The sequence below is a fragment of the Diabrotica virgifera genome, chromosome 2, assembly GCF_917563875.1.
Source record: "Diabrotica virgifera virgifera chromosome 2, PGI_DIABVI_V3a".
NCBI lineage: Eukaryota > Metazoa > Arthropoda > Insecta > Coleoptera > Chrysomelidae > Diabrotica > Diabrotica virgifera.
The window spans coordinates 186,582,437-186,726,615 of NC_065444.1; the positions used below are offsets into that span (position 1 = coordinate 186,582,437).

A 144,179-nucleotide genomic window follows, 5' to 3' on the forward strand; every position below is an offset into this window, starting at 1 on the left:
TCGACTGTTACCCAAAAAATTCGTGTTCTACGGGTCAAAATACATAAAAAAACTTGTGTAAGTCCATCTGAATTAAGGAGGCCGTTGTACCCCCACTGGCGACAGAACTAATTAGAAAAGCTGGTATTTTACACGAATTTTTAAAAATGTAGTTCAATTGGTGACTAGTCGTGGTAAGTGAAGGGGGAGCTGGGAGCCGACAAATGCACGAGTTCAAAAACTAAAAAAGGCAACTTAAAACTACGATCACTTTCTATATCTCGGGATCTACTGAATATATTTTGATCGTTCTTTTTTTAATTTGTACATAATTTTTCAGTACATTATAAATCTGCAATTTGTCTAGACATTTATTAATTACCTACTAAAGAGTCCAATTTGTTTAAACAATTTTTGAAAAAAGAAATTTTTCCCAAAAATCCATGATTTTAATTATACTATCGTTAATAATCATAGAAAACGTTAAGGTAAACTTAAATAAATAAATTATCTTCAATGAATAATTATCTAATAAAAATCATTTATTTATTAAAGTGTACTAACTTTTTCTATGGTCATTAATGATACTATGATAAAAAAAATAGATTTTTGTAAAAAAAAATATGTTTTCAAGAATTGTTTAAACAAATTAGACTGTTTATTAATTAATAAATTTATAAACAAATTGCATATTTGTAATGTACGTAGAAATTACATACAAATACATACAGAAAATTATATTCGTTTGAAATTGCTTTTTCGGCATTTTAACACGGTGGATTTGTAGGTTCCCCCTAGTAATCGTGTGAACTACATTTTTTAAAAATCGTAGAGGGTGCTGTGTATTAATGAGATTCCTTAATTATTATAAACAAATTAGCTGTAAATTAAAAAAAAACATATGGCTAACTTTGTCTAAAATGAACCCAGGATAAATTTTTTTATTTGAAAATTCGTGTTAAAATACTATCTTTTCGAATAGGTACCTATATAAAAATATTGCTTTTACGGACAACATTTTTAAAGTTATTCTAAATGTTGAATAAACTACAAAATTTCAAAAATTTGGCATTAGGATTTTTGACTACATCTATTACCTAATTATTTTTTTTTATCTTTTTTTAATACATTCTAATACTATCACTCTTCTATTTTCATTAGTCATACTCAGAATTTCCCTACCTTCATTATTTTCTGTCTTATCTTATTGCAAAATAAAGGTCTCTGGGATAAACAAATAGAATAACTCTTATGCCTGGTTGCATCAACAGATCTTAAGCTCCAGCTTAGCTAAGCTCTACTTATAGATAGGGCCTCCTTGAGTATCACTTACGTTGCACCATAATTTTAGATTCTTACCTTACTATTAATTATATCTATTATTATATTATGGTATTCTTATTTTAATATATTATAATGATATTATATTAATTCTTATGATATTCTCGACTTAAGCTTAAGATCTGTTGGTGCAACCGGGTATAAATCTAATTAATCGATCGGTCTCAAATTTTGAAGGTTTGTTAAGTACGCCAATACCATTGATTAATAACTACCTAGCCAATACCCAACTTTGGGTGAAACACTAAAGTTCTAAGTTAGTTTTAGTAAAAGTTATTAACAAATAACGATTTTTACTTATTTTGCAGTTTGCAAAGCAACAAATTAACTTTTTAACTTTCAAAACTCTCGATTTTTGTAATTTTATGTCAACTATTTAGCTTTTGAATGGGGTGCAAGAAATCGAAAAAATCGCGGTTTTTGCACTAAATTGTTAATAATTAAAAAACGGACGCGAACTCTAGGCAGGAAACAGGTAGGTTTTCTTCCTATAGGTCTACAATAACTAAAAAAGTAGTCAGCTACCTGCATCCTTGAGTGTCACGAGAAAATCCTTATTACTCTGGACTAAATCCCAATGATAAACTTTTCATACGGGAACGGCCTCGCCACTTAAACTAAGTTCAGATCGTCCTCGAGTAAAGCTATTTATTTCGTAGTTATGAAAACAAACAGTACCGACCAGAGAGAGTCACTTAAGAAAAGCTACAAGCTTGTGGCAAATAGGTACTCCGCAAGTAAAGTATTATCTACAAGCTTTATAGTTATAAAAACCAACTAATTAATGGCTATTGCTAACAAATTATACAAACCTAAACGCTTGATACACAAACCTAGAAAATTTTATAGGTGAAAAAAGATACAGGTATCTGATCATTTTAAGTCACTGAAATCGATTAATTTCTTTTGTAAATGATGCGACCAAGTACGCCTGCGTAGAGCAGAAAATAATAGATAAACAAGCTTGCAGAATGGAGCCCAAGAGGAACAAGAAGAAGAGGACATATAATCGGGATTCAACTGTACATGAATATATCTAGGAATATTATATTAAATTTTAAGACCTTCGGGTGTTATTTTATAATTAGTGTATAAATGGTTTGAATTTGACACTAATGTGAAATAATTGTAGGATATCATGTTTTTTTTGTTGTTTTTTCATTTTAGGGGAGTGTATATAGATTTTCACTTCGGAAAAAATCAAACAAAATAAAACTTTTTGTAATTTCATTAAAAAATGTTTAATAAACAACATATCAAAAAGTTCTACTCGAGAAGTGGGTGCTTCCTTTTTTAATAAACAAATGAACTGCGAAATTAGATGTTTTTTTAATAAATCCAAAAATATAAATTTTAGAAAAAAATTCACTTAACCATTAAAAAACTCAGAAAATTTTACAAACAAAAATATATAAAGATTTTTCTCAAATTAAAACTGTAACTTCTATAATTTTTTATTTATAACGCTAAAGTCACCCTTCTCACAAACATTGGCGCACTGTAAACTAGCGTATGGCAAAGTGCACAGTTGAGTTATTTTAATTTAATTATTTAACTGATCGATCAAATAAAATTATAGAAATTGGACATAAAAGAAGAATAATTAAGCTATCTTATGGTTATAATAAAAAGAAATAAAATGTATGGGCATAAGCACGGTGTGGGCTGAAAGTGAGACTTACATGAATTTTGTTTAAAAATGATTTAAAAATGTGTAACTAATATAATTTTTCGTATAAAACTCTCAATTTTGCACAACTTACCTTCAAACATCTAACTAAACGATATTTCATTAAAAAAAATCTCAAAAATTTAATTCAAATGGTACGACGTCTCAAAAAATGAAATTTTTGAAAATTTCATAGTTTTACAGAATTAATACCATAAAATACCATTAAATTTCATAGTTTTACAGAATTAATACCACTTTAAGACGGTATTACTCAAGTTTAAACAGGTCTATCACAGTTTTATAGGTGTTTTTTAAAGCTTAGGATATAGTCTTTAAAATGCACCAAATTATTTTACTTTAGAAATGAAATACACTATTTCTTTTTGAGAAAATTAAGAAAGATAACAAAAATACAAAAACCGAAAATTACCAGCCAAAAAAAATGTTTATACAAAGTGATCAAAACTTTTTTCTGTAAAACTTACCTAAAATACATTTAATAATAAGCTTCAACAATAATAAATGTTCAATAAAAAAATTTTTTTGTAGCTCTTATACAGTATGTATGCGTAACTTGGAACCTATTGATAACTTTTTTTTTATCAGTCTTACGAAAAAAGGATATTACATACTTATAAAATACTCTGCATCATATATAATCTAAGATTCAACCACGAAATATAAAATTTTATACGTGGTAAGTCAAAAAATATGAATTTCACTCAAGAGTAAAGTACCTTTATAATTCACAATATCAAAAATTATTAAAAAAGTTGTTTGGAATTAAAAAATATGTTTCAGTGTTCAATTATATCCTTCTAATAAAAATATTGTGAATAATAAAGGCACTTAACTCTTAAGAAAAATTCATCTTTTTTACATACCTCGTATAAAACTGAAAAAATTTGATATCGAAGGTTGTATCTTAGATTTTAGACCAGGTAGAGCATTTTATGAAGAATAACTTTTTTTCGTAAAATTGATAATAAAATAGTTACAATAATTGTAATAAAATGATGATGGGTATTCGTAATTTGAGAAAAAATTAAAAATTTTTTTCGATTAGAATTATGTAATTATATAGAATATATATTAGAATTATATATATTATATTATAATTCTGGAATATAAAGGTACTTTACTCTTTAAAGAAATTCATATTTTTGACATAACTGGTATAAAATTGATAAAATTTAATATCTGATGAAGTTTTAGATTTTTGACTATCCAGAGTATTGTATGAAGAATAACTGTTTTCCGTAAAATTGCTAATAAAAAAGTTTCCATGTGGTTCCTAGCTAGGCAAACATGTTGTATAAGAATTTTCAAATTGTAATGCCATATTTGGATTCAGCATAACCAAAAACAAAATAGAAACATATTTGATCAAAGTAAAATGATGAATTCAACGATATTTTTAAAATTATTAAATTTATACAAAACAATTGTTATTGTTTAAACAATTAATAAACAATTAGCGGCCAAATCTGCGAGTAGAACTTTTTACTTGAACATGTATACCTATAAACTTACAAAAAAAGTTTTAGAAAAATATAAGCTTGTTTGAATTTTTCCGAAACAATGCATGTTTTCGTTCTAATTGCACTCCCCTATTTATTTTTGCACACGAGACTGGCGATGTTATTAGGTATTTAATATCACAGCATACATAATTTTCCCATCCATTTGCACCTTATATTATATTTTATTTTTATTTGGATAAAGAAGTTAATTAAATACTCTATGAAAAATAGCAAAAACTTCTGACAAATAACAAAAAACAACTGTCGTGAGTGCAGACGTGTTGGATTTTTTCTAACATCGATGGCGACTTAAAAGAAATTAATAAAACAAAGGTCTTTATTAGTTTAATCTGTTTGGTAGACAAATATAATATTCTATGTGTGTCAACATACAACAATATCATTAAGCAGATTTTTTTGGTTTCTTATGTTTTCTTATTGAAGCAGTCGTAGAAGCAGTAGTAGAAGGATTTAACAACCAAATACTATAATTCAGTAGAGTAGCAACACCTTGCCATAAACAATAAGGTATCATGAGGTATCCAGCAATCGGATAATTCCATAGAAAAGGAAAGCTGATCCTATGGCTGTTACATCGACTAACAAGATGTCATAGAACGCCTAAAAATAAAAATTAAATTTTGCTATTTCTACTGGTTTAAAAATTAGTTATTAAAAAACCAAGCTAATCATCATCATGAATTAGCCAATAGTGGCAGCCGATATGTGAAACAATTGTACATTTAATGATAGAAGTATATAATTTGGACCACATGTACTACACATATAAAGATTCAAATTTAGATACGAGGCCATCTCAGATTTTACCTTCCACAAACATGGCGGGCGTTCAAAGTGGCGGCTATACATATATGTGACTAATAGCACGATAACTTTTGAACGAAAAGTCCGATTTAAACCAAATTTGGTATATAGGTTATTTTTTTATGTATAAGATCAATGTCTTGAACCGGAAGAATCGGTTTACCAAAAGTTGTGTTTTTCCTGGTTTTTATATAAAAATTTTTTTTTTCAATTCTTTCACCCTGTATATATTAATTCTTCAAAAAGTTACTACCGTCATTGAAAAGAGCGTAAAAATATTTTGTAGGAAATATTTTAAACCTTTTAGTAATGATAAATGTATAACCTATCTTCACATGTACCTATACTTCGTCTAATTTATTTACCGTTGCACGTCATCCGCGTCATAGCCTGTGACATCACATAATACCAACACGAAATATTTAGGCGGTAGGTGTGTTCTTTCTTAGAATCAGTTTGCGTAGTACACTGTAATTACAGCCACTAGATATATTTTATTATATACGCGTTGAAATAATATTTGAAGATTTCTATTAATGTTAACCTAAAGAAATACTTTAATTTGTATAAATGGATTATAAGGCGTTTTTATGAAGCACATTTGCTCGGAACACACTGTAACTGTAATCGAATGAAGGTGACGTTTTAGAATAAATTGGTAACATTTATTTGACAGTTGCGGTGATGACACTTCATATTTGTTTATATTCTTTACTATAAGTATTTGTTTTATTATATTTACTGTTTTTATTATTTACTTTAACGTAAGATTATAATTTAATTCTTGTTCTCCATTTCTAAAGTTTTTATTTATCTACATTGAATATTATTTGTTTTGTTGTATAATCCACGTTTACAATAATTATGTGATCTATTGGTTTTAAAATGGATTCAGGATTTTTTTATACTTTGGCGACTATGGCAACAAATCCATTCTTGGCGAATGGATTTAGTGTCCGCAGTCATATAAACCCAAATAAACAAACAACTATGGCAACTTAGAACTCTGGCGTAGATATTGACGTGCAACGGTAAGTAAATTAGACGGACTGTATGTGCGAGTATATTACAAGAATTATTGTGCATTTAATGGTAGAAGCATATAATTAGGACCACATATACTACACATATAGAGATTCGAATTTAGATATAAGGCCATCTCAGATTTTGCCCTTTACAAAAATGGCGGGCATTCAAAATGGCGACTATATATATGTAACTAATAGCACGATAACTGTTGAACGAAAAGTCTGATTTCAGCCACATTTGGCATCGAGGTTCTTTTTTTGATGAGTAATATAGAGGTTTTGAACCGGAAGAATAGGCTTACCAGAAGTTGTGTTTTTACTGTTTTTTATTTATGTAAAAATATGTTGTTTTTGTTTCAATTCTTTCACCCGGTATATATTAATTTTTCAAAAAATAATATCGCCATTGAAAAGAGAGTAAAAATATTTTTAAGGAAATATTTGAACTTTTTAGTTATGTTAATTACCATTTAATAAATGCATAACGTATCTTCACATGTACCTATGTGCAGCAGATTCATTTGAATGCCCGCCATTTTTGTAAAAGACAAAATCTGAGATGGCCTGTATGTGTAGTTTGTGTTGTCCAAATTATATGCTTGTACCAATAAATGCACAATAATTCTTAAATTATTTTTGCACGAATCTGCCGCACATAGGTTCATAGGTACATGTGAAGATACGTTATGCATTTATTAATTGGTAATTAACATAACTAAAGAGTTTAAAATATTTCCTAAAAACTATGTTTACACTCTTTTCAACGCCGGTATTACCTTTTTGAAAAATTAATATATACAAGGTGAAAAAATTAATAAATAAACAACATATTTTTACATAAAAAATCAGGAAAAACACAACTTCTGGTAAACCGATTCTTCCGGTTCAAGACCTTGATCTTTTACGTCAAAAAAGGAATCTTTATACCAAATTTGGTTGAAATCGGCCTTTTCGTTCAAAAGTTATCGTGCTATTATTCACATATGTATAGTCGCCATTTTGAACGCCCCCCATTTTTGTAAAAGGCAAAATCTGAGGTAGCCTCATATCTAAATTTGAACCTTTGTATGTGTAGCATATGTGGTCCAAATTATATGCTTTTACGATTAAACGCACAATAATTATTATAATATTTGCACGAATCTGTCGCACATAGCTACATGTGAAGATAAGTTATGCATTTATTAAATGGTAATTAACATAACTAAAAACTTCAAAATATTTATAGTCTGGGCTGATTATCGGAGAATAGGCCATTTTTGGGAAAAGTTATTTACCAGCAATTTTATTGCTGGAATCGAATTATAAGATCCTATATATTAATAAAATAGGTATGCAAAGTCCTCAGATAGTGTGCTACTTTTTTTATAAACAAAATGGCGCACGAAAATCGTGTTCTTTTCAATTATTGCTCTATAACTCCGAAGATTTTAACTTTACAACAAAAACACCCAAATAAAAATTCACCGTGATTAAATTCTGCATAGAGACGGGTTTTTTTCGATCTGCTTCGACGAAAATTTTCCTCGGAAAATGCGGGTTTTCCCAACAAAATCTTTAATTTTCAAATAAAGTTTTAGATAATTAATTATCTACCAATAATTAAATAATTTGGTGACTTAAAAGCCTTTTTGGTTTAGATTATAGTTCCAGAAGCTGATGAAAATTAAACGAATATTTTAGCAACAATTCAATTGTAAATTAATAATTTACGGTCGCAATAATAACCAAAATAATTATGATACACTGATCAAGCTTTAAAATCTTATAAAGATGAGATGCCTATTTAATATTTTGTCGACAAAATATGAATTTTTTATTTTTTTGCATAATCTTTAAATGTTTAAAAAATAGTTATAAAAAAATTAACGTTTCTCAGAAAGTTTTTATTATATTATAATTTAAAAAAAATAGCTAAAATGGGCATTTTAAATATCTTTAAAATGAATGCTTTAAAACTTTTTTGCAACCATTTGTAAAAAAGTTATGAAACAGCAAAATAATCATACGATTACTACTGTCTTTATACTTTTTTTTAATTCTTTCAAAGCGTAGAAGTGAGTTTAAAGTACAAGCTAATTATTTACAAAAAATTATCGATTTGATCAATGTATCATGATTATTTTGTTTTTTACTGCGATCGTAATTTGTTAATTAACAATTGAATTGTTGCTAAAATATTCGTTTAATTTTCACCGGCTTCTGGAATTACAATCTATACCAAGAAAGCTTTGATGTCACTAAGTTATTTAATTATTGATTAATAATTACTTACCTAAAACTTTATTTGAAAAGTAGAGTTTTTGTTAGGAAAACCCGAATTTTCCGAGGAAAATTTTCGTCGGAGCAAATCGTGAAAAACATATTTCTATGCAGAATTTAATTGCGATGAATTTTTATGAAGCTGTTTTGGTTGTAAAGTTAAAATCTTCGGAGTTATAGAGCAATAATTGAAAAAAATACGATTTTTCGGCGCCATTTTGTTTATAAAAAAAGTAGCACACTATCTGCGGACTTTGCATACCTATATTATTAATATATAGGATCTTATAATTCGATTCCAGCAATAAAATTGCTGGTAAATAACTTTTCCATGAATTTTGCTAATTAGCCCAGAGTATTATCAAAAAATATTTTTACGCTCTTTTCAATGGCGGTATTAACTTTTTGAACGACTAATATATACAGGGTGAAAGAATTGAAAAAAAAAACAACATATTTTTACATACAAAATCATGAAAAATACACCTTCTGGTAAACCGATTCTTCCGGTTTAAGAGCTCAATCTTATAAACCAAAAATAGAACCCATATACCAAATTTGGTTGAAGTTGTACTTTTAGTTCAAAAGTTATCGTGCTTTTAGTCACATATGTATCGTCGCCATTTTGAATGCCCGCCATTTTTGTAAAAGGTAAAATCTGAGATGGCCTCGTATCTAATTTTGAACCTTTATATGTGTAGTATGTGTGGTCCAAATTATATGCTTCTATCATTAAATGCACAATTCTTATAATATTTGCACGAATCTGCCGCACTACAATATTTGTCCACTGCTTGACGTCGGCCCCCCTTAAAAATTTTCACATATCTCTGTCTTGAGCTTCTAGTTGGTGGTCGTCTTCTGCTTCGATATGCCTGTAGTGTTGATTGTCATTCCAGAATCTCTCTGGTCCATCTACCATCAGTCAATCTGGCAACATGTCCAGTTCAAACCCATTTATCCACGGCTATTCTTTCAACGGCTGCGTAGACTCTCTTTACGATTCCAGTAAAGACAGGTCTGCTTCAGGAATGCGCCCCTGCCCTTGCGTACGCGAGCTCGGCTTTTTCTCCTAATCCTCTTCCGGGAGAGAAGCGGATCCTAGTCCCTATATCCTACCCACCAACCCAAACCTACCCAAATCCTTCCCTCCTCAACCTGCACTGGACCAGCGTGAGAAGATAACGGTCCAAACCTTCAAGTCAATGGATACCACAAGAAAGAAAAAGCCCCCAGTCCCCAGCACTTCCCAAAGTCTTGATCAAGGCAGCGATCAAACAGCAGACGGAAGAGGGGGTGCCAAGAATCCCTGGGCAGGACCCGGCTATCACAAGATGACAATTTGGCTATTTTCTTACAATATTCGAACATTGACGGACGACAATAGATTCCTAGAAGTAGAAAATAAACTAAAGGATTATAAATCTCTTTGAAGATGTTATCTTAAATCAAAATTCAAATATGTTAATAATAGGGGATTTTAACTTGCCAAGTTTTGAAAATAATAATTACGACTGTGATAAAAACAATCTTTTGCATCAGTTTCTGAATATGGGCAACTTGCAGCAATGTAATGGAGTATATAATCATATGAATAGATTGTTGGATCTCATATTGTCAAACCTTACAGTATCAGATGTTATTAGGTCAGATAGTCCACTGATTGCTGAAGACAAATATCATCCTGCTCTTACTTTCACTATCATTATAGATAAATCAGAGTCTGAAAAGCATTGTATGAAAAACTATAAATATGATTACTCAAAAGGTGATTTTTTGATGTTATATAAGCTACTTGAGCAATGCGATTGGTCTGACCTACTGACATGTGATGATGTGGACAGGTCTTTGGGTCTTTTCTATGCAAAGATGTATGATTTTATGGATGTATCAGTACCAAAATTTGAGGTTAAAATGAATAAATCAGTGGCAAAATTCCCGTCTTGGTTCTCCATTGATCTGGTTAAAAATATTAGGTTAAAAAATCGTCTGCATTGTTTAATTAAAAAAGGTAAGGCAAATGCAGAAGAGTTGAATATGTATTTAACACTCAGAAAAAATATAAAATTTCAAACAAAAAATGATTACAAATTATATAAACAAAATATAGAAAAGAACCTAACAAATGATCCCAGTAGTTTTTGGGGATTTTTAAAAGGAAAAGCAGGTCTTAGTGGGGTACCAATGAAGATGGTATTTGGCACCGAGAGCTACGAGGGTTCTCAGAATATAGCTAACGCTTTTGCACAGTTTTTTCAGTCTGTATATGCAGAAACTGATGACACTGATTAGTTCAAATAAAGAAAACTGGGGGCTTTTTAAGTTTCCTAGAGTTGTAGATTCTGATATATTAAATAGTATTAAAAAATTAAAACCAAAAAAGTCCACAGGACCTGATGAGATACCGTCTTATATTAAGGTTGTGCTGAGTTTATAATTAAGCCTTTAGTTTTTATATTTAATTTAGCAATTGAACAAAATCGATTTCCTAGCTATTTAAAAAATGCTGTGATCTCTCCTGTACATAAAAATGGTAAAAAATGTGACATATGTAATTATAGACCAATTAGTATCTTGAATGGAGTCGCTAAAATTTTTGAAAATATTTTATATTTAAATATATATAATTTTGTAAAAGAATCAATAACAATTTCACAACATGGTTTTCTCCCAGATAAATCTACAGTTACTAATCTTTGCCTATTTTCAGAACATGCGTGTAATGCAATAGTCAATAAAAAACAGCTAGATGTCATATATACAGACTGCGCAAAAGCTTTTGATCGGGTGGACCATGGCATACTCTTAAATAAGTTGGTTGAATATGGTTTCTCTGAGAATGCATATAACTTTATGAAATCTTACCTGTTTCACAGATCACAGATAGTAAAGGTGGGAGAAACATTTTCAGGTCAGTTTAATGCCATGCCAGGTGTCCCACAGGGCAGTAATTTAGGCCCTTTACTATTCCTACTTTTTATCAACGATTTGCCAGCATCAGTAACTGTTTCAACCAGCCTACTGTATGCTGATGACTTTAAACTTTTTAGAACAATCTCATGTAAGGAAGACTGTCATATGTTACAGTCTGATCTAAGTCATGTGGCTGGTTGGTTTAGAATTAATAAGATGTCACTTAATATTAGCAAATGTTCAGTTGTCACATTTACTCGTAAATTAAATTTCATCATTGAAGATTATCATATAGATGGTGTAGTTATAGACAGGAAAAATGAATTTAGGGATCTGGGGGTCAATTTTGAGTCAAACATGAGCTTTCATAAACATCTTTATAGTATTGTAAATAAGGCATATAAAATATTAGGTTTTATTATACGTAATTCTAGGGACTTTGATATTGACACAATTATAAGGCTCTGCAATGCCATTGTAAGACCAAATCTAGAATATGCGTCAGTCATATCGTTCCCAACAACAGCTTTTAAAACGGATTTAATTGAAAAGGTTCAAAAGCGTTTTTTAAGATATCTTTATTTCAGAAAATATAGAGTGTACCCTTATATGATCTCATATTATTCAATGCTAAGGTATTTCAAAGTCGAAAGACTCTCTGCTAGAAGGGATCGGCAGTCTGTGATGTTCATATATAATATTGTAAATAATTTTAAGTATAAAAGCTGTGGAATGGTGAATTTTGTACATTTTAAGATACCAAAGATTAGGCTGAGAATTATAAATAAGAAACCTTTTTTTGTATGGAACAGTTTATCTCCTATCAATAATATGCTCAGAGTTTGTAATGAATTTTTAGACCAGCATCCAGAACTGGATTTTTTCGATGCAAGTTGTAAAGATATTCAGAAACTTCTGGTGGGCTGGGATAATTTTCAGATGCAATTAGAAGTTATATAACATATAGATCTATATCATACATGTATATATATATATATATATATATATATATATATATATATATATATATATATATATATATATATATGTATTTTCTTTTGTTATTGTTAGTCTGTTGTTTTGTTTGTTAGTTTTTAAGCTGCCATCACCTGTGATTACATTGTAACATTTTTTTTGTTTATTACTGGTGTTTGTGATGTGTACCAATAAATAAATAAATAAATAAAATGGGATATCCTGGGTATATGCGAAACCAGAAGAAAAAGTGATGAATATGTAATACTAAAAAATGCCACACATTCTATGCATAAAGGTGGCGAATACACTGGAGTGGGATTCTTGGTAAAACAAAGCCTCACACAGTTTATCGAAGAATTCAAGCCTATATCAGACAGAGTAGCATATCTTATCATCAGAATTAATAAAAGAACCACTCTGAAAGTGATCCAAGTATACGCCCCAACCAAAAGCCACGATGAAGAAGAAGTAGAAATATTTTATGATGAAATAAGAACAGCTATAGAAACAAACTTAGACCTTGGACCTTGAATGCTGCATCAATGAAAAAACTAGAATCATTCGAGCTGTGGGTGTACAGAAGAATTCTAAAAATATCGTGGACAGAACACGTTACAAACAAAGAGATTCTGAGAAAGATGAATAAAAAAATGGAAATCCTAAATACCATCAAAACAAGAAAAGGGAGACGCAGAATATCGTGGCTGCGCAACCTGAGAGAGTGGTACGGATGTACATCAAATGAACTTTTTAGAGCAGCCGTATCTAAAATACGAATAGCTATGATGATTGCCGACCTCCGCCGCGGAGATGGAACTTAAAGAAGAAGAAGATAGAAACAAATAAAGCAAACTACGAAATACTATTAGGAGATTTTAATGCTAAATTGGGCAAAAAATAAGAAGATTATGAACATTTAATTGGCAATTATGGCTACGGGAAAAGAAACAATAGAGGAGAAATGCTTCTCAATTTCATGAATGAACATAACATGTACTCAATGAACTCCTTTTTCAATAAAAAACCAAGCAGAAAACGGACATGGATGAGCCCCGATAAAAGGACAAAGAATGTAATAGATTATATTTTAACGGAAAATAGAAACCTAGTAAAAGACGTATCTGTATTAAATCAGTTTGACCTAGGAAGCGACCATAGACTAATAAGAACAAAACTAGTAATAAACAAAAAACTAAAAAGAAAAAGAATACATGAAAAAAGATACAAATGGACATCTGAAGAAATAAAAAATAGTGAATTTAATAAAAAGATAATGCATGAAATCAAGTTAACATGCAGCAGATAAACTCCAATGATATTGATAATTTGAATAACCTGATAACCGAAACAGTGAACAAAAGCATTCTGCAACTGAAAAAACCAAAAACAATACACAATGAATTAGACAAAGAAATATTACAACAAATAGAAAAAAGGAAGATCTTAAATAAATCTAACAAAAAGGGAACCGCAGAATATAGAGAACTTAATAGGCAGATTAGAAAAGGAATCAGAAAACAAAAAAGAAAAGAAGAAGAAAAATTAATAACAACAACTATTGAAAAAAATAAGAGTATGAAATGACTCAGACCGACACTAGGACGACGTCAGATAATATCATTAATGGGAAAAGACGAAAATGAAATCACAACTAGAGAAAACATACTGAAACGAATAGAAGAATTTTACACGGAACTCTACAGAACACGTCAACAAGACGATGAAATGAGACCAGCACGGAAATTAATAAAAAATGTTGGATCGAAAATAATGCCAAAAGTAACAATTTCAGATGTAACTACAGCATTGGGAAACATGAAGAGAAATAAGCTGCAGGAGAAGATAGGATTACAACAGATATGATATTAGAATGAGGTAAGGAACTCATTGCAATTGTAACTAAGATTATAGACAGTTGTTTACACCAGGGCAAAGTCCCTAAGAGCTGGAACAACTCTAAAGTAATCTTATTACACAAGAAAGGTGATAATCGAAAGTTGGAAAACTACAGGCCCATCAGTTTATTGTCACACCTATTTAAAATACTCACCAAAGTCATAACTACCCGACTAACAAGAAAATTAGATGAATACCAACCATATGAACAGGCAGGATTTAGAAAAGGCTATTCAACTTCCGATCACCTCTTAACCACAAAAATATTAATAGAAAAATGTAACGAATACAAGTTTCCAGTTTTTATAGCATTTGTAGACTACAAAAAAGCTTTCGACACTATAGAACACACGGCCGTAATAAACGCAATGTAAAATTTTAGAATAGACAGCAGATATATTAACTTAATAAAAGAAACTATGAACCAAGCTACAGCTACATACTACCTAAATGAAAATGAATACACAAACCCTGTACCACTAAACAGGGGAGTCAAACAGGGAGACACTCTATCACCCAAACTGTTCACCTCAGTTTTGGAGGACGTTTTTCAAACTCTAAATTGGAAATATAAGGGAATAAACATCAATGGCCGCTACCTCAGTAATCTACGATTTGCGGATGACATAATCCTGAGAGCTACTGACCTACAAGAACTGCAAACCATGCTTTCAGAACTACACACAGAATCTTCTAAAATAGGACTGAAAATGAATTTAAACAAAACAAAAGTCATGCCCTCCGAAGAAACGATGACAATAATAAACAACAAAGTTATAGAAAAAGTTGAAGAATATATATACTTAGGACAAAAAATAATACTAAATAGGGAAATTCAAACGGAAGAAATAAAAAGAAGAAGAAAGTTAGCATGGGCAGCATTCGGCAAACTGAACTATATACTCAGAAATCAGAAAATTCAACTACATCTTAGATCTAAAGTTTTTGATGCATGCATTATTCCGATATTAACGTATGGGGCACAAACATGGACAATCACAAAAAATAATATGAACATAGTCAGAGTCACTCAACACGCGATGGAAAGAGTAATGCTTGGCATATCACTTAAGGACAGGAAAACAAACACATGGATAAGACAGAAAACCAAACTCACCGATGTGGTACAAAAATCACTAAAATTACGAACACAAAAGACCCAGAGGCAGACCTCATATGAGATGGACAGATGATCTGAAACGAACTGCCGGGAAAAATTGGCTACAAGTAGCGTACAACAAAAAAACAATGTAAAGGAAGACTTGAAGAGGCTTATGTTCAGATGTGGACGTTAATGGCTAGCCGAAGAAGAAGAAAAAGAAGATTCTTTCAACTGAATCCGTGACTCCTGTTTTTCTTCTTATTTCTACGTTTGGTACTTTATCTCTGATGGTAATACCAAACATTGATCTTTTCATAGCGTGTTGTGTAACTCTTATTTTTCGGCTATCTGCTTAACAACACAAATCTTCTTCTTAAAGTGCCCAATTTGTTCGGGACGTCGAGCACCAACAAGGCAATGCGAGCTTTATTTACTGCGCTGCAAAATAGCTCGGTTGATGGTTGCACTTTCGCACGTTTGTAAGCCAGTCAATTCTTCTAAGATCTTTCTTCTTTCCCCAAAGTTTAACCTGGAGTAACCCATATTTTTCTTCGTTTCGCAGAACATGAGCAAGATAATGCAGTTTTCGACATTTTACTATCATCATCAGATCAGATGGACAATTCATTCTTCTAAGTACCTACTTCTTCGTTGGAAACTTTTCGGTCTTAAATGAAATTTTGATAATTCATTAGTTATATTCTTTTCTCACTGGTTTCCAAAATAGTCCTTTCCTCGACTCTGTTTAATAGGACAGTATAAATATAACATAGGCATCTTTTGAGTTGTCAACTTTCGGATATCTTTCAGATCTTTGATACTTAGTAAATTTTTCATTTTCAAAAATACGGCTATTCTTCAAATTTAGCATTTTATTTACCTACCGAGAGTGATACCATTCTTTATTCTTGTACAGCCCAGATATATGTGAACTTTGATACTCTTAACCTGATTATTTGTCCATAGTATCATGCGTTGGTTTTTCGAATTACTTATAACCAAATATTTAGTCTTTTTAATGTTCAATTTCACTCCGTGTATAAAAAATCGGCAAAGCTTTACCTTCGATCGCCGATAGAGAAACACCAAATTTAAGATGAAACTCTATTTCTCTAACTACACTTTAACACTCTTAAAATTGTACTGATTGACAGAGCCTTACTGCGCGACTGGTTTGACTTAAACTGATAATCATTGATGATGCTACATGTTGACTGTATGAGGTGACTCGAGTGAATGTATTTGAAGCCACATCTGGACTAGTTGACTTGACTCGAAGGAATGATTCTAAATGTATGCTCTCTCTTGGTGTCAATATGAATTGGGTCATAGCCCACGCTACTAACTAAGAAAGGATTTTATTTAGTCAGCAAAATTAGTGTGCCCTAGCCAAACATATTGTTTACAATTTGTAATAATTAAACTAAATTAGCAGCTCGCACATGTAATTATACAATAACAAATTTCGTTAGTGTGATATGCGGGGTGATAAAAAGATTGTTTAATATCGAATATAAAAATTGAATGTTTGAGATTAAACACCGTGTCTTCAATTCAATAATTTTTGAACACACACTTGAAATATGTAGCTTTATTCTCCTTATCCATATATGATCGACTTTCTAAAAGAAAGTTTTAAATTAGCGTCAAAGATTACGATGACGAGGCTATACAGCAGAGAAAACGTTGACCATGTGATACAAAATAAGAACAGATGGTACCTATAGGGAAATTAAGAGAGAAATTTCAATTGAAAATGAGCAAATTGGATCAGAGTAAGTACAAGGCGGTTTACATTGGGAATCTTTCGCTACTGGAAGGATCGATTACGATCTCCTCAGATAGATAGAAACACATATAGAGAAGAGAATGCCTCTTTCGAGGAAATATTGAGGGACGATTTCGAAATCAACTGATGAGGAACTCCGGGAGATCATTGATGGAGTGTGAGCAAAGATGGAGCTTTTTGAGATCGAGAAGTACGTTTCCAAAATTAGACGTTTCCAGAGGAAAGAAGTTCTCAGAGTTTGTAGTGGCTACCGTACTGTATCAGAGAATGTAGTAGACGTGCTTGCTGTGGTGTACCGAATGGCCAAGAAAAAAATCACGAATAACTGAAGAGAGTATGGAGGAATAGAAATTGAGATTGGAGAAGAGGCAGAAATCTGACTGGACTATAGGAACATACCCTTTGTGCGAGTGCTGAATAAGAGAAAAACGTGATGAGAGGATAAGTGAGAAGATCATAGTGGATGTACTGGTATAAGTGATGCGCCTTAGTGAAAAATATGAGAATCATGTGAACGGTATGATTATTACTGTGATAAAAGAGAAAAAGAAATCGGCGAAAGAGCGGAAGAATGCAGCTTAAATTTTGTAGTTTTAGAGTAGAGTAGAGTAGAGTAGATGTGATGGATAGCGGACGAGAGAGTAAAGAGAACATAGTGAAGTAATACAACATGTTTTTTATCATGTTAAAGAGTGAACAATTTTAGTTGGTAAAAACTCTCTTTCTCCGTCCGTCCAAAAAAAAAAAACAAAACCCAAAGGAACATAAAGAAAACTTTTTTATAAGTACTATTGCCCTGAAAATTTGAATATACTTTTTTAATATTTTGAACTTATATTCAAAGGAAAATACTTTTGCCTACCAGTTTTATATCCTTTTTTCCGAAAAAAATTGGAGTCCACAGCCAATTAGCTATAATATTTATACCATATACAGATAAAGAAATTGCTGTAACACCTAAAAATAAAAAAAAAAACAGATAAGAAATAATAAAGCCGCCACCGATTTATTATTTTTTGCAAAATGTCATTTATTCAAAGAAAATTGTCTTATGGTAAGGGAGCTCAAGTGGGGATTTTGCGCGTTACTCGAGCGCGTCAGATAATCACATGGGGAGAAACCTTGTACCTTGTGAATGTACCACTGCCATATATGGACTCTTAATACAGGGGCGTGCGCTGGGGACAGTCCAAAAAATATCCTTAGAAAAACTGGAAAACGTCAGATTAAGACAAGGTAAGTTATGACTGGTTGCACCAACAAATATTAAGCTACAGCTTAGCCCAGCTCAGCTTATAGATAGGGCCGCTTTAAGTCTCACCTACGTTGCACCATAATTTTCGATTATCATCTAGGCAATCCATTGTAGAAAGCTAAAAATTGATCTAAGACTCAATGTCAAGTACATAAAGAACAGTGTATATTTTAAAAATCTCATGATTTAGGCGGGTCGTAAGGAAGTGGGCTAGTCGCAAAATTTCGCAAAAAAGCGAATATTTCGCGAAATGAATATCAGATCGAAAAACTGAACAATACGTGTTCAATATTTTTCAAAAAATTATCGAATGACACCAAACACAACTTTAAGTTACTTTAAAACCTTAAATATGAGTCCCCAGTTTTTATTGTAGATCTGGATTTCTTACATAAAAATAAGTAATTTTTATTCGATAAATTTTTTCGATTTATGGATAGATGGCGTTATAATAAAAAGAAAACGATTTTTTGGAAATGGAACATCCCCACTTAAATGGAAAACTTAACTTTTTTGGTTTTAGGACCTAATCGTCAGAACCCAATAGATCCCCATGACGCTTTAGTAACTGCAAAAGCATAGAAGGCTTCCCTATAGACGGAGAGCTAGAGCCGAAAAATCATCGTCATAAGTAATATGGAGTTTTTCCTGTGAAATGTGTTCATTGTATATTGACAATTATGACCCCTTTCAGGCTGATACCTCAGTGGATACAGGAAGTAGCACTAAGGGATGAAAGGGGAAAGTTAGTGCAGTCATTAAAGGTTTTCACCTCCTATTTTGTTAAACCTCCATCGATTTGCAAGAATATTGGTGACTAGTTAGAGTTAGAGCATACCTCAAGAAATAAAACTGATTTGGTGCCAACTTGCACGTTTACCCTGGTGGTGAATACCACCCCTTCCCGCGGGTGAAAACAATTTTTTTAAAAATAACTCCACAAATCGATAGAGGGACAAATTTTAAGTAAAATTTGTTATATCATGTTATTAAAATAAATCAATACTTTTTGAGTTATTAGAGATCAAAGATTTGTCTATTTAAGAGCATATGCGTGAAGTTACGGATGACAAAAAGAACATATTAATTAATTGTATGTTAGTAAAATATTATTTTTATATTATTTCGATATTTAATTGAATTTTTTCTATCAATATAAACTGAATATGTCCAGAACCTGGGAGTGTCCAATAATGGGTACATTTGACATATTCGAATATACTTTTGCTAAATTTATAATATCGAAATAATATAAAAATAAATATTTTAGTAACCTACAATTAATTAATATGTTCGTTTTATCATTCGTAACTTCACGCATGTGCTCTTAAACAGACAAATCTTTGATCTATAATAACTCAAAAAGTATTGATTTATTTTAATAACATCATATAACAAATTTTACTTATAAGTTGTCTCTCTATCGATTTGTGGGGTTATTTTTAATAGAATAGTTTTCAACCCCGAGAAGGGGTGGTATCCACCCCCAGGGTAAAAGTGCAAGTTGGCACCAAATCATTTTTATTTTTTGGGGTTTGCTCTAACTAGTCGCCAATTTTCATGCAAGTCGATGGAGGTTTAACAAATTAGGAGGAGAAAACCTTTAAACACTACACTAACTTTCCCCTTTCATCCCTTATTGCTATTTCCTGTATCCACTGAGGTGTCAGCCTGATAGGGTCATAATTATCAATATACAGGGTGAGTCATGAGGAACTGTACATACTGCTACCTCGCATAGAGGCCCCTATGGGGAATAACAAATGACCATTAAAAAGTGTCTGCTCCCATTGTTTAATAATTAATATACAGGGCGAGTTTCGCATTTTGAGAGAAATTTTTATTCGTCATAATTTTTGAACGGTCAGATCGATGTGTCTCTTATTTTGGTCAATCGTTACACTATTGTCACCTAATCAACTGATTTATTCAAACTAGAAAAAAATCAGGTCCGGCTTTAAAAAAATTAGTTCGTTTGGGTCTTAGAAAAAATTTCACCCTGTATAAGCTTTTTGAAAACTCTAATATGAACTTTACAAATAAGACAAATAGGCAATTAAAAAAACATATTTATTTTTTTCCGCACACGATTGCTTAATTTTTTATAAAAAAATCAAATTTGATTATGAATTAAAAGTTTGGTAAAGTGAACCATAGATTTAACAAAATTAACTTTTATTACCAAAATTAATTTTTTTTGAACAAATATTTAATTTATGTTACCACCAATTAACTGATTTATTCAAACAAGAAAAAAATCAGGTCCGGATTTAAAAAATAAGTTCGTTTTGGTCTTAGAAAAAATTTCACCCTGTATACGCTTTTTGAAAACTCTAATATGATTTTTACAAATTAGACAAATAGGCAATTAAAATGGCATATTTATTTTTTTCCCCGCACGATTACTTAATTTTTTATAAAAAAAAATCAAATTTGACTATGAATAACTAAAAGTTTGGTAAAGTGAACCATAGATTAAAAAAAAATAAAATAACTTGTATTACAAAAATGAATTTTTTTTTAACAAATATTTAATTTATGTTATCACCCAATCAACTGATTTATTCAAACTAGAAAAAAATCAGGCCCGGATTTAAAAAATTAGTTTGTTTGGGTCTTAGAAAAAATTTCACCTTGTATACGTTTTTTGAAAACTCTAATATGAATTTACAAATAAGACAAATAGGCAATTAAAATGGCATATTTATTTTTTCCCCACACGATTACTTATTTTTTTATTAAAAAATCAAATTTGACTATGCATAAAAAGTTTGGCAAAGTTTTTGCATAGATTTAAAAAAATTAACTTTTTTTACAAAAATTAATTTACAAAAACAACGTTTTTGTTGAAATTTAAAGTTTTACCATTTTTTTTTTCTATAACACGTCTATATCTAAAACTTCCCATAACACTTCTTTTGGACTCTATAGTTTAACATAGACGTGATCAAATTGATAAATTTTAAATTTTTCCACCTAATTTTTGCGATTTACAAGTTTGCTACTTTTACAAGAAGAAGACTGAAAGTCTACAACAATTTTCATAGTCTTCACAATGGTAAGAGGTATGTGCTGTAAAATTTTCAGAAAAAAAATATTAAAATGGAACAGAGTTGTAGCGAGTTAAACCGTGAGTTCATTTTTTTTTTCATTTTTAGGTTAAAATTCCGATTTTGACAAATTTGATTTTTTAATAAAAAATTAAATTATCGTGTGAGGAGAAAAATAAATATGCCATTTTAATTGCCTATTTGTCTTATTTGTAAAATTCATATTAGAGTTTTCAAAAAGCGTATACAGGGTGAAATTTTTTCTAAGACCAAAACGAACTAATTTTTTAAATCCGGCCCTGATTTTTCTCTAGTTTGAATAAATCAGTTGATTGGATGGTAACATAAATTACTTATTTGTGCAAAAAAAATTAATTTTTGTAATAAAAGTTATTTTTTTTAATCTATGGTTCACTTTACGAAACTTTTAATTCATAGTGAAATTTGATATTTTTATAAAAAATTAAGTATTCGTGTGCGGAAAAAAATTAATATGCCATTTTAATTGCCTATTTGTCTAATTTGAAAAATTCATATTAGAGTTTTCAAAAAGCGTATACAGGGTGAAATTTTTTCTAAGACCCAAACGAACTAATTTTTTTAAAGCCGGACCTGATTTTTTTCTAGTTTGAATAAATTAGTTGATTAGGTGGTAATAGTGTAACGATTGGCCAAAATAAGAGACACATCGATCTGACCGTTCAAAAATTATGACGAATACAAATTTCTGTCAAAATGCGAAACTCGCCCTGTATATTATTAAACAATGGGAGCAGACACTTTTGAATGGTCATTTGTTATTCCCCATAGGAGCCTCTATACGAGGTAGGAGTATGTACAGTTCCTCATGACTCACCCTGTATAATAAACACATTTCACATGCCAAACTCCATATTACTTATAACGATGATTTTTCGGCTCTAGCTCTTAGACTACTAGGTACTAGACCAGAGCATCTAACACTAAAAACACCCGAATAAATAGATTTTTAAATACAGCACCTAGAGACTTGCACTTTTTTGCATTATGTTCAGGATAACGTCAGGAAAAAAGTCTACTGTTCAAAAATGGGTGTAAATGCATAATTGCACTGTAAAGTGCATAAAATGCATCCAAAATTGCATAAATATAAAAATAAAGTCAAAATCAGTATACTAAGGAAAAAAATTTATTATTTGGGGGTTTTTGGTGTCACTGAATACGATTACGCCATCAGAACTGACCCCCCGGATCACTTGGTGCTCAAGGTCACGGCAAGAGACGTCACCTTCTGAAGTTTCGATGGTTTTCGGCATTAAATCGATGCAAACGGATTACTCACGGGTTTTAGGGGTCGCCAAATACGAATATGCCATCAGAATTGACCTCCGGAGTACCTGGTGCGCATGGTCGCTACTAAGGCACGTCATCTTTTAGAGTTTCGAGGGATTTCAGCACTAAATTGATGCAACTGGACTATTCGGGGGGTTTTTGAGGTGATTAAACACGAATGTGCCATCAGAACACAGCTATGGATCACCTGGTGCCCAAGGTCACTACAAGGGACGTCATCTTCTGGAGTTTCGAGGACTATCGGTATCAAATTGATGCAAACAGATTACTTAAGGGTTTTTGAGGTCGCTAAACACGAATATGCCATCAGAATTGGCCTCCGGGGTACCTGGTGCCCACGGTCGCAACTACGGCACGTCATCTTCTGGGGTTTCGAGGGTTTTCGGCATTTGATTGATGCAAATGGATTACTTACGGGTTTTGGGGTCGGTAAACACGAATATGCCATCAGAATTGACCTCCAGAGTACCTGGTTCTCAGGGTCGCTACAAAGGCACGTCATCGTCTGTAGTTTCGAGGGATTTCGGTACTAAATTGATGTAACTGGACTACTCGGGGGGTTATTGAGGTGGTGAGGTGGTTAAACACGAAAATGCCATCAGGACAGACCTTAGGATCACCTGGTGCCCAAGGCCACTGTAAGGGACGTCATCTTCTGGAGTTTCGAGGGCTTTCGGTATCAAATTGATGCAAACGGATTACTTACGGGTTTTTGAGGGGACTAAACACGAATATGCCATCAAAACCGACTCTCTGTGCACCTGGAGCCCAAGGTCACAGCAAGGGGCGTCCTCTTCTGGAGTTTGAGAGATTTTATAAATTGATAAAAATGGATTACTCGGTTGTTTTTTAAGTCGTTAAACACGAATATGCCATCAGAACAGACCACCGGATCCCCTGGTGCCCAAGGTCACTGCAAGGGACGTCATCTTCTGGAGTTTCGAGGGCTTTCGATATTAAATTGACGCAAACGGATTACTTGTGGGTTTTTGGGGTCACTAATCACGAATATGTCATCAGAATTTAATTCTGGAGCACCTGTTGCCCAGGATCACTACTAAGCCACGTCATCTGGAGTTTCGAGGGTTTTCGGCATAAAATGGATGCAAATGGATTACTCGGGGGATTTTGAGGTCGCCAAACACGAATATGCCATTAGAACAGACCCACGAAGCACCTGATGACCATGGTCACTGCAAGGGACGTCATCTTCTAGAGTTTCTAGGGTTTTCGGCATAAACTTGATGCAAATGGATTACTGGAGGGTTTTTGGAATGGAGGAACGCGAATACGCCATCAGATCTGACCCACGGAGTACCTGGTGTCTAAGGCAGCTCATATTCTGGAGTTTCGGGGGTTTCGGCATTAAATTGATGCAAACGGAGTACTTATGTGTTTTTGGGGTTGTTGAAAACGAATGCACCATCAGAAAAGACACCAGAGCACCTGTCACCTAGGGCAGGTCATCTTCTGCAGTTTCGAGAGTTTTCGGTACTAAGTTGATGCAAACGGGTTACTAGCGGGTTCTTGGGATTGCTAAACACAAATACGTCATCAGAAGAGACACTGGAGTATCTAAGATTAAAACGGAGTACCTAAGCCTAAGACACGTTATCATCTGAATTTTCGAGAGTTTTCGATACTAAATTGATGAAAACAAATTGCTCATAGGTTTTTGGGTTTGATGAACACGAATATGAAATCAGAACCGACCCCATGCGTTCCTAGTGGCCAGAGTGGCTGCTATGCACGTCATGTTTTAGAATCCATAAGGAAAAATTTCCTGTAACTGGCTGTATACCATTAATTACAAAAATTGAAGAAAATCTTCTGTGTAAAAGGTATATTAAATATATTAAATATATTAATAATAATATAACAATAAAATTGAATCACTTTCATAATTTAGAATGAATGGTTGTTTACCTTCATTTTTAGTATAAAAAAGGAACTAGTTGTCTACATTTTTTATTTAAATCCATCTTTATAGACACAGTGTGATCCAAATAGCCCAGGATATGGCGGTAAAAATAGTAAAAACTGAGATTTTTTTTATATTATGTATGGATATGCATAAGAATTTATGAGTGAGCTCAATATACCCTTTACTTCAAAATCTACAATATGCTAATAGGTGCCAATTATTTCACACCATACTCCGGTTTAAATATTTTAATATTTGCACCATCTTCTCGTTTCGTTTTGATCCAAATCAGTCTTCTTGCAGAGCCTCTTTGAAAAGGAATAGATTCCGAAACAGCAGTATCAGAGGATGGGAAGAGATTCGAATTGAATCAAAATGAAACGATTATTTTCATTATTTTTTAGGCTGGAAACTACCCCTTATTGTCCAAATTTATATAAGCTAAAAGTAAAGCTTTTAACAGATACGAATAACGCTAAAATATGTCAGATAAAAATTGTTTGATTTGATATTACAATACAATATAATTAATATTATTGAAACGTAATTAATTTTGCATTGTAAGTTTTCAACCCTTAGTTTTAATATTGCAAACCTTAGAGAATAATCTCCATATTTCATGGATGTGCATAAATTTGCATGAAGATGGATAGTTAAGATCAATTTACCCTGTATTTAAATATTTACCCTGTACCACTAGATTCATATTATTTTATAGGGGAGAAAATTACCCGTTTTGTCAAAAAAATCTAAAACTGAACCTTAAATCTTACAGCATGTCTTATGATACATTCATTTTCTGAAATATCATTTGTGATTTTATAATATAATTTATCAATCCTTAGTTTCAGTTTCGTTTTGCAGATGACATAATCCTTACAACTGATGTTAGACGCTATCTGCTGGAAAATAGGCCTGAAAATGAACTTTACTAAAACTAAATTTATGACAAATCTGATTCCTAGCGGACAGCTGAATATACACGAACAAGAAGTAGAACAAGTGGAAAATTACATTTACTTAGGTCATGAAATTGGCAGAGATAACCAAACGTGCGAAACACTGGCGGCTCGTCAGAGGAGGCAAGGGAGGCTCAGCCTCCCCATAAATTTTTTACACACTCTACACTGTTTTGTTTATCATGAATCGCGAAAACAACAAGTACAACTCTCACTATTATACAACGTGTAAATTCCATATTATCACTAATTATCCATACGTACGGAGCATTAGCATTAGAACGCTGATCGCGTCTCAGTTTTATTACATATTATTGTAGGCAGGACCCTGGGTTATCCCGAGATGCATGAACAGAGCACGGAGCCGAGAAGCCCAACAGTCTCCCTTGCTAATGCTCCGTGCAGCGCAGCAGGCGTTTAAGGAGACCCGGTCTCCTAACAGTGGCATCTACGGTGCCATCACACGCTGCCCGGAGATATACCAAGGGAGGCAGAATAGCTTATCTGCTCCGTTGCGTGGTTGCGTGCGTCTCGGGACAACGAATTTTAGGGTCCTGACTAAAAATAATGAAAAATCTAAAAGTGCGAATTTTGTTATGAAATTTGGTATGTGGGGTTATAATAATATTTGGAACAACTTGCTCAAATAACTTTTTCCGATATCTCTAACTCAAAGCAACATATCGGTAATTTATGGTGTTTTTGAATTCACAGTAGGCCGCGTTTAGAATTAAAAAAATTCAGTTGAGTATCTTAAAAAATTTGAAGCTTCATTATGTATGGACTGCAAAACTTCAAATCTGTATTTATTTTGATATGCGAGGTATCTATTTAGGTACAAATAGATGGAATTGTTAACAAATAAACGACACAAACTTTGGTATTAAACTTTTACAATTAGACTAACTATTTTTAAAATGATATGATATCATGAAATTATGAATTAGGATTATATTATGAAATGTAAATAAAAAATGGTGAAGAAATGGGGCCTTAAATTACATTTTTTGGCGCATTTTTTTGCTAGTGCAAATTTGTCTAGATATTTTACAGTTAGGTATAGCCTCCCCTATTGTAAAAATCACGAGCCGCCACTGGTGCGAAATAAAAAGAAGATTAACTCTTGCTTGGATAGCCTACGGAGCGCTGAGAGACATATTTAGAAGTTCACCGATCAGTTTAAAAAGACGAGTGTTTGATCAATCTGCGCTACTGTTAATGATTAATGACATATGGAGCAGAGATACTGACTCTAATCAAGGCAACAGCGTCGAAAATGAGGGTTGTTCAAAGGCGTATTAGCCCAGTCGGGATAACATTTGACCTTGCATTAGGAGCTGCCCCAAATTTTATTTTTCTAATCTTTAGGGGGGGTCAATGATAGTATAAATTTAAAATCTCGACTGAATTTGACCGTTGCATTAGCCGCCATCTTGCTATTAAACGAGAACCGTTTTTGCTCAATATCTCCGCCATTTTCAACTTTTCGACAAAAAATATACAAACTGAAATTTGTAAAATATGAAAAAGTGTAAGGACTGAAATTGTTGCAATTACGATTTACTACAATTTTTCGAGATAACCAGTGGCGGGTCTAGGAGGGGGGGGAATGGTAAAATTCCCCCCAACGGGGTACAAAATTAAAAAAAAATTGTTGAAATATTAAAATATGTTACCTGACATGAAACTTAATTATCGCCAGACAAATTCAACCAATAAAACCCCCTAGGTAATAAAATTAAGTAAACTTAATGCATATAAGTTATTATTTATGTCTTTTATGTACTTAGTTTGGTTGGTGTTTCATTGGAAGTTTCAAAAATTGTATAAAATATAATTCTCTTTATTTTTGTTTATGTACAATTATGTCGTAAAGTTAATAATAAATGAGACAATTCAATAATTATGCTTCCCCTCCGCTTCCACTACTTTCCTCCTTAACTCGGAGAATATTGATCGCATAAAAAAATGTGGAAATTAAATTGTAGGAAATTGCGTTTCCAACAATTTTAGTTCCTACCGTTTTTGTCGAAAAGTTGAAAATGGCGGAGATATTAAGAGGATCGGTACGTTTTTTCGGCTGCAATGCTATTCAAATGAGGATTCATTTTTTTCGAATCCTGAGAAAACTATAAGTATTTTTAAAAAATTTAAACGCAGAATGAAAGATTACGTTATTAGCGAGGGCCGAAAGTCCCTGAGAACTTCTATATTGTTTATTTTAATAAGTTACAGGGGTGAAAAACTAAGAGAAAATTTAGTGATATTTTTAATTTCAAATATCTCATTCAAAATAAACTTTCTATTTATTCTAAGGGACTTTCGGCCTTTAGTCTTTCATTCTGCGTATATATTTTTCAAAAATATTTATTGGTTTTTTCAGGATTCGAAAAATATGAACACAATGTCCGTGGTAATATTTTCCAAATCTATCTTTGTCATACAACGCACTTAGTCGAATCGAATATTGTCAGTCAGATACTGACAATCAGTGACAATTTTAAATAATTATTTGACATGAATCGGGAATATTTTTAGTTGTTGATTAAATAATATTGATATATAGTGCATTTGATAAATAATTGATTTAAGAGATGAACTTTATAAAAAGTTATTTATTGTGTATTATTTATGGAAGATAGAAGCAGAGAATACATTAAGATATATTCTGTGATCGAAGTATTTTGTTTTTAAAGATGTTCAAAATTGTAAGCGTTCCATAGTAACAATATATTATTAAAAAATCACTTTAACACTTTTGCTCTTTTCTCGATTGAGTATTAGTTTTTGTTGTAGGTACATATTATTACAATCACTGAATACATAGCTAGTGAAAAAATTATTACATTTATTAACTGAATTAATAATTTGCAATTATACAAAAAATAACAGTTATCCAAGAACATTCAAAAGCCATCTCTTTAAGCTAGTTATGACATTGTCAAGTAGAATGAAATTCTAGTAATATGTACATATCCATACCAGTGTGAATTTTACTACACGTAATTTGCCATGTAAAGACAGAAAAGGTAGGGATAGCCGTAAAATATTTGCGAATTATGTACCCATAGCCTTAAGGTGATACAGTAGCGATCAACAGGTAGCAAAAACGCGTTCCAAGATTGCAGCTGTAATTTTGAATATTTTTTCGAGATATTTGGCACACGTATTCGTAATATAATAAAGAATGGCGGTACAGAGCCCAATTTGAAAAATATATTAATATGTGGAAATTACTCTGTAAACTAGATGAACTAGAGTCCGCATATCAGTCGTGCCCAAAAATGATATAAAAATAATCTATGGAGACCTAAACGCCAAAGTTGGAAGAGAACAGCAATTCCAGCCCACAATAGGTAGGCACAGTCTCCATGAGCAATCAAATGACAATGGCAATAGGTTAATAAACCTAGCAAGATCACTTAACATGGTGATTGCTAGCACATATTTCGCTCGCAAAGATATACACAAGGGTACCTGGAAGTCCCCAGATGGACTGACAGTAAATATGATAGATCATGTTATTGTAGACTCGAGACACCAATCGAATATAATAAACGTCCGCACCAGAAGAGGGGCAAATGCGGATTCTGATCACTACCTGGTCGAAAGTAGAGTAAGGGCTAGGATTTCAAACATCAAAAAGGAAAGAGGCTCTAAACATGAACGATACAAGGTAGAAGGACTCAAAGAAACAAACAAAAATAAAGAGTATAAAGAAAAGATAAGCATCAATCTAGAAAACAGACCAAAACATGAAAACCCAAATAAGGAGTGGGAAGAGTGCAGAGAAATCATAAAAGAGACAGCTAAAAAAGTATTAGGCATAGAAGGTAAAGAAAGAAGAACAAGAACGAATGACTGGTTTGACGAAGAATGTCAGATTATAACAGACAGAAAAAACAGAGCATATTTACTGATGCAACAGGGGCACAGAACCCGACAAGCAGAGGAAGAATATAAACAACTACGCAAAGAAGAAAAGAAAACTCACCGAAGAAAAAAGAGAGAATATATGAACAAAGAACTTCAAGAACTGCAAGAACTAAGTAGATCGACAGAGACAAGAAAATTTTTTTAGAAACTGAACAAAAGCAGAAAAGACTTCAAACCGAGAACGATGATGTGTAGAGATAAGGAAGGTAATATATTAACAGAACAGCAAGAGATACTAAGAAGATGGACAGAACATTTTACGGAAAAGCTTGAAGGAGATGGAAGTAAGACGGACCCTGATATACCATTAGACCAAGCAGACAACAGAAAAAAGAGTCCACCAACAATAGCCGAGGTTAGAACAGCAGTAGATAAATTAAAGAACAATAAATCACCGGGATCGGATCAAGTAGCATCGGAATTACTGAAGGAAGGAGGATACGCACTACACAAAACAATACATGAATTGATAACAAAGATATGGTCAAATAAACAACTACCAGCGGAGTGGAATAGTGGTATTATTGTACCATTACATAAAAAAGGGAATCAGTTAGAATGTGGAAACTACCGTGGAATCACGCTGCTGAATGCAGCATACAAAATAATGTCCAACGTCATTTATGAAAGACTTAGACCACACGCTGGAAAAATAGTTGGCGGGTACCAAAGTGGCTTCTGTAGACAGAAGTCAACAATAGACCAGATATTTGTTCTGCGACAGATCCTCGAAAAAACAAGTGAACATAACATCGACACACATCATCTCTTCATAGACTTCGAAAGCGCATATGACAATATAAACCGAGAATTCTTAATAAAAGCAATGAAAGAATTTAATATACCAACACAACTAATAGAACTGATAAAAGAATCTCTAAAAGTAGAAAGTAAAATCCGGATACAAAACGAATTAACGGAAACAATAGATGTGAAAACGGGACTACGCCAGGGAGACGCTCTATCATGCATCTTGTTCAACATCGTACTCGAGAAAATAATGAGGGACACAACAGTCAATACACGAGGAACAATAATTAATAAAAGCGTGCAAATACTAGTATTTGCAGATGATGTTGACATAATCGCAAGATCAAGAAGAGAAATGATAGAGGCATTCAATCAAATAGAACGAGCTGCACAAAATAGTGGCCTTAAAATCAACCAGAACAAAACAAAATATATGCAGGTAAGTAAAAACACAGAAATAAGGCAGCCACAAAATATAACAATAGGAGAATACAACATTGAGGGGGTAAAAAACTTTACATAGTTGGGATCCCTAGTCACATCTGATAATAACGTAGCAGAGGAAGTGAAGAGGTGAATATTTATTGCCAATAAAAGTTACCATGGCTTAATTCGGCAACTAAGATCAGACAACGTCGCAAGGAAAACAAAATGCCAAATATACAAAACCTTAATAAGACCGGTACTCACATACGGCTCAGAAACCTGGACACTCACTAAAAGAGAGGAAATATTGCTAGCCACCTTTGAAAGAAAAATCTTGCGACACATATATAAGGGCACAAAAGAAAATGGAATTTGGCGAAGAAGGTACAACTTTGAACTATACGAAATATACCAGGATCCGGATATCATAACATTCATTAAAATAGGACGGCTGCGTTGGTTGGGACATGTAGAAAGAATGGAAGAAGGCGAAATACCAAACAAAATATTCAAACAGATGCCAGTAGGAAAAAGAACAAGAGGAAGACCGAAGCTGAGATATTTAGAACACATAGAAAATTATATAAAAACTTTAAAAATAAAAAACTGGAGAAAAAAAGCACGAAACAGATCAGAGTGGGGAAGAATCCTGGAACAGGCCAAGACCCAGAAGACAGCCAATGATGGTGATGATGATGATGAACATGACCACATTAAGTCGATGTTAAAAGATTTAAATTATTAAGGGGATATACAATATATACTCAAAGAACACACGTGGCATTATAGTAAGAGCTGAAGACCAACTGTTGGCGGGTAAACATTTTTTCAATAAAATATTATACCACCATATGTACATTTGAAGTTTGTTAGTTCATTGTAACTTTAAATAATAATATTTAGGGGAGTGAAATTAGAACGAAAACATGCATTGTTTCGGAAAAATTCAAACAAGCTTATATTTTTCTAAAACTTTATTTGTTAGTTTATATATATGTTAAAGTAAAAAGTTTTACTCACAGATTTGGCTGCTAATTGTTTATTATGTAATTGTTTAAACAATAACAATTGATTTGTATAAATAATTTTAAAAATATCATTAAATTCATCATTTTACTTGATCAAATATATTTCTATTTTGTTTTTGATTATGCTGAATCCGAATATGGCATTGCAATTTGAAAATGCTTATACAGAAGCTCTTATACAGTGTGTCTGCGTAGCTAGGAACGACATGGAAAACTTTTTTTATTATAAATTTTACGAAAAAAAGTTAGGTATTCTTAATAAAATGCTCTGGATAGTCAAAAATCTGGATAGCCAAAAATCAGGTATCAAATTTTATCAATTTTATACGAGTTATGTCAAAAATATGAATTTCGTTAAAGAGTATGTAAAGTAGGTACCTTTATATCCCAGAATATCAAAAAATGCTATTATGAAAAGTTGTTTGAAATTAGAAATTATGTCTAAATATACAATTACATCATTCTAATCGAAAAAAAAATTTCAATTTTTTCTCAAATTACGCATAGTCATCATCATTTTATTACAATTATGATAACTATTTTATTATCACTTTTACGAAAAAAGTTATTCTTCATAAAATGCTCTCCCTAATATAAAATCTAAGATACAACCATCAAATATCAAACTTTTTTAATTTTATACGGGGTACGTAAAAAATATGAATTTTTCTTAAGAGTTAAGTGCCTTTATTATTCACAATATTTTAATTACAAGGATGTAATTAAACACTAAAACAAATTTTTTAATTCCAAACAACTTTTCTTAATAACAATTTTCGATATTGTGAAATGTAAAGGTACTTTACTCTTGAGTGGAATTCATATTTTTTGACATACCTCGTATACCATTAACTAAATTTGATATTTGATGATTGCATCTTAGATTATATACGATGCAGAGTATTTTATAAAGAATAACTTTTTTTCGTAAAACTGATAATAAAAAGTTATCAATAGGTTCCAAGTGACGTATACATACTGTATTAGAGCTAAAAAAATTTTTTTTGCAGAACATTTATTATTGTTAAAGCTTATTAAAGGAATTTTAGGTAAGTTTTACAGAAAAAAGTTTTGATCACTTTGTATAAACATTTTTTTAGCTGGTAATTTTCGGTTTTTGTATTACATTTTTGTTATCTTTCTTAATTTTCTTAAAAAGAAATAGTATATTTCATTTCTAAAGTAAAATAATTTAGTGCATTTTAAAAACTGCATCCTAAGATTTAAAAAAGCACTTATAAAACTGTAATACATCTGTTAAAACTTCAGTAATACCGTCTTAAAGTGGTGGTAATTCTAAAAAACTACGAAGATTTCAAAAATTACATTTTTTGAGACGTCATATCATTTGAATTAAATTTTTGAGACTTTTTTTGAATAAAACATCATTTAGAAAGATGGTTGAAAGGTAAGTTGTGCAAAATTGAGAGTTTTATAAGAAAAATTGTATTAGTTACACATTTTTAAATCATTTGTAAACAAAATTCATGTAAGGCTCACTTTCCGCCCACACCGTACTATGCCCATAAATATTATTTCTTTCTATTATAATCATAAGATAGCTTAATTATTCTTTTTTCATGTTCAACTTGTAAAATTTCATTTGATCCATTAGTTAAAGAATTACATTAAAATAACTCAACCGTGCACTTCGCCGTACGTTAGTTTACAGTGCGCCAATGTTTGTGAGAAGAGAAGGGTGACTTTAGCGTTATAAATAAAAAATTATAGAAGATACAGATTTAATTTTAGAAAATTCTTTATATAAGGTTTTTTTTGTATAATTTTCTGAATTTTTCAATGGTCAAGTCAGTTTTTTCCTAAAATTTATATTTTCAGAGTTATTTAAAAAACATCTAATTTCGTAGTTCATTTGTTTAATAAAAAATGAAGCACCCACTTCTCGAGTAGAACTTTTTGATATGTTGTTTATTAAACATTTATTAATTCTAGTTCCTAGTTTCCTAGTTTCTAGTTCCTAGTTCTATCTTGTTTGGTTTTTTCCGAAGTGAAAATCTATATGCACACCCTAATTGTTTATTTATTATTTTATCGGGATTATTGACATATTAAATTATAATGTATTGTTAATTGCGAATTTCCTTATTAGTTTGTAGATAAATATTTTATCTATAATGAAATGGAAATGTTGATAAGCGTTTTATATAGGAAATACAGGAAATATAGCTCCGGAACTCATCAAATATGGACCTAAAGTTTTAATTAAGCGGCTAAGACAACTTTTCCAGCAATGCTTGAATAACCATGAAATACCTAAAGAATGGAAAGAGTCACATCTGAGCACTATCCACAAAAAGGGAGATAAATCAAAACCTGAAAACTATAGAGGAATTGCAGTCACTACTAGTATCAGCAGAATATATGGAAAACTTATTAAAAATCGAATAGAAGAAGAATACCAAAATATGGAAGCCGAAGAACAGGCTGGTTTTCGCGCAGGTCGATCTACAATAGATCATGTTTTCTCCATTACTCAGATAATTGAAAAGAAAGTTGCTCGTGGCCAAGAAGTCCATCTGATGTTTGTAGACCTTAGAAAAGCGTATGATAGTGTCCCGCTGGTTAAATTATGGGAGGCACTGGAGAAAACAAATGTAAATATAGAATTGGTTGAAGCCGTAAAAACGTTGTACTACCAACAAACAACAAGAATTAAAACGGGAAATCTCATAACACCTGGATTCACAGTAACTAAAGGACTAAGGCAAGGATGGTGTATCTCACCAACCCTATTCAAAATATACCTCGAAGCAGCACTCAACAAATGGAAGAAAAAATTTACGAATATGGGCATACCACTAACGGACTCAACTTTGTACACGCTGTGCTTTGCGGATGACCAGGTGATCATCGCACAGGACTCTGAAGATCTTAGTTACAAGATGCGAAAACTATTAGAAGAGTTTACAGAGTGGGGCCTAGAAGTGAATATGGAAAAAACTGAATACATGAGTATCGGAGGAGACCAACATAGCCTCCGGGTAGAGGAAAATCAAGAAATAAAATTATGTGAAGACTACAAATACCTGGGAGTAAAGATCACTCAAGACGGAAAATTAGATGCAGCTATTAAGGAACGAAATATACAGGGGAGGAAAGGCATATCCTTACTAAACAACGTACTGTGGGATAAAAATATTTTTAAGGAGAATAAAAAAAGAATATATAACACTATAATAAAAAGCATCACAACATATGGATGCGAAGTTTGGCCCCTAAAATACAGAACAGAGAAAATGCTTAGAGCAACAGAAATGGACTTCTTTCGCCGTTCAGCGGGAATATCTAGATGCGACAGAATAACAAACGAGAGAGTCCGAGAAATCATGGGGGTTACACATACTATTGTTGACGACATCAGGACGAAACAACTCAGCTGGTACGGACACCTAAGGAGAATGCCGGAGAATAGAACACCAAGACAAATCCTCGAATGGCAACCAAGAGGAAGGCGCAGACCAGGAAGACCTAGAAGAAGTTGGAGAGAAGGAGTTGATAGAGAAATCAGGGACAGAGAACTCGAGGACGATCTATGGAATGACAGAACGAGATGGAGATTGGAAATCGGAAGACGTCGAAGAACGTTGTAAACCGATATTATATACATATGATAAGCGTTTTATAATCGAGATAGATATTACTGACAATATTGAATATTGTCAGTAACAGCTGTTGATTGTAAAAATGGTAGCCATTTTTGAAAAAGCACATTAAATGTGATATTTTATACATTGAAGAGTTTTTACCCTGACCAGTGGTTAGATCCCTGGGTTAATTTTAAATAGTAGAATGTGTTTGTTCGAAGTTTTCTCTTCATTTGAGGTATTTACAACTATAAGACGATAGCTCTGATGATGGCATTAAAAATGCTGAAAGTACTTAGCTGATTTTAATAAATTTATTTACACACTATCAGTCTTTGAAAACATACACCAGTTCCCGTTTTGATTTATTTACAAAAAGGCAGGATGGTTTTATAGTTATTTCGTATACAGGGCGGGGCATTAGTGTGACAAAGTCCAATTACTCGTTTGTCGTAAGAGATACGAAAAAAAAGTTATTTAGGTAAAACGTGGGGCAAAAACAGTATAATAATTTTAAAATATTTTCTAATATACAGGGCTACCCGTATTGATAGGGTGACACAAACTTATGTTTATTTTTAATGCAACACTCTGAATATAATTTTAAGATTCCTAAAATGATTTTAAGACAATTTAACACAATTCACTTAATCCAAAAATGTTTCCTAAGGGAGCTAAAGCTGTTTGAAGATGGCGCCTTGTAATAAGATTTTTTTATATCTCCAGAACGCTTCCATTTCGATAGACAACAACTGGTCCGCCTTTTTATCTTCCAGAGATAAATCGATTCCATCAATTGCGAATCTCTAGTACCGGTCATAGGAGTCCGTTTTGGGTAGGACAACGGTTATTTTATCGTATAACTTTTTCGTCTTTAACTTTTAAGCATTTTTGACAATATATTTTTAAATTGTGAAGTATTCTACTAAAAGTTTTTTACACAGTTTTCTAGAAAAATCAATTTTAATCAATTTTTTAAAATTTGAAAAACAAATAAAAAAAAACGGTGTATTTACCGACTTAAAGAAAGAGTAAATTTTAGTACTAGAATACCTCATAATTTAATACTTACTCTACTGTCTAAGTTGTGAGATTTCGTCGATCTACCTAAGATGGACGCCTATGACCGATACTAGAAATTCACAATTGATAAAATCGATTCATCTCTGGAAGAGAAATAAACTTATCAGGTTTCGTTTTTCTAAAAATTTTTTTTTCAAATTCAAAAACCGAAAAAATTTTTAAATCGTTTTTTCTAGAACACGGCGTATCCTACCGACTTAAAACAAGACAACCTTTTAGTACAAGAATACCCTATAGTTTAATAATCCAGTGTCAAAAATGCTTAAAAGTTAAACACAGAAAAGTTATGCGATATAATATCCGTTTCCCTACCCTAAACGGACGCCTATGACCGGTACTAAAAATTGACAATTGATGGAATCGATTTATCTCTGGAAGATAAATAGGTGTACCAGTTTTATGTTTTATTTTATAGTTTATATTAAATAAATCTTTGTCGCTATGGGTTGTTTTAATGCTCAGAAATAACCGGATCACCTTCTACTAACCCATAATAAATCCCTGAGATGAGATAAAGAGAGATTAACTGAATTTTGTATTTTATATTATAATACTCATAATTTAATAGATAAAATAGTTTTCACTTTATTTATTCAGTATCATTTCTCGATCTTTATTTGGCTGTAACAAACTGGCGCTTTCTTTTCTTGTGGAAGAAAAACAACGTGGTAGAAGTTGGTCTATGGGATTTTTGAGTATTTTAACACTCTGAATTTCAATTTTTTCTTTTCTCTATTAAAAATACAATAGTAACTAATAACTTTTACAATAGTTACCTAACTTATTACAGCATACGAATCCAATATATACAATCTGATTTACAATATTTACTTTCCTTTTGTTTTTAAAAATTTTTTTTTAGAACTGACCAGTACATACAGTATGCAAATGAAAGAAATAAATAAATTATTTCGTAAACCGGCGACTTTAAGAAAAAATCCCGAAACAGGTCGATTTTTATTTTTAAATTGTGATATTTTGACATATAGTGACGTCATACTAGTGACGTTATCCATCTGGGCATGATGACGTAATCGATGATTTTTTTAAATAAGAATAGGGGTCATGTGCTAGCCCATTTGAAAGGTTATTTAATTCTCTGTTCAGTAATATCAATATTTACATAATTATTTATACAGGGTGTCCAAAAAATATTTTAAATTAAATTATTTGACAAAAAAAAGAAGAATGTATGTAATTTATTTAATTCATAATATATTATAGTGCTGTTACCAATTAGAAAAAAAAATACTTATATCACAAATAAACATTGCTTTTCGCTTAAATTAAGAGGATGGGTACGTATTTTCGGCTGCAATGCTATTCAAATGGGGATTCATTTTTTTCGAATCCTGAGAAAACTAATAAGTATTTTTGAAAAATTTAAACGCAGAATGAAAGGATTACGTTATTAGCGAGGGCCAAAAGTCCCTGAGGATTTCTATAATGTTTATTTTAATAAGTTACAGGGGTGAAAAACTAAGAGAAAATTTAGTGTGATTTTTAATTTCAAATATCTCATTCAAAATAAACTTTTTATTTATTCTAAGGGACTTTCGGCCCTCGGCAATAATTTAGTCTTTCATTCTTCGTTTAAATTTTTCAAAAATATTTATTGTTTTTTTCAGGATTCGAAAAAAATGAACACAATGTCCGTGGTAATATTTTCGAAATCTATCTTTGTCTTACAACGCACTCAGTCGAATATAATGTCAGTGAGACAGTGACAATTTTAAATATTTGACATGGCATCGGGAATATTTTGAGTTATTGATTAAATAATATTAATATATAGTGTATTTGATAAATAATTGATTTAAGACGTGAACTTAATAAAAAGTTATTATTAGTGTGTTATTTGTGGAAGATCTAAGCAGAGAATATATCGGAATAATAAATTCTGTGACCCAAATCCAAGTATTTTGTTGTTAAAGATGTTCAAAATTGTAGGTGTTCCATAGTAACAATATAAGTATTATTAAAAAATCACTTTAACGCTTTTCCTCTTCTTTTCTCTATTGAGTATTAGTTTTTTTGTACATATAAATTATTACAATCACTGAATACATAGTTAGTGAAAAAATGATCACATTTATTAACTGAATTAAGAATTTGCAATTATACAAATATAACAGTTATCCAAGAACATTCAAAAGCCATCTATTTAAGTTAACGATGCCATTTTCAAGTAGAATGACATTCTAGTAATGTTTATATATCCATACCAGTGTGAATTTTACCACACGTAATTTGCCGTGTAAAGACAGAAAAAGTAGGGATAGCCGTAAAATATTTGCGAATTATGTACCGATAGCCTTAAATGTTCAAACTTGCAAGAGGTAGGTGGCTGGCGGGAGCTGTCTTGAACATTGAATTTAATCGTAAAGAAATGTTTATTTGTGAAATAAACATTTTTTTCTGTTTTAGGCAACAGTAAAATGAATTTTAAATTAAATAAATTACATACATTCTTCTTTTTTTGTAAAATGATATAATTAAAAAAAATTGACACGCTGTACAAATAATTATATAAATGTTTATATTACTGAATAGAGAATTGAATGACCTTTCAAATGAGTTAGCATACAACACCTATTCACATTAAAAAAATCATAGTTTAAAACATAATTTAAAAATAAAAAATCGACCTGGTTCGAGATTTTTCTTTAAAGTCGTAGGTTTACGAAATAACGAATTTATTCCTTTCATTTGCACCATACTGTATATTTTTTGTTTTGATATAGATTCCATACAAATATTTTTCCTTTATATCATGCTAGTTATAAAAATATTTACTTAATTACATTGTAATAACAGTGTTGGTTACTGATAACATTTGTTTATTTGTACATATTAACTTTACCATTCCAAATTATCAGACATTGCTAGGTCACTTTAATTTTTTGTCCTCAGGAAACATTGTGTAATTTTTGTTTTGTAATATTTTTTTCTATTTCTTAAGTGGAATAGGGTTCTTTCATTCCTTAAGAGGAATAGGTTATTTCTTTTGTGAAATAATTTGTATATATTTTTTTTTTGTTTTGACTTGGGTAGGTTAGTTTATAGATAGGTACTTAGTATTTCAGAAGGTTCTGATACTAAGATTCACAATTAGTTCTGTTGGAACAGCTAATTGTTAGGTTAGTTTTGCACTAAGGTACATTACTATCTTATAAGTTTAAGTGGTATAACTTAGTGGGTGCTTATACTTGTCTTTGGGATTTTAACGTAGGTTAGAGACGGTATAAGCTCAAGTTTTTTCTAGTTTTAGGTTTTTTGCTTAAGGTTGTCTAGTTTTGTTTTAGTAGTTTAGTGACCTTAGTTTTTTTTTTCTTTGGAAAGAAGAGGTCGGGTTGCACTTCTGCAAAAGTTTAGTTAAAGTTAATATTTCAAAATGGAACCAAACCGTCTTATCAACGAAGAGTTGACATACGAGTTACGGATTAGAGGGTTATCGACCGGTGGAAGGCTAGAAGAGAAAAGACCACGATTAAAAAGAGCACTTATTGCTGAAAGAAGAGGTGAAGCTCCACCACCTACTGGTATGATCAATGAAGATTCAACAAGTGAATTGTGCATTTATAGAGCGGAGCTACATGGAATTTCAGTTGATCTTCAGCAATTTAATTTTCAAAATCGTCAAATTGAATTTGACAGGATCTACTCTCGACTCTTACATACCAACGGTAGACTTTCTCGAATCCAATGCAGCACTGAACTCGACAAGCACATGCAGGAAGAACTGAAGATGAAAGGTAGTGTTAGATTAGTTGGAGAACCTAATCTTAATTTTGAAGGCTTGGAATTGGGAACTAGTGAAGTACAATCATCCAGTTCCCAACAACAGACTGCTGATTCATTGTTTGAGATTCCAGCTTCAAACCAAATTGAAAGTAGAGATGTCCTCTAACCTCGACGAGTCATTATTCCAACACCACAGTCAATCATATCTTATGACTTGGTAGATGTTAGTTCTGGACCAACATTTGACACTCTATCGCGAAAAATTAGTGCTGAATTGGATATGATAACCTGTGATGATCCCCAGTCAGTTCATATTATTCCTCCACCCGATGTACCAGTGCACAGCATTATTCCATCTACTTGCTGTGACAGATCACGGGAAAATTTTGAAGAGTCACCTATTCATCTTAGGGACACTAATCGTTTTGTGGGCGAACAACCTGTTTTAAAGAGTACTCAACTACGTGAGCGTGGAGAAACGACCACTAGAGAGTATGCACGACTCGAGGAAGCCACTTCTAACTTAAGAATTAGTATGGATAGACTTCAGCAAATCTTAGCGGATGGTATGTCCGAATCTCGAGAAAGGTTTCCTAGGGATCGTATGGTTAACTCCACAGAAGATGTTTATCAACCTTGGACAGATATAGGACAGAGTAATGTTGATTCTCGTACCTATGGGCTATCTGACTATTCTGAAGACAGAGCTGCTGATGTTCATCACACGTGGTAGTCGCGTTCATTTTTCTGACTCAGATATGGCAGGTACTAACTCTACTAGAGTACCAGGTACTCAGTCAAGTTCTTTTTTAGATTTTGATGATCGATTGAATGGGAATCAGTTTTCTTCAATGCGCGATGACTCTACTATGTCAGGTAATCTACAAGGAACACAAACTTTATCTACCAACAATACTAATTTACAAACAAATTTGGGTATTCTTACATCAAAGTCTTCATCAAATAATTTTCATGGAACTCACTCATATCAGCCTCACTTAAATAATTTTCATCAACCTTTACCATCAAACACAACTTCATTTAAAAATATGCCAACTTTATTAGCCAGCAACAATAATTCAGGTACACAATCTTTTACTCCAAATGTTGGTAACTACACTCAAGTACCACCATTAGCTTCATTTAAACTTCCTTCTGGGATCCTTCCTTCAAATTATATTGCTGTTCCTTACATTATTCCTCAAAGTAGGTCAAGTTGTTGTTCTCGTGGTAACGGTATTGATGTTAGTAGATGGAATGTTAAGTATTCTGGAGAAGGTAGTGTAGAAGATTTCCTTGAGAGGGTAGAAAAGTTGCGTATTGCTAGGGGTGTTTCTAAAAAACAACTGTTTAGTGCTCTCCCGGATTTGGTGACAAATGATGCTCCTTGTTTCTTTAGAACACAACAGTTTGCAGATTGGGATGCTTTTGCTAATCAACTTCGACTCATGTACCAGAGATCGGACGATGATCGTTGGGAGGAGATTAGGCATAGAACGCAAGGTAGTGAAGAGAAAGTTTTAAGTTTTATTCTGGCTATAGAAAGCATGCTTAGAAAATTAACAAGTCTTCCTTCTAAGAAACTCGCCTTGCGATCATACGTCGTAATCTTACATCTTGCGATACAGCAGATTAAGAGTATCGAAGATTTACTTACGTTAAGTAAACAAGTCGAAGACACTAAAGTTAGATTAAAAAGGTTTGCTCCTCCTCCTACAAAATGTAAGTAGGTATCTTGTGGATCCCGATTTAGCTTATCACAAACCGAACAGAACTACTATCGCCTCTGTTCAAGAATCATCAAGTGTTCCTGATTGGTCTAATATTGCAGTTGCTGCTGTTCAACCAGGTTCTTCTGGAAGTTACTCCGTTGTTTGTTGGAACTGTCGAGAGACTGGTCATAGATCCCGGAAATGCTCGAAGCCTAGGCGTCGATTTTGTTTTAAGTGTGGAAGAGACAATGTACTTTAGGCGCAATGTGGCTGTTCAAAAAACTTAAGCACGGTGGGGAGATCGGCCAGTCATCCTTTCCTTTGAATAGCTTAATGGCCACCATTGATCCAGCTCAGCATGCCGTGTTGAATTTCATCATATCTCACGCAAAAGGTGACGAGCGACCGTATTTGAATGTTGCTATTTATGGTAAGTCTATTCTTGGTCTTTTAGATAGTGGTTCCTCTAAAACTATTCTTGGTTCCACCGGGTGGAATATGTTAACAGATTTTTGCTATTTGAATACGGAAACTCAAACCAATTGTGTTGTAGCGAATGGATACAATTGTCGATGTTTAGGATCTGTTGTTTTACCGTTTTGTGTTCAAGATAAGGTGGTAGTCTTGAAGGTGTTAGTTATGCCAGATTTCCCTCACTCTCATCTTAGGTAATGATTTTTGGACGCGAATGGAAATAATTCCAGATCTTCGAGAAAATGAATGGTCTTTTCGTTCTAAAGATGTCAATGACATCCAGATAGCTTCTATTAAATCCAGGGACATGTTGAGTGAAGACAATCAACATCATCTGAACTCACTTCTAGACAAATGCTTTTCTAAAATGAGTTCTGGACTTGGTTGTACCGACTTAGTGGAATTGGTCATTAAAACTGAATCGACTCCAGTTAAACAACGATACTACCCATTATCTCCTGCGCTTAAAAGGCAAGTAAATCAAGAGCTTGACGAGATGATTCAGAATGACGTTGTTGAACCTTCTAATTTTCCTTGGTCGTCGCCAATAGTCATGGTGAAAAAGAAGTCAGGGCAATGGAGATTGTGTGTAGATTATCGTGTTCTCAATAAGATTACTGTATCTGATGCCTATCCAATTCCATTTGTCAGCGCAACTTTGGACAGGCTTCGTAATTCAAAATACATCAGCACGTTAGACATCAAATCCGCATATTGGCAGATTCCGGTTTCCAAGGAATCGAGACCCCTTACAGCTTTCACTGTACCGAATAGGGGTTTGTTTCAGTTTAAACGTATGCCGTTTGGTTTAAGGAATGCTCCAGATGTTTGGCAAAGGTTTATTGATAACGTTATTGGAATTGACTTAGAGCCTTACGTCTTCCAATATCTAGATGACGTGATTGTTATCAGCCCGGATTTTTCCAAATACTTAGAGATTCTGAAAGAAGTTCTCACCAGAATCACTAACGCTGGACTTACCCTGAATCGGGAAAAGTGTATATTCTGTAAGCCGGAGCTCCGATATCTTGGTTACATCGTTAATTCGTCAGGTTTGCTAATTGATTTCAACTCCAAAAACCGTTTCAGATATTAGACGTTTGATAGGTATGGCAAGCTGGTATCGTCGTTTTCTTCCAGATTTTTCTTTACATGTTGCTCCACTTACAGCTCTAACTCGTAAGAATACAAGGTTTGTTTGGGATGAAGATTACGAGAAGGCTTTCCAGTCTGTTAAAGAAAATCTTGTTAAGGCACCGATTCTTTCCTGTCCAGATTTTAATTGTCCTTTTGTGGTTCAGTGTGATGCTTCAGATTTTGGTTTAGGTGTTGTACTCAGTCAGGTACAAAACGGTGAGAAAAAGGTTATCTGTTACCTCAGCAGATCACTGACTAAGCAGGAGAGACGTTATTCTGTGACGGAAAAGGAAACGTTGGCCGTATTGTTTGGAATCGAGAAGTAACGTCCGTACCTTGAAGGTACTAAATTTACTGTCATCACGGATCACTGCAGTCTAAAATGGCTGAATAGTATTAACGACCCTGTTGGTAGAATTGCGCGCTGGGCGGTGAGACTTCAACAGTACGATTTTGACGTCGTTCACCGAAAAGGTAAAGAACATGTCGTTCCAGACGCTCTATCTTGTTCCGTTCCCATTATAGATTCTGAAGATGCTTCTGTGGCAAGTAACAGTAATTCCTCTGGTGAAAATAATCGGTGGTACGATTCTATGTTAAATATAGAGTTCAAGAACATCCTTCTAAGTTCCCTGATTGGCTGATCGAAAACAATATTTTATATAGGTAAGAGAAGTAAACATCCTTTTCAAGATCTGCTCGATCCACAGAATGTTTGGTTAATAGTGGTACCTAAACGTAAACGTGCTAAAATTATCCGTGAAAATCACGATCCACCCACTTGTGGACATCAAGATATTTTTAAAACAACCGCTCGTATATCTCAGTACTATTATTGGCCAAACATGAAGTGTGATGTTGCTAGATACATTTCCAAATGTCAGACTTGTTTAATGGCAAAGCCAGATAATAAGTCTCCTGTTGGTAATATGCTTAGCATGACTCCAGTTGCTAAGAGGCCGTGGAAGATTATTAGTTGTGATTTGGTAGGTCCATTACCCAGATCAACTAATTGTTATACTTTTATCTTGTCCGTTGTAGATGTCTTCAGCAAATTTGTTTTGTTCTTTCCTTTGAGGAATGCAAAAACTCACACCATTTTAAAATGGTTAGAGGATCATGTAATTCTCATAGATTATGGTGCTCCGAATATCATTATTGCTGACAATGGTCACTTTAAGAGTAAGGAATTTAGAGCTTTGACTAGTGAGTATAAAATTAAACACAGGTATATTGCATATTATCATCCTCAATGCAATTCTGTCGAGAGAACACATCGTAATCTCAAGACCATGTTAATAAGCTATATTTCGGAACTTCATACTGGTGGGATCAAGTTCTTGGTAAGATATCGTACGCCGCTAGGTCTGCTGTTCATGAATCTCATGGACATACCCCAAATTTTGTTATGTTTGGTAGAGAAATACCTGCTTTCGATAAAGCATCCGATAAACATTTTGAAGATAGGGTTCAACCACCTCTTGATGCTATGACAAAGAGTGAAGTGATGCAGAGAGTTTTTGCTGATGTACGTGTGCGTTTAAGTAAGGCATATGAGAAATCCAAAGATTCGTACAACCTTCGTAGACGACCGGATAGGTATATGGTAGGCCAAAAGGTCTGGCGAAAGACTTATGTGATATCTGACGCAGCTAAAAAGTTTACTGCGAAATTCGCGAAAAGATATGTTGTCCGTTTACCATGGGTAAATTCGTATCCCCGTGGACGTACGAATTAATTGATGCTTTAGGTCGTAACGTTGGCGTATGGCATACTAAAGACATTAAGTTACATCCACCTGATGACTCTGAATAATTGCTATTTTGGATTCTTCTCATCGACAACACTTGTCGGTTCATGGATATGAGTTAAAAGCTTTTTTTTGGTTGGCAGCTCTTTGGATTTATGATCTACCTGTCAGAGACTGCTACATCGGTTTAGAGGCGGGCACCTATTTTGAAACTCTGAACTAAGCTTCCTTCTGTCACTAAGTTTACAGTAGTTTCTCAGGCATTACATCATGCTAAACGAATTGTTTCCTGGAAATTTACATTTTCGTTGAATGTTGAATGTGAAACCATTTCGTTAATTCAACGATTCACTCTTTGTCTAGTCATTTTTCTTAGTTGAAATTGTCGTATTTGGTTGTGCACAGTTGACTTTCGTCTGTGGCATGTTGTTGGGTTGGTTGATGTTATGGATTTGGAGATTTTTAGGCTGATTTGAGAGCTCCTGCACGAGACCTCCAGGCAGCGGTGGCCTGAGGTGCAACTTGAGCTTCCTGATTTTATTTACTATTCATTCTTCGAATCAGTGTACCAATTCAGTCTGGGGGTTTCCATTGTCATTTCTTCAGTTGCTTGATGAATGACCACACTTGGGTGTCTTGCTTCTATGTCCTGGGGGAGATTTGTTTGTTATAGTTTTTTATTTTTTTTATTAAGGCCCTTCACTTAGTAGGTGTTCAGCGGTTACACAATCACATCCTTTCTTTTGGGAAAGTTGAGGCTTGTGGTTGGGGGCTTGGTATTGGGGGGTCAGGGCTAGCCCGATGGGTAGCTACGGCGAGCCCATCATATATGGAGGTTCTGCCTACTGGTATCAAGTCGAGCCCTCTGCAGGTGTGATGGTGTTTGATGTTGGACAGTACTGAGTAGAAGTTCAACCTGTCATAAGTTGTAGTTTTTAATTGATGTATGGATAATGGTGAAGCCATACGTCTTTTACTTTGGGATCACATTTTGGTTGTGTATTACTCGCGTTGTGTGTGTGTTCACCCATACACATAACAAAATGATAATTCCCAATTTTATGTAGGTAGGTTAGGGTAATTTTATATATGGATACTGGTGAAGCCGTATGTTCCTCAAGTTGTATTAATTTGATTGCGTATAACCATATTGTGAGTGTTCACCTATATACGTCTGAACAAAATGATGTTCTCAACTTTCTTTCAAGTGTTTTTTTTTTAGGTGGGGTGGTGTTGTTACGGTTTTTTTTAAACCTTCACAATTCATTTATATATGTTAAACTGAAAGATATTTAAATACATTAAAACCCCCTGGTTACGCCTATGGTAGGTCCTTTGAAATTGTTGGTTTATTCGCAAAATGGGTCTGTTGAGTTGTTTTAGGAATGTCTGAGAACATAGAAATGTGATCGCTCTTTTTCTGACTCAGACTTTGTATGGGTTCTTGTCACGTAACTGAATCAACCATGGTGTACTTCGATGTTCGTTTGGAAATAGAATGACATTGAGGTAAGACGGATGATATCCGGTCTGTTCATTTAGTTTTTGTCTTGACCACAGTGCTCGGATTGCAAAATTAAGTTGTGTTTGGCTGATCCAGATTCATCCGCCATAAAATAGGTTGGTTTTACGAAAAACCATCGTCTAAGACGGATTTAAACCTATAAATTATGTGTGCGGATGAATAATTTCGGTTTAGTTACTGTGACATAACCCCAACTTAAGACACGTGAGTATCTTAAAAGATTATACTACAATCAATAGTTTTGGTCGTTGTGGTACGCCTGGACTAATGCCCTGTGTCTTTCCTAGGCTGTTTTTCATCACTCGATGCTAAGGGAAGGTCCTGGTAACAACCCCTATCTGTTGTCCACATAACACCTCAGGTAAATATCTTTAGAGCTATGATTAGGCTTATAGCCTCTCGTATTTCTACTGTCTCACATTGTCCCTACTGACAGTTTTGTTTTCTACCCTTGGTAGGCCAACTTCTTAAGGACTCAGCTAGTGGCCCCTAGCAACCAGCACCTAGTAATCACCTACTAACACCTTAACTAGTAACCAGAGTCACCACAACTGGAACACCCACCACGAGACCGTAAGCAATAACAGAAATAAGTCGGTACCAATAGCAACATAACCTTTATTTTTATATATACCTACCGTATCTATATATCCATATACAGTGCTAGTCAAAAGTCCTTACCCCCCTTTTATCTTTTGAACGGTTATACCTATAATAGTGAAATTTGGAGGGAGGAAATAAACAGACGTAAGCTTCTTAACTAGTGATTACAGGTGACGTAACAGTGACAGATGACGTTAAAGAGCCACTGTGACCGATAATTTTAAATGGGACCTTATAGCAAGTGATACCTCGTTTGAAAGGTATTTAAAATACCTATTCAGGCATGCTAATTTTTTTGGTTTAAACTGATTTTGATTTTGGTGAATAAATTAAATAAATATAATATTGTAGTTTCGCATTTAATTAATAAAACCTCAAAGGTCCGCCTATGGTTTTTTTGTCAAAAAAGTAGACGTTTTTCAATTCTCCACTTGTTTTTACGTCAACGTCAACCTTTTTGACAAGTTATCATAGGCGGAATTGTGAATATTTATTAAGTGCGAAAGTACAATTTTATATTTATATCATTTATTCATCAAAAATTAGTTTCTTCTTCTTGTAGTTCCTTCTCCTATCGGATGTTGGCTATCATCACAGCTATCCGTACCTTATTGGCGGCTGCTCTGAAAAGATCTACTGAGCTACAACTATACCACTCTCTTAAGTTTCTCAGCCAGGAAATTCTTATTCTACCTACAGATCTTTTACCCTTTATTTTACCTTGCATTATGAGCCTTAATATCTCATATTTCGCACCTCTGGTAATGTGGCCTAAATATTCTAGCTTTCTTGTTTTGATGTTCTTTATCACCTCGCAATCCTTTTGTAGCCTTCTTAACACTTCTGCATTTGTAACTCGTTGGATCCATGGTATTTTCAAAATCCTTCTATAGCACCACATCTCAAAGGCTTCCAACTTCTTTATATTTTCTACTTTTAGTGTCAGCTTTCCACTCCATACAACAAAGTCGAGAACACGTAGCATCTTAAGGCTCTTATCCTCAGCTCCAGAGGAAGGTCTCGATTAACAAACATCTTTTTCATTTTTATAAATGCTTGCCTTGCAATTTCAATGCGTGTCCTGATTTCTCTACCCTGGTCATTGTTTTCATTTACCCAGGTTCCCAGATATTTGTAGTTATTCACTCTTTCTACTTGCTTTCCCTCGATATCCAACCTTCCTACAAAATTAGTTTAAACTCACACAAAATTAGTATGACTAAATAGGTATTTTCAATACCTTTCAAACGAGGTATCACTTGCCATCAGGTCCCATTTAAAATAGACATCCTAAGTCTTGACGTCACAAAATTGGGAGGAGCTTATATTTGGCTCCAAACAATTTTGTTTATAATGTTAAACACTCATAAGGAATTTTTAATTTATTGTTTACGTGGTTTGTGTGACAAAATAAGACTTTTCATTTAGGTATTTAGTTAAAGAAACGTACCAATTAAGAGATTTTTATTCGTTTTTGCCCAGGTGAGTTAATTTAATGAAATGATTAGTACGTACACAGTTTTGAGGTTATGTTTATTTTCAATCACTAAGGAATAAAAACCACCTGAGCAAAAACGAATAAAATCTCTTAATTAACACGTTTCTTTAACGAAATACCTAAATGAAGTCTTATTTTGCCACACAAAGCACATAAATGAAAATTCCTTATGACCATTTAACGTTACAAACAAAATTGTTTGGAGCCAATATAAGCTCCTCCCAATTTTATGACGTCAGACTTAGGCTGTCCATTATCTGTCACAGTGGCGCTGTAAAGTCATCTGTCACTATTACGTCACCTGTCATGACTAGTTAAGAAGCTTACATCCGTTTATTTCCTCCCCCCAAATTTCACTATTATAGGTATAACCGTTCAAAAGATAAGATTGGGGGGTACGGACTTTTGACTAGCACTCTATAGTACCATATTTACCATATTTATATCCTATAGTGTGTCTCTACCTAACATGTTTGTCCAGATCTAAGTCCTTTCTCTACCCTCAATGTACACCTGGATATAGCTATAAAACAGTAATTACAGGGTATATATTTATTGTACGTAGTTAATTTCACAGGTAGACTTACAGAAGTAGGTATTTGACACTCCATCCATGGTATAAATTATTCACGTTATATTTGGTAATAGTAATATTAATATATAGTATCTATGGTTACGGTATAGGTATATCTGATTCTTGCTGAACGTAAGTACTTTTGACTCTCAGGGTGTACTTTATTGATCAATTATAGTCGAATATATTTACAATCTCTATATTTCTAGGTATTAGGGTGTATAAATGTGATAAGTTAGGGTATGTTTAAGTCATAACATATTTTATATTTAACCGTTCAATAGTCATTACATTGTTCTTATACTTTTGATACAATTCCCCATTGTATGTTTTATTTTATAGTTTATATTAAATAAATCTTTGTAGCTATGTGTTAATTTAATGCTCAAAAATATCCGGATCACCTTCTACTAACCCGTAATAAATCCCTGAGATGGGATAAAGAGAGATTAACTGAATTTTGTATTTTTATATTATAATATACACTCATGATTTAATAGATAAAATAGTTTTCACTTTATTTATTCAAGATCATTTCTCTATCTTTATTTTGCTTTAACATGACGTGCCCCCAGGCTTTAGCTAGTATTTGTTTCACGTTGAACAGCTGGTCAATGGTAGACCGTCCTGGTATTCTAATATGATTTGTTCTGAAAAGTGGCTTAATCTTCGGTTTATGATCCACGTAAACACCTCATAGCTCACACAGAGTAAGGATATGCCTCTATAATTTTTGTAGCTGACATAATATGGCAAAATATATTGGAGGGGCATGCGCAAATAAGGCAAGTACCTAGGTACTGCGCAAAAGAAGCAGAAATTAAATCAAACTTATAACGGGCTTGTTTGCTGGATATTGGTCAGTCAAGGGACAGATGTCATGTTTAAAAGTAGAAGAAGCTACAATCTAGTGAGCAGTGAGCATAAAGTTCAAATGTTAGGTGCTATATTTAAATGTTATCTCATACAAAAAATAAATAAAAATACAAAAATAACTTTCGCAACCCAGTAACTATTTGAACATAAAATAAATTATGAGAAGATCCTTAAAACATTTAAGATCGGTACCGAATTACCTAACATACCGGTAATTTTATTTGCTAAATATTCTGAACAATGCAATATTGTACATACCATTCAATCCATTTCCACTTTCGTAAACCAAATATGATGCATATCCCATCAAGCAATATAAAGATGTCCAGACTGGAGCGAAGGCCCATTTAGGTGGCCTAAGATTCGGTTTCTTTAAGGTGTCATACCATGACTTCATATTATTTTTTACAATAAATGAACCAGCTATTCCCCCAATATTGGGCAAAATTGTGAACATTAAGAGAGCTAAAATTTGCGCCATGGCTTGTTCATAAAAGTTGATAATATGGGTCGTTACTAAGCAAAATTTTAAATAACTATAAATTTATTTTAAAAGGAAACTTATCTCTAGGATCACCGATATCGGAATTTATGATAGTGCTTTTTTAGATTTAATGCAAAGGAGTGTACTTATTGATAAGATATATCTAGGATTATCAGCTTACATACAGTCGGAAAAATGAAAGAATACCCATGAACGAACATATAAAACACGCTGTATTTTTCTGTCACCGTGTCACAAAGAAAATTGTCCAGTGCAAGTACATGTAACAATAATTATTACATGTACTTGCAATGGCCAATTTTTTGTGTGACACGGTGACAGGAAAATACAGCGTGTTTTATATGTTCGTTCATGGGTATTCTTTCATTTTTCCTACTATTTCATCCTTGATAGGTACTAGGAGCCTTTTTTTTATTTAAATGCAAATGACCTTTTTGGGGTATAATTTTCTTCGTCACAAAGTCACAACGGATTTGCTGGAAAATTTGGATTTAGGTTCCCCTTATCCTCTACTTGAATTTGAACTTGAGCTCAGGGTTGCTTTTACTTGGGGAGTGAAAGCCACTCCCTCTCGGGGGTGAAAAAACATGTTTCGGGCTTACATAAGTCCGGAAATGGATAAACTGACTAATTCTAAGCCACTTTTTTTCTATAGAGTTTTTTCGCTAAGTCGATACTTTTCGAGTTATTTGCGAGTAAAAGATATTCATTTTTCACCGAAAAACTACCTACGTTTTCAGACGGTTTTTCCCAAATAACTCAAAAAGTAATAGCCCGGGAGGTAGTGTCAAATTTAACCGGAGCATTTTAGCATGGCCCTTTTCTTTTTATTTAGTTAGGTGTTCCAAAGCTTATTAATAAATGATGTGTCAGCTGGCCCAAAACCGGGGATTTTAGGCAACAAAATGTGAAACTTGATGGAAATACGCTACAACTTATATGTCAAATATTTATATCCCTGACTTACGTGTATATAATAGCCAAGAATGCCTACTAGCTTTCACCCAGACGGACTCGGGTTCAAATCCTGGCCCTGAAAATCTTTTTTGTTTTTAAAATTGACATTTTGATTTGAAAAATAATTATTTTTTGATAATACCACGTTTTTATTATTTATACGACACAATATAAAAAACTCTGTATGTCTTTTATAGAATCGTAAACTATGCATTTGATCATATTATGATATCATAATATTATGATTGACCTCCTTAATAAACAAAGTTGTTGTACATAATCCCCTAAAGCTTCCTTAGTTAGTACGACCAATCTAAGTGAAAAAGGGGGTCCCCCCCGACGTTCTTTTTTTATTTTTTTGGACCCAAATTTTTCACTTTTTTGTGACCAACCCCTTATTCATCTAAATATTTCCTTGTTCTCTATAATATATAAAAATTAATGTTTGTCTGTATGCCCCTTATCGAATCGTAAACTATGCATTTGATCATAATTATGATGACCTCAAGCAAAGTTGTTGTACATGAAATCGGGAAGGTTTTGAGTTAACACGACCAATGTAAGTAATCATTATTTACGCAGACACCACAAAAACAATATTGTTTATTAGAAAAAAGTATAGGCAATATTTTTAAGTATTTTTTGGCTTTCTGGTAATTTTTAGGTATTTAACTTTTAAACATTATTCTTTAGTTCTAAGGCGGTACGAAGTTTGCCGGGTCAGTTAGTTAAAAATAAAAAAATATTCTTGAACTATGTAGTTTGGCAAAGACTAAAAAGTATAAATCATTAATTTATGAATTTTAGATTGTAAGAAAAAAGCGTCAGCTGAATAATATATGATCAAATGCAAAGTTTCCGATTCTATAAAAGACATACAGACTTTTTTATATTGTGTCCTATAAATAATAAAAACGTGCTATTATCAAAAAAATATTTATTTTTCAAATCAAAATGTCAATTTTAAACACAAAAAAGATTTTCGGGGCCTGGATTTGAACCGGAGTCGTCTGGGTGAAAGCCGGTAGCTAGGTATTCTTGGCTATTATACACGTAAGTCACGGAGATAAATATTTGACATATAAGTTGTAGCGTTTTTCCACCAAGTTTCACATTTTACCTTTTCTTGCCTAAAATCCTCGATTTTGGGCCAGCTGACATATCATTTGTTAATATGCTTTGGAACACCAAACTAAATAAAAAGAAAACAGCCATGCTAAAATGCTCCGGATGCTAAAATGGCATTTTTACGTTGTTTTATATGCCATTAGAGTGAAAACTTACGTCTTTTGCTAGCAGTTGCGGCTAGGGCATCTATGCCATTTCGTTCGTTGCAATCCATGACTCCACGCCGGTGTTCGTTTTGGTCGGATCAGAGAGAGCAGAATATGTGCCTCCTGATGAGAGACTAATAAGTTTCGTAATCGGTAGAGGTGCTTGCTGCACTCTCTGATTAGACTAGAATATGATGCGGCTGTATTTTCGTTCTGCAACGAAATTGAAAATGGTTATTCATTTTTGATTTACATGTTTACTCTGATTGGAGTACGAAGGGAACCAATCTCGTTGGAACTTTACCGCGCTGAGCAGATGGGACGTGAATTATAAATTGTAAAATTCCCTCATCTTCCTTAGTCTCAGCGTCCGTATCATAGGCGTAACCAGGGGGTGGTTTTGGGGGTTATAACCCCCCTTTGGATGTACTTTGAGCTCTATACGCTCAACACCATTATTCCATACCCCCCAGAGACCTTCAAGTAGATGTAACCCCCCCTCGTTAGGATCATCCTGGTTACACCTCTGGTCCGTATATCTTGCAAATTGTAGAAGCCTCGGAGGTGTAACCAGAGAAGGTTCCCATTGTTTTCAGTCTGGTGGGATGTAGAGAAACATTACGTTGTTTTATATGCCATTAGAGTGAAACTTAGTCTAACGGTATTATTTTTTAAATTAGCTCAATAAAGACAAACATTTTCTACACTAAGTGAGATCAATCTATTGGGTTTTGTATTTTTTAATGCCTGGACGAAATTTATAAATAATTTCAAAATTTCACCTTGTATTATTCATAATGGACCCCAAACAATACACTTTTTTGAGATGAGATTGTGAAGTAGCTTCTAGGAACATAAAAATATACAGGGTGATTCATTAGGTTTGTTCGTAGTACGATTCAAACGATCAGCAACCGTTGCCAACCATCAGACGCATGCGCAGTTAACAGTTAGAGTTCGTAGACTAAGAACGCGCTTGCGTCTGACGGTTGGCAACGGTTGCTGATCGTTCTACGAACAAACCTATTAAAACTAGAGATCATGGACTACGCTGTACTTGTGTGAATCACCCTGTATATTTAAATTTATGTTTGTAAAGCGCCAATTTGAATTTAAAAGTTGAGGTGTCCCAGTATATTTTATAATTTTCTAAAGTAAGGACATAAACAATTTTAATCCATAAGTGGTTTCCATACTTAATTATTTCAAAATTTCACCCTGTATTCAAGCTGCTTTTTAAGTCTAAAGTGGGTGATCGACGTGCGAGCCACAATATCGCGGTTTTAAGAACGACGGTTTTACTCGCGGCTCGTTGGTGCTGATCGACTAGCGAGCAAGCACCTGCTTTGCTCGCTAGTCGATCAGCACAGTCGTGTCAGCCGTCCACAGCCAACATGTCGTAAACTTGTTACTTTCTTTTCTGTAGAAAGCTCGCAATGATTGAATTTTTTTCTTGACATCGCACAGTGGTCCAAAATCCCGAAAAGCTGGCCAAAAGTCAAAAAAAAATTCAACGTTTCGAGAATATTATTATATTTTCTAAAAGAGAATTAAATTCTCTATTCAGTGTTGGCAACCCTAGAGTTATATCTCGTATATCTGAATTTCCAGTTCAGTTCAAAGTTGACCTTCTTACGGAACAGAAGCGCAGTTAAGAATGATGAATATTTTATACGCACAGTCTTGTGCGTGTATCTCGAAAACGAAGTGCGCAAATTCAATTCTGCAAAATTGAGGATATTCGTGGAGCCATCTTTAATAAAAGCCGATAATATCAAAATATTTGTATATGTGTTATATTTAGTATATTTTAAGTTGAAATTAAGTAATAAAAGAGTATATATTTTGAAAAATTTAAATTTTCAGATTGACAAATAGTTATATATTCCATCGAATTCCAAGATGTGACTACAATCATCTTTTAGCTTATATTTCTCTCTTTAAGATTCAAAAAAAATTAGCTGCCACTATCTGCCCCTTTGGTTTTGCGAGAATTTTTTGTACAAGCGCTCTGCGCTATGAGTTTCAATATGAATCGTTAACAACGCAGAATAAACAGATCATTCCGCAGTATTCAGGTAGTTGTTATGACTGTAGATCTTTAGTTATTTCAGTATCATAGGGTAAAATCAGAGATAAAAGGGTCAGGTACAGTATTGTTGAAGAATAAAATGAAAATTAGTTTTGACTTTCATATGATTAATAATCGAATTTAACGTTGGAATAAAAAAATCCGCCATTGCATCCGCCATTTTGTTTTTTGAAATTTCGATTTCGGATTCGTAATCAGCAACCTCAAAAACCCTCGGATATCAAATTTCGACGGTATTACATATATTTAAAATACATAAACCCGCCATATTACATCCGCCATTTTGTTTTTTGCAATTTAGACTTCATATTCGTAATTAGCGACCTCAAAAACCCCCGGATGCCTAATTTCATGCAAATCAAAAAAAGCTTTCACATTTTGGCCATCTTTTCGGATTTTTGGACCACTGTGCATCGGCTCAAGTTGAGTCGGGTTCATGTTTTTTACGATATTTAAGGCCATCGGTACATAATTCGCAAATATTTTACGGGTATCTCTACTTTTTCTGTCTTTACACGGCAAATTACGTGTAGTAAAATTCACACTGGTATGGATATGTAAACATTACTAGAATGTCATTCTACTTGAAAATGTCATCATTAATTTAAAGAGATGGCTTTTGAATGTTCTTGGATAACTGTTATTTTTATAATTGAAAATTATTAATTCAGTTAATAAATGTGATAATTATTTCACTAACTATGTATTCAGTGATTATAGTAATTTACATGTACAACAAAAATTAATACTAAATCGAGAAAAGAGGAAAAGTGTTATAAGTGATTTTTTAATAATATGTTGTTACTATGGAACGCTTACAATTTTGAACATCCTTAACAACAAAATACTTGGATCACAGAATATATTATCCTGATGTATTGTCTGCTTGGATCTTCCACAAATAATACACAATAAATAACTTTTTATTAAGTTCATGTCAAATCAATTATTTATCAAATACACTATATATCAATATTATTTAATCAACAACTCAAACTATTCCCGATGCCATGTCAAATATTTAAAATTGTCACTGATTGTCACTGTCTGACTGACAGTATGCTGACAATATTCTATTCGACTGAGTGCGTTGTATGACAAAGATAGAATTTGGAAATATTACCACGGACATTGTGTTAATTTTTTTCGAATCTTGAAAAAACCAATAAATATTTTTGAAAAATTTAAACGCAGATTGAAAGAATATATTATTACCGAGGGCCGAAAGTCCCTTAGAATAAATCAAAAGTTTATTTTGAACTAGATATTTTAAATTAAATATCACACTAAATTTTCTCTTAGTTTTTCACCCCTGTAACTTATTAAAATAAACATTATAGAAGTTCTCAGGGACTTTCGGCCCTCGCCAATAACGTAATCTTTCATTCTGCGTTTAAATTTTTCAAAAATACTTATTAGTTTTCTCAGGATTCGAAGAAAATGAATCCCCATTTGAATAGCATTGCAGCCGAAAATACGTACCCATCCTCTTAAGAGTTTAACATATGCGGTAACTTACCGCATGGTAAGTCGAATTGCTTTGTTTTTGTACATACATGTGCTTCTGTACTCTGGCGATGTACAATTCCATAAACAAGAACAGTCTCGTAAGCAATATATAAATTCTAATAAAAAGTTGTGGCTGAGAGTTCGCATATCCATGATTAAAACTGGTCTTTTCACTTCAACGGTCGCCGAAAACTGCCGGCTTGGCTCGCCAGCCGTGATACACGCGCAGAAACAAATTGACGAGCCGCGAGCCAGGCTTGTCGGTAAATAAAACCGCGGTATTGCAATGATACACTGGCGAGCTTTACCGAGGAGCCACAAAACCGCGGTTTTACTTGCCTGTCGATCAGGGCCTTAAGCCAAAAATAAAAAAGCTGCTTTTAAAAATATAGGTATAGGGTGTTCCATTAAAACTAAAGTTTATGGACTTTGCTAGACTTGAATGAGTCACCCTGTATATTTATGTTTAAAAAGTGCACATTTTTATTTAAAAATGGACGGGTCTCAGTGTTTTTTTATAATTTTTTAAGACAAAGACAAATAATTTTATTCCATAAGTGCCTTCCACACTGTAGGTATATGAAACCAGGTGCTCCGTTTCTCGGTGTTGGGGGGGGGGGGGGGCAAAATGAGCTTTTTTCTGCCGGTGCTATACAAAATACTAATTTAAAAGAAGAAACCTAAGGACCCCTATGCTTCTTTTGCAGGCGGGCGCCTTATACCCTAGCGCCGGTACTGTATACAGTGTCTGCGTAACTTGGAACCATATGGGAAACTTTTTTATTATGAATTTTACGAAAAAAAAGTTATTCTTTATAAAGTGTTCTGCATGGTCTAAAACCTAAGATTCAATCATCAGATATCAAATTTCATCAACAGTATACGAGGTATGTCAAAAAATATGAATTTCGCTCAAGAGGAAATTAGCTTTAAATTTCACAATATGGAAAATTGTTATTAAGAAAAGTTGTTTGAAATTAAAAATTATGTTATAATATGCAATTACATTCTTCTAATTGAAAAAAAAATTGAATTTTTTTTTCAAATTACGGATACCCAACATAATTTTTATTACGATAACTCCGTTATTATTAATTTTACGAAAAAAGTTATTCTTTATAAAAAGGTCTGCATAGTCTAACAACTAAGGTGCAATTATAAGATATCATCAAATTTTATTAATTTTTATACGAGGTATGTAAAAAATATAATTTCGCTCAAGAGTAAAGAACCTTTACTTCTCAATTAGAAGAATGAAATTGCATATTGAAACATACAGTAGAACGTCAATAATCCGGATTAATTGGGACCGGACCCCATCCGGATTATCAAATAATCCGGATTATCGAAATTACCTAAAAAAAAGGCCAGTATGCACATTAAAGTACAACAAACGTTTTAAAATTTTATGTTTTCTCTTGTACAGTAAAGTGTCTAGAGGTGAAATTAATCAAAACATTTTTTTATGTTTAAACACTGTATTGTAATTAATTTATAATAGCAGCATGTTTACAGTAAAAACATCAAACACTATTTGTGCTTTTAAAAAAATGTGTAAAATATTTTTGAACTGCGGTAGAGGTTCGTTTTTAGCAGATAAGTTCTTAATTTATTTTAAAAGAATTAGATATTTTTGCTAGATACAAATCCGGATTATTGACGGTCCGGATTTTTGACGTCCGGATTATCGACGTTCCACTGTAGTTTTAAATTACGAACAACTTCTTATAATAAACAATTTCCAATATTGTGAAAAATAAAGATACTTTACTCATGAGCGAAATTCATATTTTTTTAAATACCTCGTATAAAAATAATTAAAATTTGATATCTGATGATTGAATCTTAGGTTTTAGACCATGAAGAGCACTTTATGGAGAATAACGTTTTTTCGTAAAATTAATAATAAAAAAGTTTCCCATATGGTATGGTTCCAAGTTACGCAGACACACTATATATGAATGAGTTAGATAAAATTAAATTATTAGAAGCGTTTCTGTCTTGCCAGGTAACAAAACAAAATTATTCGTTTAATTTATATTTTATAAACAAACATATTTTGAACTGAAATTGGTAATTCCCCGTAAAGATAACAAATAATACTAAAATTCCACAAAAACAAAGTTTCAGAACACTTGGTTTTAAATCGCTATCTGGAATATTTTCCTAGGTATTGAATAATAGTAGATGAGACAAAATAAAGCCTTGGCGCACCCCTCTTGTTCTTTGCATTTCTTAAGTTGATAATGAGTTTTTAATACGTAGTGGCTTTGTCAACTGACCCCAAGATAAATTTTAAACAATCTGGAGATTATTTGTATTAATTTTTTCTGAGTGATGTCCATCATTTCTGCCGATTTATGCTATCAAAACATTTTAGTCCCTTTAGTCTGTTTCTCAAAAGTCCCTATCTCGTTCTCCATCTGGGATAAAATTGAGTAGAAAAAATAAAATGCGTTGACAAATGTTAAATGTTTAATAAAATTTATATAGCAAATAAAAAACCATAAAATTTGAACTAGTAATAACATTATCAAAATAAGTCTTTTTGTGCAATTGAACACTGTAGATGTGACAAATGATACATAGTATTCGATTGAAGTTAAATAAATTTTCATTAAATACAGGTACTATCCAACAGTATTTGTAATGTATAGACGTGTATACATATAAAACTTAAAATTTTGTATGTATTTCGGGGTTATAGTTGCATCTTTCGACTGTCAATAAATTCATTTCTCCACCAAATAACGTAAAAGACGTATTAAAGTATAGTTTCAGAATTGTAGTCAGTACGTTCTCAGAAATGACAGCGACATTTTCCAATGGAAGAACAACTAAAGGTTTGTTCCAACTCCATACAAAACCATTTTTGAACGGTTACGAGTATGCGCAGTAACGATAAATGTGTTACTACGCATAATTATTCGTTATTGCGCATGCGCATAACGATTCAAGAACGGTTTTGTATCGAGTTGGAACAAACCTTAAATATTAACTACTTTCGGTCGGGCGCAATAAAATCTGAACACGTTCGGGCGCATTTCATCTATGAGATTAAAAATAAATTTCTGCCTAAACTTAAAAACAAAAATTAACAAACTCTACTATTCAATTAAAAATGGTTATTTTTTATTTTCAGCTAACATTTTTAAACAATCACATAAATAATTAACAAAAAAACAAGTTATTTAATCATCAAAGAAAAACGCCACCCGTAGGCACACCAAATATCTAAGTATTTCGCCGCCGCATACGAAAAGTATAACTCCGAAAAATGCCGGTAAGAGTAGAACTTTCAATGAACGCGCCGCGAAAAATATTATTTTCGATTATATGATTGTGAAAATTATAATCCCTAATAAAGTGCTAGCGAAAAAAATTATTTTTTGAGGAGTATCAGCAAAAAACATCATTTTTGTTTTTGGGTCCACGAAAATTATAATTACTAAAAAGTTCTCAGAAATAATTGTTTCGTCGGTAGAAACAGAAAGGGAAATAATTGTTTTCGTCGGCATCTATTATGAACTACATCGTTTCGTTATAAATATCTTGGGAGTTATAATCTTCGCGGACACGCATATAAAAAAGAATTGTATCGCCAACACTTATCAAAGAGTTATTATTTTCACTGGAAATGTATTAGGAATCACATTAATCATAGGTACCAGCGATTTAATCTCACAGATTTGATGCGCCCGACCGAAGGTTAACAAAAATCAGTGCAGTGGACATGCAATTATTTTATTCCTATTGGGACCGTGCAAGTTCGGAAGAGCGACACCTGGTTTCATAGCTCAGCAACATTTGTAGCACTTTTAATTACATTGGCCAGTTATGTTATTCCTGGTTGCTGGATAATTATCAAGGCCATAGCCCACAAAAAAGAATAAAAAGAAAAAGTAAGATTGAGGTTATGTTATTAAAAAGTAAACATAGAATGTGTATGTAGTAAATAAAATTAATTATTAAAATGCAATACTACAAGTACAATACAATCAACTAAATTTTCTTAATAATTGCATATCACATTGCTATTGATTATGTTCAAAATAAGAGAGCTAAAAGGAACTACAACGTTAACGGGATTTTATTGTCTCATATGGTCAATGGACCTCTAAATTTGAAAAAATCGCGGAGTGCTACCATTTAAATGGGTGCGTTTTTGAGAAAGAAGTGAATTAGTCCCTAGACACAGGTTGAATTAGGGTGAGTTCTATGCACTTTTGGTACAAACACGTCTACAGGAAAATTGTTCCAGGTTAAATTTACTATCTAAATAATACATTTTAAAGTCAAATTTTTTTTTTTACAAAAATATATTTAAAAGAAAAGCAAGAAAAAATCCCGAAAGAAAGAAATTTTGTTTTTTTGCCCCATAACTTTTGTCCACAGGGATATAGGTATAGGCATTGCTTCAGCGAAAAAAACTTCCATTCTTTCTCTTTAAAATGAAGTTTGTTAAAAGTCTCCAGGATTTACAGTTTCTGAAATATGATTTTTCAAAGTTCGCCACTCACAGCATTTTTGGGCCATTTTCCACATTATTTCGCAAACATTGTTCTGTAACTTTTTTCTACGCATTTCTAGGTATGTATATGCAATTGTACATTTAGTAGAAAGAGAAGCCAATTATTTTTAAAATGATCTATTGTATAAGACTATACGGCTCTTTTTAAGCAAGTTATGCTTTTTCAAGGTTTTATACTTTTAATGATTTTTGATATTTTTAATGATTATTTTTTAAATTTCTCATTATGCCTTTTTTCTTGTATATTTAGGTATATACATTGTGGAATAAAAAAGATAATTTTCTCTACTTTAAAAAGGAGTATTGCAAAAAATATACAAGAGTATCCGTAATTTGAGAAAAATTATATATTCTTTTAATTTATTTTTTTCAATTAGAAGAATATAATTGCATAATATAACATAATTTTTAATAACAAATATCTTTTCTTAATAACACTTTTCGATATTGTGAAATATAAAGGTACTTTACTCTTCAGCTAAATTCATATTTTTTAACAGACCTCGTACACTATTGATAAAATTTTATATCTGATGATTGCATCTTACATTTTAGACTATGCAGAGCATTTTATAAAGAATAATTTTTTTCATAAAGGTAATAATAAAAGTTTTCCATATGGAACTTAGTGGGACCTATTGCATGTGAATATTATGTCACATTTTGAAAAAGCATATCTTGTTTAAAAATAGTTCTAGAATTTTTTACGATACACCATTTTAAGTAAAGAAAATAAGCTTTCCTTATTATTAGACAATGTATATACCTAAAGATACAATAAAAAAAGTTATGAGAAATTTAAAAATAATTATATACATATCAAAAATCACTAAAAGTATAAAATTTGAACAACCATATCTTGCTTAACAATAATTATACAGCCTTCCACAATCGACCATTTTAAAGGTAATTGACCTTTCTTCCCATTAAATGTAACATTGCATATACCTAAAGCTGTGTAGAAAAAAGTTACAGAACAATGTTTGAGAAGTAACAAAAAAAAAATGGGCCAAAATCGCTGTGAGTGGCGAAATTTGAAACATCATATTATGGAAACTATAAATCATAGAGATTACTACTAAAGTCATTTTAAAGAGGAAAGATGGAAGTTTTTTGTTCTGTGAAGCAATGCCTATACCTGTATCCCCCTAGAAAAAAGTTATAGGGCTAAAAACAAAATTGCTATCTTTCGTGTTTTGTTCTTGCTTTTCTTTTGAATATATTTTTGTAAAGAAAAAATATTTTTGACTTAAAAATATGACATTTCGATAGTAAATTTAACCTGGAACAATCTTTCTGTAGACGTGTTTGCACCAAAAGTGCATAGAACTCACCCTAATTCGCCCTGTGCCTAGGGACTAATGCACCCCTTTCTCAAAAACGCACCCCTTTAAATGGTTAACGTTGTAGTTCCTTTCTAAAATACATAATCAATAGCCTATAAATATTGTGGAGGAACATATAATTTTTAAAATTTTCTTCAATGATAGTAGGTATGAAATATACGTAAATTTGACAATTAATTTATGAAATATGCTAAGAAAGTTGCAAGATTTCTCCGCTACTTGCGCACGATCGTTTCTCGTATCCCCTTTAAGTACTTGCACACAGCGAATATCGAAACGGTTGACAATAATTATAGTTTGGGAATATAATTGGCCAGAGCAGTCGCAATAAATATCGTTGTTCAATTTGGTTGCCTTTTCGACTTCTAAAAAATGACATGAATTACTAATGAAGCAAATTGCATGTGTAGGAATGTATGGTTGTACGGTCAATTCGTTATTATCATCAACGTAGATACTAGTGATTTCCATAGTTATTCATCATCCCACGAGTATTATTTAAGCAATAATGATTATTTTGTCGTCCTGAAGACGTCAAACCACTTTATCAAGATTGTTTTCATTTGATTATTAACTTTTAACTAAAAGAATGATCGGTACGCTATTGAATATTAATTGAGAGATATCATTAAGTCGTTTTTATCTGACTATTTAAAATACAGATTATTAAAAAAAATAACAATCTGGCAAGAATATCATCACGGTAAACCATACAAATTTCTGACAATTTAGTACCTACAATTTTGAAACTACATATACTATACGTTCGTAACTATATAACAGGAATATATTTTAACACCGCTTTTCCTAAATTTGTATACAGAAAAATCTATAAATTTCCCAAAATGATTACCATACTCTAAAAATTGTATTTCAAGAAAAACTTTATCAAAACCTTTTTATAGAAATAAATAACATTAAAGAAAGCGAATAATCAGCAATAAAAAAACCAAAGGTATAGCCAGTATTATTAGTAGACATATTTCCTATATTTGATAGATATTTAAAAAATCATGAACAATCTATGACTGCCTGAATAAACTTCTTACACATAACTGCCAATCTTTTTGAAAACGGTAATTTTGTTTTGTGTATAAACATAAAAACTAACAATTAAGCAATTTACTTAAAACATAAACAAAAAACCTTGTCAGTTCTCGACATATTGCTATAAAAAGCGCATTAGGGGGGGAGGGCATGGTTTGAAATTTTCGATTTTCTTTATTATTGTAAATATAAGTGCATAACTACAAGAATATTCTCTGAAAATTTCAGATTGCTCGGAGTAAAATTACCAGAGATACAGCATGTTGAATATCCGTACCTTCGACTCGCTTTGCCGCGGTTTTGCGCCAGCACGCTTGAGTGTAGCGAGAAACGTTCAACAACTGTTCCCCTTCTCTTTTGTAGATTACTTCGCGATTCAAAAAACATATTCCGGTGCGCGTCACTTTACTATTTGACAGACAAAAAGAAATTGAAAATAAAAGTTGTCAAAACTTTAAACGAGTTTTTCTCAAAACTTCACTTTCAAAGGTGGTGGACATTGTAACTCACAAACTACAGTCAAACAACCACAATCAATGTGGCGACAGACCGATCCGGATATGAAAAAATCCGGATATCAAAACCACTACTTCTTTTACAGTCTCTGAAACGTTTTCTCCTTCATACATTCCAGTAATCAACGCCGTCAATAACTTTCGTCGATAGACACGTTTTATAGATTCTATTAATACATTATTTCGCCATCTTTTAGTTCTTCTTTTAGTGCGTTGTCCAACAGCAGGACTGCTTTTCTCGGTAGATTTCGGTAGATCCGGACGGTGCAGAACCGTCCGGATATGGCAGGTTGTACTGTACTCTTCCGATCCACCTGAAATTTTGCAAATATTTTCTTTGGACATTTCGTGAGGTAACGCTGTCGAGCATATTTGGTTTTATGCCAATTTTTTGTTTAACAATAATAAATATGTTGATTTTCACCCTTTTGTTACAAATAATTTTGCTTTTTTGACTTCCGAGTAATACCAAAAACTCAAAAATCGTCAAAAATAAAAAAACTTAAAAGCGTTACTTACCTCAAGAAACTCATAAACTAATAAAATCTTTTTGAATTTTTTATTTCACATGATCCTGTGACGAGTTGTGATGTCCACCGAAAAATCCAATTTTTTAGGTGTCTGTAAAAATTTGCCACCGTTGGCTTATTTTTCAGTATTTTTCCTTGACATTTTTTTTAATTGTACTTAATATGATTATTTAATTTAAAAATAAAATAGTTGTACCATAGTTTAAAAAAAATCACAAAACTGTGCTTGAAATGTTGATTTCAAACCATACCTCCCCTTAAACATGCATCATTGTACTACTGTCATTTATTCTTTATTGTTCTTTAGCTTCGGCTTTAGCTTCAGTTATAGCTGGAGTGGTTTTGTTGTCTCTCCAAATGCAGTAGTTTAGCGCTGTGGCCAAACCTAACCAGATGCAATATGGTACGATAAGGTAGCCAGCTGTAGGGTTGATCTTGTGGAAAAGGTATACCATACCCAAGGCAGTGCCGTTTATTAGCTGAATCTCAATAAGAGCCTAAAAATAATAAATGTGTACATATTATAAACTACATTATAGTAACATACAGAGCGTTTACTTTGTAATTAGATATACAACATTGAAGGAAACGCTAAAATCGGCAACATCCACTACAGTATCGATGTTTAATCGTCCATCGGCAGGTTAAAACAAATAATTTAAGTTCGAAAATTACTCATTGACAAGGAGTAGGTAACGTAATACCATTGTTAAATTACCGGCCGTGGTTATCCACATTACTTGCTTATTGCTTACTATTCCTCGTTCAGTGTTCCCCTCTCTTTAACTTTGGAACACACCCCCTCCGCTCAGCAAGAGTAAGAGCCCGTTCACATGAGGGGCGCGATTACAACTACATACATTTGACTTATTTTAATGACCTAAAACGCGCGTTAGCATGTGAACGGTCTCAAGTAACTAGGATCTCAAGTGACTATGCTATACTCTTAATGTTTATAAATACATGTCTAATAAATTATCAGTAGTAATTGCACAAGAGCTCTAAAATTATCGAATTTTTCCCGAGTGACACTTTGACAGTTTTAATTTCACGACCCGAAGGGGAGTGAAATTATGTCAAAGTGTCACGAGGGAAAAAATTCGATAATAATTTTAGAGATCGAGTGCAATTTGTTGCGATTATTTCATGAATAAAACTGTTCAAAACCAAAATTTTATTGTAACTTATTTATGTAAGTACAAATTAGTACAATTAAACACACAGCTGTTATAAATATTTGACGGTTGAAAGTCATCACTTTTATAATTTTTAAAACATTTAGGGCCGGTTGTTCGAACGCTAATCAACAATGATCATTATCAAATATTTAATTACTGTCACCAACTGTCAATGTCTACTTTGTTTGGGTTGCTGAATTACAATTATGAAATTACTTAATTAATTATGTTAATAATTGTTATGTTAATTGATTACCTAATCTCATAATTAAAATCAATTATGTTTTCAGCAACCCAATAAAAGTTGACATTGACAGTTTTGGTGACAGTAATTAAATATTTGATAGTGATCATTGTTGATTAGCGTTCGAACAACCGGCCCTAATTGTCATTAATGTCACTGAATGTATTTTTTCGTAGCAATGAAGGGCATCTGACGTAAAATATACTTGACGACGGGATATTATCAAAAATTATCGGGTATAATATCACAAGAGAGTGAGAATAAATTGAAAATAATGCGACAGTTTTTGGAAAATTTGTTGTCTGGCAATAGACACGAGAGCCCGCAGGGCTCGAGGGGCTATTGCCCAACGACAACAAATTTGAGTAAAAATGAAACATTATTTTCTTATTTATTCTTACTGTCGTGTGATATTCGTAAGATTATTTTTTAATACGTATATTATGGATATTTTCTTAAATGTGACAGTTGTCAAAACTAGGAAACTGGTTGCCATTAAACAGAAACAATCTACTTAAAAAATTCTATCGGTAATTCTCTACAGTAGATAATATAAGTTTCTCAGTATAATTTTAATCTGATTGGACAGAATTAAACACGTGATCAAATATCTTACTATACGATTGGAAGTTAAAATCATTAAAAAATAATCAGTTTAATTTTTATTTCTGTAGCTTTTTATTGGTCCTATGAATGAAATATTTACAATAATCCAGAGCCGATTGAATTTGGGTTGCCGGCAATAAAAATTGATACTCTAATGATTGCTCATGCCGCCGACACTTTTAAATGTTTACATGTCTATAAATTATAATAATATCGTACAAAATATATGTAACGCAAAGGGGTAACGCAAAGTCTTGTTTGTCAATTCCAGTTGATCTTTATAATTTCGATCACTTTTTGATGGTTTACATAGTTATACAACATCTATAGATGGCCTATAAAATATGCCTATACATCTACATTTTTGTGTAGGTAAATTTGTTTCGAGGAAAAAAAAAGAGCTCTTGTTCCCAATCTATTTCTAATTCCCAACTCGGTATTATCCATCTGATGTTCAAATTTCCTGTAAATTCTTGTATGGATGATTCTTTAAAAAGTGTGAAGGATATAAGACATAAGATTTCTTATTTAGTAGTCATGGCTTTGTTATGAATTAGGTTTTTGTGTAGTGGTATAACTTATTTTAACCATCTCGATGGTATTTTTATCTGGGTCATAATATTGTATTGCATATAGATGTTATTAAGTCTAGACTTTTCCTTTTGTTTTTTACACAAAAATATACAGTCTAGATTCTAGATAGAAAACAAAATGGTACAATAGGCGATACTATAGATAGACTACCGCGAAGCTTCATACTGTGTTTTCTGTTTTTGTGATTCCAAATTAAAATTTCTCAATGGAGATTGTCTTACTGAAAAGTTGTGTTTTTGTAAAGCTAGTTTTGCAAGTAAGATCATACGATATGGATAATAAATATAATTATGTTACTCTTAAAAGATGTTTTAATATAAATAAAAACAGACACCAAATATTTTCTTATGTTTTGTGAATAAATATGTTTCTTGTTTTTAACTTTTTTTTTTGGTTTTCAACCCGGAATCATTTTCAAAGAAAATATTAATTTATTAACAATTGAAGATCTAATTCTCTTCTATTGTTTGACTTACCAGCTGTAGATCCTTCTTTCCAAAGAAAATTGGAGTCCATGCCCAATTAGCTGCGAGATTAACCCCGTAGACAATTAATGGTAATTTGGCGGGTCCTAAAATCATAAAATAAAATGTAAACAATCACAGAAGGTATACCCTATTCCACGAACATACGCCTGTTTTGGATTACTTCGACAACGAATATTTTACTGTGCAAAATAAGAAGAAGGAAAGTAAATTGCAAATTACATTGTTGTTTATTGGAATAATTATTAGCGCCATTTACTTTCGTACTTCTTATGTTGCACAGTAAAATATTCGTTGTCGAAGTAATCCAAAACAGGCGTATGTTCGTGGAATGGCCCATATATATTAACTTTAACAAAGGGTAAATGGAATCATGAAAAATAAGTAGTCATTGGTAAGTTAAATATTACACAGACAATCATAACATGTAACAACAAAATATAGAGAGAGTACTTTAAGGATTTAAAAGACTTCCAACAAAACTATTTCTATTAATCAAAAATGAATAACCATTTTCAATTTCGTTGCAACACGAAACTACAGCCGCATCATTATTCCAGTTCAATCAGAGAGTGCAGCAAGCACCTCTACCGGTTTCGAAACTTATTAGTTTCTCATCAGGAGGCACATATGCTGCTCTCTCTGACCCAACTAGGACAAACCCGGCGCGCAGTCACGGATAGCAATGAACGAAATGGCAGGGATGCCCTAGCGGCAATTGCTAGCAAAAAAACTAAGTTTTCAATCTAATAGCACATAAACAACATCCAAAAATGTTATTCTACATCCTATCAAACTGAAAACAATGGGAACCTTCTCTGGTAACACCTCCGAGGCTTCTACAATTTGCAAGCCCTAACGAATGCTGAGACTAAGGAAGATGACGGAATTTTACAATTTATAATTCACGTTCCATCTGCTCAGCGCGGTAAAGTTCCAATTGTACCCATCCCTTCGTACTCCAATCAGAGTAAACATGTAAATCAAAATGATGCGGCTGTAGTTTCGTGTTGCAACGAAATTGAAAATGGTTATTCATTTTTGATTTACATGTTTACTGTGATTGGAGTACGAAGGGAACTATTCTCGTTGTATTATGGTATAACTAGACCCAAACCCTGACATCCAAAGTGAGAGTTATCCTCCAACACCAAATTGTTCTATATGGTCGAAAAAGTCACATCATTTTGAGCGTCGGGTTTGGGGGGGGGGGGGGGGGAGAAATCTATGCGGTTTAGTATAAGTAACCTTCTATACAAAAATGTTCTACATTAAATTTTGAAATAAAAAAGGTCCTATACATAATCCTTCTAAAATTAACGGTTTCAAAGTTACTGAGGTAGTATAGTATAATTGATCCAAAAAAAGGCCTAACCTAAACATCTAAAGTAGAAGTTTTCCTCCAACACCAAATTGTTCTATATAAAGTTACACCATTTTGAGCGTCCGGTTTGGGTGGGAGATGGGGGGAGAAGTCGGTAAATTAGTAGTTTTTTTAAGTTTTTCGTCAATATTTCTAAAACTATGCTTTAGTGTAAACAATGTTCTATACAAAAATGTTCTACATGAAATTTAAAATAAAAAAGGTCGTGTACATAATTGTTATAAAATCAACAGTTCCAGAGTTACGGAGGGTGAAAAGTGGAGGTTTTCGATACTTTTTACATTTTTTGGGCAATTTCCTACTGATTTTATTTAACAGGATTGTGTTCTATAAATCAAATTTGCTATTTCAGTGGCCGATGATATGTTAGTGATAAGCCCTTGAAGAAACGTCAACCTCACCACCCAAAATCATCATCAATTTACCAAAAAAATATAAAAAGTATCGAAAACCTCCCCTTTTCACCCTCCGTGACTCTGGAACCGTTGATTTTATAACAATTATGTATAGGATCTTTTTGTTTTAAATTTTATGTAGTACATTTTTGTATAGAACATTGTTTACGCTAAAGTACAGTTTTAGAAATTATGACGAAAAACGTAAAAAAAACTTTTACTTTACCGACTTCTCCCCCATCCATCCATCCAATGGCACTACAGCCCAAATCGAGCCTTGGCCTCCTTCAATAAGCTTCTCCAATCATTTCGATTTACCGCTGTTCTTTTCCATGAACGCGTTCCCAGGAAGTTCCTGGCATCCTCATCGACTTCGTCTTCCCATCTCTTTTTAGGTCTTCCAACCGGTCTTCTTCCCTGCATTCTTGCATTCAGCAATTTTCTGGGGATTCTATTCTCATGCATGCGGACCACGTGCCCTGCCGACCGTAATCTCTGTAGTTTAGTGTGTTGTGCTAGAGTTGGTTCGCTATATTGCTCGTATATTTCTCTATTATACCTAATTCGCCAGTTGTTATTTTCCCTTATTGGGCCCAGTATCCTACGTAATACTTTTCTTTCAAACACATCTAATGCATTGGCAGATTTCTGCGTCACCACCCATGTTTCGCAGCCATAACTTACTATGGGCCTGATTATTGTTTTATATACCCGGAGTTTTGTTTTCCGGTGTACGTCTCGGGATTTGAATATGTGGCCCATCGCGAAATATGCTTTATTTGCCAGCACAAGCCTTCTATTTATTTCCGGTTCTTCTTCACTGCTTGCAACCAGATCCATTCCTAGGTACGTGAATCTATTCACATGTTCTATATCGTCAATAAAGTGTTGTTGCGCCGGTCTATTTGATCTGGTTTGTATGAGTAGTTTTGTTTTATTTGTGTTTATTGCTAGCCCTACTGCTTCTGCACTCTGTTTCAACTCAACGTAGGTTTCTTCCGCTGCATTCATTGTTCTGCTCATTATGTTTATATCATCCGCGTATGCTGCTAATTGGGTAGATTTGTTTGTAAGTATGTTATTTCCGCTTACCGTCAACCGTCTAATTACATATTCAAGAACAAGATTAAAAAGCGTTGGAGCCAGTCCGTCGCCTTGTTTCAGTCCTTGCGTTATCGTAAACGCATCAGTGATCTGTCCTTGAATACATACTTGTGCTTCTGTTTCTGTCATTGTCATTTGCACTAGTCGTATTAATTTTGATGGTATGCCAAATTCTTCCAATATATTAGGTAGAATTGTTCTATCTATTGAATCATAGGCTTGTTTAAAATCTACAAAGAGATTGTAAACGTCCATGTCATATTCCCATGCTTTGGCTAGTATTTGTTTAACTGTAAATAGTTGGTCAATGGTAGATCTATTTTGCCTAAACCCTGCTTGATATTCCCCGATGATTTTTTCCGTGAGAGGTTGAAGTCTTCGATTAAGGATGTTTGTGAATATTTTGTATCCCGAACAAAGTAAAGAGATGCCTCTATAATTCTGACACAACAGTTTGTCTCCTTTTTTATGAATAGGGCAGATTATACTTTTCTTCCATTGTTGGGGGATTTCTTCTTCTATCCATATCTCTCGTATTAGCTGATACATCTGTTGTGTCAAGTCTGTTGTGACTTCTCCCCCATCTCCCCCCAAACCGGACGCTCAAAATGGTGTAACTTTTTACTGAACCATATGTTTACCATATAGAACAATTTGGTGTAGGAGGAAAACTTTTATTTTGGATGTCTGGGTTAGGCCTTTTTTTGGACCAATTATACAATACTACCTCCGTATCGTTGGAACCGTTCATTCTTGAAGGATTATGCATAGGATCTTTTTTATTTCAAATTTAATGTAGACCATTTTTGTATAGAGGGTTGTTCATGCTAAACCGCACAGTTTTAGAAATATTAACGAAAAACGTAAAAAACTACGAATTTACCGATTTCTCCCCCCTCTCCCCCCAAACCCGACGCTCAAAATGGTGTGACTTTTTTCAGAACATTATGTGGACCATATAGAACAATTTAGTGTTGGAGGATAACTTTCACTTTGGATGTCTGGGTTATGCCATCTTTTGGATCAATTCTATCATACTACTTGAACTTTACCGCGCTGAGCAGATGGGACGTGAATTATAAATTGTAAAATTCCCTCATCTTCCTTAGTCTCAGCACCCGTTATGGCTTGCAAATTGTAGAAGCCTCGGAGGTGTTACCAGAGAAGGTTCCCATTGTTTTCAATCTGATAGGATGTAGAATAACATTTTTGGATGTTGTTTTATGTGCTATTAGATTGAAAACTTAGATTTTTGAAGTGAAAACTTCTTTAGGGACGTTGTGCGATTTTTGGATAGGGGAAAAAGCATTGAATTCGCGACCGTCATCGCGACCTTCATCTTTAGGGACGTTGTGCGATTTTTGGATAGGGGAAAAGCATTGAATTGGCGACCGTCATTGCGACCGTCATCGCTTATGCTATATATTATGTGTATGTATACTCCATCTAATTTACTTACCGTTGCACGTCATCCGCGTCATAGCCCGTGACGTCACATGATACCAACACGAAATATTTAGGCGGTAGGTGTGTTCTTTTTTAGAATCACTTTGCCGAGTACACTGGCATTACAGCCACTAGACATATTTTATTATATACGCGTAGAAATAATATTTAAAGATTTCTATTAATGTTAACTTAAAGAAATACACAATACTTAATATGTTTCATTTAATTTGTATAAATGGATTATAAAGCGTTTTTATGAAGCACATTTGTTCGGAATGCACTGCAACTATAATCGAACGAAGGTGATATTTTGGTATAAATTGGTAACATTTATTTGACAGTTGCGGTGATGACACTTCATATTTGTTTATATTCTTTACTATAAGTATTTGTTTCATTATATTTACTGTTTTTATTATGTACTTTAACGTAAGAATAAACTTAATTCTTGTTTTCTATTTCTAAAGTTTTTATTTATTTACATTGAATATTAATTTGTTTTGCTGTATAATCCACTTCCGCAAAAATTGTGTGATGTATTTGATTGAAAATGTATTCAATAATTTTTTGTAATTGGGCAACAATGTCAACTTACATAGATCTCTAACGTAGGTAATGACATGCAACGGTAAGTAAATTAGACGGACTGTATTTATAAATTCTGCAGAGGCATTTAAATTTAAAATAAATGTAAAACCTATTTTAGGATTGGGAAAAATGATTTATTTCGCGACCGTCATCTCTTCGGCGAAATAAATTTTGTACGTATCTATATTATGAGTATGTATACATAAATTGTATAAAAGTATTTAAATTTAAAATAAATGTAAAATCTATTTTGGGATGCGGAAAAAAGATTGATTTCACGACCGTAATCGCTTCGGCGAAATAAATTTTTCAAATGAAAACTTCTTAGGGACGTCGTGCACTTTTTAGATGGGGAAAAAGTATTGAGTTTGCGACCGTCATCACTTTGCCGAAATAAATTTCGTACGTACATAATATATATTATGTGTATGTATACATAAATAGCATAGAACGTACGCAACGCTTATATAAAATAGGTATAGCACTTCTTTTTGGATATGGAAAAGCATTGAACTTGTAATTTATATACTATAAGAAGTTTTCACTTCTGTCGGCACTCCCATGAGTGCTTTAAATTTTTTCTATCAACTTTCTGGACAACTGATTTACATTATTAATAATTAGCATCATTATCGTGGTGCTGCAGCCCTTAAAGGGCCCCAATTCTCTAATTCTCTCAAGCTTTCTGTACCATTCTGCCCTGTCCCTTGCTTGGATTTTCCAGTTGGGAACACCGATCTTCTTAGCATCCTTTGTTAACCTGTCTATCCACTTCAGCTTTGGTGTATATCATCTTCTCATTCCCACCGGTTGTGCTCTTAGAACCTTTTTATCATGTTCAATTCTGGAGTCCAAACTACATGTCCTACCCACTGCAGAAGGTTTTGCTTGATTACTAATGCAATTGCCATATTAGTAATGTGATGATATATTGAATAGTAATTGTAAGATGTCTATAGATAGTAAGTACTATGTCAAGCTTTTGTATACTTTGTCTAATTTACTAACCATTGCATGTCATCCGCGTCATAGCCTGTGACGTCGCATGATACCAACACGAAATATTTAGGCGATAGGTGTGTTCTTTTTTAGAATCACTTTGCCGAGTACACTGGAATTACAGCCACTAGACATATTTTATTATATACGCGTAGAAATAATATTTGAAGATTTCTATTAATGTTAACCTAAAGAAATATACAATAATATGTTTCATTTAATTTGTATAAATGGATTATAAATCGTTTTTACGAAGCACATTCGTTCGGAACACACTGTAACTGTAATCAAACGAAGGTGATATTTTGGCATAAATTGGTAACATTTATTTGACAGTTGCGGTGATGACACTTCATATTTGTTTATATTCTTTACTATAAGTATCTGTTTTATTATATTTACTGTTTTTATTATTTACTTTACTGTAAAAAGATCCTCTATTACAAAAATATAAATTTCACCTAATTTTATCACTACTTGGAATAATCGAGGTTTCTGACAAGTTTATTAGTTGTTATTGTAACATATAAAAAGAAAACTACCGGCTTCATGCCAAGAGCTCGGAGCCGTTTTTTAATTATTAACAATGCAGTGCAAAAACGCCTGCACTGCCAATCTTAAAAGATTAAACTTAATTCTTGTTCTCTATTTCTTAAGTTTTTACTTACTTACATTGAATATTAATTTGTTTTGTTGTATAATCCACGTTTACAATAATTATGTGATCTATTTGATTTAAAATGGATTCAGGATTTTTTATAGTTTGGCAACTATGTCAACTTAGATCTCTGGCGTAGATAATGACGTGCAACGGTAAGTAAATTAGATGAACTGTTTACTACTTTTAATAAAACCAAATATATGATTTTAGGAAAGTATAATAACTATGTTAATTATAATCTGAGGTAAACAAAGCACTACACATTAATAAATGAAAATTCAAATTGCCTAAGAATTTAAGTAGGTACATAATATCTAGATATTATAATTGATAAATAATTAAACCTTAAAATTCATATCAACTACATATATGGTACATAGAAAATCATTTAAATGTGCTCAGCTTTACATTATGTATGTTTTTTTATATCTAACATCAGTACAAAGTCCTTATTTATAGCACTTTAATGTTGCACATTTTAGCCATTGTGCAACAATTTAACATCTGCTGAGTCAAAACAAATTTAATTGTTTTCTACAATTTCAGTAGGTACCTGATAATGTATAACTCTTGTGGCATGATCCCGGCACAATCCAATTGCAGAAAGAATGGTTTTCACTGAAAAAATACATTCTACACTACTCGAGTGTGTCAGTAAATCACATGAGGAGAAAACTTGTACGGACCATGGAATACTACATCATAAAAAATGTATGGCATAAGTACTAAGTAAGGTAAGTTAAGTACATAACGAACAAATGTTCAATATTTTTCAAAAATCTATCGAACGGTACCAAAGACGACCTCTCACAGAGGAGCTTAGGCATAACTTTAAAATTTCATATAGGAACCCCGTGATATGTCGCTAAATGAACATTAGATAGAAAAACTGAAAAATATGTGTTCAATATTTTTCAAAAATCTATCGAATGACACCAAACACCACCTCCACGGACGTAGGGTGGGGAGTTACCTTAACATCTGAAATAGGGACCACCATTTTTTATTGTGGATTTGGATTCCTTACGAAAAAACAAGTAACTTTTATTAGACACATTTTTTCAAATTATGGATAGATGGTGCTATAATCGAAAAAAAATGATATTTGGAAATGGAACATTAAATTAAAAAATGGAAAATCCCCACTAAAATGGAAAACTTCACGTAACATTTTTTAGTTTTAGGACCTAATCTTCACAACTAAATATAGGTCCCCATCACGTTTAAGTAATTGCAAATTTAGCATCCAATGCTCCCCTACATAATATTTATTTGCAAAATAAAGGTGATTTTAAAGGACACTTAGAATTTTTTATTTTTTTTTGTACATCAAACTCATAAGTAAAGTTAGCATTGAACTTTTATTTCACACTTCACTTCATATACCTAAACTTGTGAAATGGATTAATTTAATGCTAATTTTATGACTTAAATGAAAATGAAGGTCATCACATAATCATGAACAAATCTTCATACTATGGGAATTATATCATTCCTAATATTAATAAATAAATTATACATATTTATTATGTCCTTAAAATATTTGATTACCTTATTATTATATGCAATTAGAATTATCTAGACATATAAATAGCTGAATCACCACAATCTTATCTACAAGATTTTTTTGTACACTTTACATGAGATATGAACCAGTTATGAAAAATATGGCTTTATCATATTTCATATATGCATACTTATAATATTAATAGTACCCATTTTGTTCCAGCTGAGTAAACTTAAAACCATTGAGTATTTTTCAAAAATGCTCCCAAGTTTGCATCATTGAAAGGTGTTGAATGGATGTATATAGTCCATTCGCTAAGCTCAGGCATTTTATTTTGTTAATAAACTGCATATTAATATTTTCTTGTTTAAATTTGGATATGAGCAAGTATGAATGGATAGTAATTTCCAGTCAGAGCCAGTCATTCAAAGTTAAACCAACGTAGCAAAAAATAATAACTAAATTTACTAGACAGTTAAGACTCACATCAGTAAACCCAGTACAGCGTAATAGCCAAATATTTTACTGTTTGAGTTATCAAACTGTTACTGTTTCTACAATATGTATTCCTTCTCAAATACATATTGTAGAAATAAAAATTGCCTGTCTCCAGAAAACGGCATTTTTGTGGAAAATCTTTTTCAAGTTTTTTTATTAGTAGGTATTTACTTGCAAGCTACCCTTTGTATGTCTTCCCTGCTCTATGACTTGCCTCTACCTATTTTGGTGAATCATGTCTTCTTGTCAGTTGTGTATTCTCATGGCATGCAAATTTTTTAGAATGCCATCCCTCCATCTAAGTATAGGTCTGCCTATGGGTCTCTTACTGATCAGATTTTTCTCTCATATCTGTATGATGAGCTGTTTTCATTGGCTCTGTGCACATGTCCTGCCAGCCTCAGTGTCTGGGCTTTTATCTCATTGATGATATTTGGTTGATTATACAAGGTTTCCAGTTCTCTATTATTTGTTCTAATTCAGTAGTATCCGGTTATCTTATCAGGGTTTTTTTCTATAATAAACAGGTATTTTTAAAACATCCGGCAATCAATTTTTGATTCCTGCCATATCCATAGAATGACAAGATACTACTTATTGCTTTTATGAAGAAAATTTTTTAAATTACATGAAAATTTCATTATGTGTTTGTATATAAAACTCTTTTAGCCCTTTTGCAACCATCCTGTCCAAAAAATTTTCTTCATAAAATCGATAGTATCCTGTCTTTCTATGGATATGGTAGGACTTAAAAATTCATTGCACCCTATTTTTTAATAGTAAATCTAATTTTCACACGAAAATGTCAAAGGAAACCCGTCGATTTTTCCACAAATTGTAAGTACCTACTCTAACCTTCCAGTATTGCAAAGAGCAGAACTCAGAAAATCATAACTGAACTTCTTGTAATATCTTCCGGTCTATAATTGTATAAAATTCATCACAAGATCTACATTTCTGTCATTTCAGTATTATAAAAAAGATAAATATTAGCCTGTCTTCTAGCAACTGGAAAATTTATAAACATTAATATCGAAGAAATCAAAAAGTCTGTCTAAAAAGGTTAATTAAATTAGCATATTATCAGATTTGCCAAACTGTTTCCACAACTAGAAATAATAACTATTAGCACTAGAAAGTTAAAAAGCAGGATAAATTCACTGGAGATAAAAAATGAAGAATGGGTCTCTTCAACTGGTTGACATTTACACTTAAAAATTCGATTGTACATTTAATTTCTTGAAAAATATATTTTACAAATATTTGCAGATCCAGAATTTAGCATGCCAGAGTCACTTTTAGAAGGATGCCCAATATAAATATTATGTAACAGAGTAACAGAGACCTAAAATTGGCATTGCAGATCCGCTTCCTTCACTGCGATGTGTTCTCAGTCTTATTTTATAGTGAAGAGTTGTAGAGGCTTGGACTGTGAATAAAAGTGATCTAAACCACCTTGAGGCTTTTGAAATGTGGTGCTATAGAAGAATTTTAAAAGTTTCTTGCTTGGAGAAGATTGGTAATTCCACAATACTAGAATATCTCAGCACTACTACTGCGATTATAAAAAGCATCAAGAAAAGAAAGCTTGAGTATTTCATGTAATGATGAGAGGTCCCAAATATAGGTTGTTACAAAATATTATGAAAGGAAAAATAGCAGGCAAACATAATCCAGTATGAAGAAAGACTTCATGGTTGAAGAGCTTGCAAGATTGGTAGGGAATTGATACAAGGATGATATTTAGGGTGGCAGTAAATAAAATTTAGATAGTTGTGATGGTAACCAATATTCTGAAAGGACATGGTACATGAATAAGAGATGAAATATTTGCATTTAGTAACTTACCCTGAAATCCGCCCCCGTCTCTGTACACAAGATATGAAGCATACCCCATTCCACTGTACAAAGTTGTCCAAACAGGGCCAAATGCCCAATTTGGTGGTCTGCATTTTGGTTTCTTCAGATTTTCGTACCATGGATTAATACTCTTCCTGGTTATAAAGCCACCAGCAATTCCTCCCAAGTTGGGCAAAATTGTGAAACCAAGAGCAGGCCAATTTAACTGAATCATTTTTATACTTAGTAGTTCCAGAAGATTCGCTTAAAACATTCAATAAATCTTACCTTTAGTGCTCAGGTGATTGAATGCAATCTTATCTTTATTAGTGGATGACGTTATTTTATGCACTATTAGGTGTAAAGTTCAAATTCCGTTAATTTATTACCTGCCTGCCTGATATCACTTTCCGGTAATTTTCTCATAAAGTAAACATCATTGTTGACATTTGTTGACATGATACAACAAATGAATGACAGTGACAGTGACACTAGTGACAGTGGATTATTCGATTAATCAGACAGTTATATGAGGATTCAGGGCCCGGATTACGTACACTCGATACGCATCGTATCCGCCATGTTTTACCATAGCGCCTTATGGGAAAACATGGCGGATACGATTCGTATCGAGTGTTCGTAATCCCTATGCAGATCTCTTGATTGGGACGTTCCATATTTTTTCCACGCTGTGAGCTCGTACGTAGAGGGGATATTTACAAATTCGCGAGAGCCAGTAGTGGCAAGTCTGTAAACCTTTACCGGAAATTTGACATAAATGTCAAAGTGATTAATTTAAAATTAAAAGTAAAAACATTAATTATAAAAAATATTAGTTGGTCAAAGCTGTGGTATATATTTTTACCTTAAATATACTTACGTTTTAAATACTGAATTTAAGTTTTTTAATGTTCCGTAATATGTAATTATAAATATAATCTTAGCGCCATCTACACGATAATTGTGAAAGTATCCGAAGTAAGAAATTCATATTTTATCAATAGAACGTCAAAATTATTAGCAAAATCTTAAAAAAATCGATTACAATTTAATTAATTTTTTGCATTGTAAATATTAAGCGATAACAATTAAATAATAAATTTAAAAATTACCGGTGAAAGTTGAATTAGTAATCCGCCAGGAGCGCCACCAGCGAAGCTCAGGGCGTATAGCCTTTTACATTTTGCCAACATTTCCTGTGTATTTTATATTTTCCGGCAACTTTCTGATAAAGTTAACATCATTTTTTCTTTTTGATATGAGATATAAAATATTACCCAACCAAAGGAATGAAATCCGATCATTCGATTATTAAATAGGCGATTATGTCAACCTTCCTGAGAGATAACTTCCTTGACATTCCTTTGACATTCTACGCATAGACTATTAATATTTACCTCTATGATTCTACGATACGAATGGTTCTATGACTTTCGGACAATAGTTCCTGTATTTGATGTTGCCGTATTTTATTCGAAATTAGATAATTCAAAATGTGCCAATTTATCATCATGTACCATTGAAGTATGGTAAGAGGGTAGTACCCTTGTAGTACCTTGACCACACAATTTTCTATTCTGTGCCTTTACGAACCTGAACTTTATATCGATGGATTCTGTTTCAGTTATTAATTAATGATCAATGCTTTTTATTGGTTACTCATTTTAATGTTTATATATTTTCAATTTAAAATATGATTTATTCTTAAAACATAATGCGGAAACAGCATGGAAACAGTCGATCGGTGATATATCTATCTCTTTTAACCAAGAGATCCCGCGCATGTGACAGACAAATATAGCTAGACCACTCGCATTTATGGGCATACATACGTAGAATTATTTTTTGAAGAGTGTCACACTTATTTAAAAACAACTTGTATGATTCAATCCGCTTTATTAGCAACACGAGCACAAAAATATATGCTTTCGGTTTCATGCCTCTCTATTTGTCGTCTGTCCTATCCGCGAATATAATTCCTCCGTTATTAAAACAGATAGAACGACAAATGAGGTGTCGAATGTAAGTTTATAACACAAAGATGGTACTAAATGTAAAAAAATTGACCTTGGATTTCCGATTTTATAGTTGCAGCCAGAACTACTGTTTTAAAGTTGCCGAAATAGTATACCTAAGCGATATATTATTCGAAGCGTATTAGTAACACGAAAGGAAATATACAGTGCTTTTCAGATAAAACTATCCACCTTAAATAGCTTTTGAACCACTGATTTTTAGAAAAAAACGCAAAAACACGTTAAATAATAGATATATATTTGAAGGGGGAGACTGAAATAGACACAAACTCCGCCTGTGGTGACAAATGGGTGGATCGAGTAGCTCAGGAGTCACCACTGCCGGTCCTAAGCCCGGATAAAGGAGGAAGGTTGGGCAGTGGGCTGACAACCCACTCCCGGAAAAAACACACTGTTACGAAACCTGACATTTGCCTCGGAATACAGGACGGAACTTTCGGAATCGACTCAAGCTACGAAACATGGATTATGCATTTGGAAACAGGAATGTGAGGACGCTAAATGTACCAGGAGCTCAAACCGCACGTCTGCAAGAACTAAAAAGATATAAACTCAGGATTACTGGTCTTCAGGAGACAAAATGGCTGGGGAAAGGTGTCAGGGACACTAAAACGCACACAATTCTATATAGTGGAAAGGAACAAGGAAGCAAAGGATGTGGAGTCGCATTTGTGGTGGACAATGATTTTAAGTCAAAAATAACAGACTTCCAGGCAGTCAGTGAAAGGATATGCAAGTTGAGAATTTGCACCCACTTCTTCAACCTAACAATGATAAACATTCACTGTCCAACAGAAGACCAAGAGCAACATACAAAGGAAAGCTTCTACCAACAATTGGAGATAGTATATGATAATGCGCCAAAAAATGACATCAAGATTATAATGGGTGATATGAATGCTAAAATAGGCAAGGAGCCGCAGTTCTATGGCACAATAGGGAAACACTCACTGCACAAAGAAACAAACGAGAATGGGGAGTTTTTGATAAATTTTGCCACCAGTAAAAATATGGTTATAAGTTACACATGCTTCCCACATAAAGACATACACAAAATGACATGGATTTCACCAGATGGAACCACAACCAATCAAATCGACCATGTGCTGCCCAAGTAGCAATTTGTCGACGCGACAACGTTGTCTACCGCGTGGCAACGTTTTGTTACAACGTTGTTATTGCCTAGAAGACGACCCAATTCTGCACTAATTTGGTGGACGATTTTTGAGTTGTCTTGACGTTGCCTAGGCAACCTTAAGCGTTGCATAAGACAACTGAAGCGACTATAAAAAGTGCCTGCGTGCAATGGTTGCTCAAAGAGTCGGACTGGTTATGTTTTTTTACCTATATAAAAAGTAAACTATTTTGACATCATATCAGGTATTTAAATTTATATAAATACATAAATAAGGACTTAAACAAAATTACCTGATGTGAAATTTATAAACGCATCTCAGATTACCGTCAAATATGGATATTCCACCTTTAAAAAACACACGCGCTCATTTTTTATCATCTTTTTAACAAAAAATATGTAAATTTAAAAAATCTAATTTTAATATAAAAGCCAGAATTTATGTTAAAGATGTTTTGTATAAATTTAATGTATTGATGGTGCTTTTAAAGGTATTAGAAAATGCCTGCATTTTTTATATTTTGTGTTTTTATTTTCTTTACATCCCAAAAAAACCAAAATGGTGCATTAAACAACATTACCAATATTACTTAAAATATACCTTATTACCAACCATAGACGGATGAGACAACCGAGAAGTCCAATCGCCGACCAAACACGGCCTGGACCGACTATCCCAACCACTTTAGAACGCACCCTCTTATTGGGTGACAGAGGTCATGTGACCAGTGCAATGAAGTGCATCATTCTCCTTAACAGCGTTGCCACATTTAGTAGATATCTACTGTTTTGGTATATTTTTGATATTATTTAAAAAATTCTAGTAGGCAATGTTTTTTATTAGATGTTTGGTATATTTCAATATTTTGTTATCACTAAAATAAAATTTGCTTTTTAATAGTATTCACCCCATTTCTAAATTAATTTTCAGACATTTTGTTACAATTTCCCAATGTCATTACGGAAAATAAGATTCAGGACGTAGATGATGATAATAGATGGACAGAGAAATGAAACTGGTAAATACCAGATCTAAATAAGGAAATCTTCATATAATTGGTTTGGAGAATTTTCAAAATGAAACGCTCGGTTTCATAATCAGTTTTTTAAATTTTAAGTAAGTTGGTACCTACCTTTATCACAATTCATATATGGGTAAATGTCAACTTTAAAGTGAACTTTACTTGTTTACTTTAAGTTGATTATGAAACCGGGCGATTTTGACAGGTAACCGTTAACACAGATTTTACTGTATTTACAGGGCCTAAAAAGAATCTACTGATTTCTATTGATTTTTTGAAAGCAAAACTACTATCCGCTGCAAGATAATTCGGATGGAATTCAGACAAAATATGTACAAAAAGTACATATTTTGTCGGAGTTTCAGCCAAATTATCTTGCAACGGATATAGTACTGAAAGAGTAAGAACTGGCCTGGCAACCCTGTCTAGCAAAGCTGATACAAAGATTTAAGCTTATCAAATCTACTGATAAAACAATGGACAATGGAGAAACCAGCTAATAAAAAACAAATAAACAGGTTGTTAAATAAATCGAAAATTTCCAGCAAAATAAAATATAAAATACTAAGAAAAAAGTAAGGTTATAAAGTAAATTCTTTTTTTGCTCCTGAAGTTGCCGTAAACGTGTCACACATCTATAGAACTACACGTAAAGGCCCTGGGGTCGTGAGAGACAACTACTTAGTCGGCCAGAAAACCCATGGGCGTAAATTAGTTTAGCATTATAACGTTTTTAAGTAGTTGCGATTGTTGAAAAAACTTAACTGTGATATGTAGTTGTCACAATAGTAATAACTTAGTTGCCCATATAACTAAAGATATTACTTAACGTTGTAACATCGTAATGTCAGTCGGGTTAGGGGTCGTTGGCCGAAACAACTGAAAGTCCATTGTGGCAACGTTATATACAGTGCATTTGTTTGTACTGACAACCAATGCGTCGAAAAATTGCTACTTGGGTGATAGACAAAAGAGCAGCTAGTAGTATCTCCGATGTAAGAACACGACGAGGAGCATGCTGTGGATCAGACCATATTTTACTACAAACCAAATTTAGATGCAGAGTTAACAGGGAAAGAAACGAAAAACAACAAAGAACAAACAAACTGGACCTGAAAAAGCTGAAGATTCAGGAATGTAAAGAGAAGTTCGAACAAGAAGTCGCAAATGAGTTATCTTTGACTTTTCACCAATCTTACAATAATATCATACCCTTCATTTAATTCTATAACCTCGTCGTTTGTACTAATAATTCTTCACCTGGCCGTCACTTTTGCTGTCTTCCTCTTGCACCGGGCCATACACTTTCCTTAATATCTGTATATCTCGAATGTTCTGAGTTGGGCTTCATCTTTTTTCGTCATTACTCTGGTTTTACAACCATGGTTAGGTTAGGTTTACAACTATAATAGGTTACTACGGGCCCAATCAATATTCTGTAGATAGTTATTTTGGTTCTTTTGTATGCGAAAATAATTTCGATGTCATTAATATTTTATTAACTTACATAGTATGTACGATTCTCACTGTAAACATACTTGAACTAATTTCGCTACGTCGGAATTCTTCTGATTGATTTCGGCGCCGATATGTCATGGCACCCACACGTAGTATAATTTTGTTGTCTATTGTGATTTTATTTTATATTATATCATCATTCTCTTTGCCTTATCCCTATGCGGGGTCGGCTTCCCTAATTGCATTTCTCCACACAATTCTATCTTGGGCCATATCAATGTTAATCCCCTTTACCAACATGTCCTGCCTTATCGTCTCCCCCAGGTCTTCTTTGGTCTTCCTCTCCTACTCCTTCCAGGAATCTGCACTTCAGCTATTCTTCGTATTGGGTGGTTAACGTCTCGACGTTGAACATGACCAAACCATCTTAACCTATGCTCTCTCATTTTGGCATCAATTGGTGCCACACCTAGACTTCCCCTAATATACTCATTTCTAATTTTATCCTTCTTTGTCTATTATATATTATATATTATTGTGTCTATTGTTGTTTTTGCATCTTCTTGCCCCTGGACATATCCCAGTCATGACAGTCTTTCCACAAATCTTGCAATATCATACCCTTCATTCAATTCGTTAACCTCGTCGTTTCTCCAGACTCGAATATTCTTCGTTGGGCTCAATTCTTTTCGTCATTACCTAGTTTTCACAACCATAGGTTACTAGAGGTCTATCAATGTTCTGTAGATAGTTATTTTGGTTCTTTTGTGTAACAATTTCGATGTGATCTACCTTTTATTAGCATAGTATGTACGATTCCCACTGTAAATATGTGCATCAAATTCGCTACTTATGGAATTTTTCTAATTGATTTCTGTGCCCAGTGCCCAGGCATGTGAAAGTGTCCACACGTTTAATAGTATAGTACAGTTGTGTATTGCGATATTATTTTCATTGTCAGGTGTTCTTTTGACGATCATGTATGTACTCGTTTTTGTTTCGTTTATTTTAAACCCTCTTTTTCGTGATTCAGGATCAATTTCCTTGTACTTCCACTTCCTATATCGTCGCTTGCTCCTACTAATCGTCTGCATATGCAGTAATTTGTACTGTTTGGTATTTATATGGCCGGATACATTGGCTATTCTGATGACTGCCTCCTGCCTCAAGAAGAGTCATTTTTAAGAGGCTGATATATTTTTTAGGTATACCCAGATTACGAAGGTATTCCAGCATTTTGTCTCTTTTCACACTATCAAAAGCTTGTTGTAAGTCTATGTACCTAATCTTTTTTAGAAATATATTTTGTGTAGTGGATCTATTCGGCCTGAATTCATTTCGATAATCACCAATAGGGAAATTGCATAAATTTTTAAATTCGAAAAAAATGTTATAAATCACAACACAACATAATTTAAAACATGTATCAAAGATAAAAAAGTTTTGTTTGTCTTTCGTTTGGCCCCTAAAGACGATTAAAAATTCAAATTACAACAGGTGGTCCAAAACGCGTCGTGACGTCACTTGGTTTTACATTTACATTTTTCCAATAAAGTAAACAGAATTTTAAATTAGACGTTATAAACGTCAGTAGAAAATACATTTATGTGACGTTACAAGTGTTTTTGATCGTTTGAACTATTCATAGAAAAATTCGTACTTTTACAAAATGGTTTTATTTTCAATAGTAAACCTTGGTTCCTTTCCTTCAAAAACAGTATAAAACTACAATTTTAACAAACTGGTATATATTATTACAATGACATACGATAAATGTCATTAGAATATAAATATTTTTGACTTATTCCACGACGATGAGCTTGCCAAATACCCAAGTAGGTGGAGGCCAATAAACTAAAGAATGAGAAGAAGAATATACCTAAATATAAGGTTGTGTCTAGGTATTCGCTAACGTGTACGCAAATAAAAAAAGTTAGAGTGTCAGTGATTTCTTATTTTTTATTTGTTTAGTGTTTGTTTTTAAACTAACTACGGAGTGCGGACAATTATTTAGTTCTTTTAATGAGTTTAAGAACATTTTAAAACAGTACGCAAAAGATAAGAGACTATAAATTAATATATATTTTTTTTAGTTATAAATGAAATAGTAGGTATTACCGTAAAAGATTAAAATAAAAGGAAGACCTAAAGCTTTCACAATAATAATTAACTTGTTTTGAAGCTATTATCCTTGTGGCATTTTTGTAATCAACTATTCTAAATGGGAACTAAGCCACAATTTAACTAAAAAATTGATTTTGTTAACGTTTCGACTTCTAAACCGGATGTCGTTGTCAAAATACAAAATATTATTAAAATAAACAAAAATGTTGTTGCTTAGTAAAAAATTTTTTCCAATAATTTATTTAATCTGACTAATTTTTGTATTTTGACAATGACATCCGATTTGGACGTCTAAACGTTAATAAAATAATTTTTTTAGTTAAATTGTGGCTTACTTTGCATTTAGAATAGTTGATTATAATAATTCACTTATGTATAAAAATGATTTTAACAATATTTTGTACCTACATGTCATGTCCCCAAGTAGCTATTTTTCGACGCATTGGTTGTCAGTACAAACAAATGCACTGTATATAACGTTGCCACAGTGGACTTTCAGTTGTTTCGGCCAACGACCCCTAACCCGACTGACATTACGATGTTAGGGAAAGGACGGGGAAGATGACGCAGCGTCTAAGATGACGCACCTCTGTATTTTATCAAGTACTTCACTAAATTCAGTTTTTATACCCGTGGCGCCCTCCTTTAGAAACTACTATTACTTTAAAACTTCATCGGTCAGCTTTCGTACTGTTTAGTATCTGTGAGGCAGAGTAACGCGATACACGTTGATTTCTTGTTATTTTTGACACTGCGAATATTAATGGTAAGTTGTTTAAAAATGGTTCCATTGGATTTTCTTCATATTCATGGGAGTAGGTGATATTTATTTTCAGTTAGCGAGGATTTATCTGTTAAATATTTGATGATGGATAATTTTGATAACCATTTTTTGTAGGTTATGCTGAACAGGCTAAGTTGACGCAGACTGCGTCATCTTTGCTGTTATAGTGCGTCATCTTTGCCTTTTCAGTTCATTACCTTAAATAACAATGGAGTATAGAATATTTATTATTTAGTGTCTATTTTGCATTTTGAGGCATAATCTTTTTCTTTTTTAGAAATGGGAAAATATATACGAAAAACACAGAGAGGATCATTTTCTGCAGCAGCTCTTAATGCCGCATTGAATGCAATTTGTAGAGATGGTCGTAAAATTCGGGAAGTGGCAAGGGCATTTTCAATACCAGAAGCTACATTGAGGAGAAAACTTAAGGTTAAAAATTTATTAAAGGAAGTCAAATCAGAGTCTCTTGGTAGAGCCCCATTGTTTTCGGCACATCATGAAAAGGAGATACTAGATCATGTTCTCAAGCTGGCCAATTTATTTTTTGGTATCACTTGCATAGAGCTGAGAACCATGGCATTTGCTTATGCAGAACGCAATGAAATTAAACACAATTTTAATAAGAATAAACAAATGGCTGGAAAAGACTGGTATCTAGGATTTATAAAACGAAATCCTCAAATTTCCTTGAGAAAGCCAGAAGCTACAAGCATTAATAGAATAACAGCCTTCAATAAAATAGAAGTAGACCGCTTTTTTAAAAATTTGGAAACAGTGCAAGAAAAATATAAATTTCTGCCAGATCGCATTTACAATGTTGATGAAACCGGTATATCTACGGTTCCTAAAGAATCATGTAAAAGACTTGGACCCAAAGGAGTAAAGCAGTTTGGAATCATTTCTTCGTGGGAACGAGGGAAGAATATCACGGTAATAATGGCGTTCAGTGCCTCCGGTAACTACATACCTCCATTATTTATATTTCCCAGGAAGAGGATGAGCCCACAGCTTCAGAAAAATGGACCAAGCGGTGCGATTTACAACTGCACGGATAATGGATGGAGTAATACGTCTATGTTTTTATTATGGCTGAAGCATTTCCAAAAAAAAGTCCTGTCTAGTCCAGATAATCCCGTGCTGTTAGTATTAGATAATCACTCGAGCCATATTTCACTGGATATTTATAATTACTGCAAAGAGAATGGGATTATAATGGTTAGTATTCCACCCCACACATCCCACAAATTACAACCTCTTGATGTGTCATTTTTTTCTGCATTAAAATATGCGTATGGTCGCCATTGCAATTCCTTTCTAAAATCTAAGATCAGCAACTCAGAGTTTGAAGATAAAATTACTCCATATGATGTCGCCGAGATTTTTAAGTTAGCATATGATCAGGTGGCAAATATTGATAAGGCCGTTTCTGGTTTCGGAACGTGCGGAATTTTTCCGTTAAACTCTGATAAGTTCACAGAAGATGACTTTTTTCCTGCTGATAATTTAAACAATGATAGCTTGGATAGAGATGTTTCTCCTGAACCTGCACCTCAGGGAACACCTCCACTAATAACAACACCATCTATAAGAGAACCAGAATTACCACGTCCATCAACCAGCCGACAGTCTCCTGAAAGTCGTCACACAACCCCCACAAAACAAAATGAAATAACCAAACGTCCACATATTTCTCTTTCACTTATTTCTCCAGTTCCTTTGCCCAATAAAAAAATTAAAAGAAAATATGGACGACAAAAGCAACATTCTGAAATTCTAACAAGCACCCCTTTAAAAGAATTCTTAGAAGAAAAAGAGAATAAAAAAAAAAAGAAAAACTGGCGAAGTCGGAAGAAGGAAAGAAAAAAGTAACCAGACAAGTATTGGTTAATGATGCAGGATTAAAACTAAATAAAAATAAAGGGAAAGCCAAAGTACAAAAAATAATCAAACAAAAAATAAACAAAAAAATCTTGGAGGATAGCGATACTGAAAAAGCGATTTTGATGAAAAAGGTCTTTGCAATGACGATGAGTTGGATGACATAATCAACGAGGGAGGTGAAACTGATATCTGCATATTATGTGGAGACTTCGGCAAAAAGACGGAAACATGGTTCAGATGCACAAGTTGTGGACAATGGGTGCATAAAGAATGCAGTGGAGCCAAAAGTCCCGAAAACTACATTTGCGACTTTTGTTAATATGTTAAAAAAGCTTTGTTTACATTTTCTTACTTTCAGTATTAAAAAATAAATTTTCTTTTCATATCACTTGCGCTTTTAATATAGATACCTACATGCGCCATCTTCACCATCACTGTGCGTCATCTTTCCCTCGGTGGAAGGTAAGATGGCGCAAAAGCGTTTTTTTTTAAAGCCGCATAAAAAATACTTCCTTTTATTGAATTTAAAAATAATCCTAGAAATTGGTTATAGAAATGTCCAAATTACAGGCTCGTAGCATTCAAAGTTAGCTTAAATATTTTTTACCCTTAAATAAAATGTATTTTGCTTAGGTGCGTCATCTTCGACGTCCTTCCCCTACAACGTTAAGTAATATCTTTAGTTATATGGGCAACTAAGTTATTACTATTGTGACAACTACATATCACAGTTAAGTTTTTTCAACAATCGCAACTACTTAAAAACGTTATAATGCTAAACTAATTTACGCCCATGGGTTTTCTGGCCGACTAGGTAGTTGTCTCTCACGACCACAGGGCCTTACGTATAGTTCTATAGATGTGTGACACGTTTACGGCAACTTCAGGAGCAAAAGAAGAATTTACTTTATAACCTTACTTTTTTCTTATTATTTTATATTTTATTTTGCTGGAAATTTTCGATTTATTTAACAACCTGTTTATTTGTTTTTTATTAGCTGGTTTCTTGATTGTCCATTGTTTTATCAGTAGATTTGATAAGCTTAAATCTTTGTATCAGCTTTGCTAGACAGGGTTGCCAGGCCAGTTCTTACTCTTTCAGTACTATATCCGTTGCAAGATAATTTGGCTGAAACTCCGACAAAATATGTACTTTTTGTACATATTTTGTCTGAATTCCATCCGAATTATCTTGCAGCGGATAGTAGTTTTGCTTTCAAAAAATCAATAGAAATCAGTAGATTCTTTTTAGGCCCTGTAAATACAGTAAAATCTGTGTTAACGGCTACCTGTCAAAATCGCCCGGTTTCATAATCAACTTAAAGTAAACATTAAGTAAAGTTCACTTTAAAGTTGACATTTACCCATATATGAATTGTGATAAAGGTAGGTACCAACTTACTTAAAATTTAAAATCCACTTTAACTGATTATGAAACCGAGCGTTACAATCATTTTGAAAATTCTCCAAACCAATTATATGAAGATTTCCTTATTTAGATCTGGTATTTACCAGTTTCATTTCTCTGTCCATCTATTATCATCATCTACGTCCTGAATCTTATTTTCGGTAATGACATTGGGAAATTGTAACAAAATGTCTGAAAATTAATTTAGAAATGGGATGAATACTATTAAAAAGCAAATTTTATTTTAGTGATAACAAAATATTGAAATATACCAAACATCTAATAAAAAACATTGCCTACTAGAATTTTTTAAATAATATCAAAAATATACCAAAACAGTAGATATCTACTAAATGTGGCAACGCTGTTAAGGAGAATGATGCACTTCATTGCACTGGTCACATGACCTCTGTCACCCAATAAGAGGGTGCGTTCTAAAGTGGTTGGGATAGTCGGTCCAGGCCGTGTTTGGTCGGTGATTGGACTTCTCGGTTGTCTCATCCGTCTATGGTTGGTAATAAGGTATATTTTAAGTAATATTGGTAATGTTGTTTAATGCACCATTTTGGTTTTTTTGGGATGTAAAGAAAATAAAAACACAAAATTTAAAAAATGCAGGCATTTTCTAATACATTTAAAAGCACCATCAATACATTAAATTTATACAAAACATCTTTAACATAAATTCTGGCTTTTATATTAAAATTAGACTTTTTAAATTTAACATATTCTTTGTTAAAAAGGTGATAAAAAATGAGCGCGTGTGTTTTTTTAAAGGTGGAATATCCATATTTGACGGTAATCTGAGATGCGTTTATAAATTTCACATCAGGTAATTTTGTTTAATAATTTATGTATTTATATAAATTTAAATACCTGATATGATGTCAAAATAGTTTCCTTTTTATATAGGTAAAAAAACATAACCAGTCCGACTCTTTGAGCAACCATTGCACGCAGGCTGTTTTTATAGTCGCTTCAGTTGTCTTATGCAACGCTTAAGGTTGCCTAGGCAACGTCACGACAACTCAAAAATCGTCCACCAAATTAGTGCAGAATTGGGTCGTCTTCTAGGCAATAACAACGTTGTAACAAAACGTTGCCACGCGGTAGACAACGTTGTCGCGTCGACAAATTGCTACTTGGGTCAACTAAATACATATAATTATTTTGCTAACCTAAATATATACTTTTATATATACACATTGATTTATTACAATTAAGTTTGAAACATCTGAATAGTTCTGCTTCCCTTCCCTTAACAAATATGTTTCCATCAAACAAACACTAAACATATCAAAATAGCATGTACCAAAATATATAGTAACTGCGCAAGCTAAATAATGACGTCACTGGCTTGATGAAGTTTAATTCGCGTCTACCTAACTTTTTATTTGCGTACACGTTAGCGTGTACCTAGACACAGCGAAATATAACCATAATAAAAACTAATGCAAAACTATGTGACGTCACGTGCCGTTTGAACTATTTTATACAGCTGAAGACTTTAAATATGTATTTCTAAGTTATTACGAGTTTTTGAAGCGTGAAATTTTGGAAATCTCATTTTTAAACAAAACTGAATATTATTATCTAATAATAAAAAATGTGCAAGTTCCCTATTAACAAAAAATATATTTTAATAAAAAACTGACAAAAAATAAAGATCGTATGCCAAGCTTTATTTTTTCATAATGACAACAAACCTAAATTCCCTTGGTTATAATCTTTTACGATCCGCATTTGATGCGTTTCATTTCAGTGTGATTAGATTTGAAAAGTTCTTTCACCAAGCCATATTGAAAATGCAAAACGAACATTTGTTGGTCTGCAGGTTGACATCGAATGAATGATAATGTCGAGAGCTGGTGTTAATTAGAAAAGTTTGGGTTTGAAGAGTATTCGGAGCCAGTATTGCTGACCTTAATTTAATTGACGTCCTAATAGTGCAAACTTTATGGCATTTCGCTGGAGAAATTAGTCCGAATTGATTAAATTTGTGTGGATATTTGCATTTAGTGGCGAGGTACAAATAAAGAATGGTAATTTATATGTTTCAATAGTAGTTAAGCTAAATTTTCCAGAGAGATGCAACTGGGAATTATATAATGCCTTTATGGATTCCCAATATAGATTGCCGTTTATCAGAACATTCGTATAATTACAGTTAAGCTGTTTAAATTAAGTGCTAATTAAAATCGTTTCTGGTAGCAGATTGTAATCGAAGTATACAATGCAGAATGAATTTATTGATACACTAACAATTTAACGATAATTAATGATGTACATAAATAATGGTAACACATGGGAAATAGAATCTCAACGGAAACAAAAAAAAAAAAAAATTTACCTATCTATATAAACGCATACCGTATACCGGGGTTATTCCGGACGATTTTTTCAGTTTTTTAGCTATATTTTGACAACTTTTGAAACTAGCTTTTACCAATAATATAATTTTGATAGGTCTCTATGCAAGCTTTAAATTTTATAAAAGAAAGTTTACCCTCCTCTCTTGGGGGAGGGGTTTTTTAATTTTAAAGGGCTGTCCAGAATAACCCCATACAGCGGGGATATTCTAGACACTATGGAAATAACGCTAATATTAAAGTTAATTCTCTTACAGGGCTTCTCTGGACAAATAATTTTTTTTATACATATATTTTTATAAACGAAACATATTTTTTCAAATAAAAAACAGTGTTTATTTCAGAAAAAATACATAAGTATCCTAATAATAATAATACAAACATTGGTAACTAAGTCAAAAACATTATTTAAACAATGTTTAAAACTAATAGGAACTTGGGTTACCTAACGTGTAAAAAATAATACTTTAATACCTAATACAAAACTTGCTAAAAAACTAAAAAAGAAATTATTGCCAATTAAAGGCTGATAAATCGTCGTCAGGAAAATTATAAAACAGTCTTTTTCCTGTTCCAGTTGTTTTCGGTTTTCTCAGTTTTTTTTTTAATCACATCATCTCCAACATTATCTTTATCTTCTTCTGAGGATTTAATAAAAGAGTCAGATTTAGTGGATTTTTTTAGGAACTCCACCTCATAAGGGGTATCATAGGTGTCCCAAAAGCCAACAATTTTTCCAATAAAGTGACACGGAATACTCTTTCTTGTGTATTCAACAACCACCCAGTCATTTACGGAAAAATTTTTCGGCTCTATGTTTTCTTTAAAATATATTAATGGAATTTCGTCGTCGCTGCTGTCTGATACGTGCTGCTCTGGTCTATTTTGATATTGTGAAAAAGTTGGTAGATCACTGCCAAAACTCTCCGGACTTTCGCCACCTTCATCGGGTTTGAATGAACTGTCCGATTCTTCATCAGTGGATGGTGGCATCATAACTTTTGCTTTTTTGGCTGGGTTTTTTGGTTTAGCGAATTTTTTTCGTTTTTGAACTTTTGAAGATACCGGCGTAATGTCTTCAGCTGATACGCTTTTGCCAGGTTCTACGGCGATTTTTTTTCTCCTCTGTTTTTGCTGGTCCTGTGAAGCGGAATCGTAGCGCATTTCTTTGAGCATATCTACGACAGCTTCCGAAATTATACGAGCTGGCGAATCAGTCTCGTTTTGCTCAGGAGGTAATCTTTCCTTTGGTTCGGATGGATTAAAAGGAAAGAGGCCAGTCTTGCGAAAACCAGAAATTAGATTTTGCGAGGCCGATTGATTTTCGTCTAGTTTATTCCTAAGTTGTTTTAGTAGCTTAGGAAATACATCTTTAGACAAAGATGCCATTTTTCGCCCCTCTGTTTTTTCCATTGCGTAAGTATTTGCCTCCAATATTTTTTAAGAGGGGCGTAAAATGCCACATCCAGAGGCTGCATCAGGTGGGTGGAGTTGCTGGGCAGACATACAAAAGCAATATCCATTTCTTGACACTTCTTCAGCACCTCTGATGAGAAATGCGATGAAAAATTGTCCCCAACTATAATCTGTAAGAAATAAGACGCAGTTTTAAAAAAATAAAAAAAAAAAAATTAAGCAACAAGCATACAGACCTTTTTTCCTTCCTTTTTTCTAAAAAATGGAACAACAATTGTAAAGAACCAGTCCTCGAAGCAGGCAGCATCGAACCACCCACTCTTCGAACGGTTTTATCGTGCTCCAACCGGACCTCCCTGTGTCCAACTGTCCCACATATGGTCTGCCTTATAAACCATGTATTCTGGTAGAAGCTGTCCATCTGCGGTCCCAGCGAACATTAAACTAATTGCAGTTTTTGTCGAATTTACTACCCGTTCCGGGTACTTGCAGCCTCTTTTAAAAATAAATTTTTTCGCACCAGGATTATCAGTTAAATTCGTCTCATCATAGTTGAGAATTAGGGAAGGATCTATGCCCTTAAACACATCTTTAGCATTATTAAAAAGTACATCCAAGTTTTCCCTATTCACTTTTGCTCGTTTTGTGGATATATTTGCTGACAGGCGGTTGGAGATTCTGCCTCTGTGCCGTTTTAAAAAGTTTGAACCCCAATCGGGGCCAGGAGTGTTGTTTGTGAATCTGCGTTCGACGCGCCCCATTTAATCCAGGAATGACTTAACCAGCAGGCGTAAGTCTAACAGATCAAAAGGAAAACCCCAGGCGGATAATGTGTTCAAATGATCAATGATCAGGGTTTCTTCCTCCATTGTCAAAGCGCATGGCCTTCCTGCTACACTAAACGTATTCTTGTTAGAAGCTCTTAAATAGAGAGTAGATCGAGGAACTTTATATCTTGTTGCTGCCTCTCTGTAAGTTAAATTCCCACACTGAATCTCTCTTAGGGCGTCCTGCATGTTTGTTTCGGTGTAGCTATTATACGGCGTATAGTTTTGGCCGTTGCGACTGTGATGAAGAGTCTTTTTGTACTCTCGAACCATTTTTCCACTGAAAAATTAAAAAAAAACTTTTAGTAAGGGGCTATTCTGGACTACGGGGCAATTCTGGACAGTCAAAAAATGCCTGTTCAGAATGGCCCCGGTTGACAAATATACTTATAACTTTTTTTTGGCTAGAACAAAAAACACAACCTCAAGGGTCAATAATAACAAGCCATGTAACATTTTGTTAAGGTGAAAAATATTACCATTACTTACTTGGAAATGAGTGCAGCACAGAAAGCTTGACCGCTATATTTTTTTAACGGTTTTTCCACGAAATTTTGTTTGCGCGCCAAAAGGTGAAAATGCCCAGCGCGGACCTTCCAACAGTTATCAACCAACTGTCTGAATTTCTCGCGAAAAGTTGTGAAAATCACGCCACCTGCAAGTGCAGGCTTTCGGCGCGGTTGCCACGTTTACCTGAGAAAACGCGTTGTCTAGAATTACCCCGCATGTCCGGATTAACCCCGTTATACGGTATTTGAAAATAATTTAAATTCTTCTTCTTGACTTGCCTATTAGTGATGACGTGCATGTTGACAATCATCATGGCAATCTTTATCTTATCTGCAGCAGCGCGAAAAGCTGCACAGATGTTGTGTTGAACCAGGACCTCGCTTTCCAAATATTTTTCTTTGCGGGATGACTTGTAGAATAGGAGGCCATATCTGGATTTGTTTCGCATAATGTGTCCGATGTTCGAAGTATTGTAACTTCCGGCATTTGCTCAAGGCTCCCGCTACCATATGTGCAAAGTGTGCAATGCTCACGGGAGCCGTCCTTTAGAGGCGCCAAAACCGATGGTCAAAAAGTGCAAAAATATTTACAAAAAAAATAAAAAAGCAAAAATTAATTTTAAAATAAAAGTTGAGAAATTAAATAGTTCAGTTTTATTTTGTTTGGATTTTTGATGACATTTTTAGTCTTTCTATAAACATAAAATAAAAAATCCTGATAAAAAATAACAAACATCTAACTGTAGATAAGAAATACCTAACTATGCGCTGATTTCGTGTAAAAATTCCAAACACATTGGTTGAGCAATAGTGTGTGGGCGGTAATTCTATCCCATCGATAAGCGAACGATTCGGCAGCGCTCAAATGATGAATCGGCAATATTTGAAAATCGCATACCTATCAAATAACTAATTAGACCGGACTGTATCGTCGCCCCCTTTGCGAAATTATTCCGATTCGATTTTTTTTCACAAACTAACTCAAAAAGAGTTCCTTATAACAAATTCACAGGGTGCCAAGCGGTGCCGTTGACGAGAAATTGGTAAAACATTTTTTTTAAACAAATTCACAAAATAATTTTTTCATTTCGAACAAATTTTTTTAGTTGGGCCATTCTGAGTAAAAAAGGTCCCTTGTCATTTTTCACTCAAATTGATTGTTGTCGAGTTATATTCAATTTAAAATTTAAAAAATGCGAAAATGACCATTTTCAAGGCTTACTAACTCGATTAAAAATTATTATTATGAAAAGCAAAAAGCGACCAAATCAAAGTTTAAAACCCCTCCTTCAACATTCTGAAGAAATTGTTCGAAGAAATATCTTCGTTCGAGGTCCATGATTCAACACAATAAAAAGGACAGAGAAGACGTAGCATCGCAACATTCTTACTTTTACACCAAGAGAGAGGTTATGGCTCTTGAAGATCGACCCCATCTGGTTTAAGGTGTAGCTTTTCATTTATCATGGTGCCGAGGTAGTTGTAGGGTATCACTCTTTATACAGGGGTTTGTTTGACGTAGAGTGGACCATCTGATATTTTTTCTTACTAATAATCATAAGATTTGTCTTACGGTAACATTAATGAAAAAGCTACACACATTAGAAAAGTGGGTATACCGACGACTTATCCTCAAAATATCCTGGACGACCAACATCACGAACGTAGAGGCATTGCGCCGAATGGAAAAAATCTCTCACAATTATTAATAAACAGAAATTTGAATACCTCGGCCGTATTATGAAACATGATAAATATCGTATAATGCAACTAATAATACAGGGTAAAATAGTAAGCAAACGAGGACCTGGAAGAACATGGCTTCAGAACTTACACAAATGGTTTGGACTAACATTGATTGAGTTATTCAGAAACGGCGCAAACAAAATTAAAATTGCTATGATGATAGCGAACGTCCGCAACGGACAAGGCACATGAAGAAGAAGAATTGGACAAACTGAAGCAGAATCTTAGTGAGAAACGGCCCCATATGCAGAAGAAAAAATTGTTGTTTCTCCAAGATAATGCACCGACTCACAAGAGCGTCATGACAATAAAAGCAAAAATTCATGAGTTGGGGTTCGAATTGCTTTTTTATGCAGCTTATTCTTCTGATTTGGTCTCTACGATTATTATGCGTTACCAAATATGAAGAGATAGCTCGTAAACAAAAAATTCAGCGCGAACAAAGAGATACGTATTCATTGAAGAAATAAACAGCTATTTTGAAAAGCATCCAGAATAGTACTATTTGCACGGCATAAAGAAATTCTAAAATCATCGAAATCGTTGTGTTGACCTACAAGGAGACTATATCGAATAAAATAAAAGAACTTTCAGGAAAAACATATTTTTCATATCAAAGGAGGTTACTTATCACACCATCTAGTACAGTGGTTCTTTTTGAGTCATGTACCTACCACAAAATACTTTTATTTTTTTTTAACCTCTCTCTCCTGTCGTTTCCCCATTACTGAGGATCGTGATTTCTTCCACTATTCATAACAATGTTTCTCCATTGGTCTCTATCTTCAGCTGCTCTAAGAGCTTCGCAGAATGAGTTTCCAGCTGAATGCTTTATTTCGTCAGACCATCTAGTTGGTGATCGTCCTCTTGATCTTAATGTGTCCGATGTTCGAAGTATTGTAACTTCCGGCATTTGCTCAAGGCTCCCGCTACCATATGTGCAAAGTGTGCAATGCTCACGGGAGCCGTCCTTTAGAGGCGCCAAAACCGATGGTCAAAAAGTGCAAAAATATTTACAAAAAAAATAAAAAAGCAAAAATTAATTTTAAAATAAAAGTTGAGAAATTAAATAGTTCAGTTTTATTTTGTTTGGATTTTTGATGACATTTTTAGTCTTTCTATAAACATAAAATAAAAAATCCTGATAAAAAATAACAAACATCTAACTGTAGATAAGAAATACCTAACTATGCGCTGATTTCGTGTAAAAATTCCAAACACATTGGTTGAGCAATAGTGTGTGGGCGGTAATTCTATCCCATCGATAAGCGAACGATTCGGCAGCGCTCAAATGATGAATCGGCAATATTTGAAAATCGCATACCTATCAAATAACTAATTAGACCGGACTGTATCGTCGCCCCCTTTGCGAAATTATTCCGATTCGATTTTTTTTCACAAACTAACTCAAAAAGAGTTCCTTATAACAAATTCACAGGGTGCCAAGCGGTGCCGTTGACGAGAAATTGGTAAAACATTTTTTTTAAACAAATTCACAAAATAATTTTTTCATTTCGAACAAATTTTTTTAGTTGGGCCATTCTGAGTAAAAAAGGTCCCTTGTCATTTTTCACTCAAATTGATTGTTGTCGAGTTATATTCAATTTAAAATTTAAAAAATGCGAAAATGACCATTTTCAAGGCTTACTAACTCGATTAAAAATTATTATTATGAAAAGCAAAAAGCGACCAAATCAAAGTTTAAAACCCCTCCTTCAACATTCTGAAGAAATTGTTGTCATCATTTTATTACAAAGCTGTTGTTTTTAATTATTAACAATTATCGCTATAGTCCAGGCTGTATCGTTGTACACGTTAGCAAAATTATTTCGATTAGATTTTTTTGCAAAAACTTACTCAAAATAGGTCCTATAACAAATCCACAGGGTTCCAGGCGGTACCTTGGTCGAAAAATTGTTTAAACAATTTTTTTTAAACAAATTCACAAAAATAATTTTTTTACTTCGAACAATTTTTTTTAGGTAATTTGGGTCATTTTGAGCAAAAAAGGTATCTTGTGATTTTTCTCTAGAATTTATTGTTGTCGAGTTATATGGCCATTTTCGCATTTTTCAAATCTTAAATCGCGTACAACTCGACAACAATCCATTTTAGAGAAAAATGACAAGGGACCTTTTTTACTCAGAATGACCCAAGTTATCCAAAAAAAATTTGTTCGAAATCATTTTTTTGTGAATTTGTTTAAAAAAATGTTTAAATAATTTTTCAACCACGACACCGCCTGGCACCCTGTGGATTGAAGCTAGGACAAATAATCCTCGAACAAATAATCCCGGAAAAAAATCCCCACAAATTATCCCTAGACAAAAAATCCCCGGACAAATAATCCCCCGACAAAAATTCCCGGACAAATAATAATCCCTACAAATATTTTTGAACAAAATATCCCCACAAAAAATCCCGGACAAAATATCCTCAAGAAATATTTGCTGCCGAATAGTAATCTAAAAGTTTTCCCGTGAATGCAATCGGTATATGTAGATAACAGTCGCCATGAAACCGCTTTTCGGTACGAAAATAATGAATAGCAATTAACATTAAGCATGAATTGTAATTTTGTAGAAAACTTCAAATTTTACGTGACAAAAAAGTGTGAGTTTTTTCAAAAATCGTGGGAGAGAATGATATGGGGAATTAGCTAAGGCTGTGGGAATCATGTTGTAATTATTGGCTTAAATCTTTTGCTTACTCTGTTTTGAATAAGTATGTCCAGTACATTGCGCATTCGTGATGATAACTGCTGGTCTGGACAACGATAATCTTGATTGTAATCCAAAAAACCTGTTCGTTTTTGTACATTTAGCGTCAAAAATATTTAGTCATCATTATCAATGTCGTTATAACGCTTCGAGAGTCTTTGCCGCATTTATTATTGCCTTTCATGTTTTTCGGTCCTGTGCCACTATTTTCCATTGTCTCACTCCCATTTTCTCCAAATCTCCTCTGACTGCATCTTTCCTCCTTTTTCTAGGCCGTCCTACAGACCTTCTCCCATCTGGCCTCTCCCCGAGTAGCTATGTCTTGTTTGATTTTTATTTTTTTTAATGACATATTCTAAGGCCAGATTAAACAACAATGCTGACAACGGATCTCCCTGTCTCAGTCCAGAATTTACGCAGAAGCTGTTTGATATTTTTCCCACTATTCTAACTTGTACAAAGGAGGTATGTACTTAGTTGCATTTGCGTTACCGCAGTTAGTTTCTTCTGTACGCCCAACTCGACCATTTTGATCGAGCTGGGTGTACGTAAAAATTGTATTCCATGTAGTGTTGGACGATTAATGTAAAATTTGAAGATTTCGGCATAGAATTGGAATTCGAAATTTGGTGAAATTTCGGGAAAACTTTTAGAGAATTATGGGGCAACAAATAATTCGTGGGGATTTTTTGTCGGGGATTTTTTGTCGGGGATTTTTTGTGGGGATATTTTGTACAAAAAAAATTGTGGGGAATATTTGTCCGGGATTTTTTGTGTGAATTTTTTGTCCGGGGATTTTTTGTCCAGGGATAATTTGTGGGAATTTTTTGTCCGGGGATTATTTGTCCGGGGATTTTTTGTCCAGGGATAATTTGTGGGGATCTTTTGTCCGGGATTATTTGCCCGGGGATTATTTGTCCGGACCCCAAAAAAATAAATAAAAAACCTTCTCAAAATACCTATGTCTATAAAATGACAAGGGGCGCCAAAATCCTTTTTTGCACTTAGGCGCCAGTAGTTCTTACGGGGCCCTGCATTTGCTGGTGCTCAATACCTCTCGATTCTTCTTCATTCTTCTGAGAACCTCCTCATTTGTCACCGGTCAGTCCATGGGATTTAATTATTCCTCGATATATCCACATCTTAAATTCTTTCAATTTTCCGGACATATCTTCGTTCGAGGTCCATGATTCAACACAATAAAAAGGACAGAGAAGACGTAGCATCGCAACATTCTTACTTTTACACCAAGAGAGAGGTTATGGCTCTTGAAGATCGACCCCATCTGGTTTAAGGTGTAGCTTTTCATTTATCATGGTGCCGAGGTAGTTGTAGGGTATCACTCTTTATACAGGGGTTTGTTTGACGTAGAGTGGACCATCTGATATTTTTTCTTACTAATAATCATAAGATTTGTCTTACGGTAACATTAATGAAAAAGCTACACACATTAGAAAAGTGGGTATACCGACGACTTATCCTCAAAATATCCTGGACGACCAACATCACGAACGTAGAGGCATTGCGCCGAATGGAAAAAATCTCTCACAATTATTAATAAACAGAAATTTGAATACCTCGGCCGTATTATGAAACATGATAAATATCGTATAATGCAACTAATAATACAGGGTAAAATAGTAAGCAAACGAGGACCTGGAAGAACATGGCTTCAGAACTTACACAAATGGTTTGGACTAACATTGATTGAGTTATTCAGAAACGGCGCAAACAAAATTAAAATTGCTATGATGATAGCGAACGTCCGCAACGGACAAGGCACATGAAGAAGAAGAATTGGACAAACTGAAGCAGAATCTTAGTGAGAAACGGCCCCATATGCAGAAGAAAAAATTGTTGTTTCTCCAAGATAATGCACCGACTCACAAGAGCGTCATGACAATAAAAGCAAAAATTCATGAGTTGGGGTTCGAATTGCTTTTTTATGCAGCTTATTCTTCTGATTTGGTCTCTACGATTATTATGCGTTACCAAATATGAAGAGATAGCTCGTAAACAAAAAATTCAGCGCGAACAAAGAGATACGTATTCATTGAAGAAATAAACAGCTATTTTGAAAAGCATCCAGAATAGTACTATTTGCACGGCATAAAGAAATTCTAAAATCATCGAAATCGTTGTGTTGACCTACAAGGAGACTATATCGAATAAAATAAAAGAACTTTCAGGAAAAACATATTTTTCATATCAAAGGAGGTTACTTATCACACCATCTAGTACAGTGGTTCTTTTTGAGTCATGTACCTACCACAAAATACTTTTATTTTTTTTTAACCTCTCTCTCCTGTCGTTTCCCCATTACTGAGGATCGTGATTTCTTCCACTATTCATAACAATGTTTCTCCATTGGTCTCTATCTTCAGCTGCTCTAAGAGCTTCGCAGAATGAGTTTCCAGCTGAATGCTTTATTTCGTCAGACCATCTAGTTGGTGATCGTCCTCTTGATCTTCTCCCCGGAACGTTTCCAGAAACAATTAATCTCTCCAAACTGTCGTCACCTCTGCGAACCACGTGACCAAAGAATTGCAGAATTCGTTGTAGACATATTGTGGACAGCCTTTTTTTAAATCTTGAGTTGGTTTAGAATGGAAACGTTTGTCCTATGAGCTGTCCAAGGCATGCGCAGTATTCTTCTCCAGCATCACATCTCAAAGGCATCAATTTTTTGGCGCTAGCATGCGCGAAGAGTCCAAGTCTCTGCTCCGTATAGAAATATTGAGAATACAAGGGCACTCACCAGTCTCATCTTGATATTTTAAGAGATATATCTGTCTTTCCAAACTTTAGTGAGGCGACTCATCGCATTTTTTGCCATACCAATACGTCTCCGAACTTCTGCTTAACAGTTACCTTCTTCTTCTTGACTGGCTTTACAACTCGGGGTGAGTCTTCGCCGCATCCACTATGGCCCTCCATCGTCTGCGATCTTGCGCTTCGATTTGCCATTGTTGTACCCCAATCCTAGATAGATCGGTTTCAACATCATCCTTCCATCTTTTTCTGGGAAGGCCCACTGATCTTCTACCGTCTGGTCTCTCGAAGAACACTGTCTTTAGCACTCTGTCTTCCTCTGATCTTACTACATGACCTGCCCATCTTATCCGATTAGCTTTTATATGTCTGACGATGTTTTCAGTACCATATAGAGCAGGGGTGGGCAAATACTTTTAAGCGCGGGCCAAAATAAAATTTTGAAAATGTCTCCCGGGCCGGAGGACTATACGACTATACCGCGTACGTACGCTGTGCACACGTGAATGTTTTTGGTAGAGTTTTTTTCCCTGTCCAAGAAATTTTTTTGACAGAAATATTATAAGTATCATTTTAAAGCATTTGGTCAAAGAAATTTGACTGTTAATAATAGGTAATAGTAAGTAATAATAAATTGTCTTACTTGGGTGTACATGCGAACAATTTTTGCCCAGTAAAATATGTCAAGTAATTTTTAAAGAAATGGTCCATTATATTGTCATAACAAGATAAAGTATAAGTGATGTAGATAAAAAATTAAGATACTGAACAAGTAGACAAAATGAAATACTTAGGAGTCTGGATTACGGAGAATCTAAATGCGAAATCAGAAATTCAATCAAGAATAGAGCAATCAAGAACAGCCTTTTTAAAGATAAGTAAATTTCTGAGTAACCAAAGACTCAATCTGCAAATCCGATATCGGATGGTAAAATTTTATATCCACTCTATTCTACTTTCTGGTTCCGAAGCTTGGACTGTTAATGTTGACATAATAAGAAAGCTGGAAGCTCTTGAGATGTGGTTTTTGATGCAGCTTTTTGATTTTGAAAATACCATGGACTGATTATATTACCAACGAAATAATGTTGCAAAGAATGGGAAGAGACAGAGAACTTTTGACTACCAGTAATTAGAGAAAGACAGCATATTTAGGGCACATACTTAAATATGATAAGTACGAGTTGTTGCAGCTTATTATGAAGGGTAGAATCGAAAGAGAAAGTGGTCCTGGTAGACGACAAATGTCCTGGCTGAAAAACATTCGCGACTGAACCGGCTTAAATACATAGTCGCTTATAAGAAAAGCAAAAGATATTATTACGGCTGTTCGATATTATAATACTCTCTATTATTTGTATATTTCATTATTTATAAGCTGTTCGAAACCCTTCGAAAAATCGATGGTAAGACTCTATGGGACAGAGCTAGAAGTACAGATATACGACGGAGATGCAAGGTGGATAACATTAATTACTGGGTAAGAAACAGAAAAATAGAATGGAATGAGCACATAAGCCGAGAGACGGATCCCCAATATGAAGACGATCTGTGGGAAGACCACGAAAACGATGGAACGACAACTTACTAGAGGCACATTGAAAAAACATACAGATACATGTCTATACAAAAAGAAGAAGAGAATATTATTTATAAGAACACTATGCACCCTAATACTGTTGATTTCACCAAAACAAAAGAGATTAAAAAAATTGCTCGCGGGATTTTTCAAGGGGCCGGATAAAGTAAGCGAAAGGGCCGGGTCCGGCCCGCGGGCCGGCTTTTGCCCACCCCTGATATAGAGTCACCAATTCAGCATTGCGGCGCCTTTTCCACTCTCCTTTACAGTTACCATCGTCAGTTATACTAGACCCGTGATAGACAAAGGTGTTTACTATCTGGTATTCCTGTAATGTGTTAGTCAGTTGAATAGTGCAAATCTGTCGACCACCATTATTTTTGTCTTAGCTTTATTGATTTTCAGACCAACTTTATTGCTTTCGTACTCAAGTCTTCGCAGAAGATTAAACATTTCTTGCTCATTTGCTGCTATAAGTGTAGTGTCATCAGCAAATCTTAAATTGGAGATTTTCCTACCAGCTACTGTTACTCCACCATATATATTAAATAAGTCAGGTGACAACACGCATCCTTGTCTAACACATCTCTCGGTCTTGAATTGGTTTGAGAACTTCTGATCTAGTCGTACTGTCGCTATATTAGACTGGTACATATTTTTAATAAGTGTCACCAGGTGCATTGGCGCGCCTATTTATATTAAAATTGGCCACAGATTTATCCAGCTTACACAATCAAATGCCTTTTTGTAGTCAACGAAGCATATAATCATAGGTACTTGAAATTCTCTAGACTTTTCAATGAGTTGTCTCAGGTTCAGGATTTGCTCGCTTGTACCTTTACCCCTTACAAACCCCGCTTGTTCCTGAGGTGTTTAGTAATGTAGATAGGTTCTTAATCTGTTTTTGATGATATGCAACAAGATTTTACTAGCATGTGTTATTAGAGACAGTGTGCGGTAGTTTTCACATCTGGTAGTAGTTCCTTTTTTGTGTAGTGGGATATGAATTGAAAACCATTTTTGGAACCACCTAACTGAAATACCTATCTATAGTAAAAGGCAGAGTTAGAATGCAGTGTTAGTCTTACAGCGCGCATGGATGCCGCTCATGTCGGCACAGTAGTAGGTGCGTGTATACAACCGTACGCTATTGTTGTGTGCGCGTATATTCCAGGGCTATGATTCTTAAATTCGGTCCTAATCCGGCCTAGTCCGGCCCCGAGCACCGCTCGGGGCAAACCGGCAACGTGGTCGGCCGTTCTCCGGTAAGGAATACATTGCCCTATGCTACTTGCACTGTATTCTAACTGTGGCTTCTACTTAAGCTAGGTAATCTAATTAACTATAATAGTGCTGATTTTGGCTGTGTTTAGGATGCAATAAACACGCCAGTTAGGAAAATTAAGGGAGCTTAACGCAATAAGTTATTATTTATGTATGTTATGTAGTTCAGGTTTATCTTGTTTATGTCTTTTGTTTGGTGTTTCATTGGAAGTTCTCCCCTAACGCAAATTTCCCTTTCCAAGGTCAATTTCTAGACCCGCCACTGCACCGCACACAATACTATGTACCATCAGTGGTACATGTACCACATATTGAGAACCGCTGATTTACTAAAAATAAATCTTTCGGAAAATGAATGTTTGGTGTGTAAACATTTACAATATAAAAATGAACGTTGGTACTTTAGTACCTGGTTTAATAGATTTACTCTCATTTACAATATCTCTACACCTAATAATAAGTTTTATTTTAATTTACTTGATTTATAATGTTTTCTGTATACTACAAATAAGACTTCGTAGCTCTGCTCACGTAGTCATTTACAAATCCGAAACATTTTGGGAATGTATCAGGTGAATAAAGATAATGGCAGCTACATTTCGTGGATGTTGGCCCTAAGAAAAAGATTAGCTCAAAGCTGAGCCCTTAATCTGTTCCTCTGACGGCTGCCTCGACGTCTATCTCGAGTATGGTACCATGAGAATGGTTTGAAGCCGATTGCAAGAAAACTTTAAAAAACGGAATGAGGCAAAACAAAAATATATGGAAAAACCAAGTGACGAAAACAGGAATGAATATGAAGCGGTGACAAGAAACGCGGAAAAAGTGTGTAAGAGGAAGAAAAGGGAGAATATGGATAAAAAGCTTCAAGAGATTGAAAAGCATTATACTAATAATTTATAAGAGACTTCTACCAGGAGGCGAAAAGGAGCAGTGACCAATGTGAAATAAAACAGAATTACTACAAGAGCAAGGGAGGGCACCTTATAGGAGATAAGCAGAAGAAGCTAGATAGAGGGCAGGAGCATTTTAGAGAGCTACTTAATGAAGAACCAAAGTGACGAGGGGCAAGTGGAAATAGTAGAGAAAGTTAACGACCTGGCGGAAACAATGGAAACTCCAACCGTGAAAGATATAAGAGAAATCATACATAGCTTGAAAAACAATACAAGTACAGGTATAATAGTCATGGTGTTACTGCAGAATTAATCAGCCATAGGTGAGAAGCACTTATAACGCGGATATGTAGCCTGCTAACGGAAATATGGAGAGAGGCAATGGCATGTTCCGTTCATAAGAAGGGAGATAGAGCAGCTTGCGAAAACTACAGCGGTACCACTCTCCTAAACGTAACATATAAGTTACTCGCCAGAGTCATAAGTAGCAGACTGGAAAGGCACTAAATGAGGCATTTTAAAAAGGGGCAGATCCACTAGAGATTAAATATTCGTGTTGAAAATGATTTAGAGCAGTACGTACGAGCCACATTTAAAGCTAAACCTCCTCTTTATAGATTTCAAACAAACTTACGATTTTGTGATACGAATACCAGGTCCTAAGCATACTTGGAGTTCGGAATAAAGATGATCAGACTAGTAAAAATAGAGACTAGTTAATGAAGACCCACAATAGAGTAAGGACAGAAGGAAGCCTAACAGGAAAACTTGACGTTAAAAGGGGATTCAAACAGAGAGATCCACTGTCCATAGTACTCAGAAATTTCTTTTTCTGAAATATTGAGAGAGAGTGGAATGCGAACGAGTAATTCAGAAAAATGTTTGATGATAAGGCGAAATTCTTTATTTTGCATCACGTTTTCCACCTACCTTGTATACCAGCAAATATAACTGGATTTTGAAAGGGACACTAGTTTTTTCTGTAAGTCAAACTTTATGAATAAGAATTTTTAGTGAGTAAGAATATAACTTGTTTTATTTTAAATTTATTTATTTATTATGTTATCTGTATATTACAAATAAGACTGTCGTAGCTCTGCTCACGTAGTCTTTTACAAATCCGAAACATTTTGGGAATGTATCAGGTGAATAAAGAGAATGGCAGCTACATTTCGGGGATGTTGGCCCTCAGAGAAAGATTAGCTCAAAGCTGAGCCCTTAATCTCTTTCTCTGACGGCTGCCTCGACGTCTATCTCGAGTATGGTTACGTTTGCCGGCAATACTTGAAATTCAAATTGACTTCTCTGGTGACATAACAGCGCCGTTGTACAAGTTAAGCGGCGTTTCTGAAATGAAAAAAGTAAAATCTAAACGACAAAATGGAATAATATATTTCAGTGAACGATAGTTACTTTTTTACATCGTCTGCTGTTATTGTCGCTTTTGTTTTACTACAACTGATAAAATCTAAAGAATGGTGGAGGAGAATCTTAGAGAAACCACTATTACAGTTATAAGTATAAGATGATAAATATTTTTTATACTTGATGAATATGTAGGAACGAATCAGAGTATGTATGTGATAAATGAGCATTAAATACCGAAAGATTGTTTAATATGTAGGACATAAATTGTATTAACCCCACAGTGCGCAATTGTTTATTTTTATATCAAACAGTGATATTTGATTTTAAACTGGAATATATGTAAAAATATCATAAATATATTTTTCACATATTTTCTATAAAAAATGTAAAAAATGTCTGATTCATATATGCATCATGACACATAAGTCATACTTTTAATTAAGCTGATGTCTAATTTCCATACCAATATACGAAAATAATTATTTTGTGTGGAATAATTTGAAACAGGGGTGTAGTGATAGATCGCCTCCACGTGGTGCACCCTGGGTAACGCCAAATAGTCTATCAATTTTTGGACGCCAAACTACCCACATAACAATTTCATGTTCTTAGTATATTCATAGAACATACTTTTCAGAAAAAGTATATGCTGAGAATATGCGTAATTACCATTGGGAATGTGCAGAGTAGATGCTGAGTATATACTACATTACAGTACTTAAACGTTCTATGTATATTCTTAGAATGTACTACCGCACTTCTTTTCAGTATATACCAAGAATATCCGTTTTAGAACATGCTAAGGAGGTGCTGTAAACCTTCTATTTATATACTTAGAATGTACTACCGCACATCTTTTTAGTATATAGGAAGAATGCACTTTTTAGTATATGGGAAGAATATTCCAAGGAAGTGCTATATATTGCTCAGAAGTATGTTTTCAGCATCACCGAATCTCATCCTAGGTTCTACTTTCTACTAAATTTACATATTATATATGAGAATTTAGTTTGTACATTCTACAATATTACTTAAAAAGTAAATATGAAATATATAAATTTTTGTTAGTTATATAAATATTATATAGGTAAGTAGGTATATATATTTAGGTATATATTATATTTAGTTTATTTGCATATAAAAATAAAAATGCTGAATATAACTATAGTACCCAAATACCCAGGCAACCAAAGACGTTTTTATAACGTAGATAACACGTCATAAAAATGACCAATTGACGTGTTTCTATGACGTAGCACCGACGTTGAAAATCACGTGTATTTGTCCCATCGATTTGACGTCATAATTGTGACGATTTTTAAACGTCTAAAAGGTGACGACTTTTATACGTCGGTAAAATCACGTCTTTAATACTTGCAAAAAGTGACCTCTTTCAGATGTTTCAAAATAGGTAGTATAAAAAATAGGTAATATGAAACCTATAGGTCTACGTCCCGTGTGTCGATGAAGATATACTACCATTTGTTTAAGATCGCTTGTGCATTAGAAGCAATCTAACATTGATTCGGCATTATTGTACCAGCCCTCGCATTATAGAATTTTCATTATTTATATAAGTATACCTACTTACTGTGTCAAAACTGAAAAAACATACAAACTAATAAAAAATTTATTAACAAATTACTCGATACAACTCGATAACATATAATTAGTTCATTAACAGAAAATAAACATAACCTTAAACACTTGTCAAGAAGAATACTGCATTAAACTAACTCACTGAGCCAAAACGAATACAAATATCTTAATTAACACGTTTCTTCAACTAAATATCTAAATGAAAAGTCTTATTTTATCACACAAGATACAAACCACGTAAACAATAAATGAGAAATTTCTTATGAAAATTATTTAACGAAATTGTTTGGAGTAATACAAACAAGCTCTTCCCAATTTTGTGACGTCATACTTAAACTGTCTGAAATGAAAACGTTTTTTAAACGTTATTTTAACGTAATTAATCTTACGTATTTAAGATCACCTACAAAAGACGTCTATATGACGTAATTGTCAAACACGTGTATATATTCAACCAAAACTGACGTTTCCTCGACGTTATATGACGTCAGTTGGTTGCCTGGGTATATATTATGTAAAATATGTATGTAAATAACTAAAATTTATATGTTGTTTATATGTACCTATATACATACTTACTATTTAAGTAATATTGAAGTACCAAAATGAATTTTTTATTTGTAAGTTGACCGCAAACAAAATAAATAGGTTAATTATGCATGTTCCTATTCCTTGTAGAAATACTCGGTCTTCCTCATAACACAGCACAGACCAAAATACACATCCCGCATAGACAGTGATAGTGTTAAGTGTAGATACAAATACAAATGCCAAATGCCTTGCCTAACTGTTTTTCATATTTTGTATTTTGCCTTTGTTCCCAACCCCTTACCCCTTATGCAGGTATGAAGCGGTCGTTTCCTCTTTGTTTGTGGGTTTTGGCTCAGCTTATCTGAATGTCAATTCCATGTAAAAATAAAATTCTAAGAATACTCATGATAAACTTATTAAACCAAAATAGTAAATGCATTTCAATGATGAAAGCGAAACGAGAATTTCTCCCTTTTCGTTAATACAATTAATTTTTAAACATTTTTACCATACAACTAAAACAATTTTAAATAATGAATTCGGTAGTTCAGTAGTACTGCCTACATACATATATTTTTAAATTTTATTAATTATTCATAACGAAGTTGATAATCTGTTAGCCTATATATATATAGGCTAACATTATTCTTCCTATCAATACACATATTCCTTTTAAGATATTTTAAAAGTACTTATAAGTATGTGTCAAGTATATACTTTTATGTAATATTCGATAAAGGTATATTCTAAGAATAAACTTTTTTGAATATTCCGAGATACTACTTACACGAATGTACTCAGTATATTCGGTACGAGGATATTCCTTAAAGTATATGCAAAGAACATGAAATTTAGAATGTTTTTTATGGTACATGCTACGCTTGTACTACGCATATACTAAAAAGAATATACTCCGACGAATGTTGGTAGTATATGCTTTGAACATGATGCGAACATCATTGTTATGTGGGTAGCCACTGACCTCTCCTGGCAAACCAGTACGATAAAGAAAAGTAAGAAAAGGAATCTCCATATAGGAATATGGAAAACTACAAAGGTGTTTATCAACACCATTTGACGAGACGTATCGGACCAACCCTCCGTAATATGTCAAATAGTCACAGAGGGAATAGTAGATCGAAATCGGAATTTCTTTTAAAATTACTAATCGAAAATAACGTTGACGTCATAGCCATTTAAGAAACTCACGCACCATGAGAAACCGAGCTTCTTAAGAGGGGTAAAATTCCGGGATATAGCATGATTGGAGCCACTTACAGCAATGTTTACGGCGCTGCAACTTACGTGCATAACAGTATACAAAATTTCAAGGTGACGAACTGCAGCTGCGAAGATAGTGTATCTTTAATCTCTACAGAAGTGAATTACATAACCATAAAGAACATCTACAAACCACCATTAACTAAATGGCCAATAAATGTAATCAAAACTGAGGACAACCAACCTACAGTTTACATTGGGGACTTTAACCGTCACCATAACAAATGGCGATATGAAAACAATGATGAAAATGAATAGAAACTCCTGGAATGGGCCGAAGAAAACCATATTCACCTTATCCATAGTCTAAAAGATAAAACTACTTTCTTTTCTAGAAGATGGCGCAAAGGCTACAACCCCGATCTATGCTGGGTTTCGGGTAACTCACAGTTGCAACCACTCCCAAGCTCCAGAACTGTACTCCTTAGTTTCCCCCGCAGTTAACGTCGACCTGCCATAATCGAAATAGGTATACAAATTCCTATCGTTGAATCCACGCCGAGACCCCGTTGGAATTTTAACAAAGCAAGTTGGCCCGAATACACCAAAGAGCTGGACACCTGCATTCGCTTCATTGACCCAAAGGCCAACAATTATCAGCATTTTTAGGAATGGTTATCTCTATCACCAAAAAACATATCCCCCGAAGTTTCCGAAAGGAGTACATCCCAGGCTGGATGGAAGAAAGTCAAAAACTATATGACGAATTTTTGAAATCAGAAGATCCCGAAATTGGTCACAACTTACTGAAGTCACTGGATTCAACTAGACTTAATAAATGGAAGTCTACCGTAGAACATATTGATTTCTCCCGTTCCAGTCGGAGAACATGGGGACTGATCAACAAACTGGGCGAAGCAAGCAGAGCACAACACTTAAACAAATCCACAATTGAGCCAAATAAGATAGCCAATAGAATCATTGAGAACTCACGAGCTCCATCTGAGAAAACTCATACATCGACCGTAAGAAAAGCTTTTAAACAACTTAAAGCAAATACCCCGGAACATCAGAATACTCAAGTGCCTTCTCTTTGGATGAAATAAACGAACCGCTTAATCAAACCAAAACAGGAAAAGCAGCTGGCTTCGATGGGATGTATCCTGAGATTATAGTCCACACTGGTACAAAAACACGACAATGCCTCAAAAAATTCTTTAGCGACATTGTGACTACAGCTGCTGTGCTACCCCCAGAATTCAAAAGAACAAAAATTATCGCCATTCAGAAGCCTGGCAAAGACTCTTATATAACCGAATATGTAACATCATTGAGGACGCTGTACCAATTGAGCAAGCTGGATTTAGAAGAGGACGAAGCTGCTGTGACCAAGTGCTGTCCTTAACTACATTCTCGAAGTTGACTTTGAAAGACGTGAAAAATCTGCCATAACATTTATAGCTCTTACGGCTGCCTATGATACTGTGTGGAGAGAGGGCCTTATTTATAAGTTGGTGAAAATCATATCCTGCCTCAAAACTTGTCAGCTGATAAACAATCTACTAACTAACAGACTGTTTCAGGTATATATAAATTATGCACGAAGTAACGTTAGAAAACTTAACAACGGCTTACCTCAAGGCTCAGTGCTAGCTCCTTTATTCATCATCATCATCATCATCATGGCATCTACACTCCTAGCGGAGTGATTTCCGCCCTCTTAGGGCTCTTCCGATTCGTTTGTCTCGGTGAATCAATCCGTATTATCATTTTTGTTTTATAATTGGTTGTGTGACTTGGCATCTTCTACAATTTTCCTCCATTCGTTCCTGTTTTTGCTTCTGGTTACCCATTCTCTAACTCTCATCTTCTTATGGTCCTCTACTATCTGGTTCTCCCATCTAGTTTTGGGTCTTCCTCGTGGTCTGCCTGATGCCTTCTCCATTTGGAAATTTTCTTCATAACGGCTTCTGCATTCCTCCTTTCTATATGTCCCATCCATCTGAGTCTCTACGCCTTGATAAATCTGACGATGTTTTCTCCTTTCAGAAGTTCTCTTACTTCGTGGTTCATGAGTTTTCTAAATTCATTATTACATAAGTTTAGTGGTCCTGTTATCCTCCGAATTATTTTCCTTTTTAGGATTCTCAATCTTTCTTCCTCTTTCTGTGTCAGACACATTACTTCAGCACCATATGTGATTACTGGTCTAATTGCTGCTTTGTAAATTTTCAGTTTTGTATTCTGAGTAAGCTTCTTATCTTTGAGGAAGTTACTGTATTTCTATTAGGTTCTGTTTCCTGCCTGGATTTTTTCATTAATTTCGATACTTCTATCGTTAGTTCCATTAACTGAGACTCCAAGATATTTAAAATGTTCTACCTTTTAAAATTCATATTCACCAATATTTAAGCTTATCACATTAACTGGGTTTTTTCTTGAGCCTGTTAGGTATTCTGTTTTGTTCTGATTTATTTCTAGACCTCTTTTGGATGCTTCTTTGCATAACTTCGTAAATTCTTCCTTTAAACTGTTTAGGTTTCTGCTAATTAATGCTATGTCGTCAGCATAGGCCACAAGCAGAGATGGGCATCGACACGTCGACTTTAATTGTCGACACAGACGTGTCGACAATGTCGAGAACGTGTCAACAATGTCGACAATGTCGACAATGTCAGCAACGTGTCCATAATGGAAAAAAGTGAGGTTATGTTATGAAATTATTCAGTTGTAAACTTTGAATGTGATCTGATCTGATCAGAATCAAAATGAGTGGCAGAAAACTGAATAAAAACTATGATATATTATCATTCAAAGTATTAAAGATAGAAGGAAAGCACGCGGCTAAATGTTGTGTATGTGGAAATGTGATAAAAATACAGCTGCAGCAAGATTGCAAAGTCACAGGTAAGAAGAAATATTTTAATTAATTTTAGCTGGATAGCTCTAGAGATTTATTCTCTGAAATTGATATTTGTATCGGCTGATAACTAACCCCGTCCCGTACTTTCATTTTAAGAAACGTCTGCAAGTTAGATCGTGGCAATGGTAATCAATCCAATAATGAAATGTCGCATGTTTCGATATACGAAAATACTGGCTCAGACACAGGTTTTACACCTACAGTTAATCCACAAGTGAGTATATAGGACGTATGTTCTACTACATATTTAGCAGGGGCGGATCTAGAAAAAATTTTGGGGGGAACTTTTTGAAATTACATTTATCTATAATATAAAAATGAATCGTAAAATGTGTTCGGAGCCGCATAACTCAACAACGCATGGATCACCATTTCGGTAGTAGTATATTGGAGAAAACATGGCGTCAAAAACCGTATAGCCATCTAACGGCAAGAAGTGAAAATAACGCACTATATATTATTGTAGATTTCTTGATTACTATTTAATTCGAATTCGGAAGGGGACATAAATTGCATCAGTTTTCACCCCAGAATTTGTATTCTGAGGTTTTCACGTTGTTGCATCTCTATATACAGGGTGTCCCATTTAAAAAACACCAAGTTTAGTATTTTACGGCAAAAAACGGATTGGCCTATTGAATTAAGTACAAAACGCTGTATCTATGCCAACTTCTGTATACAGGGTGTCCGTAGATCCGCCCTTCATATTTAGTCACCTTAGAGTTTCTTTTTATTTTGAATTTTAGAATACAACGAACGGTAGTTACGAAGTTATGGAAGATGGTTCGCTAGCTATTGTGACTGGAACTTCACCTGAAAACATGCTAGATGGAATTATAGAAAATTCATTAGATACCGATGCCGCCTTATTGGAATTGGAAGAAAACAATGGTGTAGCAATTCAAGGCACTCATAGTATTGTTGAAAATATGATGTTATCAACTACTGATACTGATAGTAGTAATTTGACTAACTTAAGTACTCCAACTTCCTCCAGCACAAGCTACACAAGCACGAATAAAAGAAATTTATTCGCTACATCTCAAGCTAGACCAGCCAAAATATCAAAGAAAATCACCGACTATATGGACATATTACAAGAGTATGAAGAGGAGAAGATAAGCACTGCACTAGCCAAATTTATATTCGGCTGTAACTTACCATTTACTGTGGTAGAATCACCTCTCTTTAAAAATTTTATAAAAACGATCCGTCCTGCTTATTTAGACAAAATTCCTGGCCGGAAAAAACTTTGTACATCGCTTTTAAATAAGTGCTATGAAGACTGTATTGAGATTTCACGTAAAAAAGTGGAAACCGAGTCAGTCATTTTGTGTGACGGTTGGAAAAACTCATCTACTAATTCTAAAACGGTTGTGACAATGTTGCATAGTGCAGACGGAAAAAATGCCTTTCTTGATGCTTGGGATTTAACCACGGAGTCTGAGACTGGAGAAAAACTTGCCGAAATAATAACAGAATCTAAAAAAATTGCAAAAGAAAAATACGATGTAGATGCGTACGGTATAGTTTCGGATAATGCTAGTGCAATGATTAAAATGGGATCCCTCCTCAAGCACAACATGTGGCACTCTACGTGCAGTAGCCACACCGGCAACCTTTTAGCCAAAGACGTGCTGGATAAAAAGTTAGTCGACAATGTGGTCATTGTCCTCAAAGAATTTAAGCAACCAGATTTAGAAAAAATTATAGTTGATAAGGGAGGGCGCAGAATCAAATTGCCGGCCGAAACAAGATGGTGCTCTTACCGAGATTCTTTCGAAAGTCTCCTAGAAAATCTGGTATATATGAAACAAGTAGCCGCTGTAACGACAAAAAAGATTAAGCCGAAAGTCAAGGAATTAATCTTCAACGATGAATTTGTGGATGAGATTCAACAGAACATAGAAATTGATGAACCCATTTGTAATCTGATCAATGTTTGTCAGAAATCTGACACATCTGTAGCAGATGCCGTTCATCTGTGGCTCAATTTGAATCTGCCAGATAACCTTAAAGAAAAATTGAAACACAGACAACAAATGGCGTTAAACGTGTACGCATTAACTGCGTACTATCTGCATCCGAAATATGAAAATTCCAAGCTTACGTCAGAGCACACTGGTATAATAACTCAGATCTTACTCAGAAAGTTGTGCAATCAGGGCATAGAAGAATGGGACAAATTTAACACTAAATCGGGTAAGTCTTTCAGACAAAATTATCGCTCTTTTGATTTTTAATATATTAGGTTTACAATTTCAGGAATATTCTCAACACTTTGGGAAAAAGGAGTTGAAAAGCCTCTAGTATTTTGGCGAGTGGTCAAACTGGAATGCCCAATTCTTGCTAAAATGGCTCTCAGACTTCTAAAAATGCCAGCCTCCTCAGCTCAAATCGAGAGACTCTTTTCAAATTGGGGACATATTCACAGTCTGATAAGAAATAGATTAACGTTCACTAATTCCAAGAAATTGGTACATATTTATGTTTCATTAAAGGGAGAGTATCCTGATAAAAATAGTTATGACCTGGACGAGGAAGAAATTGTAGATATGGACGCTGAAAGTACAACTATTTGATGTATTATTATTGGTTAAATGTTTTCTTTGGTTAAAAATTAGCAAAACCGCAAAATGTTGTAATGTTTTTATTATGCAGTCTCTGCCAAAGCACGAAGAGATTCAACACTGTTTCAGTAATTATTATACTATAATTATTATAATAAAGAGTTAGTGAAATTTAAAAAAAAGTAAACGAAATGTTAGGAAACAAGGTAAGGTTTCAATGTACTGAGATATGTTTGATTGTGGTTTTGAATCTTACCTCGTTTACTGACGTTTAGGTTTACGTTTCTTTTTAATTTTTTTAAACCTTTCTGTAAATGTTACGAGTTTACGAGTAACGATAGAAAATTAAAAATCTATGAAAATTTGTTTTGCTGGTTTTTCTGGTTTTGCATCTATATGGTAATATTTTAGATTCATTACATTGCATTACTCTATCATGAGGTTTGCACATAATAAATTGTCTCTATATGAATCTATTTAAAATTCATTTACACTTGAAAAACCTGCAATCAAACAATTATGGAATATCCTATGAATTTGACAATCGCAAGTTAATAGTGAGGTTAAAGTTTCAAAAGTTTGAGATTATTTGGTCTCTTTGCAACTTGTTGAAACATTAATGCATACTTTTTCAATAAGTCAGCGCAGCCAGATTAACCTAAAATTTCAAATTAGTGCGCACGGAACGTCATTCTGATCGTTTGCTAATTGTCGACATACTTGACATTGTCGACATTGGCAACAACTTTAAATCACTCGACATCGACATGATTGTCGACATGTCGACAATCGAATTGTCGACATGACATTATCGACACCGCCCATCCCTGGCCACAAGTTGCGACGTCGATGTTATAATTGTACCTTTTACTTCTGTAGCTTTTATTGTTCCTTCTATAGCGACATTAAATAGTGACGTTGATAGAGAGTCGCCTTGTCGTACTCCATTTGCTATTTTTATATTTTTGGTGATTCCGTTATCTGTAATTATTGCTGCAGTCTATCCTTTCATTGTCATTTTCGTAAGCTTTATAAGTTTCATTGGTATCTCTAGGGTTTTCATGTCTTGTTTCATGCCTATTAGGTCGGGTTTTGTTAAGCTGTCAAAGGCTTGCTTGAAGTTTATGAAAAGGATGTGTAAGTCGATATCATGTTCGAACATTTCTCAATTGACTGTGTGATTATGTGAACTGCGTCTATTGTTGACCTTCCCTCTCTAAATCCGTGCTGGTAGTCTCCTATTTTAGTTTCAATGTATTTTGAGAGTTTGTGTCTGATTAATGATGTCAATATTTTGTAGCAGCTCTTTAACAGTGTTACTCCTCTATAGTTGCTACATTTTGTGGTGTCCCCTTTTTTAAGAATCGGAAATATCCATCCAGTTTTCCATTCTTCGGGAATTCTTTCTTCTTCCCAAATCCTTATTATTAGGTCATATATTTCCCGTTGTAGTGTTTCTCCGCCTCGTTTTATTAGCTCATCTGGGATTTTATCTGGGCCTGCTGCTCTCTTTTGCTTTATATTTTTTATTACACGTAAAAAGTCCTCATATTATGACGGCTTTTCTATTTCGATTTCATCATCAAGGTCTTTCTTGTGTATATTCGAGGGAGCTTTCTCTCGCCTTAAATAATTCTTAGTAGTATTTCTCCCATATTTTGGCATCAATCTTAACTGTTGGTTTCTTCTTGTTTTGTGATTTTATAAATTTGTAAAGCTTTACATTATTCTTGCTATTTACTTCCAACTCTTCTATAACTTCATCAATCCATATCTTTTTTTCATTTGTACAGCATTTGTCTGAGTCTTTCTTTTTTTTCTATACTCTTCCAGATCTTCTTCTCTACCTGTCTTCAGCCATTTCTTTCGAGCTAGGTTTTTTTCCCTGGTTGCTGTTTCGCAGTCTTCATCATACTATCCTTTTTGCCTTTTTATTCCTTTGTATCCTATTACTTTTTCTACTGCTATCGAAATGTGACCTTTTATTTCTTTCCACGTTTCTTCTAGGTAATTAGAGTAAGAAACTTTTAATTTGCTTCAAACTCTTCAGAATAATCTTTCTGAACAGTATCCGAATCTAGTTTCCTTACGTTCCAATTTTTCTTTTTGTGAATTTCTTTGTGTCTTTAATTATTTTCATTTCCATATTTCCTATTACTAGGAAGTGGTCAGAATCTGCATTTGCACCACGATACAACCTGACATCTTGAATTGTTCTCCTCTTTTTTGATATCAAAAAATGATCGATGTGATTACCCTCCGTTGATCCTGGTATTAGCCATGTTACCTTATGTTCTTTTTTGTGTTTGAAGTGTGTGTTCATTATAAATGTGTCTGTTGCTGCTGCTAGGTTACAAAGCATTCTCCCATTAAAATTCGTAATTGTGTGGGGAGTTTCCTTACTAGCTACGTCCTTGTTTATATCTTCCTTTCCTATCATTGCGTTGAAATCACCTAGTAAAATTAATACTTATGTCATTCTTGGGTATATTTTCATATATTTCTTCGAGTTTCTCGTAAAAATCGTTTTTGTCTTCCTTTTTCGCATTCTCGGTGGGAGCATAATATGCATTAATGAGTGTTAAATTAGATTGCTTGGTCTTTATTCTGACATAAGATAATCTTCCACATATTGCTTTGAAATCTATCACCTTGTCCCTTAATGTGCTGCTAATTATTAAGGCTGTACCATTATGTCCTTGTTTGGTATCTCCGGAATAAAACATTGTGTATTTCTTTTTTGCTATTGCTCCTTGATCTTTCCATCGAATTTCTTGTAGCGCTGAGATTTCGATTTTTTACTTTTCATCTCATTCGCCAGCTCTTCCATTTTCCCTGCTCTTAATAAAGTTCTAATATTCCATGTTCCTATTCTGATCCTGTTAGTTTTCCGTTTACTGCGACTTTTTTGTTTTTTGTGTTTTATTATACTGTTTACAACCGTTTCCTTATTCATAGCCAATTTTCGTTCCTGATTTTTATCGTTTGCTGAATTATTTTTTAGTTTTTTGGAGTACTGTTTAGCTTTGTTATCTTTGCTATATTATCTTCTGTGCTTGGGCTTCCTATGGGAGATCTTTGAGTAACTTTCCTAGCATTATTTTTGTTTTCCTGTGATCTACTGTCTTCTCCAATTGTTTTTCCCAGAGGACACATTTCTTTTGCGGGTTCGTTTATATCTTTGCTCTGAAGTTGGTCGAGTGAATACCTTTCTCCGTTTATCCATAATGTATTGTATCTTAAATGTTCCAGGTATCCTCCCTCTCTTGCTTTTTTCATATGCTCCGTGAGTTGTTTTCTTTCGGCGATTACTTGTTTTGGAAAGTTTTCACTTATGTATATTTTTGTTCCTTTAAGATATTTGGACCCTTTCAGTACTTCTGTTCTCTTAGTTTCGTTCCTCATTTCGATCAGTATAGGTCTGTTTTTTATTTTTTGGCCATATTGCTTTCCTATTCTTTTTATATCCGTTATTTTTTGTTCGGGGTCTATCTCAATTCTTAGTGTCTGCATTAATCTTTGTATTTTGCTTTTAAGGTCTGCATAATCTTCTCCTTGTTCTTCCTGTATTCCGTGTACTACTACGTTCTTCCTTTTGATGATCCTTTCTAACATTTCTATTCTTTCCGCTTGCACTTTAATTGTTTCTTTTATTAACTTGTTTTCCATCTTCAGCTGTTCATTAATTGTGGATATGTTCCTGAGGTCCGACTGTATACTATCTAACTTTCCGTCCACTAGTTTATTGTGTTCGTCCAATCTTTCAAGTTTCTTCAGGATCTTATCTAATATCACGTTTTCCATTTTAGCCTCCGGAGATAGCGTAAGAGAGTTCACCCTCCTCAACGGATCAAAGGTTATTCTCTATCCGCCCCCTTTATTATTATCTTGTTATTTAACCTTTATACGGCAAAGATACCTGAAACAAAATCGAGAAAATTCACTTATGCTGACGACCTGGCCATTGTCTTCCAAGATAATAGTAAAGATGCTGGAGAACCAGCTCTAAACGATGATCTAACTACTTAAAGTAACTACTTTAAGAACTGGCGCTTACGTCCTAACACAAGAAAAAGTGAAACCTGTCTCTTTTACCTGTCGGATAAACTTGCGGGAGATACTCTCAATGTAACTCTAAATGATAACGCTATCAAACATAGCAACAACTGCAAATATCTATGCGTCACACTTGATAGAACACTCACCTTCAAAAGCCATATTAAAAATGCAGCCGGTAAACTGAGAACAAGAAACAATATAATAACAAAACTTGCTGGAACAACTTAGGGTGCTTCTGCAGATACTCTTCGGACCTCTGTTCTAGCTTTGTTTTTTTAGTGGCAGAATATTGTGCATCAGTATGGTTAAATAGTGCACATACAAACAAAATCGATGTCCAACTTAATCCAGCCATGAGAATAATCACTGGAAAAATAAAATCAACCCCAGTGAGATGGCTGCCTACGTTGAGCAATATTGCTCCATTAGATTTACGCCGTATAACAGCATTAGTGAGAGAGTACCAGAAAATTGTAGCCAACGTACAATTACCAATTCATCAAGACATACCAGACACCTCAAAAGAGCACCAGCGACTGAGATCTAGAAATCCCCCAATCAGATCGGCCCGAAAAATTGGTGATTCCTATGATATACAAAGGCAATGGTCCACAAGATGGATGCCAACAATAGCAGCAGATTATATTCAGATATCCACCCCAACTCAGGGTTCCATCGGATTAAATCTGCTCCGGACCACCTGGGTGAGGCTTAATCGCATATGTACCGGATATGGTAAATGTGCTGATTCTTTATTCAAATTGGGTCGTGAGGAAAGTCCAAAGTGCGATTGCGGATCACCTAGACAGACCATAAGCCATTGTGTTTCAGACTACCTAAATCGTGCCTACCGTGGAAACCTCCAGGACTTTGTGAATGCTCCCCAGAAGCAATTAAATAGCTATGTAAATTGGACATTAATATTTAGGTTCATTCATTATATTTTAGTGGTTGAAATATATTATATGTGTGTACTTATCGTACTGTGAAAGTCCACACGCTAAATAAAAATTTGAAACAGTTGTTCGGCTTATTGAAACGGCTTATTGAAACATAATGATATAGAGCACTTCTCATACACTACAAATGTTTATGCCTTACAACTGAGAAGTTTGCAACGCCGTCATGTGTCACACCATGTTGGAAAGTGGCTTATGTTGTCAATTCGAACCTCTGGTGGAGGTAAAGGTTCTACATTGTATTTTTTTCTGCTTTCTATTTATTGATGGACGCCAGATGATCTACGTCTTTTGGAACACACGATTGACCAATAGTCATAAGTGTTCGAGCTATATCTATTCTAAATTCAGATAAGTTGATGCAATTTTTTTTTTCAAGGTTGGTTCTTCTGTATAACAACCTAGAAGTTACAACTGCCATATTTATCTAATAAATGCCATTACGAGTATGCCTAAGTACCTACTTAGAAGGTGTTCCTTTTGTAATTCAAGGGGTTGTGAAGGATCCTTCAAAACACTAGAACGTAGGTGCACGTTCTAGCACAATCCTCTTCATCAGCTGCTCATTAAAAAAGTATGGAAAATATTGAAGAGATGTTTCTAAGTTCGTGACTGACAATAGAAAATTAGTATTATCTAAAAGGTTGATGTGGTACTCCGAATATTCTTCTTCTTCCTCAATACTTATTTGGATTCTGATGATTTATTTTTCTCTGCGTGTGTGGTAGTATTAGAAGTTGATGTTGAAGAAACTGTCTCTAAATTAAAAGCATTCGCAGATTGAGACTGCATTTGCAATTATATTTTAACTTGTCCTTCTCCACACTCATCCAAAAAGCTTTCCAACATTTTGTCATTCATAACTGTAGAAATTTAATCAGGCAATTGTCCATTGTCAATATCAAGACGTTCATCATCCAACAAATCTAATTCATCTTCACTAATATCGGGTATATATTCAATAAAATCAGATATTCAATATAATTCAACAGAATTCATGTTGTCCAAATTTTGTTAATTAACGTTTTTGTTCGAGTTTTTAAAAAAAGGCACATGAAAAAAAAATAAGAACCTATATTGACTAGATACAACGAATGTATAAATCAAGATTATTACAACTGCACAGTGATTCATATTTGCATCAAACATATTTTATTGATTTGTGTTGACTAGAAATAATAAACATAACAAAATGTATAATATTTTTATTTTTGCTTATATTTGTCAATAAAGTGATTTTATTGCACTTGAAAATGAATCTAGCAGCACAATATTCTAAAGATATGAAAACGTTCAACTGAATTATTTTAGATTAGATCGCTGACCGTTCATAAATTTTGGCAACAGCATGATTCATAGAGGAGTCGGTGCTCCTTTATCACTAAAATTATACATCAGTATAACATAACGAGTAAAAATTTAGTTTGATACATATGTGCATCACTACGCACTGGGCTAAATTTCAGGGATGATGGCCCTCAGAGAAAGATTAGCTCAAAGCTGAGCCCTAAAGGTCGCTGCATATTATCATGCACGTAGCGTTTCCAGCGCGTAGCGTTTAGTTTCCGAAAAATATAATTTAATGGTTTTAAATATGAACAATTCACACTGCCTGGAACGTATCGTATCAGACACATTTCAGTAAAATCATATTTTTCGGAGACTATGCTACGTGCTGGAAACGCTACGTGCATGATAATATGCAGCGACCCTTAATCTGTTTCTCTGTTGGCTGTCTCATCGTCTATTTCGAGTATGGTTACGTTTGCCGGCAATACTTGAAATTCAAATTGACTTCTCTGGTGAGTAAAAAAAGTAAAATTTAAACAAAAAAATGGAATAATATATTATTTCAGTGAACGATAGATACTTTTTTACATTTACTGCTGCTATTGTCACTTTTGTTTTACTACCATTGACTAAAACTAAATCTAAAGAAAGGTGGGGAAGTATCTGAGAGAAACCACCATTACAGTTTAGAAAACCAAGTATAGGGTGATACATATTTATCATTTTAATGAATCAGGGTGTGTTGGTGATAAATGAGTGTAAAAGAACGAAATGCTATACTAAAATCACAATAAAGATGCAATAGAAATAAACAAACTAAGACACGTTAAATGTTACCAGGAGCACTCCCAAGTCACGATTTAGAATGTATATATATTGTAAATTCCAAATCATGATTTACAAAGTTTATACATTATAAAACATGATTTGGAAGCGCTCCTAGTAACATTCGATGTGTCTTGATTTGTTTATTTCCAGTGCATCTGTATTGTGATTTTAGTATACCTAGGTATTTTATGTATAGGACATAAATTGTCGTACCTATGCATGGAAAAGTAAAAAACAATTAATTACTAAAGAAGTATTGTTTTGTTTTAAATGTCCATATAGACATGTTATATTTACAGTTTATGGTAGGGGAGCAAAGTATGCTAAATTTGCAGTCACTCGAGCGTTATGGGGACCTATTGGGTTGTGATTATTAGGTCCTAAGACCAAAAAAAGTTAAGTAAAATTTTACATTTTAGTGGGGACTTTCCATTTTTTCATTTAATTTTCCATTTCCAACAATCGATTTTTCCGATTATAGCGCCATCTATCCATAATTTGAAAAAATATCTCGAATAAAAGTTGCTTATTTTTACGTAAAGAATTCAAACCTGTAATAAAAATTTGGGGGTCCCACTTAAGATTTTAAAGTAAGCCCCACCCCACCTCCGTGGGGGGTCGTATTTGGTACCATTCGATATATTTTTCAAAATAATTTTGAAAGTGTATTTTGCAGTTTTTCGATCTAATGTTCATTTTGCGTAATATCGTGGGGTTTGTATTTAAAATTTTAAATTTATCCCCCACACTTCTCCGTGGGGGTCATGTTTAGTACCATTCGATAGATTATGGAAAAATATTGAAGACGTATTTTTTAGTTTTTCGATCTGACGTTCATTTCGCCAAATATTCGCTTTTTCTTGTGAAAATTTTTGACTAACCCATTTCCTTACGTCACCGCTCAAATCATCAGATTTTTGAAATATACACTCTTTTGCATGTACTTAACTTACCTTATCTTAATCTGACAATTTCAATTATTTTCAAGAATGGATTTTTTTTTCGGGCCCCCCTTAACAAACTTCCCTGTGTTAAGAGCCAATATATGGTAGAGGTACATCTGCAGGGTACCAGGTTTCTCCCCATATTATGATTATCTGACGCGCTCGAGTAACTGCAAAAATGCCCGCTTGGGCTCCCCTACCATCAGTACCTATAATCTTTGATAATACAGATATCGAGACTCATAATATTAATAATAGGTAGCTTTGTTTCTAATAAATTCCACAGGATGTTTCAAAATAAGATACAAAAAAAAGATAATTCGCAATTTGTGTTAAAAATAAACAAGAAAGGTTCGATAAAAAAACCATACTAATTAATTTAAAATTCATTACAGCCATCAAATCAAGGACTATGATGAACGTAAGATTTATACAGTGTGTCGCATTAAAGATGAAGACACCCCCTATATTTCGGCTATCAAAATAAATATAGATTTGAAATTTTGCACAGTCATAAAGGTAGATGGTTTCCATTTTTTAAGATAGTCAACTGAAATTTAAATTTTAAACGCGGCCTACTGCGAATCCACAAACAGGGTGAATTTTTCATATTTTGCTTAACGTTAGGGATATCGGAAAAAGTTATTTGAAAAAGTTGTTCCAAATATTATTATAACCCCAAACACCAAGTTTCATGACAAAATTTGTATCCTAAAAGTTAAATTTCGCTAGCCTTAGATGCATCTTGGGACAGCCAATTGTAGATATAACCCTGGAAGCTCACACTTGGGTGTGAGATACCCATCGCGACACTTAACTGCATGTAGCTTGCGCAGCTGCATTTCAATGGTAACGCTGCTTTATATAAATTCAGTCTCTAGTCTGCCAAGGACGGGTGTGTAGTTGCGGTCTCATTTGAGCAATATTTCCAATCACGAGAATTTATTGAATACAGGCTAGGGTATGTAGCACCCATGTGTGAGGTTTGCGATCAAGTGTGCGTTCAAGTTAATGACCTAACAACACAACATCCCACAAATTTAGTAAAGAAAACTAGGTGTTATTTCTGCAAAGGCAAAGATGGAAAAGCAAAGCGTGCATGCTCGTCTTGCTATAAAGCATAATGCATGGAGCATAGAGCCACACTGTCTTATGAATGTAGTTACTAAAATGAGTGAAACTGAAATACCTGGCTAAGAATGAATATGAGTTCTATAATCAAAAGGTGTTATATTTTAGTTAGAAAGACCATTTTGTTGTTAAATTAAATTAAAATATTTTGAATTATGTTTCCGGTTTTTTAGAAAATGTTTTTTAATTATTTTTAATATTTTGTTCTTTTGTGTTACTACAATTAATAGAGAGAAAATAAAATGATTGATATAATTATTCGTATGTATTCAATAGTGATTAGAGAGTCTCTGGAAATCATAAAATATTTACTTTTTTTTAAGATATTCTTCTTTAGCGGCGAATCGATTGAGGGTAAAATTGTACATGATCCGCGCGCCTGCGCACACTGACAGTATGTAGTTCTGACAGTATGTAGTTCATTGCTAATCTTTCAAGATAGGTATGTATGTATCTGTAACCGTGCAAATAAGTCATTAAAAGAATATATTAGTGGTTTTAGGAAATGTATTATTTATTATAATTCTTGTGTTTTTGGATTTGTGTTTCCCTGTAGTAAAATAATAAAATATTATGTAAGCATAACATTTTTACACTATATGTCGCCATGTTGTGTAATTATATCCGAAACTTACATGTCTATTTCTAGGGCCTCGATGGAGTAGTGGGAAATGCGTTAGCACTGAGATTGGAAGGTTGCGGGTTCAATTCCTGGGCGATTCATATTTTTTTTTATTTTTGGTTGTTTTAATAAAAATTTTTTGAAAGTGGTAGATAAGAAAGTTAGTTTGATTTTTAAATAAAATACAAATAACCTTTTAAGTATATTTACTTCGTTTAAATTACCTATTATATAATAGAAGAATAACTTCTTACGTGCGTACAAAGTACACACACATTCTTTTTTTTTATTTCTTTACAAAAAATCATTGGGTATCTAACACCCATGTGTGCGGTTTATGTAAAAAAAATAGGTGTGATCTTCCAGGGTTAAGGATCCTGACTACAAATAATGAAAAAACCAAATGTGCGAATTTTGTCATGATATTTGGTGTGTGGGGTTATAATAATATTTGGAAAGACTTTTCCAAATAACTTTCACCAATATCTATAACGCGAAGCAATATATCCAAAATTAAACCTGTTTGTGTATTCGCAGTAGGCCGTAATTTCATTGAATATATTAAAAAATGTAAACCATCAACCTGTATGACTGTGAAAAATTTCAAACCTGAATTTATTTTCATAGCTGAAATATAGGGGTGTCTTCACCTGCAATGCAACACACTATATGTATATATTTATTATTTAATTATTTATTTATTCTTCTTCTTCTTCTTAAGGTGCCCTCTCCTCAATGGAGGTTGGCTACTACAATTGCAAACTCTTCTCTATCTTCAGCTGTTTTTATTAGCTGTTCAAAAGTTAGCCCTGTCCATTGTCGGATGTTTCTTAGCCGGGATAGTCTTTTCCTTACTAGTCCTATCTTTCCCTCGATCTTTCCTCTTACTATTATTTTATGAGGAATTTATTTATTACTAATTATATATTCATTTATTTCAAATAGTCTATATAAGTAGTATATATTTAAAATTAGCTTTATGCGTATTTATGGAACCTATAAAGTAAATAAAAATGTTCCATTCAATTATTTAAAACTAAAGAGTAACTTAAGTTACCAATGTCAGTTTCCTTATTGCGTGAAATAGGATGTTTAAACATATAACACATTTCCAGAAATTTTCTTTTAATATAATTATATTCATTACAAAGAATTTTGATATCTCAAAGCTAACCCTATGTTTGAACGTGAAAGCTTATTGTGCTAAGGCGCATGAATGTTTGGATAAGTTAATACTACATACTACGGTGTCAAGTTAGTCTACCCTTAAGTGAATGCCCAATCTGTCCTAGGTAACACGTGTTACATTCTGCACAAGGAATGTGGCAAACAACATTAATTTGTTCAAGAGGAGACGAGGAGTTTTAACTGTGGAAAACAAATAGTTAATAGAATAATTGCCGTTTTGACTTAAATACCTAGTAGCCTTAGTATCTTAACAACTAATTCGTTATATTTCTAAATAATTCAAGAAGTGGATTATGAGGAAAATAAAGATTTATAATAAAAAATTGGATTTTGACCAAGTCTACGAATGAAATAATCATCTAATACAGGTAGTAGTCTATAGTCCATTCTTTCACGGTTTTTGCTCTAAATTTTAAAGAACCGCTTGGATTGACATGAAATTTGGCATACGTATAGCTTCACAAGTCAAAGAAAAAAGTGATATTGTGCCGATGTGTGCTTTTGCCTTGGGGGTAACTTTTACCCCCTCTTGAGTGTGAAAAAATATATGTCCAAAATAAGTCCGGAAATGGATAAACTGACTAATTTTAAGTAACTTTTGTTCTATAGAGCTTTTTCACCAAGTCAACACTTTTTGAGTTATTTGCGAGTGAATATGTTCATTTTTCAAAAAAATAACCACATTTTTAGACGGTTTTTCGCAAATAACTCAAAAAGTTAGTATTTTGTCAAAAAAAAAACGTTATTAGCAAAAATATAGCCTATAAAAAAGTAAAAAAAATGGTGTACGCATTAAGTCTCTGGATCTCGCAGAACCAGAGTTATAGCCAATGAAAAATAGATTCATATTCACCAAATTTCAAATAGAATATTTCGACGTAAAATATCCAAAAAATTAAGCACCTTTTGGGAAAACCCATTATAACTTTTTTAAAGTTTTTAAAAAAAGCTTTATTTCTGTTTTTACAAAAAATTTCTAGCTTTAAATTTAAGCAAGTTACGCTCAAAATAGAGTTGGTCCCTTTCGTTTTTGCCAAAAAAAATCGAGAAGACCACCCCCTAATTAAATGCAACTTAAATGAAATTAATCGTTACCGCTCCACAAATTATTTTACTTATGTTGTGTTTATGTGATCTGTAAGTTTCATCGATTTAAAGTGCTTATTTTTGAAAAAATTTGGTTTCAAAATAAAATTTTTAAAAATTTAAATTTTGAAAAATATGCTTTTTTTCAGAATAACTTAAAAATTGTTAGAGATACCAAAAATCTCGAAAAACAAAAAAAGTCAGATTTGCTTTTCTGAATATCATGTATTTTCTTGTTTTTCTGTTAGACAAAAATTGATTGAGATTTGGTGTTTCGAAATTTGCATACATTCGTGATCAGTGACTCGTTCAACCCCTTTTAACTACAGCCCTTTCAATAATAGGGACTTTGAACCGATGAAACTTACAGATCATATAAACAATATATACACGGGTCAAGAAACTTGTGAAGTCGTAACGATTAAGTTCATTTAAGATATTAATTAGGGGGTGATTTTCTCGATTTTTTTACCAAAACCAAAAGGAACTAACTTTATTTTCAGCGTAACTTGTTTAATTTTGTTGCTAGAATTTTTTTTTAAACAAAAATGAAGCTTTTTTTAAAAACATAAAATCCTTTATAAAAGGTATACAGTAGAACCCCGCAAATCCGAACTAATTGGGGGGACAGCCTGTTCGGATTCCGAAAAGTTCGGATTATCCGAAAGTTAGCCTAAGAAGCTAACGAAGATGATTTTTAAAAGATTTGAACTGCCACCGATCCCTTTATGAAACTTTATCCGCACGTTTATACCTCCAATATCCTAAAGCTGAAAAATATTTAGATCACTGAAATATTAAATCGCTAACACCAGTAGTTTTGTTTAGTCACGGGACATGGGAATTCGGTTATGTAAATGATTCATTTAATTTGTAATCTGGATATTGATTACACTATGTTTCTCATGTTTCTTATCTTTTTCAATGTTTTCGTTCATAGTATACCATGGGAAATGTGTATTATGCACATTCCTTTATTGATTGTGTTTAAGTTTTTATGTATAAGTATGTACTACGTGTATTTATTTTTAATAAATTTCACATGTCCAAATTCCTATTAATTTTACATTGTTAAATTTTCTGGTTCTCTGTAATAAACATGTTTTTAAATTTTTATTTTGAATTTTTAAAAATTTTTTCACTTTCCGTTGGTTCGGATTTGCCGAAAGTTCGGATTTGCGTGGTTCGGATTTGCGGGGTTCTACTGTATTTGTTAAAATCCCTATACAGGGCTACATCAAAGACAGAACTATTTTTCGATCGGTTGACCGATCATCATCAGTGCAATCCTAAAATGTGTACAACCAGATAAAATGATGCAAAGTATTTAAAATGTTGACTAAGGTTATAAAAAGTTATAGGTTATACTCACTTAGAATCTACATGCAAGCCACCAAACTAAAAATAACAGGGTAAAAACCCTTTACAATTGATCCGTCATCGGAACATATGCATGGCCCCCACATTCCATTGCGGGCCCTGTAACCAGGATCAGGCTCGGGCCCCCCTATGTTCGCGTGCTATGCTATGTTTCAACAATTTACATGGTAATTTTTTAGTTTACAAATTTTATTTAAACTGATGATTATTGATATTAAGGAATAATTAAGGCTATTATTTTAATCTAAAAACCAAACTTTATTGACAAAATTGTTGCAAACATAAAGTAAATCATTTATATTTTACTGAAAGTACAGTACATTTCCATTTTGAGATTGATTTCCCTTACTGACCAAGAATAAAATTCAAGTTGACAAAATACTAAGAATGAGATTATAAGAAAGTTAGGAGCTAAACAATTAAAATGTTTTTTAAGTGTTTAATACACTGACAAGAAAACGCTTACTTTGATGTTTGATAGTCTATTTAATCATAGATTTCCTAGCTTTCTTTTCACTAAAATCATTTATAACATCAGAAAAGTCAACAGCATTGCCACCATCATTGCAGCATTGACACCAACTCTGTTGAGCGAGTGTGCTCCACAGGGAGAGAATATAGCAGACTGGTTTTTTTCAAGTATTCTTGATTGTACACCTTTAGTGTGTCCCCGCATGTTAGAGCCGTTGTCATATCCCTGAGCTCGACAGTCAGAAAGTGGTACTCCAATATTGTCTAAAGCGGACAGAATTTCATCAGTTATAACCTCACCTGTTTTCCCGCTAAAGTTCAGGAATTCAATAAATCTTTCACATACTTCGAATGTATTTTTTTCTTCATTTTGAAAAACATACCGTAGAATTAGTACATTCTGCTCCTGATGGGAAATGTCAGGGGTGGCATCAGCAATAATCCCATAGAATACAGACTCTTCTCGTTGGTGCAAAATAGTATTCAGTAGTTTTTTACCACAGAGAGAAATAAATTCATTCTGCGAGTACCATGAGAGATAGTGAGCTTGACCTATCATACTTTTTTTATTCAACTGGTTTTCTTTTACTTTGGCTAAATGTTCACGAGTTACTTCGTCATATTTTCCTATTAATTCCAATACTCCTAAAAAGTTTCCATTGTGAACATCACCGATCTGGGTATTTTCCCCTTGGAAAGCTAAACCTCTACTACTCAAGAATATTGTTGTGTCCAAAATTCGTTGAAGAATAGCTTTCCATCTTGTTGCTTCACAGTTAATAATCTGTTGCAGATTGCTGTCGACACCATGTCCTTTCAATGATATCTGAAGACTTTTCCATTCTAGGTAGTGTTTTCTGTGCTCAGAGCTTCTTTCATGCATCGAAAATAACCTGTATAATCGTTTGTATTATTGTTTTTCAGGGAAAAAACCTTCTTTTGCAAGTTTACTTTTGTTTTGGTTTGAATGGAAAATGCTACAGGGTAAACAATGAATGCTGTTTTTTGTTTCACTCCACATTAACCATTCACGTGGAATTGCTTTACATGTTCTGTTGTCTGTTTTCATGTACAACAATGTTTCATGGAAATGTTTTCCTGAGGGGTCAGCTGGAAATGATTTTGATCTGGCCTGAAAAGCTTGAAAACCACCGTAGCACAATACTATTTCCTGCCGTATTTTATCACTCATCACCGCAGGCCACGTATTAGGATCGTCAAAATTAAAAGTTTTATTGTCATCGACAGTATCCTTACTAAGATTTGGATCAGCACTAGCACATTCGTCATTACTTCCCTCACATACAGTAGACGTAGAAGCATTTTGGATTGAAGCTGAAGAAGGTTGGGTCTGTGAGGCTGATGTAGGTTCTGGATTGAAATCCGGTTGAAATTCTTGCAACTCTTCTTTTTCATTACTCTTAAAAAACTTCTTAATATCCTGGCGACCTTTAGCAGATTGTTCTAATTTTTCTTTCTGGAGCTTTCTTTTCAAAGCTCCAGACTTATGTTTATAGCTTGACATCTTAACCTGAAACAAAACACGACGGATAAAATCATAATAAGATCAATGGTTTTCGATCCTAAGCATAAGCATATAAATATTTGGATCTTTTACCGTTACCTAAAGTAAAGTTATGTGCTTTCCCATTGTATACAAACAAAACAATTGAGTAGGTTACATGTTTAAGTTGAAAAAGATACAACTATTGTTTTCCTTTAAATTTGCTTTTTTACACTATTGTGACGATCGGCTTTATCAAAATGTATTAAAATTAATTATTATTTTTGTTTCGGGACGGCAAGAAAGCCATATTACAGTACATATACAGTATGTCTAAACACTAATCTCTTGAATACCGTAACAAAAAACCAAGACGGCTTTAATTGTAAACAAACACAATTTTACTGTTTAAGAACATTTTAAACAAAGATACATTCAACTATATAATTACCTGTCAATAGTAATAGTAGAGCAGAGCACAACAATTAAACAATTCCGCCCATATCAAACGGAGTCAACAGACGAACTGACGAACTGATGAGAAGTGTTTATTTTTAGAACAAAGCGGAGAGACAAAGATGGACTGGCCGCGGAAGTGGGGGCGGGGCAGCTAGGCGCCTGGGGGAAGGGGAAGGTAGAGAGAGTGTGTGGGGCCCGAGCAGGCTGTTGTACACACAGATCACCTACCTCCTCTAGATGTTTCACGATAACGCTTTGGTTAAATATGAAAAACAGCGCTCCATGCCGCTTGTATCGGAACTAATGCAAGCGGGAATTTCAAAATGTAATTTTGGTGGGAAGAAAATGTTAGGTTAAAATATTTGTATAGTTGAAAAAAAAATAATTTGGTTTTAAAATATGCAAATTATTTTTAATTTCAAATATACAAAATACCATTTGGGAAAAAATAAGACATGACAACGTATTTTTATTTATTTATTTAATACCAGCAAAACCACTTTGTATATACTTTTTTACAAATCGTATCTTTACAAATGAAATTATTAATAGTTATCTTCCAAATACTTCCACAAAAGGGTATCTCAAATGATTGAAACATGTGTGCATCCCTACTTGTTGAGGACTTTCAACTAAAACAAAAAATTAATATAATTGATTTGATAATAACCATATTCATTTCACGTAAAATAATTTGTATTAATTATATATTTTCTGTAGGGGTTACTTACTTGGTCTTGGTGTTACATTCGTTTGCTTCCCTACACCACTAACTGTGTTACTTGTTCTCTAATAACAACTCACCATGCAAATGTAAGCTAGGAATTTGATCTTAATAGGGATCTTCAAATCACATTCGTTTTGTTTCAAAAACTGTATTTGAATCCATTTTATCTAAATCAGGATTTTTTATTATTGCTAACAATCAGATAAACATTTTTACTGACATAAAGATAAAAGATAAAGGCATACTGACACTGACAATGATGACAATTGACAAATTATAATGACACTCAGACTCAGTGATATAGAAGAAATCTTCACTCCAGGTGCATGGCGACATCTCAAAAAACGTATCATTACTAAAATGACATTTAGTTTAGTATGACCTTGAGATACCTGCGTGAAACATCTAAAGAGAGTTAAGTGATCTGTGGTTGTACACTAATATACAAACAACAGTAACTAGCATGTACGGTACGCACCTAATTCCTAATTATATCGTAAATAACCAATAACCTAGAATTAATAATTATTTCACAACACTCTGACTTTGTAATAATTATATAGGCCTATTTGAGTTTTTAATCTATGATCCCCTGTAAATATTCTGCAATTAAAAAAAAAACAGGGCTAGGCCTGGGCCCCCCAGGAGCCCGGGCCCTGTGACCAGAGTTGCACCAGCCCCACCCTTGTGGGGGCCATGAACATATGACAAAGATGTGAATTATAACATGGATGATTAAGATATCCAATGTTTTTCGCCCGAGGTACCAATGAGCTCTATCTGACAAGTTCACATCATGACTGTATGGAAGCAAGTGATTTTGATAACGGAAATTCCGAATGGTGACATGACAAGAATGACAGTTCCACAGGAAGTTATAATTTCCCTGTTGTTTTGTGGTATTTATTGTAAAATTTGTTAAATTAATAACAATAAAAACAGTCGTTCCCACTGTGGTAGATAGTCTGTAAAAATGGAAATAGACTTGATGTAAATTTAAAATATTGTAGTGGAGGAAGTAGGTCAACCGATCGAAAACTAGTTCTGTCTTTGATGTAGCCCTGTATAGGGATTTTAACAAATATACCTTTTATAAAGGATTTTATGTTTTTGTAATGGTATACAGCCAACTACAGGAAATTTTTCCTCGTGGATTTTTTTAAAAACTTTAAATAAGTTGTAATAAGTTTTCCCCGAAATGTGCTTCATTTTTGGTTATTTCACGTTAAAGTATTCCATTTGGAATTTGACGAATATGAACCTATTTTTCATTAGCTATAACTCTGCTTCTACTAGGTGTAGAGACGTGATGTACACACCATTTTTTTAAATTTTTCACAGGCTATATTTTTGCTAAGAATGTTTTTTCGACAAAATACTGACTATTTGAGTGATTTGCGATTAACCGTCTAAAAGCGTGGTTATTTTGTTGAAAAAATGAACATATTCACTGCCAAATAACTTGAAAAGTATTGACTTAGTGAAAAAACTCTATAGAAAAAAAGTTACTTAAAATTAGCCAGTTTATCGATTTCCTGACTTTCTTTGGACGAATATTTTTTCACCCCGCAAGAGGGGGTGAAAAGCACCCCCAGGGCAAAAGCACATATCGACACAATATCACTTTTTTTCTTTGACTTGTTAGCTAAGTGTATGCCAAATTTCATGTCAATCCAAGCGGTTCTTTAAAATTTAGAGGTTTTGCAATATTTTACCGTTAAAGAACGGACTACTAGTACATAGCTATGAATAAATTTAAACAATGGATGAGAGAAGATTTCAGCTAAACATATTTATTTATAGTCCGTTCTTTAACGGTAAAATATTGCAAAACCTCTAAACTTTAAAGAACCGCTTGGATTGACATGAAATTTGGCATACACATAGCTAACAAGTCAAAGAAAATAAGTGATATTGTGCCGATATGTGCTTTTGCCCTGGTGGTGGTTTTCACCCCCTCTTGTGGGTGAAAAAATATTCGTCCAAAGAATGGAATGGAATATTCGTCCAGGAAATGGATAAACTGGCTAATTTTAAGTAACTTTTGTTCTATAGAGTTTTTACACTAAGTCAATACTTTTCGAGTTATTTGGCAGTGAATATGTTCATTTTTTCAACAAAATAACCACGCTTTTAGACGTTTTTTGCAAATAACGCAAATAGTAAGTATTTTGTCGAAAAAACATTCTTAGGAAAAATATAGCCTATAAAATATTTAAAAAAAAAATGGTGTATATATCACGTCTCTATACTTAGTAGAAGCAGAGTTATAGCAAATGAAAGTAGATTCATATTCGTCAAATTACAAATGGGATACTTTAACGTGAAATAACTAAAAATGAAGCACATTTCGGGGAAAACTCATTACAACTTATTTAAAGTGTTTAAAAAAAGCTTCATTTTTGTTTTATAAAAAAAAATTCTAGCATCAAAATTAAACAAGTTACGCTCAAAAAAAGTTAGTCCCTTTTGGTTTTGGTAAAAAAATCGAGAAAATCACCCCCTTATTAGTATCTTAAATGAACTTAATCGTTACGACTTCACAAGTTTCTTGACTCGTGTATATATTGTTTATATGATCTGTACGTTTGATCGGTTCAAAGTCCTGATTATTGAAAGGGCTGTAGTTAAAAGGGGTTGAACGAGTCACTGATCACGAATGTATGCAAATTTAGAAACACCAAATCTCAATCAATTTTTGTCTAAGAGAAAAACAAAAAAATACATGATATTCAGAAAGGCAAATCTGACTTTTTTCTTTTTCGAGATTTTTGGTGTCTCTAACAATTTTTAAGTTATTTTGAAAAAAATCTTATTTTTCAAAATTTAAATTTTTAAAAATTTTACTTTGAAACCAAATTTTTTCAAAAATAAGCACTTTAAATCGATAAAACTTACAGATCATATAAACACAACATAAGTAAAATAATTTGTGGAGCGCTAACGATTAATTTCATTTAAGTTGCTAATTAGGGGGTGATCTTCCCGATTTTTTTTTGCAAAAACAAAAGGGACCAACTTTATTTTGAGCGTAACTTGCTTAAATTTAATGCTAGAAACTTTTTGTAAAAACAGAAGTAAAGCTTTTTTTAAACAATTTAAAAAAGTTATAATGGGCTTTTCCCAAAAAGTGCTAAATTTTTTGGATATTTCACGTCGAAATATTCTATTTGAAATTTGGTGAATATTAATCTATTTTTCATTGGCTATAACTCTGGTTCTACGAGATCCACTGACCTAACGTGTACACCATTTTTTTTTTACTTTTTTATAGGCTATATTTTTGCTAAGAACGTTTTTTTCGACTAAATACTTACTTTTTGAGTTATTTGCGAAAAACCGTCTAAAAATGTGGTTATTTTGTTGAAAAGTGAACATATTCACTCGCAAATAACTCGAGAAGTGTTGACTTGGCGAAAAATCTCTATAGAACAAAAGTTACTTAAAATTAGTCAGTTTATCCATTTCCGGACTTATTTTGGACATACATTTTTTCACCCCCAAAAGGGGGTGAAGGTCACCCCCAGGGCAAAAGCACACATTGGCACAATATCACTTTTTTTCTTTGAGATGTAAGCTATACGTATGCCAAATTTCATGTCAATCCAAGCGGTTCTTTAAAATTTAGAGCAAAAACCGTGAAAGAATGGACTATTAAAACAGAAGGAGAAAATAATGATGTCCAGGAGAAGGATAGGTACCGTAGCAGGATGAAGCGAAGTAAAAAGTCATAGTATTGAGCGTTTACATCAAATAATATATTTTATCGCCAACCGTCACTAAAGTCATTCATTATTGTATTCGTTTGTACTGAAAGAAGAATTTTACTTTACCTGCCGCGATTAACCAACTGAACCGAGATTGAATGTAAGTGGCCGATGGCAGTAATCGAATGGCAAGTATTTGAGTGAACTTAATAGTTATTTAAGTACCAAGTCAGTAAAGTTGCTCTTTAGCAGAGCGAGCCTAGCGAGCGAAGCGAATAACAGACGAGTTTGATAAAAAGTATTTACTGACGTGGTGCATACAAAATTTTATCGCCAGCAATTTGATATTGGTTTTAATACTTACTTACAATTTAGGAATTTTTTAAATAGACGTAATAAAAATTTCATGACAGTGATGACAGGTGACTTCTGCATGATGAACGCTTTCGATTTTTAATCGATAGTTATCAATATTGAATAATTCTAAATCGATAAAGTGTTGATTTATTTTATATAAATATAATTACAAAATACTGCAGAATTTCACTTTTCGACATCAATTTAAATAACAATGTCGTAAATTTTGTACAATATTTTTAATAATGAAAGTAAATAAATTGTAAGTTAACTTAAATAAATAAATGATTACTGCCGTCGACTACTTACATTCAATTCCGATTAATCGCGGCAGGTAAAGTAAAATTCTTCTTTCAGTACAATAAAATGTTACTTTACTGCCGCAAATGAGGGCAAATGAGTAAACAATAATGAATGACTTTAGTGACGTTTGGCGATAAAATTTATTTACTTTAATTATTAAAAATCTTGTACACAATTGGCGATATTATCAGTTAAAGTTATGTCAAAAAGGAAAATTCTAGTATTTTGTAATTACATCCATATAAAATAAATTAAAACTTTACCGATTTAGTAATTATTCAATATTGATAACTATCGATTAAAAATTGAAAGTGGCCATCCTGCAAAAGTTATCTGTCATCGCTGTCATTAAATTATTATGACGCCTAAAATTTAAAAATTTTTTAAATTGTAAATTGTAAGTGTTAAAACCAGTATCAAATTGTTGGCGATAAAATTTTGTATGCACCACGTCAGTAAAGACTCTTTATCGAATTCGTCTGTTATTCGCCTCGACTCGTTCCATAAAGAGTAATTTTGCTGGGTTGGTACATAAATAACTATTATTTATGTTTATATTACAATAAATTAATTTAGAGACATAGCAAACTAAGAACTTCACACTTTCTTGATTATACGCTCTGTGTGAATATAGCAGTAATATTTAGAGCTATGTTGTGTTATTTTAATTTTCCCAAGAAAATAACTTTTATCATTTAAAAAGCCAAAGACATTTGAACAAGAAAAACAGCAGGAATCAAAACTTTAATCATAAAAACCGATAACTACAACAGGAAAATGGATCTATTACAAAAGTTTCGAGGCAAGTGTGGAACATCCTAAAGGAAAACTTTTCACACTCTTTATACTCATTGTGGATATTACGTAGTATAGTTGTTAGAAGTCGTTTATAGATACAACTCTATTGCGGGCATTGTAATGTTATAATGTAACACGTGGTAGGGTTCCTAGGTTAACTTTGGAGGATAGGTTATAATGAAACAACTTGTATCTATCGTGTCTAGATTCAGAATGGTTTTATTTCCGCTTCACTGTCCTTGTCACTGTCACGTCACTCTTACAATATTACCAACTTGAGTGCGTTCCGAATACTACCTATTTGCATACATCACATCCCCCTCTTTTTATAATGACAAAATAAACATAACTTTCTTTAACAAATCTTTAAATAAACATTTATAAATTTCCACAATTGTTTCATTCACCCTTTACCCCCTTTTATTTTATAATAAAATTACTTATAAATCTAGTCTATCAGGTTTTTTAACAATTCGACCTGAAGAGGTTTGTGGAGGTAAGTTTATTGGAGAGTGATGATCAGAATGGTTATCAGAGACACTTTCAAAATTTTGTGACTCACTAGTTTCAGATTCGTTATCTGAATGTTCATCGTCAGAAGTTGCAGGAATGCGAACTAAAAATTGTCTATTTCTTGCAATTTCTGACCCAGAATCTCTTAATTTAATCGAGTAGGTTTTATCTCTTAATTTATGTGTGATAAGACCTTCTCTCAATTTGTTTTTATCTTTAATATAAACTTTTTCATTATTTTTAAGCGGTTTTAAATTTGTTGTCCCTCTATCATAATAAGCTTTTTGACTGTATTGTCTTTTCTGAAAATCGCTGATTACTATTTTAGCATTACATAATTTTGGTTTTAGAATTTTGTCAGTGGTGGGAATCTGAGTTCTAAGTACTCGTGACATTAAAAGTTGAGATGGTGATGGTAAATTTGAATCAATTGGTGTATTTCTAAGTTGTAGCAATGTTAAATATGTATCTTTACCATCTCTAAGAGATTTTCTTAGCGCTTTTTTGTAGGTTTGAATATATCTTTCACTTAGACCATTAGATCTATGATTTTCTGGGCTTGACTTTATGCTTTTAAATTCCCATTCTTGACAAAATTTAACAAATTCATTGGCTGTGTATTGTGGTCCACCATCAGAGTAAAATATTTTTGGTATTCCATGACGAGCAAATATCGATTTTAAATGTGTAATTATAGTTGAACTGGTTGTATCGTTCAACAGACAAATTTCTGGATATTTACTGTAATAATCTACCACCATTAAATAACTTTTTTGACCTATGTAAAATATATCAGAGCCAGCTTCCTCCCAGGGGAGTTCTGGGATATTGTGTGGAGTCAAAGGTTCTCTCTTTGCATTTTCAAATTGTGGGCAAATTGGACAACCTTTAACTTCATTCTCAATGTCAACTGTCATGGAAGGCCAATATAATGATTGTCTAGCTAACATTTTACATTTATTTATTCCTTGATGGCCATAGTGAATTCTTTTTAACATTTCTTTTCTCATTACATGAGGAATTATAATTTGACTATTCCTCATCAACAAACTATCAAAGAAGGTTATTTCATCTTTAATCTTAAAAAATGCTTTTAAATCTTTATGTACATTATTTAATTCTTTTGGCCAACCTTTTTTTATGAAAGTCTTTAGATCAATTAAAGTTTTGTCTTTGCTAGTCTCTTCTTTGATTTTTTGCAGTTGATTGTTTGAAACATTAATGTTTAATCTTACTAAACATATTTGTGATTCAAGTTCAATATCTGAATCATTCTTTATTACAGGCAATTCCGAACAACATCTCGATAGCGTATCAGCTATATATAGTTCTTTACCTTTTTTATACATCAGATTATAGTCATACCTCTGCAATTTAAATAACATTCTTTGAAGTCGTGGTGGCGCATTCATTAAGGGTTTCTTTACTATGGATATCAATGGTTTGTGATCAGTTTCTATATCAAACTTGGAAGCATATATATAATTATGAAATTTCTCACATGCCACCAGAACTCCAAGAAGTTCTTTTTCAATTTGTGCATAATTTTGTTGTGTTAAAGTTAAAGCCTTTGATATGTAAGCTACTGGTTGACCTTTTTGTAAGAGTACAGCTCCTATTGAGTCTTTTGAACAGTCAACCGATATTAAACACTTTTCATTTATATCAAAATGTCTTAATACTGGGCTTTTTGAAATTATTTCCTTAATTTTACTAAAACATTCATCATGTTTATGTGGCCAATGCCATTCTACATTTTCTTTAATTAATTCCTTAAGAGGTGCGGTTAAGTCTGACAAATTTTTTATGTGTTTAGACAAATACGTTATCATTCCTAATAATCTCTGTATGTCTTTTTTATTTTCTGGCTTTTTCATATCTTGAATGGCTTTAATTTTATCACTATCAACACTTTGACCATCTTTATTGTAATTAAATCCTAAAAATTTTACATTTTTTACACCAAAACTACATTTTTCATAATTAAATTTGATATTATTTATCCTAGCTCTTTCTAAAACTTGATATAAACATTTATCATGTTGTTGTTTTGATGAGCCATAAACAATTAAATCATCAATATATGTTTCTACACCCTCCATATTAAATATTTTACTGAATCTTTTGTGAAACACCTCACTTGCTGAACTAATGCCATAAGGCAGTCTTAAAAATTTATATCTACCATAGCAAGTGTTAAAAGTACATAATTTACTACTTTCATCATCAAGCTTTATGCTCCAAAATGCTTTTGAGGCATCAATCTTGCTGAAATAAATGTTACCTTTTAAATTTGCAGCTATTTCATCAATCGTAGGGAGTTGAAAGTGCTCTCTTTTGATAGCTTTATTCAAGTCTCTAGGATCTATACAAACTCTTATGGAATTACTTTTTGGTTTTCTTACCAAGACTATCGAGTTGACCCAATCTGTAGGTTCATCAACCTTCTCAATTATTCCATTTTTCTCCATTTCAGCTAATTCAAGTTTTAGTTTCTCCTTTAATTGTAGTGGAATCTTTCTTGGAGGATGTATAACTGGTTGTGCAGTTTCATTTAACACGATTTTGTAGGCTCATCCAAGCAGCCTATACCTGAAAAAACTTCTTTAAATATTTTTTTCACATCAGAGTAATCATTTTTAAATGTAACTTCTCTAGAATTCAAATTATTTTCAATTTTTTCTATAGTATTGATTTTTTTTTTAAATATTTAAAGCTTTACATGTAGGAAGACCTAATACCGTTGGTGAATTAATTTCTACCACATAAAACAGTATGTTGTACATGTTATCTTTATACTTGCATTCTAAACTACATTTTCCAATGACCCTAAGTGTTTCATCCGAAAATGTCGTTAACCTGCAGTTTGTTTTCTGTAGTTCAACATTAACTTCTAGAGAATTTAACTTATTTATTGATATTACGTTTGCCATTGCCCCTGTATCTAATCTACAGCTTAATTTATGCTTGTTAACTTCAAAATTTATCATGAAATCATCATCAAAACTGCTATTTTTAGTATTTACCAAGCCTATAAACAAATCATCTGATTCTGAATCATCTACATCTACATACTTAATTTGTTTTTGAAAACATTTTTTTGCATAATGCCTTATTTTATTACACAAATTACACTTAGCTTTATATGCTTTGCATGGTTAGCCTCTGTGCTCCATTCAGCACCTACTGCACCCTGAACTGCTTCCAGATTTACCATTGAACTGGCCGTCTTGGGACTTTGAATGAGTTGGATTCACTCTTCTGTCTTCCCACTGTTCTCTATTTACATATTTCTTATTGAAGTTTCTTTTCTTTATGTAGTGCACCTCCTCTGACTTCATTTTTTCAGACTGGATTTTCGAACTTTCTATACTTTTACACAGATTGATTGCTTTTTCCAAGCTCATCTCATCTTCTTCTAATAGTCTCTGTCTCATCGTTTCATCTGCTACCCCACAAGTTATGCAAGTCTTAATCAGAATGTCCTCCAAATTCTCTAGCTCACAATTTTTTGCCTTGTTTATAATATCTGTTATAAATTTGTCTACTGACTCACCTTCTTCTTGTTTTCTGGTGAACAGGCAATACCTTGCATTTGACACGTTGCTTTTTGGCTTGAAATGTGCTTCAAATTTTTTTATTAACAGTTCTAACTTGTCTTTTTCTTCTGTTGAGAACTTAAACGTGTTATATATTTTGAACCCTTCGCCCCCTAATTACTGTAATAGCTGTGCACACTGGGTTATTTCAGGTTTCTTTGTTAATTCTGTAGCTTGTAAGTAGTTTTTGAATCTTTGTATGAAGAATTTCCAATCTTCGTACACGTTACCCGACATCTGCATGGAATTTATTGCTGCCTTGAATTCCATTATACTTCTTATATACGTTTTTCTTCGGTTTGGTTACGGTTTCGGCACCATGTAATGTTATAATGTAACACGTGGTAGGGTTCCTAGGTTAACTTTGGAGGAAAGGTTATAATGAAACAACTTGTACCTATCGTGTCTAGATTCAGAATGGTTTTATTTCCGCTTCACTGTCCTTGTCACTGTCACGTCACTCTTACAATATTACCAACTTGAGTGCGTTCCGAATACTACCTATTTGAATACATCACAGGCATTGGCAGATAAAGCAACTATCTAGAAATAACCAATTTGGTTTTAATTTGAAACTTTGACTGTACTAATTAAAACTCGACTAGTAAAACATGCAAAGCAAGAGACAGTCGGCAATATATTACAGTGGATAGTGTTTCTTCATTGCATCCTAACACCAGTCGCCGACTTTGACATATACAACTCCCAGTGGCAAAGTAATTACCAGTTGTAAATCCAACAAAGAGGCAGGGGAAGATTAAAAGTATAATAGCAGGGTTGGCCTATTCGAAAACAATGAACCCCTTTAGCTGTAAATGGATATATGTTTTTTAGTCTAAAGTACAAATATATCTCTGTAAGATTTAAATATATGGGTACAATTGTAAGCTATACAGGGTAGCGAGAAAGTATGGAAACACGGTAATGTCTCGAAAACCACTAGAACGATTTTTTATAGATTTAATGGGGTCTATTAATGCGGCCGATATTATACTCGTAATTACATTGTTGTCAAATCTTCCGTTTTTCTGGAAATCTAATGAACTTTCTTATTTTAAATAGAACATTCTGTATATTTTTTACGTTTTGAAGTCATTAAGAAATGCTGATTATTTTTCATGTTACATTTCCTATACTTAAATGCCGTAGTTTCGGAGTTTTTGCTACATAATTTATTTAAAATGTTTCAAACAAATTATAAAAATTAATTTATTCGGCCTGAGTAGATATTATTTTAGGTTCTTTGGATCATTGGGAACAAAAAAGGTCTTTCGTAATTTTCTTGTAGTTAATCGTTTCCGAGTTATAAATAATTTAAAACATAAAAAAATCGAAAAATGACGATTGTGTAGGTTCAAAAACACAAGTAAAAAAACATAATTTTTGAAACAACCAAGTACCTAAACTCAAGTACAAACCTTATTGTCTCAGATACCCATAAGCTATTTGGTCTTGTTTCATTTTAAAACATTGTTTTTTAGTTGTAAATCGCCCGTCCTCTCATATGCGCTTCATTAACAATTAAAAAAAACAATGTTTTAAAATAAAACGTGCCAAAAATTCTTATAGGGAGATGATAGAAGAAAGTTTGATCCTAAATTTAGTTACTTCTTAATTTCAAAAATTATTTTTTTTCTTGTGTTTTTGAACTCCGAAAATTGTCATTTTTCGATTTTGTTTTCAGTTT

At 33.5% G+C, this 144,179-nt stretch overlaps 3 protein-coding genes across 4 annotated transcripts; all 3 read right to left on the reverse strand.

The window, feature by feature from the left end:
- Window positions 1-4,838: 4,838 nt before the first annotated feature.
- LOC114337398 (translocator protein) lies at window positions 4,839-51,123 on the reverse strand. The gene is made up of 3 exons (XM_028287817.2): window positions 50,808-51,123; window positions 18,171-18,265; window positions 4,839-5,136 (listed from the first exon to the last, which is right to left on the reverse strand). Exons 1-3 carry the CDS (start codon window positions 51,028-51,030, stop codon window positions 5,047-5,049), a joined length of 408 nt encoding a protein of 135 aa, XP_028143618.1. The 5' UTR covers window positions 51,031-51,123; the 3' UTR covers window positions 4,839-5,046.
- Window positions 51,124-59,348: 8,225 nt separating this feature from the next.
- On the reverse strand, window positions 59,349-78,831 carry LOC114337397 (translocator protein). Its single transcript, XM_028287816.2, has 3 exons — window positions 78,396-78,831; window positions 67,954-68,048; window positions 59,349-65,352 (listed from the first exon to the last, which is right to left on the reverse strand). Exons 1-3 carry the CDS (start codon window positions 78,619-78,621, stop codon window positions 65,149-65,151), a joined length of 525 nt encoding a protein of 174 aa, XP_028143617.1. The 5' UTR covers window positions 78,622-78,831; the 3' UTR covers window positions 59,349-65,148.
- Window positions 78,832-130,359: 51,528 nt separating this feature from the next.
- LOC126880335 (zinc finger MYM-type protein 1-like) lies at window positions 130,360-132,556 on the reverse strand. 2 transcript variants are annotated; one of them, XM_050644131.1, is made up of 2 exons: window positions 132,481-132,556; window positions 130,360-132,056 (listed from the first exon to the last, which is right to left on the reverse strand). In XM_050644131.1, exon 2 carries the CDS (start codon window positions 131,406-131,408, stop codon window positions 130,581-130,583), a length of 828 nt encoding a protein of 275 aa, XP_050500088.1. In that variant the 5' UTR covers window positions 131,409-132,056; window positions 132,481-132,556; the 3' UTR covers window positions 130,360-130,580. Both variants share the same exon structure in this region, with proteins under 2 accessions (XP_050500088.1, XP_050500089.1).
- Window positions 132,557-144,179: the final 11,623 nt, after the last annotated feature.

What these genes read in the sequence shown, in the direction of transcription:
- LOC114337397 (XM_028287816.2), bottom strand. Translation starts at nt 78,621, where the DNA reads ATGATTCAGTTAAATTGGCCTGCTCTTGGTTTCACAATTTTGCCCAAC. An exon ending in AGACGGGGGCGGATTTCAGG is followed by an intron (nt 68,049 to 78,395) that starts GTAAGTTACTAA and finishes TTATGATTTTAG; the next exon opens with GACCCGCCAAATTACCATTA. An exon ending in GAAAGAAGGATCTACAGCTG is followed by an intron (nt 65,353 to 67,953) that starts GTAAGTCAAACA and finishes TATTATTTTTAG; the next exon opens with GCTCTTATTGAGATTCAGCT.
- LOC114337398 (XM_028287817.2), bottom strand. Translation starts at nt 51,030, where the DNA reads ATGGCGCAAATTTTAGCTCTCTTAATGTTCACAATTTTGCCCAATATT. An exon ending in AAGTGGAAATGGATTGAATG is followed by an intron (nt 18,266 to 50,807) that starts GTATGTACAATA and finishes TTTTATTTTTAG; the next exon opens with GTGTTACAGCAATTTCTTTA. An exon ending in GAAAAAAGGATATAAAACTG is followed by an intron (nt 5,137 to 18,170) that starts GTAGGCAAAAGT and finishes TTTTATTTTTAG; the next exon opens with GCGTTCTATGACATCTTGTT.
- LOC126880335 (XM_050644131.1), bottom strand. Translation starts at nt 131,408, where the DNA reads ATGCATGAAAGAAGCTCTGAGCACAGAAAACACTACCTAGAATGGAAA.